Source organism: Centrocercus urophasianus, unplaced genomic scaffold, assembly GCF_019232065.1.
Source record: "Centrocercus urophasianus isolate 14NV4802_14NV808 unplaced genomic scaffold, USGS_Curo_1.0 seq_11, whole genome shotgun sequence".
In the NCBI taxonomy this organism is placed as follows: domain Eukaryota; kingdom Metazoa; phylum Chordata; class Aves; order Galliformes; family Phasianidae; genus Centrocercus; species Centrocercus urophasianus.
Window position 1 is genome coordinate 56,720,378 of NW_024884253.1, and position 128,904 is coordinate 56,849,281.

Below are 128,904 nucleotides of genomic sequence, written 5' to 3' on the forward strand. Positions count from 1 at the left end.
CAGGTATGCTACTTTCCACACTGTGATACGAAGATCATAGACAAAAAATAATCAGAAAATAAATTAATGAATGACAGAACTCTGGTTAATATTTGTTATAAACTGGAGAAGTGCCTTAGAGGAGGATAACAGGCTTCTAATTTGTTTTCAGAGGTTATCAGTTGTGAAAACAAAGTACAGCCAGCAATGTAAGAGACTTAATTTTATTTGTGCCAAATGCAATTTGATTCATATGTTTAAAGAAATGTTTATGCTCTGTGTAAGACTGCCACTGAATAAGGCCAGCCCAACTTTCTGTGATTCTATTGTTCTGAAGACAGACACACAGCTGTAGTACTGACAGAGTGACTCACATGCACAACCAAAAGGTTCCTCATCATGGAAGTGGTTGGAAAACGTATTATCTCCTGCTTTAGTACTTTCACTCTGGGTTTCTTCAACAGCATGGCAGTGAAATAGCCATCTACATTACCTGGAGAGGAACAGGCAAATAAAAGGTCATGGACATCTGCCACAGGATAAAGTTAAAGCTCTTCCACAGATCTCATTATTATCATCTGGGAGAAAAATTCTAGTTTGCAAGATGTACAAAATGATTACTCAGAAGTTTCTTAACAGTGGTGTGAATTTGTTTTTAATACAAATGTTTAAGCAACTACTCATCTGTGGTGCTTTTTGGGATAATTTTGCTATAGTTTTTCAAAACGTGGGAAAAAAATATAAATACATAAAAGACCATTGGTCAAGCAAACCTTTCACAGGAGTAATTTGCATCCAACTATATGGTGGTAGTAAAATAGAGCAAGTAATTTAAATGTTTCCTTCGTCATCTTAGTCTTTTCAGTTGCTACAGGAGGTCAAAGCTTTTGGCAAGGAAGACAGAACAAAACTGTACTTGTTTTTTCCAGTTTCTGTCTTAAGAAATTGAGGTTTACTTCGTACCTGGAATAATGGTGTAACTGCCTGCTCTCCTCTGCAGAATACACAGATATGGTGGGATAACCTCCTGTAAAAACACGACATCTGGGCTGTATCTGAAATCAGCAAAACAAGTTTTGATGTTAGCTACTTCAAAAGGTAACAATATTACACTCTGATGTCAAACACAACAGGGTCAGAGATTTCAGGTGCATTTTTTCCTTATCTTCCTAGATATCTTAGGATCCTCACTAATGATATATAGTAGCACGTAGACATACCACTGATGCTGAAGCAGAAAACAATGACTATTATGGGCACAGTACCAACATGGCAATAAAACTCCCTACTTCCTTTAGACTTGAAAACATTTGCATAATTTTCAATTATCACATATGCAAGGAAATTTAACTTCAACAGCTGAAAAGCAGCTTTGGATCATACTATGCCACAGATAAGATTTCTAGGAAATTCTACCCTCCATCTCATTCCTTTACAACAGATCCGTCTCAGCTAATCTGCCATTCGTCAATGCCAAGCTCCTTAGAGCTATGCCACCAGTAACAGCACATGTGGGGTAGGACTCCTGAAAGTCTCTTTTATAGCTGCCCTTTTTTGTTACACTGCTGAATAGACCTTCTCTAAGCAGTCAGAGGACAAATTTCATAGAATCACAGAATGGTTTGGGTTGGAAGGGCTCTCAAAGCCCACCCACCCCACCCTGTGCCCTGGGCAGGGCTGCCCCCCACCAGCTCAGCTGCCCAGGGCCCCATCCAGTCTGGCCTTGAGCCCCTCCAGGATGGGGCACCACAGCTTCTCCAGGCAGCTGTGCCAGCGCCTCACCGCTCTCTAAGAACTTCTTCTTAACATCTAACTTAATCTCATTCTCTTTCAGTTTAAAGCCATTCCCCCTTGTCCAATCACTATTAGACTGTGTAAAAAGTCACCTTCTTGCTTATAAGTTCACTTCTACAGGAAAAAAAAAAAAAAAAATCAACACATCATTAAAAATCAAGAAAAAAAATCAATTTAGTTAAGAGTTTCTGCTGGGCTCAGAAGAACCAATTAACATTTGTTTAAATGTTAATTATTTTTAATTTACAATTTAATTTACACTGATAAATTACCATATTAAGACACACCAATTTATGTAATTATCAAATTAATCATAAGAGTATTAACAGGAAGCTTCAAATGGTACAACTATAAAAGTCAATCACAGATACTACTGCTTTCATATTAGCTTGCACATTATCATCCTTCATAGATAAATAACAGTACTGGCAAGGGCTCCATTTTTCAAATAACAAATCAAACAAAGAATGCTGGTGGTCCTCCAAATGCTCCAGAATTAAGTCACTCATACCAGCAGACTGAAGCAAACAAGCTTCTTGCATTTTCACCCTCTTCTCCTGTACAGGATGGAAGTGTGAAGCATGCTCCTGACACAGGCATAAAACTTGATGTAAGCAATACTGTTCGTTACCAAAAGATTTTTAGTCACTGCAAAGTCTTTAACTTGAAATGCTGCACAAGCTCACACCTCCTCCAATCAGTCTTAAGATTTGTACGATGACTTCATTACTGCATCTAATTTGAAGATAATTTGGACATGAAGATTTTTTCATTATCTAAAATGAGAAGCTCACTTTAAGGTGGGTACATAACAATACAAAGACAATGCCATGCTTACAATGTCAGGTAAGAACAGACACCTCTAGCTCGCTCCTGCAGATTTCCCAGGTCCAGCCCATCAATGTTCCAGGTTATCAGCGAGAAGCTACTGTCATCATCTTGTTGCTTGGAGCCTGCACTGCTGCTGCTGGTATTACTTGCAGTTTCATCTGCTGTGAGGTCAATACTAAAGAGACATTGTTTGTCATCATGAATAATATTATTCTTACTGTATTTGCCTCTCTTATCTTCTAAAATACAATGTTTTACACCCATCACAATTTACAACCATATAAAACTTTCCCAACAAGTAAATTAATATGAAGTGATCTCTTATTGCAATTCAGAAGATCAGTAACTTTAACCACATGGAGCCTTTTCTTCCTCTTCCTTATAGATACAAAATAACATCTTCCATTCCAAATTAAAATTAACTGGATGGCAAGCAACTCTATCCAATGCACCTGAGGAATTCATTTCTTTCACCGTGCCAGGGGCAGACTGTGCATGTAAAATCTGCAAACATTCTCCATCATACCAGAAACAAAGACTGCAGTCAAGCCCTTGTTTTTATGAGCCCATCCTCATAATGCAGCTGAGGTTTCTGAGCTCCCCTTGGGCAAGGGCAAACTCGAAAAAACCATGCAACAAGATAGTCATTTTCTTGGGGAATATTCACCCCAAACTGCACTTCAGAAAAGCACCATCAAGGTACAAGTGCCCAATCCAGTCACTGCCAGGGGACTAAGTCTCTAAAGAGGACTCTACCAATGAAGCATGGCCCAAAGAAAATTCCTTTAGTAAAGTGAGAATGTAAAACAAATGATGTTCAATAGTATACCTAAGTCTGTTTCAGCTGCTGGGATACTGCAGTTTGATAATATCTATTCCCTGGTATTGTGCAGTCTAGAGAAGAGGAGGCTTGGGGCAGACCTTATCACTCTCTACCATGACCTGAAAGGAAGTTGTGGCAAGGTGGGGGTCAGCCTCTTCTCCCAGGTAACAGTGATAGGATGAGAGTGATGGTCTCAAGTTGTGCCAGGGGAGGTTCAGGTAGGATATTAGGAAAATTTTCTTCTCTGAAACAGAGGAGAGGCAGTGGCACAGGCTGCCCAGGGAGGTGGTGAGGTCACCAACTCTTGAGGTGTTCAAAAACCATGTGAATGTAGCTCTAAGAAACATGATTAGTGGGCATGGTGGGGGTGGGATGACCTTAGAGATCTTTTCCATCCCAAAGCTTTTATGCTTCCTAGAACACAGTACTGTTTTCTTATGTCTTACTGAACTAATAGTACAAGATTACACTGCCACACAAGTCCCAGCCAACCATGAGATGTGCAACCACAGAGCTGAGCAGCAGCTTGCTAAAAGCACGCTGGGAAGCCAAACACCCTGCAGCAAAACATTAGCACATAGTTGCACTCTTCTCTCACCAGGAAGCCCACAGAGCCCTACCTGTACACCCTGCTCAAGGTAGAAACCACAGTGCAAAGACAACAGGGGAGAAAAGAGAAAGTTTTCCACTCAGAGAGTGGTGACACACTGGAACAGGTTGCCCAAGGAGGTTGTGGATGCCCCATCCCTGGAGGCATTCAAGGCCAGGCTGGATGTGGCTCTGGGCAGCCTGGTCTGGTGGTTGGCAACCCTGCACATAGCAGGGGGGTTGAAACTAGATGATCACTGTGGCCCTTTTCAATCCAGGCATTCTATAATCCTGTGAAAAGGTGTCTCCAGTTTGATGCAGTCATCTTCTGACTCCATCTGTGGAATGATGCCTGGTAAGATTCTTTTTTTCATACCATTACATGAAAAAAGATATATGTTCTATAGAGCCATAGAATCACACACCCACTGACCACATCCCCCAGTGCCGCATCCACACAGTTCTGAACACCCCCAGGGATGCTGGCCTCACCAGCAGCCTGTACCACTGCCTCACTGCTCCTTTGGAGAAGAAATTCCCCCTAATATCCCCCCTGAACGTCCCCGGGCACAGCTTGAGGCCTTTCCCTCTCATCCTATCACTGTCACCTGTGAGAAGAGGCCGACGTCACCTGGCTTTCGGGTCGAGCTGTTACCAAACACAGCTTGTTTTCAGCTATAAAGACCAGAGGGGCTCCTCCCCCTGACTCCCGCCAAGGGCACTCACCAGCTGCCGGACCCCGCTGAGCCCTCTCCTGCCGCCGCCGCCTGCTCGTTCATCGGCGCCTCGAAGTAAGCGTCCAGCGCCCTCTGAAACACAGAGGCAGAGTGCAGAGGAATGGCGGCCGCTCCCCTCGCCCCCCGCCGCCGGCCCTACCTCCAGGTGCCAGCCGCTGCTCGCCAAGAAGCCGCTCGCCACTGCCTCGTCGCTGCTGGTGACGGCGGCGAACTCGGAGCATAGCACTTTCCTCCGCTTGGCGAGCCGCAGTTCCTCATCCTCCTCCCCACGCCCCGCCCGCGGGGAGCGTGGCTCGGCCCGCGCCTCCAGCTCCATGGCTCTGCGGGCGGGGCGGAAGCGGGGCTGAGCCGTTCCGGGCCGCGGCGCGTCATAAGGCGCCGTGACCGGACGCCGTGATCGGGCGCCGTGATCGGGCGCAGTGACCGGGATGGGCAGCGTGCGCGCCACGGTGGAGAGCATGCGAGATGGCTTGAAGAACTTAGTGAAGTCGCAGGACTTCGACAGGGTGCTTGGCAAGGTAGGGCGGGCTGACGAGTCCCTGCTCCCCTAGGGCGGTGGGAAATAGGAATAGTGTGCGTAACGCTTCCTTCGTAATGCCGATGGCCAAGGTCGCTTTTAGGGTTATGAAGCGTTGAAATGTTGTTACTGCTCTCTGCTTAAAAATAAAAACGAGTGCCCATCATAACAGATACCTTGAAGTTATGCTGAAAAAGCAAACGTGTCACGGGTCTGCGAGCTGCCAGCAAGGCTCAGTGTTAAGAAATGTGGTGGTCTGGGGCTGCTCTGCAGTCACAGAGTTATAGAAGTGATATTACAGTAAGGTGATGCTACAGTACAATTAAAACATGGTTAAAATGGTGTTACTATGTCTATTACATATGGTAGTGCAGCTGATGTGTTCTCCCACAAAGCAGTTTCAGGGCCTTCATTACGTTTTGCAGAGCCAGGGTTCTGGTTCTGGTGTTACTTGTCTGTGTGTGCGTGGAACCCTGCTGTGCAGAGATGAAGTGAATGCCTCTGAGCAAACAGCCCTACCAGAACCTTTGTTTTTTGAGTTAGAGGAGTAAAACTGAGAGCAGAAGCAGTATTTTCCTTGTCAGCTCCATCACTCGATGCTTAAAGAAAGTAACTGTTTTCAAAGGGGAAGGTCTAGACTGGATGCAAGGAAAAAGTTGTTTACAGTAAGAGTGATGAGGCACTGGAGCAAGTTGCCCAGAAGGGCTGTAGATGCCCTGTCCCTGGAGACACTCGAGGTCAGGCTGGATGAGGCTCTGAGTAACTTCATCTAGCTGTAGGTGTCCCTGTTCGTTGCAGGGGAGTTGAACTAGATGGCCATTAACAGTCCTTCCCAACTCAAACGATTCTATGAAAGAAACTATCATTGTGTTTCCCCTAGACATTTTGGTCTTATGTATAGAAAGTATAATGCTGTAGGAAGCTCATAGAGTTGTAAAGAGTCCATTAGTTATAATGACTTCAGTCAGTTCCTACTGACATCTTCACCCTGCTAATTCTACTCTTCTTGCACCTTAAAATTCCATTAGTTGGATAATGGGTGCAGCACTCAGCTAAAAAAGGTAACTTGCTGTAATTCAGCCTAGAGAGGCAAGCTTCTTACCTTTTCTGGGGGGAAATGCTGTGATTTGTTCTGAAACCCCCTTCTAGAAGCAGAAAGCTATTAAATCATAGTTTTGTTTGAATTTCAAGCATCTGCTGTTGTCGTAACCAGCTGAGTAGATGTGGGGAGAGCAACGGATGTTGTGTACCTTGATTTCAGCAATGCATTTGACACTTTAACATCCTTATAGGTAAACTTAAGAAGTGTGGGATAGACAAGTGGACAGCCAAGTGGGAGAGCTGGCTGACTCACTGTGGCCTTCCAATATTTAAAAGGAGTTCATAAACATGAGGGAAATCGACTTTTTACGAGGGTAGATAGTAAAAGAGCAAGGGGGCATGCTTTTAAAATAAGGGAGATGTAGATTAGATGTCAGGGGGAAGTTTTTTAGTCAGAGTGGTCAGGTGCTGGAACAGGTTGCCCAGAGAGGTTGTGGATGCCTCATCTCTGGTGGTGTTAGGGCCAGGCTGTGTGGGGCCCTGGGCGAAATGATCTAGTACTTGGTGTAGTGGCTGGCGACTCTACCTGTGGCAGGGGATTGGAACTTGATGATCCTTGAGATCCCTTCCAACCCACGCCATTCTATGGTTCTACGACTGACAGAGCTCACTCAGAGAGTAGTGATCAGTACAGAGTCTGGTTGGAGGCCTGCAGCTACTGGTTTTCCTTAGGGGTCGGTACTTGGTCTGGTCTTATACAACAGCTTAATCAGTGACCTGGATGAAAGGATAATGAGACCTGGACTGGCTGGAGAGCTGGGTACAGAGGAACCTGATGAGGTTCAACAAGAGCAAGTGCAGAGTCCTACACCTGGGGAGGAATGACAGTAAGGTTAAGGGCTGACCTTCTGGAGAGGAGCTCTGCAGAGAGGGATCAAGGGGGTCCTGGTGGACAGCAGGTTGGCCATGAACAAGCAGTGTGCCCACATGACCAAGAAGGCCAATGGTATCCTGGGGTGTGAGCAAAACAGCATGGCCAGCAAGTTAAGGGAGGTGATCCTCCCTCTAGTCTGCCCTGTTGAGGCCACATCTGGAGAACTGTATCTAGTTCTGGGCTCTCCGGTTCAAAAAAATACAGGGAACTTCTAGAGAGTCCAGTGGAGGGCTGCAAAGATGATTAAGAGCTTGGAGCATTCTCCCATACAAGTAGAGGCTGAGAGAGCTGGGCCTGTTCAGCCTGGAGGCTGAGAGGGAATCATATCAATACTTTATAAATATCTGGAGGGTGAGGCCAGGCTCTTTTCAGTGGTCCCAGCAACAAGATAAGGAGCAAGAGGCACATGCTGGAACATGGAAAGTTCCATATGAACGTGAGGAAAAACTTCTTTACTTTGAGAGTGACAGAACAATGGAACAGGTTGTGGAGTCTCGTCCCCTGAAATGTTCAAATTCCTCCTGGACGGTTTCCTGTGCACCTACAGTAGAGAAATTGCTTTAGCAGGGGGTTGGTCTAGATGATCTCCAGAGGTCCCTTCCAGTCCCTAAGATCCTGTGATTCTGGGAGCTACTTGAAGCTTTTCTTACTTGAGATTCCTTTCCTGTTCTGGAGAGGACAGATTTTAGGCTGAGACTTTTCAGCTCTAGCATCAGAGGAATTTTCTGATTTAATTCCAATGTAGTATCCACATAGGGCTTAACAACTGTGGGTTTTAAGCCCATTCTCAAAAGTGGTGCATCGCAGATGTGACTGGGAGCTGAAGCAGCTCACTGAGATACATGGGAGGACAGGCACAGAGGCTTTGGAGATGTACAGATCAGCAGCTCAAACTGTGTACGTCCTAGAAGCGTTCAAGTACCTGACTACTGCTGTCAGGGGAGAAGGCAGCAAGTGTCAGATGAGAGACTAGATGCCATCCTTGCTGATAGATTGAAATGCTGTCTAAAGGCAGTGGAAGCTATCATCTGCTGCCAGTGTCAGGCATTGGGAAAAGATCCTAATTGCAAATTGTCTGAAACAGTGTATTGCAGCGTGGTTGTTCCCCATGTGCTTGGGATCTTCATTGGTCAGGGTGCTATTTTTACACTGGGACATTGCCTCAGTGGTTTCCCCTTTTTTTTTTTTTTTTTTTCCATTTGAAGTTGGACTGAGTACTCAGTTACCACTTATCTTGCTATCATATCAGGGAGTTTAACTGGAATTGTGCTCTTGTTGTGCTCATTATAACTAAGTGGTGGTGAAACTGGAGACATTTCAATCTTAAGAATAAAGAGAATAAGTCAGTCCAGTTGAAATTGTATGGAAACACTGAAATTAAAAAAACAACAACAACAACAAAAAAGACAAAAAAAAACCCACACCCACAATTCTTTGAGATAACAAATCAGAAAAAAAATAGTAGGAATTACTGTAAATATTATGTCCATATTTCACTTATGGCAGTCTAAATGTTCTTCAAAGTATTTGCTAAAGCATAAGTATATATATAGTACTTACCCCAGGTCTGCATCTGTCTTCAGAATTTGAATGTAGTGCTACTAAATGCAGAGACTAGAGTAAAATAATTTAAGCAATTGAAATGCAATAACATCTTGGTCTCAAAAATCCAGCTGCTTTTGTTGATTACATGGGGAAGTGTAGTTCCACAAATGCTCTGTGATTTTCTGTGTAACACCTTTCTATGTAACACCTATTGAAGTGGTACATAAATTATGGTGCTGTAGTACATTATGATTCAGTGTTGGATAATTGTGCCCAGGAATGCAAATTTCAGTTCATGTAGGCCGATGGGATTAGCTCAAAGTTTATGGAAACATCTAATGTGACAGTTAAATTACTATGTTTTATGTCTTTCCATCTGTTTCATGAGTCCGAAATACTCCTTTCAGCTTGATTCAGGGCAGCACCTGGAGTTGTCAGTAAGCTCTTTATTCCATTTTTGGTTATACAGGTGAAACTTCTTTCTGCAAGTCCAGGAAAAGTTGTGTGTGAATTGAAAGTGGAGGAGGAACATACCAACAAACATGGCACGTTACATGGAGGTTTGACAGCCACGCTTGTGGATGTGATATCAACAGTTGCACTGATATACACAGAAAGAGGAGTGCCTGGGGTCAGTGTGGACATGAACATCACGTAGGTATCTTCCACTGTGCCTAGCAGAGCTTACTAACTTTTCTGCCCTGACAAGGTATTGACTCTGTTATACTTCCCTTATGTGTTGTCTGTCTGCTGTAAAAAGGTGTCTGAAGTCTTGTTTTTAATAAACTAAGCTGTGGGTGGAGGGAAGCATATCTGAGGATATTGCCAGTTGGCTGCAAAATTTGAGTCAGTTTTTATGTATTATGTGCATTGTTACCCATTCGTTCGTAGAATGTTAAAGGGGTGCTACATGGTAAATTTTAGTGTTACACAATTGGCTTATTTCTTTGCTTGGGCAGATTTGTTAGTGTCCTCAAATAGCAAAATCTAGGCCAAAGAGCTTTCAATAAACCCTTTTTCAGTGTTAGTCCAAGATTAAATAAGGAAACATTTTAGCTCTGTGTTGCACTCAGAGGATAAACTAAAAATTGAGTCAGAATTTCTCACTGACAGAAGATTCCTTTACTCTAGAGTGTTCGATTGAGAATAGTTCTTCCTGTAATGCAATTTTTAAATAGTACCTTAAAAAAAAAAAAATAGTCTGAAACCTTTGCTGTTACAGCTTGTCAGCTTTGCTTCATTACTTCCACTGAAGAGATTATGACTACTAAAGTAGTCCTACTTGAAATAACTAGTACTGAGCACTACAAATCTTGGAGAAATAACTCACCAAAAAAAAAGTAGGGAAGTATGTAGGGAGTGATCTGTATCTTTACCAGATGCTTTCCTTTCTCCCAGTGCCTTCTGATTTTCCACTGACACTGTGATGACCAGGAAATTTCTGGAAATAAAAACTTGAAATGCACATAAGATTAATTGCCTTGCAGCAGTGTAGTGAGAGATTAACATTTTAATTATTTACACCATCCTCATGGTGTAAATGCCTGCTCAATTTTAAAAAGCTAAAATCTCAATATTCTCTGGAGATGATCCAAAATAATCAAGTAGCATAGAGTTTAGGAAATATGAGGGTCAAAAAAACCTTTAAGTATTGCAGTGGAGTACTGCTTGCAATGACAATTGATATTGGATATCAAATATAGCTATAGTCCATTTTGTTTTCCTTTAGAGGAAGGATCTTTTTTAAAAGCTATCATGAAAAAGCTATTTCAGTAATGCAGTGAACAGGGAGAAACAGAAGGCTTATTTATTTAACTCACAAGAGGATCAGCAGCCTCTGGGAGGCTGAGACCCTGCCCCCCTGAAAACTAATGTTGCTTGTGCAACAGCAGTATGAGACATGATCAACATGGTGTTGTGCATAAAAACGGTCTGGTTGATGAAGTTCTGTATCCAGCACTTACACAGTCTCCTATGCAAACATATGAGTAGCATTCCCTTACCTCAGGTCAGGGCTGGATCACATTCCTCCTGATTCTTTCCCAGCTTTCTGTGGTAAAACTTCTTAATTCCTGGACAGTGTGTTTTCAGAACACACCCACACACTTATGTAAATAAAACAAAAAGTCATGTAATGAATGGAAATGGAGTTAAACCAGGGAAGTCTTGAAAGCCTCCCAAATTTCTGTGGCTTTTCTCTGTCCAGGCTCTGAGAAGCAGTTAACCTGTGATTACATTCTACACAGAAATGACTGAAATCCTGGATATGTTACTCGCAGAGATATTCTGCAGAAACCAGCCAGACTGGTTTAGAAAGGCCACAAGGAGCCTGCGGTGGCTAGAATAGGACTTGGAGGTGAGCTTGTATCAGATTTTCAGTACCTAATTCTTCCTGGTCCAAAAAGGACTTCTTGGGAGAACCACGTGAGGGGTTTCTTTCTATCCTCCATTTCTTCAGAGAATGCTGTACCAAACTACCACTGCAGTACTCTGGAGGAGTTCAAGGATTTGAAGCAGCAGGGATTTTCAAGCAGGCAGTTATAAGTATATGTGACTATTACTTGGTTTTGCTTAATTCCATTTATGATAATCTAAAATGAAGAAATAGCCTTGGATTTGTGCTTTGCACAGACCCTTACTTGTTTGTTTTGTTCTTTGTTTAAGATATACCTCAGCTGCTAAAATTGGAGAAGAAGTACTGATTACGGCTCAGATTTTGAAGCAAGGAAGAAATCTTGCATTTGCCAGTGTGGATCTAACAAATAAGGCAACAGGAAAGTTAATTGCACAAGGCAGACATACAAAGTATATGGGATAGTAATGCAACAGATTTCAAAAACAACAACATTGGGTTAAGAATCCCATCTGGAACAATCTTTTCACACAATGACAATCTCCACACTTTTGATTGTATAACATGAATTGCTCTCTGTTCTGTGATAAATGAACCAATTTATTACCATCAAAATGGTTAAAAGCCTAAAATTATTGGGATGAAAAACAACACAATAGCATAAGAAAGCATCTGTTTGGACTTTGAGGGTCAATGTAACAAAGAAAAAGGTTTTGGAACAGCAGTATGGTTTACTAGCATGACAGTGTTAAAGGATCTGGTATTTGTTTTTGCTGTGATGTAGGCATGTGAGTAAGCAGTCCACCCTCCAGGCTTATGACTATTGCATTCACACACTACACTGTATGCTTACTAACTGTTCTGTAGGAGGATGGTGAAGGGTTCTTGTGAGCAACTAGTTTCATGTTAGGGAAAGTGTGAAGCAAGATAATACAAAGCATAATTCACTGCTACTGTAACACATTCAAATCTTTTCAATAAAGCTTTCTGAAACTACCTTTTTAAAGGCTTTTATCTCTTTGTTTTAAATAAAGGCTTGTTAGGACAGAGTGGCTGAGAGTGGGTGCAGTGGAACAGGCATACACCAGTTCACCCAAGAAATTTATTTTCTCATTGATTCTCTTTGTGAATGTTCAGCTTCAGTATGAGAGCTTTCCAACTCTTAACTAAAATTATGTCTATATTTGTTTCAAAAAATCAACAGAGGAGACTCAGAAGTGTGTGAAAGGGATTTCTAAAAGTCTTGTGTCAGGCTCAAAATTGAAGGCTGTGACACATGTTGAATGTGACAGAGAATACTGTTTCATCAGCTAAGACTCATCTCCTCTTGCACTGCTGTTGACAGGTTTAACAGCTTTCCTTAAACAGCCTTGCAGAGGATCACCTGTCATCTACCACACTGCAAGAAAAAATAGCAATGGCCAATGCACAGTGCAAGTTTTTATAAACCATGCCCTTAGTTTTGCTCCAGTGGAAGATGTGAAATTAGCATACAGTGATGAAGTGCAAGCTCAGTCTTCGGTGATTTCAGCTTTGTGACTGAATATACATTCCATGCATTTCAAACTTTTTTGTGCATTCTCAGTGAATATATGGTATCACCTGTTCATGCAGACCAATTACCATCTGTTTTGATTATTATCAGAAGCAAGAGAGAGGGTTAAGAATGACAGAGGCAGTGAAGTTGAGTGCTAAAAGATTCAGACACACTTCAGTTAGCTGCATGCCTGAGCAACTCTGCAGTTGTGTAATTATCCCAGTGCAATTTAACACCTTTCCTCCATCAAAACTGGTTGCCTCAGTTAAATGGTCTCATTCTATCACGTAGCATTCATCATATCTACATAATCGCAATTGAAAAGTGTCTAGGCAAATTAAGAATAGCAAACTTCAACAAGTAAACAGTATCCTTGTGTTCCTATTCAAGCCTAGCAAGGACAGTTGCAGGCTGAGAGGGAAATCTTCCTGAAATTACAAGTGAATTCTTTTCTCCCTTGTAACAGAACAGTCTGTCATAAGGTACACAGTATTTCAGTGCTGCCTAATTAATAAGAGGGACATCACTAACACACTGACCAGTTGTTTTAGAAGCAGTTCATTAAAATCATTAATTTAAGACATCCTTGTCTGTTAGCCCTCCATCAGCAACAGCGCTGATAATTTATTTCACAAAATAACAGAGTTTAAGGCCTTTGAAGGAATTGTTACCATTAAGATTGCTTACTTTGGGATAAGGTGTCAAACTTCAATTCTGCAGTGTTCTTTTGCTGCTTCCGCTCTAAACCTGCCTGTTAGAAAATCTGCATCTTATTCTAGCTAAGTCTGAAAGCAAAGAATGAGAAATAATTAGCATAATAATGATGAATAGCACGTGATTCCAGCTGGCATCAGAACAAGCAGATCTCCTGTGGGGTTGACCTGGTTCTATCACTGCAGATTTAGGCATCATCCCCTTACAAGCAAATAAAGTGACAAGCATCACAAGACGGTCTCATCGTATTTGTATAAGAAATCACATATCCAGTAGCTGACACTGGTAACCATCGTACCTTACAGATGACACTGTCCATCCCGTACTGTGGAGTTCATTGGTGGTTTTTGTTCTCCAACACATCAAACACCTACACAATTTCCTACATGTCTAAAGATCTGTCCTTTCACAGGATCAAATTTTAAATAGCGGAATGACACATGGAACAGTTCATCTTTATCTTTGAAAGCAACTGCAGCTTCCTACTGTATGCAATATATTGGCCAGCTAACTGTTTCATGCTGGTTTCACATTATTACTGGCTGTTGCATCAATACATTCAGACTGACACCTGAATATTTGTGCCATGGTGGAACTCTGCATAACAGATCCCTTGGAAAAATAAGGAATCAACATCGAATCATTCCTCCCAGTATTTAAAACCAAGAGCCCAGATGCTAAGCAGAACAAAAACCAATTGTAGCCAAGGTGCTGTGAGGAGGGTTTTGTCATTAAGGATTCCAGCTCTCGGTTAGAGGCAACTTCTCAGTGGTAAACTGAATAGAAGGGAGAATAAGGAAGTTAAACCTGTTTCAGCAGTACCCATCAGGACTCATTGCTGGTTTTTCAGTTGAAGCCACCTGCCACAAGGGGCTGAACACCTTCACCCAGGCTTCTCTACCAATTTGAGTTAGTTGGTTTACAACTCTCAAACTGGCAAGCCACTTAAAGGAAACACGGGAAGGGGATGGAATTAGAATTAGGCTGTTAAGTAACTGTTCTGAACAGCAGCTAAATTCTGTTCTGCTGCATTGACTGGCTCTCAGCCACTGCCAGGAGATGTGTAAGAACTTCTGCTTGCATTTTACCATTAGCCATTTCACAACTCTGTTCTGTCTGCAGAAATCATCTGATCAGTAGAAACAGAAACCCCCAAACCTCTCTGTTACCTCACTCTCCATGTGTATGGAGAAAGAGGGGCTCTGATTCCTGTTTCATTCCTTAAGAGTTCAGGGACAACATGCTGAGTTACTGCCTTCATGATCTTGTAGTGCATTCACTGAATGACTGCCATTACTAAATCCCATGGGCCCAAGTAGCCACAGCTGAGGGACACTGCACTACATGCAGTTCTCATTTAATGACAGCAAGTTACCTGGAAGCTCTTACCAAAAGGAAAGCACTGGCTATCCTGAAAACTCCCACTGCTGCTTGCTGAAACACTACTACCTGGGCTGTATCACTGCAGAAGGAGGCTGTATTTTTAACACTCTTCTCCTTAAAACAAACAGTAATTGCTCACATAGTTTTTCAGGAGCCCAGAAAAGCAGCTTGTAGAGCAGATGCCGTAGGCTCAGCATGGCTTTAGCATACAGCAATTGTGCTCAAATTACAAGCCCTTCCCATATCTAAATACTCTTCAAGCAGAAAAACTAGGTCATAGATATCTTCAGCCCTAAAAAGCATTTCAGTCAGTCATGCAAAAATTACACTTGCCTATCACTTGCTCTGCAGGTTAACTGAAGCAAGCTGATTTCTCTATCCCCATGCATTATCTGTGAGGGACATTCTGTTTCATATACGCTGCAAGGAAAAAAAAAACAAAACAAAAAAAACACAAAGTAGACCCCCCCGAGGTGTAGATGGAACTGTAGCTTTCATAGTATTCTATTTGCCTCAAAACTTTAGCAGACAAACTTTCTCATCTTTGTAAAATTTGATTATAGCTGTCTCTTATTACTTAATTCCAGAAAGCTTTCCCATAATCTGTAAGCTTATGCAGTTTCTGTACTTTCTGCTTTCCCTAACTGCAAAGCTGAAAACAGAAGCAGCTTTTCTAGTCTAATGCTAGAGAATAAGTAAATTTATGCCATGTCTGTGCTTACACACATGAAACGGGCAGTCTACAAATTCCTGACTTCAGTAACTTTCATACTACTGACACAGGAGCTTTAAAACAATCACAGGCAGGAACTTCAAAACAATCTTAAATGAATCTCCTAGCAGGGCATTCAAATAATCTCAGAGAATCTTTTGAGAAGCAAAAAACCCCAAAACAACTAAAAAGACCACTTTTCATGCAACCCTCAGAGTCAGACTTAATATGAAACAGATTTCATTAACTACACATAACTTACTGACTCAGCAAATGACAAGCACAACACTGTTCTCCTGGCAGCAAAACAGGAATAGGCAAGGAAACCTGTAGAGTCTACAAAAGGGGAGTGCTTACAATATGCAGTTCACAGTTTGGTTTCTAAGCTGCAAGAGCACAAACTGAACACAAGCCCTCACAGCCTGGAAAGGCAACCATATTTTGGGATCACGATGCATCAAAAGCAACATGGTCAGAAAGGAGAGGAAGGTGATCCTGCCCCTCTACTCTGTACTGGGAAGACCTCACCTGGAGCACTGTATCCAGATGTGAGTCCTCAGTACAGGAGAGACATGGAGACGCCTTCATGTATTCACACACATCCCCAGAGAAAAAAGTAATTAGGCTCACACAAACTACGCTTTGTAAGCATGAATACTGTGAGATTAAACCTACATTTTGAAGAACCCTATCAAGTCATTATGACAGAGGGCCTGAAACCATAAGCAAGGTATTGATTTCATTGATTCCAAAGGTGCTTTTCTTTTGCTACAGAAGCTAACAGAATAATGCTGACATTAGAAGATCCATTAAGAGTACAGTAACATCAAGCTCGATCCTTTTCCTCTGAAGTCATCCTACAGGCAGAGGAAGTTGCCTTCTAAAGATGCCCAATGATATGAACTCCTATACAATGAGATTTTCATCCTCTTGAGTCCATTGTTTCCCTTTATCTTGACTACTTACAGAAGGCAGAAGTGCATCAACTCCATCTGACAGCACAGCAAAAAATATATTTGTTAGCTGTGTGGAACACATCACTTACCAGAATCAGTATTACACATCTACATTCTTCTCCCACAAAAGCATAATTGCATTTAACTCTGGGATCATCATTACAAAGAACAAACAACCAGTGCATCTTCTGCAACCCATACAAGACTCTCAAAGCAACTAAACTGAATTCATTTCTCTATGTATGATAGAAGATTATAAATTAAGGATCATGCCAGGGTTGACACTGTACAAACTGTACAAATCCAACTAGGCCAGCATTGAAAGTTTTTGTTGCTGTTGTTTTTTGAAGTTGTTTTAGTGACTTCTTGCATCAGGAACTTGAAGATGTTTGCTTCACTAATCAAGGTAACTACACTCTTACAGGCATGAAGATGGCATAATTAGTTGGGAAACTAAGCACTACCTGCAGATACGTTGGTTGGCATTTTATACAGCAGAAATTGCAATATGATTTCTTTGTGAGGCATGCAGCTTTCAGGCAGTGTTTTTCTGGACTGTTCCAGTTTAACCTGTAGGATATTACGACCAAAGAACTAAAAATACCCATGTAGCATGCCAGTGATTCTGTGATTTCCAACAGCTGCTTTGCCATAGTAAACATTTTCCCTGTTTACTGAAAAGAAAACCTTTGTATTTTTTTTTTAGCACTTGCAAAGGTGACATTGTCAAAAGGTAAGACACTGGTAAAGCTCACAGGATTTCCATGAATTAACACAGTTGTCTTTCACCTAATTTATTTAAGTTCCAATTTTTTTTTCCAATTTCAAACAAAAGCTAAATACAAGTTTTAAACAGGTAAGCACTAGCTTTATCCAAAGGGAGCAGGCTTATACAGTTTTACTCCAGTAAAGTACTCAACCCTTAATCAAAACCTTCTTTGTCATCGAAACTATACAGTAGTCTTTCTTTTATCATTGCACAATCTTAATGTTCTGTCAGAACCAACTTTTGACACTCCAAACACTATCTTACATTGTTTTATAACGTCTATTCCAAAAGAAAAAACCTCAACAGGTTTTCCATAAGAAATGTTTTAGAAACCAGTATTTCCTGCACAGTTCACCAGCAAGTCTACAAGTCTCAACTCTCAAGAAAAAATAATCCTCTACCAACATTGTTTCTGCAGCTATTATTTTATTTTACTTTTAGCTGCTTTAGCGACTTCAGACTCCAGGTCTGCCTCATCTGTATAAATGCATCCAACTCAAAAGAATACTTTCATACAGTTATACAGCAACTTGGGGAAAGAGATCCAAAATGAAAGTGCCAGTAAACTCATACATGGCCCAGCAAAAGAAAAAAAAAAAAAGGCAAGAGATGCCTACACATTAAATGAGATGCTTTTTTTCCTTGCTTTAAAAGAAGAGAAAAATCTTTCCCACGTTTACCTCCTATTGTAATAGCCACTTTTCTGTTCATTAACATGAATCTGATAGTGCTCTTTGATACAATCATTAACAGCTAAGCTGTAAGGCTTTTAAACCCTTTACATTCACTTCTCACCCTCCAAACACTGATGGTTAACACAGATGTTAGGGGACATGACCAGCACAAATGGGAACACCACCACAAATGATCACCTTGTGCTTTCAGATACATTTCAGTGTACAGTCCCTTCGTTTCACATTTTAGTAAGATGCTGATGCAGTGCAGAAGTATGCAAAGCATCCTCTCTTTCACAAGGTCCATGCAGAAAACAACTAAAAAAATTTTAAAGTTCTGAGATACAAATGACAAAAAAAAATCCAGGATGATCAAGTTTCACAATGCATAGTGTTCTGAACATGAGTCCGTTTTCTTCTAAATCCTGAAAGAATAAAGTGGTGAGGAAAGTGAAAATTCACTGCTGCATTCTGTGATCTTCCCCATTTTGCTGGCCAGTACCTTACTCTGGCATGTAAGGACGGAGGTGATCCTCTATGGTACCAACCGTCCAGTGAGTGAGCTGCTCCTGTGGCAGGTACAGGCAGATGCTGCATAACTTGAAGATCGTAGCTTTGTTTTTTGGAGTCTACAGGCAAAGAAAACGCAAAGAAAAGCAATTAAACATGCAAGTCAACTCAGGACTAACAGGCAGACACTCAGTGCATTTAATAGCACATCTGTGGCAGAAAACAAATTTAAAAGCCACTGTCTTTCACGCAATCTAAACAAAAAACTCTGAATACCTAAAAATCTTCTCATTATTTTGTTCATTTTCCCCTCCAACCATTTTGGTAACATCACACAAACTCAGCCAATACTTTAATATCTCCAAAATACTTCAGTCTATTTCAGAACTTTATGTTTTTGTATTAAAAATTACAGAACTGTGCAGCCAGATCTCTGCCCTGTAAATAGCTCGTGCATGCGCAAATGCTATTTATAGCATGCTTCCTCTAAGAGCTGAAACGCAAGCACGAACGCACAATCAGTTTTTCCACATGGATATTTTGCAATACAAGTCACTAACATTCCTGAGAAGAAAAAGCATTTGATGAGTAAGACACTCCTAAAACACAATTTGGGTAGCACGGAAAATAAGGGACAGAGTAAGTTTACCTGCAAGTGCTGTCTGTCAATGAAGAGAAACACTGACTGGGTAGGGTTGTTGACAACAATTCCAGTCTTGTCCTTTCGGCTCAGAACATGCAGAAACTGTTTTTCATAGTCACCATGATGAAACTCAAACTTGGCCTGCATTGTGTGAGGAAGGGAAATATTTACCCAGCTAAAAATGCAAGTATTATCAATTAATTTCACTCAATCTGGGGCTTTACAACCCACTGGTGTTTCTTTCCTTTTCTCATCTGAGAAAAAAAAAATCAGGAACCTCAGCAACCAGCACACACTTTAGTCTTGGCACAGAAGTTAAACTGCCTGGACTCATTCCAATGGCATTTATAATTCAAACCAAGGTGCAACTCTAACTGCCTACATAAGAAAAAAAAAATCAGCTTATTCTAGCAGAACATCTGTGCATCAGCTGTACAGCACATTTCTGTCAATAACTCACTACTGCAACTGAAGTTACTTTGAAGTGTTGGAAATTTGTTTGTTTCAAGGCAAAACTACAATGCAATAATCCCACCTATTTCAGATCTGCTGCCATTTACAAAATACAGCAACTCAGGGGCACTCACAGAACCTTAATGACATATGTAGATAAAGATTACACTGCAGTGAGAAGAGTCATGTTGAATTAGTTACTAGAAACACTAAGACTACGAATCTGTCTATATACGCCAGTTGGAAAGATTCTTCGTGCTAAGATCACACTTCACAAAGCAGATCTCAGAAGACTGTTGTATAAATAAATCCAACTGGAACGCTTTGTAACATGCACAGAAGTCACAGACCTTATCACGGTTAAGCAAAGATAGTATTAAGCCTTCCCATCTTCCTCCTGCCTAGTCCCTTCTTCCCTACCCCAGATACATAACTTAAGGTAAAAACAATACCTGAACAGGCCTAAAGGGTTCATCAGATCCCTTCCACCGAGAAAACAGGAGACAGACTATCTTCTCAATGTCATTACGAGGCCAAAGAATGAAGTCCATCTCCTGGGTACAGCCGATCACATCCTGCAAATGATAGTCCTGTACTTAAGAGTCTCTCCATTAGTAGGAGATACTGATAAGCAGCTTGTCTATACAGGCTTATAATTAAAAGGTGATTCTTATTATCTTGTTTGTGTGGGTTTTTTTCCCTCATTAGTTTGACACAAAACAACTATAATTCTCCTCACCCTCCAGTGAGTTTTAAGTATCCAGTTAATGTAAGTTCCAGCTTCAGGAAAACTATCATTCCTAGGAAAGGTTATTTGCTTTCCAGTATTCACCTAACAAAACCATTTAGTTCTATGTATATAGTTGTGTCAGTATGTACCCATTAACAAAGGCCAGCAAAAAACTACCAAGGCATATTTCAGTGAGACACGTTAAAATAAAGCACAAGCACTGCACATTTAAGAAGAATTTCAGAAAGCATGTGCTAAGTTCTATGATGGTTAAGCACTGCAATAGGCTCCCCAGGGAGGTGGTTGAGTCACCATCCCTGGATTGCTTAAAAACTGTTTGGATGTGGTGCTCAGGGACGTGATGTAGCAGAGGATTAGAGTTAGGGTAGTACGGCTGGGTTGCAGTTGGACTTGATGATCTTGGAGGTCTTTTCCAACCTGAGCAATTCTAAAATTTTAAGTTACCCTTCAAACTAGACCCTACAAAAGCAACCCTTCAGAATTCTCAGGCAGCAGCAGAGGAGAAAATAGGGAAGCAGGATTAGCATCAAGATTCACAAGTAGTAGTACAAGAATTCAAAACTCAAAGTGAAACTCAGCAAGCATAAAGTATAACCCTACCCTGCGCATAGACTGGTAGCGGGGTGCATGAAGCTGTACTACATCCTTCTGCAGAAGCTCTAAGGAACTTTCCAAAGAATAGCTGGAATCCCGCACACCTCTCAGAATATTTTCTTCATAATTATTGGTCATGACTGGTATCACTTCAGACACTTCAAAAAGCGCTGACTTTTTCTTCTGCAAAAGAAAATACACATTGCATTAAGGTTACACTCTAGGTACTTGTAATTAATTTATTTCAGACTTCATAATTTTCTACTAGTATTCATGTACAAGGCCTCAGCTAGGACCTAGACACAAATCAGAGCAGAATCTGAAAATGTAGACATCTTTTGGATCAAATATCAGGAGTCTACCTAGATGCTGTTAGAACTGAACTTCCATCATGCAGAACGTGTGACGTCAGGCTGACCAAGAGTCCTCCACAAGCTTTTATTTGCCAGTCAAATAAGCCTGGTGAAGTCTTTCCACCTCGATGTTTGTTAACAGTGGGAGATTGGCTTGTTAGAACCCCACCAACTAAGAAAATCCAGTTATCACTGACTAAACTTGTATTTCTTCAGAAATAGTGGTATCTTCTACTATTGGGAGAAGAAACACAGAAGGAAAAAAGAATGAACTGTCCTGTAAATACAAGCAAGTTCACTCAGCAGTCTCATTGCAAGAGACAATACCCAGAACTATGTCATACTATAGAAAGCTGGGTTTGAACAAGAATTGATGAACAAACTGGACACAACAATTTTAAGGAATTTTTTAAATGAAGTCCAGAGAACAGTCTTCATTAGAGAGAAGCAACTTCTACCAAATGTAAAGAACTACACATTTAGTTAAACGCTTTTAGTGCTCATGTACACGCGTTTCCTTATTTTGTCTATTTAGGTGCAATTAGCTTCCATCTTCACTCAGTCAATTTGTTCAGTATGTTACTCCGAGCACCTACTTTTCCTCTCCTTCTGTAGACAGAAAAATCTTACAATTCTGGCTCTAAGTTGACATTAGAACACCAATGGGTTTCCCATTTTGGCTCACATTTACAGCCTCCAACAGCCTTCTACAAGACAGCTGAGTGAACAGACTTCCTCTTTTTCCCCCTACTTTCAGAAAAGGAAAGGCAGCTTCACATACGCCAACATCCTCAGGCCATTGCAACACTGCCTTTAACAGCCGCTCCGTTCAGCTGCCAAGTTCTCCCTCCTGCTTTAACCAGATAAGTGCAGTAGCTTTGTCAATTGCACCAATCAGGTCTCGTTTCTTAAGTGAGCCATTTCACAGCAAACAATTATACAACTCAGACCATAATAAAGCTGAATAAAGTACAGCATAACCTGTTCTTCCCCAATGCAGAAGCTACCAACTTATTTAATAATGCATTAGCACCCCCAGGATTACAGAACTACAAACAAGAAGGAAAGCCAAACTGACAACAAATAAGAGCAAGGCAAATATCAATGAGCAATAAAAAGACATAAAACATTCACAGGAACAAACTACTGATAAAAGACTTGGCTCAGCATAGTTATCTTGCACTGCAACACAGAAGCAGATAAACAAGAACCAAGTTACCTTGTCCTTGAACACAAAGGCAATGTACATCTTGAAGTCAAACTGGTCAGCTAAAGATTCTTTTTTCTTTCTAAGCTGAGCACGAAGTCTGTTCAGAGCTTGTTTCTTCCGGGAGTTTGGGTCCCCCATTTTGTTATATAGGTGGTACTAAAGCCTTTGGAAACTGTCGCTAAACTATGGGCACTTTTTCATAAGACTCAAGTACAACAGAAACAAGTCATTTTATTCCTGCTAATATGACTGAATAGATAAAAACACAAGTGCAACCCAAAACCGCACCTCAGGCAGTATTTTATGGGAATGTCATACTGGAAGGGTCAAGAAACAAAATAAGCAGTTGCCCAGCCATGGCTGGACAAGAGGTTTGACCATAAACCAAGAAAAAAAACTAAGAATTTTTAACAACAACAAAAAAAAATTTAACAGTTTGGCTGCAGGAATAAGTGGGCGAGAATGAAAAAACAAATCTTATCACAATTTATGTGTACAATAAAAAGCAACTGGCACAAACCCAATCCATGGGGGGGTTATTTTTGCTCTGCTTACAAAAAAATGAAGCTGGTATTACAAACTGTGTTTCACCCCAGCCAGATTCATGACTCTACTGATTATTATTCTCAGATTCCCACTATTGCTGTGCTGCTTTTTACCCTTCGCAACGATTACACTTGGTGGACGGCAGAGAAAAGGGTGCAAAGGAGGAGTGCGCATCCTGGGAGGTATGACATTTCTCTGCCAACAAGAACAAAATCAACTACAGACAACACAGTGCTGGTTTGAAGGGAAGCAAAGAGAAAAAACAGCAGAGTCATTTCTAACTTCATCCTGCTCATCATCGGGCACGTCACTGCCCTGAGGCTTCTGCTGCCAAAGGGAAGAGAGAGCATGACAGCCACCGATGAGAAGCGGGCAGGGGTTGAGACAGTATTATCTCACCTAGAGACTAACACCCAAACGGACACCCCAAACCCTGACTCCTTCCCAGCAGGCAAGCCCTACATCCCCCAATGCCCCACAGGCTCCCTGGGCTGCAGATCCCGGGGGATCCTTCTCTCTCTGCTGCTGCTGTGCCAGCAGAGCACTCGGCTAGCCGAGGCTGTGCATGACCAATGCTCCCTGCTTCTCCTTGAGCCTCCCTATGCAAGGCGGCAGAGGCTGTAGCAGGCAGCCCGTGCCCGGGACCTGGCACACCCACAGTAGCGCGACGCTTCCTCCTCTCACTTCATGGTCACGACTTGGAAAACATGGAGAGTTTTGCTTCCGCTTTCTTTGCCAAGCAGATTTCAGTGGCAATTTTTTTTTTTTTTTTTGGCGAGGTTTTTTTTTTTTTAAATCACAAGCCTAGGTTGTGATTTTAAACCTCCCAAACACCCTTCCCCCCAAAAAAGCAAATCCCCAATTATCAGGTTATTTTCCTTCTCTCTCCGGACATTTTGCCCCCTGAGGTGTTTGATTAGATTAGCAGGGATTTAAAGGTTGGAGGTTAGCAAATTCGTCGGACCAGGTTAAAGACAGGGGAAAAAAATTCCCCCCTCCTCTCCTTACAAAGAAAAAAAAAAAACAACAGAAAAAAAAAGGAACTCCTCCCCCAATTTCCCCCTAACTGAAGCAAGAGGCTGAGAGACTCGGACAAGAGACCAGGGCCGTGGCTCGCTCGCTACCCGCAGCCGGCGGGCGCAGGAGGGGCAGAGGAGGCGGCGCTGCTAGCAGCACGGAGAGGAGCCATGTCAAGATAAAGCCACCAAGCCGCCGAGCCCCCCCATCCCCGCCGCAGTGGACACGGTGACCGGGCCGCCCGCTCTGCCGCTGCTCAGCCCCAGCCTGGTCCCCATAGTCTAGCTCAGCGCCCCGGTGCCGGGGAGTGGGGAAATGGTGGCGGAGAGAGGAAGAGGAGAAGGAGGAAGAGGCGACGGCGGCAGCAACGGAAGGAGGAGGAGACGGCGGCGGGTCGCTGCGCTAGCGGCTCCCAAGGAGGGCGGCGGGCATAGAGGCGCCGGGAACGGCGGCGGAGGACGGCGACAGCCCGAAGGAGGACGAGGGCTCTCTTCGCCCAGGCGACCCTGGGACGTCCTCGGAGGCGACGACAGGAGCGAGCGGGAGCGCCGCGGTCTGCGTCTGGCTGTCGGCACGGGAGCGAAGAAGCAGAGCAGCCGCGCGGCAGGAGCGAGCGCTCAAAATGGCAGCGCCTGAGTCACACAGGTGCCGCCCTGCCCGCACTGCGCAGGCGTGCTCGGCAGGCGCGTACCAAGCGCTCAGGCCCGCGGGGGAAAGGGATCTGGGTGCGGGTCGGAAGGCTTCGCGGCAGCCTCGTTAGCCGAGGGCACTCGCTTCTGGAAGAAATAAAGAGGAGACAACAAATGCGGCAGGGCTCCTCCGAGCCGTAAGCACGCCGAGAAGGCGGCTCTTGCCTGCTCCTTTGTCCCCCCGGCGCCCCGTGCCGCTGCCCTCGCGCCCCACGTGCCCCTGAGGGACGAGGACCCGGATGGAGTCGGAGAACGCTGCACTCGGGCCGGGGGGAGAACCGACCCCCCCTTACAGCGCTCCCCCTCGGTGGGAGCTGCCGGAGAGAGGTGGGCTCAACGAGGCGTGTGGTGGTGTCCGTATCGAAGTGGCCGCTTTTGTTTCATCTCACTCACCGAGTGTTTGGTTCAGCTCAGAATGTGTGCACAAAGTACACTTGCACGTGTGAAAATAAGTTGACCGCGAGGCGCCAGATGGTGCCCACCTCCAACGTGGCTCTGCAGCAGCGAATGCGTGTGGCTGAGGTGCACCCTGAGGAAGGCTGCTCGCTTTTTTGTTGCCATTACGGAGACCTGAGCCTAATCCTTGAATAAAAATAGGCATTTCTATCTCCACGCTAGAAGGAAAGGTGTATGCCGCCCATCTCTTGGCTTCTCTGCCCCAGAAGAGGCAGAGGCACACAGTTCATGTTCCTAGTTGCTCTTTTCATAGGTAACGCCCATAGGTGTGGACGTAAGGGTCACATTCTATACTGTGTCCTGGCTCCTGACTGTCCATCCCTGTTTTCCACTCAGGGATATGGGGTAGAAAAGCCAAGCCTCCACCCCCCAGCACTGCCCAGAAGTAGACTGCTTCTGACAGGCCTCAGGTTTGCCTTGTGCTGAACCAGGGCTGGCAGTGACCCACTATTTCACACCTGTACCACCGCTGCAGCCAAAAAGTATGGGGTGAAGGCACCCCTTCCACATTCCCTTTGGCAGTGTCCGTGACTCATCAGAACAGAAATGGTGTTAGGAAAGATTACAAGCAGAAGGCGAGTGCAGGCACTGGCTGTCTGGGCTGATTGTGTTTCAGAGCTCACGGAGCATGGCGGTGGGCTCTCTCTGATAAACTCCAGTAAATGTCAGTCTTTTATTTCCCCTGCTGTGACTTGGCTGTGCTGGTCTCTTTTGTTCTATCTGCTTCCTGTTGGTTATTTCCCTTTGGCTCAGCAATCCTTTGCACACTTTTCCTCTGACTCCTTCCTCCTGTCTGTCTCTGGCAGGGAGCTGTCATGCCTCAGCCCTTAGTTCTCGTCCTTACCCACCACAAGCCAAGTCCTCTGAGTCAGACCTCCATCTTGCCTTCCCTGTTGCAGGCGTGACCCAGGACACTCCCCTGTTGTTCTGAACAGAGCAGAAGCAGGCTATTTTTCATCCACTTGCAGCCTGCTGTTCACTCCTCATGGCAATGCCTGTAGAAAATAACCCTGTGAGTGGAGGTAGAAGCATGGCCTCTAACCAGCAGCGCTATGCATGAGCTCTAGATTGCTGGGACTGTTTCAAAATGCCTACCTTTTTCAGCCCAGCCTTAGTGAGAGCTGTGTTTAGATTCCCCCTTGCTCAACTGAAGCAGTTTGTTTTGCTGCGCCACCCCATGCTGCGTTTTGCCCTGTGCTGCGTCCACTGCTATTCTGAGCTCTGAATCACGCTTGGCCTGTAACCCTCATTCTGACACACAACAGGCCTGGTGCAGCAGCACGGCTCTGAGGGATTGCTCTCTGAGGAACTGGCACCTTGCCCGCCTGCAGAGGAGAAAGCAAGGAGCTTTCTTCCAGCCCAGTGATTCCAGCTGCCCTCTCCATTGCCATGCTTAGCAAAGGATATTTTTCTCCTTAATCACAGGCTAGTAAAGATATCCTGACGATCTTTACACAAACTAGTAGACCAACCAGCTCAAGTGTGTTTATTTTATGGGTGAATATACACACAGAAATATCTGCCCTAATAAAGCCATGAGTAATAGCTGTCTTGTCCTACTTTTACATCACTGTGCTTCTTTTTCTCCATTGCGTGTGCAATGGTGAAGCTCATAAAGTAGAAAAAATGTAGCAGGGAAAAGAACATATCGTAAAGTAGAGAAAAACACCATTCATACAGTAGGAAAAAAAAAAAGTAGAAAAATCATACATCAACACCTTAGTTAAAATAATGCATGCTATTGGTTCAGTAACATTTCTACTGAATGGATGAGGGAGTTAAGACCTAGTGAAACAAACAGTTAAATGTTATTGATCTGCAATTTTCTTGACCAGCTAATTGTGTATTGTTATGCTTCTTTATAGTTATACAACTTTGTTTATTGTTTTTAGTTTGCTTGTTTGCTTGTTTCCAAAATCAGCATGATTTCAGATTCTAGTTCCCATTTGCAGAATTAAATGCCCCATAAACATGTGGGCAAGATTGTACTCTAATGCCTATGCTTTTGATTTCCGACTTAATAATTAGTTCTGGTTTTTTAAAAAGGTTGGACATAGATAGGAAGAGATGAGATGGAGTCTGATCTCTTTATGTTTATACCTACTATTTGCATTGTACTGGCTGCATATGTTAGAAATAGTATCAGCCCCGAGGCTGCTTGCTTCAAAAACAGAACTATGATTAATTCAGTGCCAAATGTTTATGCATCAGACAGAAATAAATTAGTATTCCTTTATAATTCATACAAGACAAATTAGTGGCAATTAAAACTCTTTCATATACTTCAGAGTGCACTCTAACTCTCTCTTTTCTGCCTTTACAGCAAACATTAGTTTCTAAGACATAACAGGAATGCTTTTTCATAGGGAAATGGCAGTGTTTCATGTGGAAAGCATTCCCTAAGCATGCTGTGGACAACTGTATATCCACCTCATAGCTATTGCTACAGCACTGAGGCTTCATTCATCTCTTCCCTGTGTCCCGCCTCTGGTCATAAAATGGATCGTACATCCTTGGGTAAGGGAGATATTGATCCTTAACTTTGGCAGAATTATACCTACTACGTTGCTAGGTTTGTTCCATCTTAATAATTACATGTGTGTATATATAATATAGGTGGTTATGTGTGTTTTTCATTTTGTGCTTGTCCACTTTGTGATTTTTTTACTTGCTTAGGAGTGCTGAGTATGTGCAGTTGTGATGTCAGAAATAACTATAGCTTGCCAGTGCATTAGCTGAGAAGATAGCATCCCCAAGTATTGGCATACAGACAATGAATTACCTCTGTGAGAATGGTGGTCATTTCTGAGGTTAGCAGCTTTGGTATTATTGTAGGAAGTACATGTCTAATCTCTAAAACTTTAGCATTTCTTTTGAGAATGTCTGAAATGCACATTAAAAGAAAGAGTCCCTGCCTTCAATTTGTTCATAAACCTGTGAATCAAATTCCAGTGGAGAAAACGCTTTGATACTGAAAGTCAATTGACTCCTTGTTGCTTTGTGGCGTTACCTATAACTTAGGTTCTCAGTGCTGTGCAAGTGCATTTGTCTTTATTAGGCTGGTGAATGTAGTCCTGTTCCAAATGAGTTTTTGTGTTTGCTCAGCAGATGCTTGCAAGAATAAGAGTAATATTTGAAACACATTTTAATTATTGAGTCTATAAACAGTATTATAAATACTGGCAATCAACAGAACTAGAATTAGCTTTAGATGAATCAACTCCTAGCCTTTCTAGAGGATGATTCATTTTTAAATCTTAAAGCATTAGACAAATTATACATTTTTAAAGGTGAACATACCACTGAGGTTGGGACCTAACTATCTTTTAAGGGATGTCTTAGTGACTCACGCAGTAGTTAACTAAACAAAAATTCAGAAGAGGCACAGATTTTTCTTTTAATCTTAATCACTGAAGCACTATTAATCACTATTTGCAGGACAGTCTTCTCTTTTACTAGACAAAAAGAAATTACAGATTCTTTGGGGTGATTTAATTTAGAGCAGTGGCCACCATAAAAAACCTGTTTGGATCATGCTGTGTATATAAACCCCTTTTTTGGGGCAGAGTTTTATTAGAATACGGCTTTCCATGATTATCAAGCCAGGAAAAAGAAGATAGATCACGAACTTGTAGGTGACGCACAAAGTTCTTACGTATAGGCAAGGCAATGCCACAGGAACAGTGCAGCGATGGAGGGTCAAAGCAAGGCCACGCTGCCACCTGCTGACGCATAGGGGATGGTAGCGGGTTGATTTCCACGGCACATCGAGCACTCGTCAAGCAGGGGGTCGGAGCCGCGTGGAAACAGGGCAGGAGGCACTCAGCACAGGCAGGATGCCCATGTCCTTCCGTGCCTCCTGCGGGCTTCCGAGGAATCCCCAGAACCTGCCACAGGTCCATGTCTCTCAGAAGACGGCAACCGAGCAAGGCGTGGACTAAAAGCAGTGATTAATGTGCTGCAGCCCAGGCTTTCCCTGTATTCTTTTCCCTGCTTTTCCTTGTATCCCTTCAGTAAAATAAATGGCCCTTTTATTGGACAGAAGGGTGAAGAGAACAGCAGTAGGGGATCCTGAGAGCCACAATTCCTGTTTATTTACCCAAAGATCCCAAACCCAGCCTCAGGGCTTCCTCTGCAGGACTCTTGTGAGAGCTGCACCCAGAGCAGGGTTAAGATGAGACATTCACACGCTCCCGAGGCACAGCACTGTACTCAAGTCTCTTGAGCATCTCTACAGTGATTCTCTGCATCTAAAACAACCACAGTATTTCCTATTTGCAAATAGTAACAAGTAGGAAAGCATTTATGATATGTATGTAATAAAGTAATTTAGAAAATATAAAATAGCCATGCAATTTACTTGTGGTTAATGTAGCAGATTAAAAAAAAAAAAAAAAAAAAAAAGAAAAAAAAAAAGCAACCAAAAGCTTGCTTATTTTCTGTGAATTACAAGAAAGGCCTTGATGAAAGGCATAGCATAACTATCAAATAAAATACCATTTTCATAGTATCATAGAATCATAGAATGGCCTGGGTTAAAAAGGACCACAATGATCATCGAGTTTCAACCCCCCTGCTATGTGCAGGGTCACCAACCACCAGACCAGGCTGCCCAGAGCCACATCCAGCCTGGCCTTGAATGCCTCCATGGTTTTTGCTAGTATTGGATTCAGCTAGCTAAGTCCAAACCCTGCAGTGAGCTCTGCTGTGTAATGCTTAGGAAGTTTCTGCACAGTCTGTGCTGTAAAAACGATAACGTTTATCAAAGCTCTAAAAAGTACACATTCTCTGCTGCCATAAATAATCTAACAAAATGGCTGAGCTATATGGGAAACCTTGGCATGTTTGCTCAGGCCCTTGAAATGTAAATAGTCATAAGAACTCATCACACCAAGTTTTATTTTTTTATGAAACTTAATTTGAAATGCAGCATGTTGCCCTCTATCTGAAGAATTGTATATTCTGCTGCTATTGGATATGACAGGTTTTTGCATTAAAAACCCTCTTATTAAATGTAAACCTTCAGTCACAGAAATGAGAATTACTACCAAAAAAAGTAAACGGACACCTTTTTGTCTGTTTTTTAGTTAGTTAGTTTATTTGTTTTTAATATTCAATATGATTATGCTGGTTCCCACAGTTAATCAATGAATAAGTTAGTAATAAGCTTCTGACACAGTGAAGGGATTCTTTAGAAACTTTTCAAAGCAAAGAAACTCAACGGAAGGAGAACTCTTGAAACACAATGGTTTATTATGGAACATGTTCTTCAGCTGGATAAATTGAAGGAGTGGCACCTTTGTAATAAAACTCCAGATTACATGCCTCCAGCAAGGAACAGATTAAAAGAAAAGCAAACAGAACTGTCACATCAGAGCCATCACCCATTGCCTCGGCCCTTTCCAATTATCGACATTTCCAAAAGCAATGATTCCACTTCAGAACTGTTTTTCTGAAAGCGTTTTATAAACAAAAATTGAATTTTGAAAAGACAATCTTTAAATAGGTTTCACTTGAAAATACTAGCATTTTGTATCACAATAGCACATATATCATAGGCAGAAAATGCCTTTCCTTTTCTGTAAATTTATGCTTTTCTGTAAAGTTATGCCTGAATATAATTTAAACATTACATATAAAGCATTTCCCATGGTATATATTTCAAATATACAGTGTTTACATTCTAAGATAACAATATTTTATAGCGTATTTATGTTTTACATTTCTATCTGTATGTATGCTTTACCCATATCCAGATCTTTCTGAAATGAAATTTAACACTGGAAAGACTTCTTAATCAGAGCTTAGTATAACAGCTAGTGCTTTGGAACATGGAAATTTCATATTTTAATTTAGAAACAAGAAGAATTAATTTAAAAGCACAAGCACTTTTTGCTAGTGTAACAAAGTAATTTAGTATAGTAATTATAGTAATTTAGACAGGTGTTTCTAAATGTCATTTTTATTTTCTTCATAGAAGTCAAAGCTTGCTGAGGTGACAGTCTGTGGATGATGCCACATTATTCATATAACAGTAATAAGGCTGACCAAAAAACTGCAGAAGGGCATTGTGGAACCGAGTAACAGCGGAATATGGCAGTCAGTGAAGTCCAGTGTAAATGAATATCAATGAATACACACAGGGGAAAAAAAATGTCTTAATTGTACATGGTGAATAGCAAGTTTTGAAGTGATTGTAATTCAAGAAAAAAGATCTCAGAGTTACAACAGACATTTACGCATAACAGCTTTTGTGTTTACTGAGTAGAGCTGGAGCGGATGGACAAAAGCAGCCTAGAGAAGGTTGGGAAGGACTGGCTGTTATCTTTTCCAGTTCAAGGGCTGCGGACATCAAGCGAAGCAATGGGAATCAGGTTCCAAGTTTAAAAATGTGGAAGGTGAAGGTTCTTCAGACAACGGCTATTTGAGCTCTGGAACTACTTGCCAAAGGATGTGGTGAACAATAAACTCTGAATGGGTCAATGGGAGACTGAGCAAGTTTATGCAAGAGAGATCAGCTTTATTTCCTTATACTTGTTTAAACACTGTTTAATTCATCATTCTCTGTAGTCTGTCTTTACTTTGCCAGACTGTAACTTGCCTCGAGACATTCTAAGTGCCATGCAGTTTATTTCCAAGCAGATGACTGACGGGTGGGACGCTAAATTGCCATTGCTCTCTGTAATTGTGCTTCAAAATACTGCCTGGAAAAGACACTGAAAGCTGTCCAAGGCTAGCTATGAGATGGCCAGCAGTGTGTGCACTGCTCTCCACGGTGTAAGACTGCAGTGCAGAGGGGCGCACCCCACCTCCCACCCCTGACAGGAAACCTTCCCGCCCATCCCCTCGCACCGCCGGAGGCGTGACTCCCATAGGCGGGTTGCGGCCGGCGTGGCCTGCGATTGGCTCGGAGCGCGGCAAGCAGGTCACGTGACGGGGGAGGGACCAGCATCGGCCGACCTGCTTATAGTCGCCGGGCGGGAGGGAAGGGGGCAGTTTGTTGGGTGCTACGTGCGTGTTGCTGCAGTGTGCTGTGCGCGAGCGGCCGGCGGTAAGCGGGGGCTCTGTGCTACTGGAGAAGAGCGGGGCTGGAAGGCTCTGCGTTTGGATCTTGGCGGGCTCCGGGCGCGCCTCTCCATTGGCTGCGCGGCGCAGGGGTGGGGCTCCGTCTCCCGCCATTTTGGGCGTGCGTTACTTCAGGTAGGGAGGTAGGGTGCTTCTGAGGGGTGTCCGGGCTGCTACGGGAAGGCTGTGGGAAGGCTTCGCAGCTGCCGAGCTCGTGGTGACCTCTGGCATCTTGCTGGTGTAGGGCTAAAACGCGTGGAGCTCTGAGCTGAAGGAGCTTCCTAACCGCGTGACTTTGGCTGAGTTCTTAGTGCTGCTGTAAGAGCTTGCGAAGTGGGATCGTAATACTCTGGCTTTAGCCGTAGCCAGGTATTCTAATTTTTTTTTATTATTATTTTCTATTCTGCAGTGATCTGATGAATTCCAAAATGAAACAAAGCCTGAACGTGGAGAACCCATCTGGATCTCTGCAGGTATGAGCTTTGAGGTGTTGCTGCTAGAATGCAGGAGCATGTAAAGAACAGAAAGTGCAAGGTGCAAGTTGGCGAGTGCTGTGTTGTGAATAACCTTGGTGTGTTTGAAGGTGTGCACTGTGATGTCTTGGAAATGGGCTGTTAGAGACACAAACCATATATATCCACTTGAGGTATGCAACGTGCTCCCACCTGACTTAATGCTCTTGTCTTGGGAATGCTGTATTCTGCTTGAGCAGATGTGTTTGAGTGCTCTTCAGTACACAACAAGTATGTATTAGCTTAAGTCTGAGGTAGCTTGCTGTCTTAAAGCTGCTGCTGGCCTGCTGCAGTTCAGTTACTGTGTTTAGGACTGTATGTAGGGCTCTACAGAGTGGGTTCTGTTGTGGGGGTGAGCTTACAGGTGAAGCCATCTTGGTTTGAGCATACTGTAATTGTTGTAAGTCTGTAGGTTTTTTCTACAACCACTTTAATAAGTCTTAATTGCCTTGAGATGATAGCAGAGCTTACTTTTATTTCCGAGCTAGCTGTTTAGAAGTTACCTGAGATTATACTGAACTTTTTTTTTTAATTAAATGTAGACCTTGACTGGAACTGGAAAATATGACATAATGTAGTCTAATAGCACTCAAGAGAGATTGATTACAATAAGAATTTATTAGTGAAAATGATCTTCGATAAGTCTGCTTTTTTTTTTTGTACTTTCAAATACTTAATTGTGATGTGTTAAGTCAAGTATTAGTCAATAGTTCCCTGGCAGAGCATACTAAATGCTGGTCATCAATAGCAGCAAGCAGTGTCTGACACAGTGTGATTCCTGTTCCCACAGTGGTTAGTGTTTGTCCTGCAGTTCAACAGCAGGGTAATTGGTGGCAGAAACTACCGTGGGAAAGGTGAGCTCCTGTCATACGAAGCATGGTGTGGATCGGTGACTTTCTCACGCTGGCGTGGCATTGTATTCTGGTTATTTTTGCTTGGTTTTCTGCCATTGTTTGCTGTCCCATGGTGGCCATGTAACCAACCCAATCAGAGAGCATTAGTGTAGGAAATAGATATTTACGTACAAGAAGAAAAGTAACAAATATATTGTTTATACAAAACAGTAGCCTGTCTGGATCCAAGCAAAGAAGTTGTGGCTTCACTCTGATTAACTGAAGCAACACCATATGTATAAATGAATACCATTTATGTGTTCATAGACAGTAAAACCACCAATAAAACAATGTAGCATGGTAAATAAACTTGCTTTTGCAGCCTTTGTTTCTGTTCCCCCAGAGTGTAATACTGCTGTTGTCAAACATGGCTTTGGGAGCTTTCATTGTAGCATGTGTTATACTGCTTTTCAACTGGCCTTGGAATGTAGTCATGCATTTCTGCCCAGTGGCCTGTTTAAGCTCTGTTGAGAAGACTGAGGGTAGAGATTGAGCTTGGCTTGATAAGATTACCTCTGTTGTAGAAGACTATATTCCTTTCTTTGCATAATATTCAAAGTAGGTTAAAATATCATCTCTTTTTGAAGAGGTGAACAGTCCATTATGCTAATGGCAACATGGCAAACTGGAGTTTCAGTTTATGTAGGTAAGTGTGGCAACCCTTTGAAGCAGTGTTTCCTTTCTTTAGAAGTACTTCACAGACACTGCATGCAGTGCTGCCCCAAGACGGACTCTTAAGATGATTCAGCCTTCTGCAAAAGGTTCCCTGGTTGGAAGGTGTAATGAGGTAAGAGAATCACTTGTAGAAATAATTACACAGCTACTTGTACTGAAGCTTCAACTGAAAAACATGTAATCTACTAATTAGTGACATAATCTAAGCTTACTGTTTTAGTAACAATACTTAAAATTAATAATTGTGGAGTATTTCAGGAAAACATTTGGGAATGTTCTTATAGAAAACATCCATTATAGTCATATTTTATGTAAGCTTGAAATATGTGAAGAAATTGGAGGTGGTAGTCTTACTTGCAGTCCTGGACAAGCTTGCACTTGCTAACTTGTATTAAGAAAACAATAAAAACATACATTTAAATGCTGCTCTGAAACTAAACCTGCTTTTGTTTTATGCAGAAGAAATCTTCAGTCAAGAGGAAACTCTGGAATAACCGGCTTACCTCTTCAGCTTGTAAAGCTGAGGAATCTGTGGACAGAGAGCAAGAAAATGAGAATACAGACGATGTTATTCAAGCTGTAGATCTCATAAAAAGTATGTGGTAATTCTAGGAATAATTTCTTGCTCTTTAAATGCTGTCTTTCTACTTGAAGCATGACTTGAAGCATGGTTGTTTTGTTAGGTAAGTGTTTTTATGTAGTGTTTGGGGGAGCTGATGATACTTTCCCACTGTAGTATGTTAAATGCAGTGTATTTGTCTGCTATTAAGAGTGGCTCCCAATACTGATTACCATGAACTCTCTGTGCGATGTTAAGTCTGGTAGTTCTCTACTTCAGCTTATCTATGGGCTTTCAACTGACTAAGCTGAAATGAAGGTCTGTTCTGCTGTAGGGTGCTGATGCTGAAGCTCCTGAGTTTCTCAGGACTAATTATAAAATACTGTGGGTTTTGTGGGTGTTAGTGTTCAGTGTGGACAGTGACTTAAGAGTAAGACTCGTGTCTTCCACATGCTGTAATATTTGGGACATCTTCTAGGAGACTCAGCCTATATAGCCACTAATAAATGTGGGGTCTTTTTCTCTGAGCTTGCGTTTCTCAACGTAAATGTGCTACTAAGTGTGTGGGGAAAACACTACACAGTTTCTATTCTTGCAGTATCTGGAATGCTTGTATGTGAGTTAGGTACCTTAAGGTGATCTCCTGAGTTCAGTCCTAGCTTGGACTTACTGTAGCTTCTTACTTTAGAAAGTCCTTCATCTCAATATTGGAAAGAAGTGGCTGAAGAAAGGAGGAAGGCTCTGTATGAAGTGCTTCAAGAAAATGAAAAGGTAGCTGGTGAAAGTTAACTAACTTTTGTACCACCAGCAGCTATTGTTCCTCTGTTTTAACAACACTTTTTTTGTTCAATTCAGTTGCACAAAGAGATCGAACAAAAAGATGGTGAAATCGCCCGCCTAAAGGAGGAAAATGAGGAGCTCATGTCACTGGCTGAACACGTGCATTATTTGACCAGCATGATCGAGGTACTTAAAAGTAACATTGTAGGATGAAATAGGAGAGATCTGTGAGGCTGTTATTAGCAAAGCATGACTTCATTTGTGTGCTCATAGAAATGTAGATTATTGTTTGAGCTGCTTTCCACAGGCTAGCTCTGATAAGAGGCATAAGAGCCCTTTTTGGGGAATGAGTTTTTTTCCAGCTTACACTTGGTTAAGGAGCTGCAGCAGTATCAGAAGTACTTGGGAGATATGTTCTCCAAAATGAAGATTCAACCTGTTGTCTCCCAAGAACAGTCTGTGCATGTTAGAGATGGTGACATGCAAAGGAAGAGTTAACTTGCACTTTATTGGGATGAGTTAACTTTTTTGCCACTTTGTGGCCTAAGAAAAGCCTAATGTACAAAGCCTGTCTGCAAGGCTTATAAACTTGTAAACTGTAAAATGTCTTGTTTAATTAAAAGTGGTACTATAGATGCTAATATTGCTGAACTCAATAAAAATTGAAAAGTATGCTTGATCAGCAGAAGGTCTCAACAAAGAGCTGGGAACCAGAGCTTAGTTACAGCCTTACTCTTTTAAGGGAGAGTGCATCTCTATGCCTCAAGGAAGATAAGTCACCTGCAAGAGCTAAGGCTGATTCCACTAGCTGCTGAATAGTTCTTGAAAACATGTTTGGTGCTTTAAATTGCAGACCTACAGTAGATTTAATTTCTGGAAGTAGCTGCTGTTCTTTCTCTCGGAGAGTTCCTTGGAGACTGGTAGCCTTGCTGCTGAGTCTGTGAAAGCAGGAATAGCTTGCCTATAGCAGCCCTGGAACTATAACAAATAAGCAGCCATGAAACCTGGATGTACATATGATCATGTAGTTGGTTAGTGTCTGGACTGAGCTCTCTTGTGACATAAGAAGCTGGGTGCCTGGCAGTCTACTTCAGTTATCTGATTGGACTGGACCAGTTGATCAAGTTTACTTCATGAATTTCACACTAATCGTCAAGTTTCAGTTAGTGTGATTATTTAGATCAGTCTTAAGACTCCATTGATTTACTCCACCTGATATTTCTGTTATTCAGGGAGTGTTGCTTGTTACTGGCAGACTCCCATGCAGAAATAATAAGCTTGAAGTAATGCTAAAGCATTAATTGTATGTAAAACATTTTCAAATACATCTTCTGAGGAGTGAGGTATATGAACCATGTCATGCACTGTTTTACTGATTACTAAACTCACTTCAGGCTGTCTTACTGGTTATTAAATTCATACAATCCCCTGTGGTTTTTCTAGAGGCTAACGGGGCAAGAATCTGATAATCTTGAGACACTGGAAAGTCTGGCTTTAGATGAATCCAAGCAAGAAAATGAAGAACTTAACCTTGGTGGTGATGCAGACAGCACTTCTTCAGAAGGGCCATCACAAGCATTGTGTGACTTAAGGAAGAGTGTCTTGCTTCAAGTGAAGGAAATTAACAACTGTGACCTTAAGTAGGCTTATGTATGTGGATTCTTTTAATTGCAGACTTCCCCTTGAAAGGACATACTACATCTTCTCAGGTATAGAAACTCTTGTGGGAGCATGAGGGTGGCTTTTAACTGAAATTATGTAGCAGGGAGTATCTCTATACTGCTTGTAAAACTTATTACAGGCTGCAGTTAGTTGCTTGTTTAAAATGCAAATACTGTGTATTTCAAACTGTTGTTTAAGTATCAAATGGTCTGACATAATGCATGAGAACTGAGAAATAAATTTTTGCCTTACCAAAGCAGTGTCTTGTCTGAGTTGAGGAATGGCTAATTTTAAGCTCCACAAGTTGATTGTGGCTGCTGTAGATGGAAGTTCTCAGTGTTTTTAGAAGGACTGCCTGGGCACTTCTGAACTCCCTTGATTTATTTTTATTTTATCCAGAATTCTGGAGAGCAGAATGGCTTGAGGGGAAGGGAAAAGCAAAAGCTGGAAAAAAACTTGAGTGCTGTTGGTGAGATGTAAGATTTTTATTTTTTTTTTTCTGAATGGATAATAAGACTTCAGATTGATTCTGAGGTTTAGTTAAACCCTTGCTTTGTCACTCTTAAATTATTGCTGCTGTCTTTTAAAGGAGTCTTTTCCAAGGCGTATAGGTGAAAGCTTACATAGAAAATGGTAGGGTTTTTTGAAATTTAAATTTGTCAGCTTATAGAATAGCTCAGTTGGAAGGGACCTGTGGAGATCAAGTCCAGATCCTGAGAGCTTTAGGAGCTAACCAGAAGTGTAATAACCAGAAGTGTAAAGCTCATCACTGAGGGCAAAATTGTCAAAATGCTTCTTGAGCTGCTGACAGCTATGGTGTTCACCACCTCACTAAGAAGCCTGTTGCAGTGTTCCACCAACCTCACAGTAAAGAATGCTTTATTAATGTCCAGTCTGAAACTCACCTGCATGTTTTGTGCTGTTGTTCTGTTATTGGTAATAAAGGAGCAGAACCTGCTGCCTCTTGAGGAGAGCAAACAGATGGAGACCACTCAGACTTGTGTACTCTGCCTCTCCTAGCGAGATGTAGCTTTCAGCCCTGTTACAAGCTTTGCCTTCTTTTGTGTGCTTTCAAAGGCCTTAGTATCTTTTATATTGTGGGGGTCGGAACTGCATCAGTGCAAGTATAGCAAGAGGATTGCCTGTGTTCACTGCTGGGCTATGCTTTAATACCCCCCAAATGTGGTTTGCCCTTGGCTGCCAGGACATGCTGCTGGCACATGCTGAGCCTGCTATCACCACCTCCAGTCACTTTCTGCTGAGCTGCTCGTCTCCTACTCTGTACCTGTGCCAGGCATTACTTTTCCAAACACAGAACCCAGCAATTACCTTTGGACATCGTGCTATTGCTATTACCCACTTCTCCATGGTAACTAGATCCCTCTGAAGCCTCCCCTGGATGCTCTTGCTCACTCTTCAGCAGCTGTTCTGAGAACTTGATAAAGATGAAGTAGCCATGCTTCAGAGCTGTTCCAGATGGAAACTGGCTGTCTGTTTTCAGAGTACTGTTCTTGGTATTTACCAAGGGATGAGGCAGTATGTTTGCCAGTACAGTGTTTACAAATGTTTCTCTTGTAAACACTTAAAGACTTGAAGTGTTTACAAGAACAAAAGGTACACTTCAAAAACTTTTGAGGACCTTATCTGATAGCCGTATACAGGAATAAAGTATTTCCAGCTCCAAGTGCTGAGGTACAAGGGAGAGTAGTGCAAGCTTTCTAGTCTTTGGTGGGATCTTGGCAGTTGTTTGGCAAGGGTCTTCCTTGGCCAGGCTCTAAAAGGTGGTGGCAATTGCAATACCTTGTGAAGAGCTTAATGCAAAATGCAATGCTGCATGACTTTCAGCTGGCTGAAATAATCGGGGATTTTAGTTAGTGGGTTTCTATCAGACCTTCCCAAAACAGGTGCTTCAGGGCATGCACAAATGCCTTCGGAGCGATCAGATTGGTATTTTTAGATTTCTTCTGTATACTATTGTTTCCACATGGGTGCCAGTTAACACCTGTTTCACAACACATTTAAATGGGTATATTGGAATCATTACAGGATTTCTGGCTTCCATTTAGTCCTGAATCTGGTAAGCAAAGCAAGGCATCGTGTTTTCCTGGGAATGTAATAAACAAAAGATTACACCCTTCAGTTGTGCTCAGAGGACTAAACATAATTCTTTCCATCACGAGTGTTTCCTTTAACTTGCGATAATGCAATGCTCTACTGAGTAAAACTAAAACAAAAAAAAACCTAACAGCTTGGATAACGGCTAACTTCTGTAGAACAATTTTCTTCTTGGGGGAGATGGGTAATATGGTCAAGTGACCTTATTGCCTGGATTCTAAGGTAGTGAAGGTTTTTCATGCCAAAGTAGTTAAGCAGTAGAAGCTGAGTTTTAACTTTTCATGGCAGACCTTTTATGCAGTGGAATTGAATTTATTTGTAAATAAATTCATTTTATTTCTATTTCTTCTCAGGTAGCGTTATTTTCAACATTTGGAGTAGTTTACGTTTCCTCAGAGCCATAGAAGGCTATGAAGTTTCATACATAATTCCTTGGCAAGTTAGACCAAGCGAGTGGAGGCAGCTGTTGGAACTCTTTTCATGTTTTGGTGTTTTCTAATTGATACAACACAAGCTTGAATGCTTGATAAAACAATTGTCAGAATGCTCTAAACCCAGAATTCGCATGCACAATCTGCATCTTGCATTTGTCTCATCTTCATTAAAACAGCCAAGAAGAATGTTTATTAGATCTAAATCGTGTGCTGTTTTTTTGATTAAGTTCAAGTAACAAAGGAAAGATGCTTTTGAGTACTTGGATCTTTCTTTGAGTTGAGAAGGACTTTGTGCTAAGTAAATCTTTCATGTCATTCATATATTCTGCATACCCTGCAGCATTTGGCCAGCCTGTGATTAGAACACCTCTTACTTTCAAAAATACACAGGTCAGTTAGTGATTACAGCATGCTTGCACTGGACAACTCCAATGCATACTGTGGCAATTATCAGAGAAACTAGTTTTGTTATTGAAAAAAAAAAACATACTGTGAGAACACCAGCTGTGAGAGATGAACTGTGGCTTGGAAGCTGAATCTGTATGTGTTCTTTGTTGCAGATGTATTGGACTTGATCAAGTAATATCTCCTTGTTATATCAGAAATATTAACTATAGAAACATCATCAGGAGCCTTGTGCTGCTGCATTCATCGCTGTTTAAAAATGTCCTAAAACAGTTGTTTCATTTTTTTTTTGTCCTGAATTCATTTTTTTTAAACATGCATGCATTGAAGTTGTCTTATCAAAGTACGAGAACTTTCTGTGTGTGGAAAAACTTGTCAAATGCGTGGAAGTTATATGTAGGCTATATGTATCTGTTACAGACATCTGATGTTTTATTTCTGTTCAAATATGTAAGGAAACTTTCACTTAGCACAGAAGCACAGCTCTGTAGCTGAAAAGCATCACTAAAGACAAAGGCATTTCATATCCAGCTAAATTACAGAGAACACTGTCATGCAAAACAAAATTATCAGTTCTGGGACCTAAGTAGAGAAGGTGATTTTTCCAAGAAGTCATAAATGCCTTTGTGCAACCACCTAACCATCATGCTGCCTCTTTTTCATTGTTCAGCCTGTGGTCACAGTTTGATCTTTTGCTGATGGACCTTAAAGTTTCACAGATGTGGGATGCATTTACTGGGTCCTGGCACTTTTCCACAAAGAAATGTGCACGCCTTGAGGACAGAATGTCAGGTATGTAAGACTGAAGTGTTGTGAGTCTGGACGTGTTTCAGGAAGGAACAGCTGTGCCTGGACTAGCAGAGACAAGTAATCATTGGTTTGGAGGGGGCTCATGTTAGGAAGAATGTTTTAGCTGGAAGACAAGCTCAGCAAAAATAACCATCTCAGTGCAGAAGTTCATTGTATTGAAGACAATGCACAGAGAAGTGAATTAGACCACAATAACTCCTTGGCTGGACAACTAAAATCACTTGATGTTTGGCACTGTATTGCTTGCCTGAGTGACCACAGCACTGACGTGTGCTGCAGCTTACTTTGCAGCCTGCACACAAATAAGAAAAAAAGATCAGTTTAGTTATTTTTTTTCAAAGGAAGTACACTGTGTATTCATTTACTTTTCCTTAAGGGCCATCTGAGGTTGTTTTTAGAACTGAATTTGAGATTTTGAGCAGGTTTGAAAATCTACCAAGCCCTCATTAGTGCTCTGTTCCTGCTGAGACTGAATTGCATTGTTACCAGCTCTTTCTTCAGAAATCATTGTGTATTGTTAACTTATGTTTCCATTCGCGTAATAACAGGGTAGTTGAGAAATGATAAGGATGAGGAAATGATAAGAAAACTATTTTCTGCTGCTTTGTAGATCTGCCAACTGACCATGATGAAATGTGATTGGTCATGTTCAAGGCCAAACCCTGGGGACAGCGATACCTCTGGGGCACCTAAACCAGCTGAAGAGGAGCACTGTGGGTTCTATCATCAGGTAGGATTGCAAATTGAGGTCCATATGTAGGATACACAGTCCAGCAATCCTACAGACTTCTAGTTTTGAATGTTTCATGTAATAATCAGTATATAACAGACTGCAGCATGGAGCAAAGCTACATTAGATGGCTTTTTGGAGGCATGCTGATTCCAGGAGGAATCTTACGGATGGCAACGAGAAGCTCTGGGCAGGCAGATTGCTCCTGCTGCTGTAGCTGGAGGCTGTAGGTAACTGTATCTACTGGGCAGAACCCAGCAATGCTAACAGCATGGTGAAAACCATGGTAGTTCACAAAAAGTGTGAGGGGTAAAAAATAAGAACAAGCCACTGACACAAACACCAGGCAAATTTGATTCCTGAGAGCACTTAACCTGGCGTGCTCCTTAGACTCCACTGCTGCTGAGCAGGAACTGTTTTCTTCACATGCTTTTCTGGACCTAGTTTTAATGGGTTTTTAGAAGGCTCAAGGTGTTTGCTTTTTCAAGAATTTGTGACACCGAGGGCAGAAACTGCTGAGATTCCTGTTTGGTTACTTAAACTGAATGTAGGTTTTTTTTTCCTGTATGTTGTCACAAATCATGTTAAGACAAGACTTTTTCTTTTAGAAAAAAAGTAAATAAAAGAAAGCTAGTGCTTAAACTTACCTTTAGCCTTTATACATCTATATGCCAGGTTCAAGCTTGTCAGTCTCAGGTACCACAATAAAAACCAAACTCTGTGTCTCAGTGTTTGCACTCAGATATCTGTGAATTTCCTCACTGAGTCTGAGGGCGCAATTTTCTCATACCCATTTGGTGTGAGCTGTATATATGGGGCTTTCAATGATTAGAATACTGTAGTGGATGAGCTTTACAGTAACAAACTCACTTAAACTACAGTGAGACAGAAGCAAGTATGCGCCATCAACTCCATTTAGTGTAATACCTGTACGTGTGAGCAACCCCATGTTCTCTGTAGCTTTGGCTTTTTGATCTTCAGGCACTTCTGCATACCTCAGATCAGTTCAGAATGCAACACCTACATAGCTTTTCCCCCCCAAAAAAATTGCATTCTGCTCTGTGATGCACAAACTGTAGCCAAGCAAGGTTTGATAAGATCTGATGACAGATAGAAAAATATAAGAATATTCCTGGTTTCTTTTTAAACACTGTGTGCTTCTTGCTGATGCTCTGAGACAGGAGGAAGGGTGCCCACACAGAGACACTTGAAGCAAACAGAGGACGAGTGCTAAGAGGATGCACTCTTCACCTTGCTTCAAAAATACTATTTTAGTTTAGAACTTTTTTAATGTGCTTTTGTTCACCTTACAGAGATACAACTAAGAGCAGTCATTTTCACTATTGTTTCATCCCTCTATTTTTCCAAACTTTCTGATTTGTGTGTCTATTTCTGTTACTAAAACAGCTTGCTGCGTACCCTCCCTTGGCCAACAGAAAAAAGGAACTTGCAGCAGTTGTGTATACAAAAACATGAGCTAGTATTGTATCATTTCTGTGCTGAGTTCTGCCTATAGTAGTGGGGAGTGATTTCCATGGTAGTTTGAAAGTTACGTGAGCCTAACTATGGAGAGGATACTGGTAGAAAGAAAGATTATACATATGGACTGATGTGCTTAGTACTTAAAAAATAATCTTTATTATAACTTAAATGTGATAGGAAATAAATGTCACAAAACTAAAGGGGGGAAAAAAAAAAGCAGAGGTCAGTACAAAAGAACACCTTGAAAGAACTCAGCTGCTGGGACAGGTGTGGTACAAAAACCAGAACATGGTTATTTCACCTTCTGTATAAAGAGTCTATGTCCCTCAGTAAACAAGTAAGCATTTTGAACTGTACAAAATGTACCTTTTTAATTAAAGGGAGAATATATATATTTATAAATATACAGATATGTACATTGTTTAACATTCACCATTTAAAAAAAAAAAAAAAACAACAAAAAACAGAATAACTTCTGCCTGCCAATGTGTTTGGCGCTAAAGGCTTCCTTTTGATGTGAATTGGTTGCAATCTTTTCTATGTAGTCTATGCAAATTTGGATACTATAATTGACATCTAAATATCATTTCATGCATAATAAACACAGTACAGAAACACTCTTCTGCTAAATTCTGTTCACCTCCTCTGTTATCTTCAGGCTCATAATCAACAGCTTGAAGCACCGTCTTCTTGCAGTGGGGGAGCGAATGCATTCACTTCACACTGTTTATTACTGCCTCCAAGGTCTGCTTTAGTTTGTTTCAGTTCTTTATTGAAATCATTCTATAGAAGCTATCCTCCACTAATTACAGTGTGTGAAATCCAATCCTGCTTGCAACCTGCAGGACAGAATGGCTTTGGGGACTCGTGCAATTAGCTGTATTCATCACTACTTCTTAGAATAAATAAATGTGCTTTACCTTTTCATTTAGTTTTTCAAAACCTACATGGTTATTTGATCCTCATGAATCTCTGGATTAATGATGGTTCATTGCTGGAGGGTGAGAGAAAGGAAATAAAAGACTAGTAGAGGCATTCAGAATGAGTCACTAAAGTGACACCTCCTTGGGCTTGCATCATGCTGCTTCTGGAGGCAAAATTTGAAGAAACTCGCTCTGTATTTCATTACTGAGACAGCACATGGAGTTCTGGGCTGCTGGAGTGGTTCTGGGAACACTGTGAGGCAGCAGGCGCTTTGTTCGGCATTGGAGAGAAAGTTGCTTTGTGGTTCTGCTCAAGTGGCCTCCTACTCATCCATGTCACATATACACATCATGTGTCTCAAGTTTTCATGACCACTTCAAGGAAGTAAACGCAATTAATGCTCAGTAAAATATACAAAGATGCCAGATTCTAAAAACTCAGAGAAGTTTGCCAAGGCTGAGTAACTGCAATTGCATTATTTATTACAAACCAGTCAAGAAAATATTGTTCCTCAGCCTCATCTGGTTGTTCCATCATAAGCTGCAGAGGAGCCAATAGGAACTCTTTAGCTGTGTTTAGATTTTGCTTTTCCTTAAAAAGTTGGTGAATTGCTACATTTTGGGATGCTCCTTCAAAGTCTTCATTCTACTTCCCACGCTTAATGGCAGCTCCATCTTTCTTTCACGTCTGTTACGCTCAGGTTCTTTTCCTAAAAAGCTGTGGCAGATTCAGTTCCACGGCGACTTCCAACTCTGACGAATTCCCGAGGGAATTTGTCCAGCTGTTCGTAGGCCAGTCTCCCATCTTCACCTGAACACAACATGTTAAAGCATCATAGCAACCTATATCACTGCCATACAACATGTGAACTATTGGATTCTCTGCTATTAGAAGGTAACCGGTAACTTCTTTCCCTCTTAACGTTTCTTACGTTGTTGAAGGCAACTTCAGAAATTACTTGGAAAGTTAAGTATGTTGGTACAAGTAACTTAAGGATTACTTGGAAAAAAATGTTCAAACTATTTCTTAATTTGCCCTTGCAGGTTGCTTTTATTTAGAGCAAAACAGAAGCAGCTCTGGCTTGTATGGCTAGATGACAGAATCTGTACAACTATCTTACTTAAATGACCTGCAGTGCTCCGTGTCTCAGCTGCAGCTGTAATATGAAGCAGATGATGTTTATCTGTTTGTAATTTAGGTGCTTTCACCCACTTGTTGCTTTCTGGCACTTTTAAGAAGTGAGTCTAACCACATCTTGAGCTCACCATTAGCAATCAAAAAAAGGTCTCTGGTACATCATCTAGAAGAATGGTACAATCTTCCAGAGTTTGTATAAGTGACATAGGGTTAAATGTTTCAGAATCTGAGTACTCTGGCAGCAGAGTAAGTTCCTGCTAAATTGGTAAATGAAGAGTGTGTGTTTGATGAATTTGCATAAGTAAAATTAGAAATGGACATATACCCATGAGCAACACATTCTGTCTACCTTATGGAGTTGAGGACAGGCCAGAAAAATACAGCTTTGTTTTCTTTCAGTAAATGGAGTAGTGCCACTGAAGTACTGGGGTCCTGAAACTGTGCAGCCACAGTTCCAGTCATGCTGATACACAGCTAGATAACAGGTTAATGAGCAGGGTGGCTGCTGTCCCAGGGAAAAATGAAGGTCTCTGCAAGGTGTCTGAGGTTCTGTGTGAAGGAGCTGTTGCAGGTTAGGATCTGTCCAAATAAGCATATGGAGATCATTCAGCTCAAATGAAAGCTTGGTAGTGCTAATGGCACTTGCAAGTGTGATTTGTTTCAGTAAGCTGTTTAGGCAGCTAGGAAGTGCAGGGTACAGAGGATGCCCAGAACAGGGTGTGATATGTTGCAGAAGAGGAGCTGGTCCTGCCTCCTCAAGGAGGAGAGGTTACACTCCCTAGGACAAGCAGAACACAAATGCTGTTTTCTACATAACTTCAATAAAAGGTGTTGTACTGAATGCCTACACTTGTTTTGCAAACATAAGGTCATTATGAAGTAGATCCCTTTTGTCAGCTTTTCCTTTGCTGTTTTTCCATTTCTGCTCCCCCCCTAGACTCAGTTCAATTTCTCTTTTTGGTCCATTTTCATGATCTTCAGAATGAATTATTTCTAAGAACATATACTTTTAACCTGTTTTTGTGTAATTCAATTGTTTTATGTGTATTTCTGTTCAAAAAGGAAACAAAATGCTGCTGTAAAGCAGGCAACTCACCAAGTGAGAGCAAGGTTTCAGAGGCTACTTTTCTAATCTCTTCATTGTCAGACTGGCAGAGCATGACCAGCATTTTAATACTCTCAGTAGCCTGGAAAATAGAAAAAAAAAATCATATGAACACTACCTATTATGGTTTAATTTCAGAACATCATATAGGAGTATTTACCACCCTCTGTGTTTCCTTTCCCTATGCACTTGGAAATACCATCTTGTGTCCTTGGTCTTGTCTTAAAAGTGTTCACAAACCAAACTGCATGAAACATGCACAACCCTTCTGCCCTGTCTCACTTCATGCAGGATGAGAAGGGCTCCTGCTCCACGAGCTTTGGCCAGGAGGCTGTGCAGGGGAAGCTGCTGGAGTGCCCAGCACTAACATGAGAAGCCCCATATCTCATGCTTCATGCAGGAGAAACCATCACTCTGCTGTAGGTCTATTGCATGGAATATACTTTTTTTTGCTGTGTCCAGTGCCAGCTGAGTTAGCAAGCAACTGTTTTTCCTTTCTCTTATGGGAAGTAGTACAGAAGTGGTACCAGAGGTGAGCTGATAATGTAGCATGGCCTAAACTTCCTCTTACAGTCTCTCTGTGCAGTGTCACAAATTTGCTACGTATCTCTTCTACTGCTGCAATCTACATGCATTATAGTTAGTTTTATCCTGGAAAAGATTATTTTCTTCCTCTCCTTCAAAACAAAGCTTTGAAACTGTTTCCAAACAAGGAATCTGTAAAATGATATGCAGCAATGCAAAACAAAAGCTGCTGTTGCAATTTCTATTTTATCATTCTCACCTCTCAGGTGTCCTTTCTTTAAAGTAATGCCAAGAACCACGACTAAACTCCTTGTCTCTTACCTTGAGGTATCTCAGGGCCAGGCAGGCTGCTTTCTGCAGCTGGAGGTTGGGCTGGGTTAGCGCTTCACAGTAATAAATCAAGGCCTGGAGAAACATAAAGAGAAGTAGCCTTGAAAATGTCTTTGGCTGTGTGGAGCAGCAGGCTGGAGAGTGGAGTCTGCCACGAATGGCTGGAAGTCAACCCCTAATTTCTTCTCATTCCTTTTCTCCCATCTCTTTAATTTCTGTGCTTAATCTGGCTTTACTTCCTACCTTCAGCATCTGTGCTAGACTCACATCTTAGGTGGCAGATCTCAGTTGCCAGCTTCCTTTAGGGAAAAAAAACGCAATCTACATCTTTGTGTGCTGATGATGCTGGGGACTTGCCTTCAAGCTGGGTTTAAGGTAGGCTGGCACAAAAGCCAAGATGTGGAAGATAGCTGTAGAGTTCTGTACTTCCTAAATACATGCGTGGTCTGGTTTAGCACCTGTTTAGTACAATGACAGGTAGAAGCAGACTAGCATAATGATAGAAATAAACCTACATATTTGCAGAAAAAATAGGTGGAAAATCCCTCTGGTTCAGTTTAAATCAGGCTCAGAACAATCATTTTATAAATGTAGACATTTGAGACACACAGACAGAAAAAAAACTTTATGATTATATAGGTCCCTTATGCAGTAGGTGATTTTCTGCCACTTACCTTCTCCCTGAAGTGCTTGTTTTCTGCAGTAGCTGTCAGAAGTGATGCCACAGACTCACTGACTTCATTTTTATTTTCATTGAGAAGTAAAGCCAAAGCTCTCAAAACTTCTTGCTGTGGTGGGAGGTTGTTGGAGTTTATTTTGGACACATTTTGATGCAGTTTTCCATCTTTCACAGACTGCAACATCTGAACCACAGAGGCTAGAAGTGTAGGAGGAAGGCTTTTGTTACTTTTTTTTATCATGTGTTTCAGATTTCTCATTTCCCCACCAACAATCCTCGCTATATACAGAGGACAGATGAAAAATCCCCATCTAAATATTGCAGTATTGTGGTGTATCTTCACAGGGAACTGGGCTCTAGGTTGGGTTTGTTTCTCAGACATTCTTCTTAAGGAGGTGTATGGGAACTGTTGAGTCACAGCCTGAACCACTGATTGATCACCTGAGGCAAACACTGAGTCAGCTGTGGGAGCACAGGTGAAGGCAATTCAGCTGTGTGACTGGAAGGGATGGAGCCTGGCTGCACCTCTCTTAGGCCTCATTTCAGGGCTGACTGCCCCTGGGGAAGGATCTCTTTCTAGAGCTCACTTCTCTGTGTAGTTTTTTCTGCAAGCCTAGATCTTTGGATGAAGGTGAGTATTTTTTTTCCTGTTTTCATTGGAATAATCTTTCCAGCTGTAACAGGAGGATATGAGTAGATGGACTAAATGGGATGCTTTTGTATTGCTTAAATTCTCGTTGTAACAAGGGAAAACCAATATCCTAGCCACTGTATTGACTTCTAGTACAGTTTTATGGAAGTTTTTCCTAGGCAGGTTGATGTCTCCCATCAAAAGCCAGGGCTTATGTGTTTCAGAAGTGACCTGAAATGTCTTTTTCCTTCTAGACTTTTGATTAAAGTTCTCCGGTTAGAGAAAACTAGACTCAAACTGCATCTCAGCTAGCTCACTATAGAGTCCTGGAACTCAATGATCTTTGAGGTCTCTTCTAACCTAAGCTATTCTGTGATTTTGTGAAAACTTGACTTGCCAGGAATTGCAGTCTAGCATGCTTTGTGGAACATCTGCTTCTCTCTTTAAGTCTTGGAGGCAGAGCCTACCAGTGACCTAGGTGCTGTGATCCCTTGGCTCCTGAGAAGATCTCAGCATTTCATAGAATCACAGAATTCATGAGATGTCTGCATAAAGGAGGATGAAAGACTGGAACTCCACCAAAGCTGTGGGCATGGAAAACGTGCCAGGCCTTGGGCCTGGCTCAGCACTATCAGCTATTTCCTGAAAAGTAACTCAGTGATTTTTTTTTTTTTTTTTTTTCTTATTCATTTGTGGAAATAGAAATGACTGATAGTGAATCTGCATCAGCGCCTCCCCTTTGATATGTGCAGCTCTGGGATGCAGTCACATCTAGTATCCAAGGCATTTCTTTGCCTCTCCCCCATTCTCCTGTAAAATCAGAAGGACACCCATGCAATCTTTATTAGCTACTATATTTTGTATACCCTACCTTCTTTAGCAAGCTGCAGCAAATAGCTTCCAAGGTCATTAACACTGTGGCTGGCAAAATAGTTGTAATACTGAAAGACAGTAATGATTTCTGAGGACATGGTAGAGTAGAGGACGGGCTCTGTCCGGTCCAGAATCTGAGACACCAGGATTCGGAAAACTGCAGGGACAAAAGGATGTGTTATGAGAACAGAAGCTGCTGGCATTCCTGCCCAGGTGTGTGGCATGCAGAAAGTGAGCCTGGGAATATCCTGGAGGGCAGCAGAATGGAACAGGAAGGAAAACCCCATCCTGGGTGGGCATCTGCAGTCTGAGCAAGCCATCCTGTTCCTGCTCAGGGAGAGCTAGTCAATGGAGCTGGAGTTTGACAAGTGGTACATCCAACCCCAAAAAGAAACCTATGTTCAGATAGACACACTTGAATTTGTACACATTTCATGCCAGTGAACTGTAATGGGACATGGACATTATATTAACACGTTATGGTTGGACTAGGTGATCTTTGTGGTCTTTTCCAATCTTAATGGTTGTATAAAATTGAGAGGATTCCCACTGCACTGTATCGCTTTCAAATCTGTATTTGGGAATGCACTTTCTGATTACCTCATGAGTCTTTAAACAATGATTTCTCTTCACTTATTTTCTCCTATTCCAATCTGATTATTTCAGGCTAAAATTGTTCCAAGAATTTGTTGTATTAGTTTTCAAATAACATCTTGGAGCCATGCCCAAACAGACCTCCAGGGGTTGGAAAACAAAGCAATGAAAGCTGAGTAAAGCCCAGTGCAAAACTGTTCTCCCTTTTGATGACAAATAACTTCTTTGCAGCAGCAGGAGGTACCTGTTTCTGCAAGCCCTGGACATTCCTCGTTCACAGTGGCAGCAAAATTGATATCCAACTGCTTCATCATCTTGTCTGCAGATGTGTGATAGACTCCTGAAGGACCAGTGCACTTCATCCAGAAAGCCAGCAGTGACAGCTTCTTGTGGAACTCGGGGATTGCTGAAGGAGAAGACAAAATGAATGATGAAGCAAAGCTGTGCTCAGTGCACTCTCTTTCTAAAGGGAAATGTGATATGTGTGGAGAACATCCACTCCATGTCACTGATGGTCACCCTGTGTCACTGCCTTCACAGAGGTGGTCGCATGCTGACCCCAAGTTTGTGATGTGTTATTTCTGTTTCCTGAAGGAAGATGTGAGGAAAATCTGCTTCTGATCCAGTTCTGGACACTGTCTCATCTCTTTTAAATACCATGAATTACTAGGGGAAATAAATGGTCTGCATGAGACTGGTCCCTATCCAAGCACTGCTCTGTAGCCTTGGGTAAGTTACTCCATTTGGGACACACTGAGGAGTTGTCTTATGACTCCTGTAGCATAAGGCAGATCTTGAATTTCCTCGAGAAAGAGGTGGAGGACAAATTTGGCTGCCAAAGTGGCAGCATCCCCACCCTGTTGCTGCAGCTACCCCTGCTCACCTTCTGCATGTCAAGCAGGATAAGGATCAGTACAACCCCTTCTCACCTGCTTATTTCTGAATAGGAGTACATAAGACAGAATAAGGCAAGGCTGGAGAAGGCCTAGGCAACATGATCTAGCTGTGATGTCCTTGTCTATTGCAGGGGAACTGGACTAGACAGCCCTCAGAGATCTCTTCTAACTCTAAGGATTCTATGAATAAGGTCCCTGACCAGCTTCAGTGACTGCTACATCTGTTTGTGAGTTGTCTCCTGCTACGGTGCACTCCCTGCAGTTAATTACAGTGGTTATTTCGGCTAGCCTCCTGCCCAAACCAGCCCTTTTCAGAAGGAAGACCCCCTAATGTTTCTCTTACCATCAGTAAGGGAGGTGATGCTTCCCAAGTTCTCGGTGCTGATCTCTGCAATATTCTCCATCACAAGAGTCTGCCTGGACAGCTTATCAAGGAGGTCTCTTGTCACAAATGGTGTTTTACCAGAGAAGACAATTTGCTAATGGAGACAAGGTGGAAAGGAAGAAAAGGAGTCATTTTGAAGCTTCAAAACAAAACTTAAACCTCTGAAACACCTGGCACCTGAAGAAATGCAATGGCAAATTCTTTGCCTGGAATTATCAAATATTTCTTGTTGCTCTGCTCTGTTTTGGCTCTGATCCCCTGCCCAGCTGCCTCTGTTTGGTGCTTTCCCATGGCCAATACTCCCTGCTGCTGACATCTGTATTTTCTTCAGCAGTCCAACATCATTCATATCAAACCTGGACAGTGTTCAAGCCTGCCTCCCTCAGCTGCATATTTACTGTGCACTCTTGTAGACGAGCCCAAAACTCCCTTTTTCTCATACTTGTGAGTCAGCAGCGTCCAGCTTAGTGCTAAGGGTACTGGGATTAGAGTTGTTCTGCATTGCTACAGTGGGCTTCTGGTTATATCTGAGGTTGAAGAGTCTTCTCCCAAATGCTGGGACTGTTGTGGTGGGGGTGAAGAATATGGGGAGGGGAGGCTCCTACTGCCACCACAGCCATCCCAGCACTCGCTGGCCTTGTTAAACCATTTATCCCCATGAAAATGTAAAAACATAATGCAGAAATGAACTGTGCTCAGTACCTGGATGAGCTGTGTGCAGTACTGCAAGTGCTTAACTATGGTTATATCGAGGCTGTCGCTTCCTGTGGTCAGGGGCAGAGGGCTGCCAGCAACACTGGTGCCTACCCCTGTGTCCTCAGTCAGGGCTTCGCTGAGGTGGCCCCTGGCTTCAGGGTGCTCAGTCCTGTAACTGCAGAGGGAGGAGGAGGTTAGTGTGGGGCTGTGGCTGCCTGGGCGGACAGACACACACTCACTCAGAGATGGGCAACGAGCACGGAGCAGAGCTGAAAGCAGCGCCCTGGGGCCACACACCCCTTAGAAAGCCAGAAACATGGTGATGAAGACATCATGTCACGCGTGAGCAGAGGTACCTGAGGCACAGTAGGGACAGGCCTTGAACAACGTGGTGTCTGCACCAGCAAGTGTCTATAACCTTGCTGTCACATAGAGGCACAAACACTGGGGGTAAACACCCATCTCTCAACAAATTATCTCCCATATTAGTCCAGAAGAAATAGCATTACAGTTTGTACTGTCTCAAGTACTGAGCTGCTGAGAGCAGGTCTAGGCTATCAGCATCTTCCTGGTGCTAAATTCAATGGTCTCTGCAGAAGGGAAACCACTGCTGGAATATGGGACATGATATTTTCATAGGCTGCTTTAGGCACACTGTGTACAGCTTAGTTTGCCAGTAGTTTCTGTAAGAACGTAAAGCTGTTCTCGCTGCGTTTTAAATCATTATTTCCAACTTAGTCTTGTACAAATGGTCCTCCCTGTGTTTCAATACAAAGCCCGAGGTCATGCCCCAGACTGTTAAGTGTGCTTGGCTGCAGGGCTGGGAGCGTCAGTGCCTGCGGTCCTTTCACTGAGTCGCATGCAGCTAAAAGTGGAAGCAGGAATCCACATTGTCTGGGATGAGCCCAGGGGGGAACATGAGATTTTTAACTTCAAGATTTTAGTTAGGTTCCAAGTTAGCTTGTAACTAACTTCAATTTCTTCTGCTCAAATTAAAATTATGATGAAGTGCCAGCTTAAAGCCAAATCTTTAAATCAATGACCTAAGCTCAGAATACCAGAACAGCAAGCAACACAATTTTCTGAGTTTTTCTTCCCACCCTATCTCAGCCTGGGAAGAGTCAACACGGAAATGATGGGAACTGAATGGTTGTTGCTTGTTTGCACTCAGAATTGTTTTGAACAGGCCATGATAAGGTGTGAGAAGCAGAGCTTCCCTGTTGAAAAGCACGTGGGCTGAGGGAGATGCGCTCTGCTTTTTCTTTTTTCCTGCTCTAGTGCCACACGTAGGCAGTGGTAAGGAAGCAGATGTGCTTTTAGGATCTAATGATCAAAACACAGCATCTTACGGTCACACAACAATGGCAAACCACAACACAAAACACCACAGCTTTTTTTTTAATTTTCTCTTTTTTTTTTTTTCCCCTCAAAAAGACCAGAAGTGATGAAAGAAGGGCAGGTAACACGCAGGGCCATGGACAGAGTACCAGTCATCACTCTTACATTCCAAAGGAAACCTACACCATGCTGCTTAAATCTGGCCCTGTGTTACTGTTATTGACAAGCTTAATCCACTGCAAAGACTCATTCGGCTAGAGAGAAAAGACAAAGGGAGGGGGGAAAAACCACAGAGGAATTAGTCATTACATCCAAGGAAAGCCAGGTCCAAACCTATGTCAAGGAAGAGGCTCTGCCAGTATTGATGACAGCTTAATTTAATTTACCCATCTCTTTTTGGGGGGTAGATTGCACATATTTGAAAAGATTATCCTGGAAGCTAAAGATTTGGTACGCAGCAGCCACCGGAAACCCTCTGACCCTATAAACTCCTCCAGGATTTGTCAATCTTCCTTGAATAATGTATGCACCGGGATCCTCTGTTAGCGACAAAGAGCTGGGGGATCAGTTTGGCTTAAGCACAGCTGGCAGTTGCTACAAACTTACCTATTCTTCTCAACCTCAGTATCTGAAAATACTGAGTCTGCACCTCCTCCACCATTACAAACCTCCTCACCACCACCATCCTCATCATCAAAGTCAGAGGTGTTCAGGAAATCAAAGCTTTCTAAAGCACTTTCAACTGTTAGACTTAAACTGGAGGACCTGCTTCGGCTTACTGCTGGCTTGCACTGCAAAAGCAGAACGAACCAATGAAAACCCCAGATATTAGCTACTACTGAAAGAAAAACATAGAGGATAAAGCTTAAAATTTTCAAATTCTTCATTTTATTTATCATACTTCATTTTATTGGGTATTTCATTTCAAACCTTCATATTCATAGCATACACAATCAAAGCCTGGAAACTAGAAAATCCCTTTCTCCTCCCCTCCTACCTCCTCTTTCGCCCAAAGAGAAGACCTGCAAAGGCAAAAATCAGCATGTTTTATAGAAAGAACAGGTACATCTCAAGTCCAAGTGACACAGCTTTCAACATCCTCCAAAAGGAGAGATGGTAATTAGAACACTGGAATTTGAAAAAGAAAGGCACATTGCATAATGGCTGTTACAGGTACAAAAGCAGATTTATATATAAATACATATACAATGGCACTACTGAATGTATTCCAGATATAACTCCAATGAAGCTAAGCCATATTGGTCCCACATCTGCAGATGTATACATGTGATGGAAGAGAGAGGACTTCTGCGGCCTTTGAAGCCACACTGCTTATGAAGGAAAATGCACTGATTTCCTAGGTGACAGAAAAAGGTAGCATTCTAACATGCAAACCAACAGTGCCTAGAGAGGGAGGAAGTCATCCTATCTCACTGCTGGGATGAAATACCACCAAGGCCTTGCTGGTGCTGCAGGAAGTACCAAAGCCCTGGTTACATGTGGTGGTTCATCCAGGTGTGCCCACAGATTTGACGCCAAGGTTATTTTGCCAGAGCAAAGGATGATCAGCAGATGGAGTTGTGTGAGGACTTCTGCACCTCATGCACTGCATGGCCACTGACGCAGGTACAAAGCTGCATCTTCCAGTCCCAAGTAGGAACCAGGACTCTGTTTCAACTAGTAAAAGAAAACAAGCTGGCCTCTGAGTCTGGACTTGGCTCTTTTAGAACTGTCAAGGTTTGGAGTTTTGCTTCTAGTTTGTTTGCATAAATTGTATGTTAGCATTTATGATGCTTGTCATCTTGAACTGACAGCACAGTCTTTCACTATTCAAACACAGTCCACAACATCTCCACAGGGCTGTCATACTTGTGTGGCACAGATGGCTTTAGCTGCTAGTTCTCTCGAGGCTGGTAGTGCAGCTTCTTCAGGCAAGAACAACAGCAACATGTGGGCTTCATGTTTCTCTGACCATCTGACATGGCCAAGAAAGCTTTCTTCAGACACAGCTGGATTCCAGCTCAGCCTTCTAAGCCCAGCACAGTCACTGGGGATGCTGTGCACCCACCTGCAAGCTGGTTAATAGCCACATGCAGATGGAAAGCAGGTCTGGGAGAAGCAGCCATCCCCAGTGTGCAGGGCTCCTGTCTGCACATCTGTCCTCTCTCCCACCATGCCTGTCCCTTTATGGCTTCCAATAAAAGGAAAGTGAATGAGCAGTCTCCATTGTCCCTGTGTTGCTTGGACACTCAACTTCATGGCAGAGCAGCCATGAAGTTGAAAATCAACAGCAATGGTAGCTTTGCCTGCTTCAAATACTGAGGAAATAGTATGAAAATCAGGGGCTGCAGACTGTCAAAAAAAAAAAAAAACACCACTTAGCTTGGGGAAATACCGTGCAGCTGCATACGCCAATGGAAACAAAGATGTTAACAAAGCTGTGGGCTTTTTTTTTTGTAAAAAAGATGAATGCTTCCCTCCTTCCTCCTCAGCCTTGTACTTAAAGGATGAGATTTAAATGACTATCAGACCAACTTGCACATGAATATGAAGCATTTGAAATGATTATTTCCCATGTGATACTATTTGCTCAGTAACACGTCATGAGTTATTATTCACAGAGAGATATGAGTCACAGTGATCAGTAGTCAACATACTAACAACACACATACAAAATTCATTACTTCTTTCCAATCTCCAATGTGTTTGGTTCATCCTGGTGTAAAGACAGGATTTCTTCTTTTAAAAATGCACGGGGGAAAAAGCGAAAAGGCTTGGGGAAAAAAGCAAGGAAGGAATGGCAACCTTCAGTAGGATCTGCGCTTCAAAAATCATCTTGGCAGTTCAGAAAATTCAGCTGCCATGCCTACATGGCCTGATCCTCAGCTGGTGTAGCTTTGCAGAGCCAAAGTACAACCACCAAGGATGCGACTTGTGAATTTTAAAGGCAGAAGATTGGCTATAATCTGATCTCCAGTATGGCACAACTAACAGGCTCTCAAGTGGTTTCTGTAGAGAAAGGCATAACGTAATTGCCCCTCTGCCATTGTACCTTTTTCTCTTTCCCCCAAGTTTTGAGTAGATTAAAGGATCCATTGCTCAAGCATACAAGGCTACCACCAGCACACTGCAGACACATGCTTAAAAATACAACGCTGTGAAAGGGTGCTCCAACAGGAGCAAATCTGTTTAGTGATCTCTGATTTGATGTTTGCATGGAAGAGGAAGAGATTCTACTCGCTCAGATCTCCTTTAGTGTAGTACTTTCTGAAAATGTACTCACTTTTAGGATGTCATCCAGATGCATCACTTCCTGGTCCAGGTCCTGAAACTCTTTGTACTGCTCTTTATGAGGCTCAAGAGCTAAGAGAAGCCCTTGCAAGGCTTCTTCAATGCTTCCATCGAGATAAGACTTGTAGCCTTCTGATTCCCCACTGATGGACCCCTCACACGGCAGCCTCTCTGGGGTCCCAGGCACCTCAGCAGACGTCAGCCTTTTCACCAGCTGCTTGGTGATGTTGCCCTCATAGGTGTCCAGCTCCACCGGCTTTAGTTCAGAACCTTCATCTGTGTCCTGCAGGAGAGACACCGGGACGCTCGCCTCTATAAAGACACGATCGCTCCTGGCATCGGAGGGCTTTTGGCAAGCTTCAGAATGTGCCCTGGGGGCGGCCTTGATCCCAGTCACTGCTGCCTCTCTGGAGGATGGCAGGTCCTTGGGCTCAGGGACAGAGTCTCTGCAGGAGTCACTGCTGCTGCAGTCTGGGCTCGAGCTCTCAGACGACTTGTGAGCTCGGTGCTGAGTAGCAGTGGTGGTGATATCGGGGCTGGAGCTGACGTGAGCAGAGGAGGGCTCTGCTGGGTTGGCAGGGGGCACGCGGTCTTCATAAGGCAGGTCGCCAAAAGTGAAGGAAAGAGGCCGCTTCTCAGTGGTTGCTGTTCCATTTTCAAAGACATCATCCGGCAAGTTTGACTGAAAAGAGAATTGAGAAAGAGAGAAAATGTCTTTCATGTCTCATTGGAAAGAAAAAAAAAATGATCTATGTGTCTGGGAAAGACAAATACAAGGAATAAGATTTGAGAAGCAGTCAAGACTTGAGAAATGGGAAAACTGAAGGCCAACTTGTGCTTTCTTCTGGCACAGTTCCTGACTCCAGAAGGATTCTGCTGGTAACTCTAGGTTCAACATCTCTTTGGGGTAAGTCAAGAGCTCTGGTAAGCATGTCCCACAGCAGCAACCAAGCACTGTTTGTCTAAGCAAATTGACTCTGACAGCACTTCCATGGCACTACCCCACTTCTTGTGGGAAGTCCTCCTGATGGGCTACACTCAAGCTATCTTGGCTACATTTTCATGTTCTTACAGATTTCTGTTGTATTTATTTCCTGACTTAGCAATCCCTAAACTGTAAAACAGTCTGCTCCAAAAGTTTCGCCAGTCACATCATTTTAATGGGGATATGACCATGCTATTCCTTTCCTGTAGAAAGTACACAACCACATGCAGATACCTCTGCCTATTGCTGAACGTGAGCTACACAAGAATCATGTTCAACACGAACTTAATCCAAAAGGAAACAGAAGGATTTGTGTGGTGGTGTACTGAGCAGAATACTGATCACTTCGGAAACAAAAACAGCATATATTGATCCAAAAATGATATCACATGTTCCCCCCAGAGTGATTATCAGCACACATATACATTCACCTCTGGCTCACCTATGGGGACACTCACTGCAGGTTGTCTACCTGACCCCACTGCCTATCTGACGCACAAATTTTGCCTTAATCTCATGTTAAACTCACTTACTGCACTTTGGAGAGAGTTAGAACATTTCTGCTGACTTCTTCCCTGCTATCAGGTTTGAAGCATCTCAGAGCTGTAGTACACATCCTTCTATTATTTTACACAATTTTTAGAATGGAAAGAAAGGCAAAAAGCAGTAAGGAGGGGAAGTACAAGAACCTGCCTGGAGGCAGAATGTAATAAATTAAAGCCTGAAATTTCACACTGATGGGCTCTGAAACAAATTTTAGCCTTCATTACGTGGCAAACTCATGCAAAAGCACAGCACAGATGAATGACAACTAGTATTTTGCTGACAATTTGCTGGAAGGAACTATAGGCACTCCCATGTTGGCAAGGTACTCACAGTTAAAATGTTTGAAATTTTCATCATTTTTCCAGCAGCTTTTTTCCCTAGACATAACGACACTCTTATTTCTTCTTTCCCCTCACATGAGTGCACTTTCAACCTCTCCTTTACTGCTGAAAGTCAATTCACTCAGCAAATGTATAACATGAATCAGCATGGCACGCCATTTTCAATAACTGCATTTTTAAGAATACCATACTGGCTTGTGCTCCTGCTCTGCACTCCTCTCTGCACTCAAAACATTACCCCTGTAGAAACCAAGAGGAACTTTGCTTTACCGCAAGCAGCGTGGGTTCACACTCACGCTCTCCCCTGTCAGCAGTCAGCAAAATAAGCAAGTTGCACCAGAAAGCAGCACACGAGGCATGCATGGGAATGGAGATGCCACATGGGGACTGATAAACTCCTTCAGCACACAAATACCAGGACTCACATATAGCTCTAGCCCCGCTTTGGGGCTTAGCCTGAGCGATGGCAGATCACTAAAAGAGCGACTGCGCCGAAGCTTGTCAAAGAAAGTGTCTTGCAGAGCATCTAAGATTGCCAACCTTGGCCTGTCTTGCAGGGGATGCAGCCATTTCTTCAACAGTTAAAAGCAAACATGGTAAGGAGGGCAGGTTAACTGAATGCTTTGCAGCAGAGTATTTAAATTACAGGCAAGGGACATAGCACTTGTAAAATTCACATCTCTACAGATGGCCTATTCAGCTTAATATGCAGTCCTTATAAAGCATTCAGAATTTGTTTCACACAAAATCTAAGAGCACCTTACAAATCTCTTTTTTACCAGGGGACGCATTAAAAATACTATTGCGGCAATGCCTGTTTAACCACTGCCACAGGAAGAACAGAGATTTTATAGAGATTACTCAAGTAACACAGCAGTCAGAGGAGAACAGTTACATGGTAGTTGGCCATATAGCATGCCAGGACCACCATCACCTTCTTTGAGGATTAGCAGCTAGAAATGCATTTGCTTTATAAGCATCTGTGAGGGTAACCTGCTGACACCAGGGAAAAAAGCCTAGATGTAGAAAGCAATGAAGCATTTGCAGTGTTTGAACTGTGCTAGGGTTTCTCATTACATAAACATGAAGCCAAGGAGGGCTTACAAAGAACGAGTGATCCTTGAAGGTTGGCGTCTCTGGAGTGCCTTGGCTGTACATGGACATTCTCCTTTGGAGAGCGGAGGCCTTGCTCACATTTCCCGTGGTGGGGGTCAGGTCCTCCACATCAAAGGGGCTGCAAGCACACAGATGGGGAAAATAAAATAAAATAAAATAATAATAATTAAAAAAACATTGTTAGGCTGATGGAGAAGGAATTTCAGGTCCACAGAAAGGATTTTTTGAAAAGGGTGTTTATTAGCACATCAAATCTCAGAGCTGGCATTTTTTTTAACTGGAGTGTTTTAAAATGTTAATTAAGCAGCAGGCTCAGATGTACAGTTTTCATTTCTAAAAGCATTTTATTTTCAGAAACCTTTTATGCAGTACTGCCTGCTTCTCACAAGAAGGGTATTCTTGAAGCTGAGTTGACAGGTAGAACATGTAATAACAAGGTAGGTGCTCAGTAGAGTTAACAGTAGCTAATAGAGCTATTGTATTATAAAGGAAATCAGTTGCTGTCATTGCTAGCTTCGTATTTATTGCATTACAAGAAACAGCATACATGACTGTAGAAGTGAAAAACATTAATGCTGCTTAAGAAATGACAGTTATCTATTTCATTAAAACACACTGAGAATTGGCTCTGAATCCAAACATTATCAGCTTACCCATGCTTACCACTGCAGATAGACAGTGCTAGGAAACTTCCCACTGCCTTCACACCACATACAAAACCCACAAAGTCCAGCTTTTAAACCATGTTTTTTCCCACAAAGAGAGAAGAGACTACATTGATAGATCTCTTCTGTGTGATTTTTATCCATTTTCTTTAAAACAGCCACTTGACCCAGAGACCATCCAACCAGTTCTACTTACTACCAGGTGATTTCAAGGTTCAGCTTGATTGTGCCAAGGTCATTAATGTCTACTGCAACCACCTGGGGCCGAGCTGCAAACAGGTCTTTTGTTTCACAGGTTACACTTCCTACAAGGATGTGAGTAGCAAGTCCCTTCACTTCTGTCACCTATGAGGGAAAAAAACAGGACATCCATGATCACGCAAGGTACTGTAATCCTTAATTACAAGAAATGGTTTTGTTTTTTTTCTGGTCTGGGTCTCTTGCTAGAAGGCTTTTAAAATATGATTATATTTGTTGCGTCTTCATTACTTACAGAAAAACTACAGAAAAATGAAAATTTATTTTCTCTTTTTCATAAATGCATAATTGCACACAATCATGTTTACAAAACACAGGAATATCTTGTACGTTTACTTTATGGTTTTTGTTGGTGTCAGAAGAGAACCAGCAGGCTGGATCAGACCAAGGACTGTCTTGTGTTGTATCTTCTTCAGCAGTGACTGTATGTGGAGTCTGAGGGAATAGCAGTAGCAGGCATAGTGTATCTGTGTTATTTCATCTAATATTCTCTCTGCAATAGGCAGCTTTCGTATTAGGGTATTTCCTAATAAAGTTTGCCTATCTAGTAACCCCTAAGGGGACTCATGTCTCTGTATTTGTTTCCTGTAACTCTGAACCTATGTAATCATTACATCTATAATGGTGTTTGGTAAAGACTTGTACAAATCTAGTAGGAAAAAATCTCACATAAAACCATTTAAGTTTTTATAGTAAGAGTAGAGTACAGCACTATTCAAGCTTACGTGTACATTTATCTCTTTTCTTAAAAATTCAGAGAGATAGTTATACATGCAGATCCTGTACAGAGGACAGGATCTGGAATCAGGCATGAAGAGAGATGTTAAACTTCAGGAACTGCTGTGTAGGAACTGCAAAAGAATCAGGTGCACAAGTTTGTTTAGTGCAGCTGGGTGGTAGGACTGAGCTTTGGAGCTGTTCCAACTTACACCTGACTGTTCCCTGTGTGTGTTTGAACTGGAGACCTCTGTATTTCTCCAAATCAACAGATGCTGCTCTCTTATCTGAGCAGCATTAACTAACTCATCTAACTCATCAGTAGTGGATTTTTTGGGGGTTTTCAGTTTGCTTTTGTTGTTGTTTTGCTGAATACTGTTAGCAAATAGGTTTCTATAGATTTATGTTGCTTTAGTGCAGATAACTAAGAGTTGCTGGAGAGTGATGTGAGGCAAGGGTTACGTTAGTAAAGGTGCCTATATAGGGAGCATTAAGACAACCTCTCCCACAGGGCTACCAAACTGATTAGCCTTGTCGCATCTAGGACTGCATAGTACTATGGCACTTCCTTTAGTCAAGTGTGCTTGAAATACTAATTATGACTCATTTCAAAGAAGTTTCATGATCTACTTCTGTATTTTTGCTGATAGTGCACATAAAGGCAGTCTCTTGGCTCTTGTCTTGCTTGCAGGCAGAGAAGTTAGTATGCATACCTTTATGGAGATCAGCCCAACAATGAGAGGGAGGAAGACCATTTCTTCTCCATCCCAGCTTTGCTTGCCATTCACTTCTATTTTGCCTTTCAATTTCCATCGCTGGCGACCATAACGCATGAAAATCTGAAAAAGAAAACTCCTCTTATTATCTTGAGCAATATGCTCTCTTAATGCTCAAATATTGGAAAGGGAAGGTCACCTTTTGCAGTTCCCTAACTTCTCCAGCTTGATGGGTAGGCTAAGCGGGGTTTGGCTGTCCCCTGTTGAGAGGCCTTTGCAGTTGCAGGGCTTTGGCTGATGATGAAGACAGAGTGACAATGGTGCAACACCTCAAACTGAGGTGGTATGCTGGTATGGCTGCCATGGAACTTCAGAGCTGGCTGGGTAAAATCAGCACCAACGATGGGCCTGCAGAGGCTTGCAGGCATGAAAGTGGTGGGAGAAACTGATGATAGCCAGAGTGGGGAATCAATAACCAAGACAGCTGCAAGCTGCAGATTGTAGGGGGAATCCATAATCAAACCACTGCAAATTCCCTGCTGGACAGAGCTGGAGACTTTTAGTTTAACCTATTTCTAATGAACCTGCTTTTGATGTTCTCTAGGTCACTGTAGTGACCTTATTTTCATTAACAAAAAAAAAAAAAAGTCTTGTAGTTCATGGAATAGCTATCACCCAGTGCTCCAAATGTAATTTTCAGGTCTTGTGACAGATGCCCTAACACAGGAAGATAGAGACCTGCAATGATTTTCAGAAAGCTTACAGGAAAACTACCAGCTGTTTCTTGGCATGTAGATGTCAGTAAGTTTTGTTCAATGCGGAGTAAAATGCAGCAGGAGTCTGCCTCCCTTTTAATTCTTCTTCTGCTGAACCAGAAGCCAAGTGCTACATACCTCATACTGATCCCCAGGGCAGAGTCGAGCAAAGCCAGCCAGACCTGGGGAGAGAGACAGAAAGTGAGGGTCAGTGCAGATAAACAGCCCACTGGGTCTACCCAGTGGCCACCAGCTGTGACAAGAGAGGGCAGCAGCCCTGTCAGCCCACCCTCTATGGGGATGGCTTTGGTACAGAAATTCATCATGTAGTGGTTTTGTGCATATCAAAGACTCGCACTTCCCAGCTTTTTTCCCTCTGAGCATACTTCTCCCTTTTGTGTAATAACTATAAAACAGAGGAAGTAGCTTCCTGACATCATCTGGTTTCAGAAGCTGGGCTTCATGCTCTGACTATCACAAGGCGTAGGCGAGCTGCTGATTACCAGCAGTGCTTGCTGGTTAACCCAAATCAGCCCCAGCTATCTGTTCTGAAGTCTGAACAAGAAGTCTGTGTTATAACTTCCTAGTGGAAACACAGGGAGGCAGAAGGACTCCTTCTGTATCCATGGTGTAACCACTGCTGTACTACCCCAGTGTCTTTGAGTACTAACTACATCAAGAACCACAAGTGACCTCTGTAATATGAGATTTATCCCATCTTTCCCCAGAGGGGTGATATATATGCCACAAGAGCTTTGCTGCACTGTCTGCTTGAGAGCTTTTCTTAAAAGGATGTCATGATGCTATTTCTGCATAGGCACCATACATATGAAATGGAAAGTTTCCTGGGGTTCGTGACCATTCTGCAGTCCCAGGGAAGCCACCACCCCCTCCTGGCCTTGTAACTTGCCCTTCTGCAGGATAGGGAAAACTGGCTGCTTTCCGGTCACCCAACCCTCTACACAGGGAATCTCTTCTTCCTCACTGATCTCTTTATTAGGTAGCTACTGCATTTGTTTTGTTAAGAAAAAATAATTGCTTCATTTCCTTCAGCTACTCAGCACCCCAGGAATACACCATGTTTTTTTTGTCCTCTCATGCCAGCTGCTGCTGGTACTTTCATAGAGAGAAAGAGGTTATTAGCATCAGCACAGCTAAGCTGTGCCCTAATGTTGGCTTCTACTACCAGGCTGCGGGTGGACTTTGGGACCAACTAGATCCCTCTTGTGCAGTCATGACCTGTCCCAGTAATCTGCTGATCTTTCATTTCTTTCATCAGAAAATAGTTTTCTTCACTCATCCTATTGCTTAGCTGAATAAAGATGCCCTTGTTCAGAGCTCATATTACCAATTCCTGTCTAATTTATTTACTGTTTATAAATAATTCAAACTTTCTAGCACTCCACTGCTGCTCCCCTCTCCCTAGGCACACTTTTACAAAGGAATTTGATCTCTGCTGGGACGCATCTCTGAAAGCATCTGAGGAACATAAAAGGCCCCTTCTTTGCTCACTGGATGGGGGGGGATGTGGCTGGGGCCTCTGTGTGCGTGCTGTCTGGAGCTGAGGTCTATGCCCAGTGACAGGCCCTGCCAGGCACCAGCTTAGGCAGGAACTGAGGTCTAGGAATGAGGTCTTAAGGCTGCTGTTCAGGTCTCTGCAGCCTGATGATGGGCAGACTGAACAGTGCACAGCTGCTGAGCTCAAATCACTGTCACAAGGCACGTAGGTTTTGGTGACGAGTGGCTCTTGGGGCCTCAGTGTATAGCAGGAACCAATGGCTCTTGTCATAGAATCATTAAGGTTGGAAAAGACCACTAAGATCACCTAGTCCAACTGTCTACCTATCTCCACTAACCACGTCCATCAGTGCCACACCCACACAGTTCTTAAACACCTCCCTGGGCAGACAGTTCTAGTGCCTTACCATTCTTTCAGAGAAGAAATTTTCCCTAATATCCAACCTGAACCTCCCCACCTTGAAGAGGTCAGTGCAATTAGTGGCAGGACAGGGCTGCTAGGTGGCTATGTAAGGTATCAGAATACAAACATATTTTGCATTCAGGGCCCTGAAGCCTTCTGCAGCATGCATAGCTCTGCTCAAGTGCAGGAATGTGGGCAGGTGGATTTCAGTGCTGGACTAGTGTTGCTCTAAGAATGACCTGAGTGTTTTGCTGTCTGCTTCAAAGAGGGGCAAGGGCACTTCCCTGTGCATCATAACAAGGCACTTGGCTTACCCACCCAGACTTCCTACAGTCCCATATTGGGTTTTCCTGTTTAATTTCAGCTGATTAATCCTGAGCTACCGCTCATTCTAGCGAGCTTATCTTTATTTTGAGAAATGATTAGGTTTAAAAAAAAAATGTACTATCAATAGGTGTGCAGAGGTTAGGCTAAGTAGGATTATCATGGTGGAAGGATAATAAATGAAAAATGCTCACAATAAGCTCCACAAAAAGCAATCTCTAAAAGAGATCCTTCCTCAGTGGCAGTCTTTGGGTTAACCAGACACAACTTAAATGGGGTCCAGGAGAGGTGGAGCCAGGCTTCACCCTCTTCTGGTAGCACAGGTGAATTGGCTTCACCTGTGCTCCTGTGCCTGACTCATTGCTCACCTCAGGTGGTCAATCAGAAGTTCAAGCTGTGATCAACATTTCCCATACCTGTATCAATCATAAAAGCACAGCATAGGCCTCCTGCTTCCTGATGGTGCCGTGTGGGTTGGCTCACTTCTCACGTAAGCAACACAGTGCACTAAAATAACTGTCACTGGTGTGGCTAGGAACAGGTAAGCGTTGGGGGGAGGAATACTTTGAGTTTTAACATTGGATTCTAAAATTAGTAGCACAGTTGGCTGTGCTGTGGTGTAATGAAAGGGTGCTTGCTATGTGATCACTAGGCTTTTGTGCTGGAGTTGCTCTAGCTGTGCTAATAGCAAAAGTTGGATTGTCCTACTGGATTCCCATTCCTGGAGAAAGTGGCCTAGATAGGAGTCATGGTGTCCTAATTAGAAAATACTTAGTAATATGGTATTTCTCTTTGCTAATTTCTCATTTGGTGTCTTCATGGTACAAGAATGTTTAGATATAGCTGTTATCTGTGGTTTGCTCTCTGCTTCACTGTACAGGACTTGGGTATACAAGAGAGAAAGGGCCAGGCCTTTTCAGCCCAGTTGTTTGTGATGCCCTGATGCCTTCTGCAACACGTCACCTTGTGTTGAACTGTGCATTGCACTGCATTTGCAGCAACTATGGAAATATTCTGAGGAGCGCAGCTTGCTGCAATTTCCTTTCTGTGCTGTGTGGCCTCAGGTTTACTATTTTGAAGGTCAGCTCTATGGATGTTCATGTAGCTCCTGAAGGGTTGTGGGGATAGAGGCAAAAGGTGCAGTAGCCTTCAAACTGAATTGCTTTGGCTGTTGGGAGGAGCATTTGGGTGAGCCTACCTATCACATCTCCCTTGAAAACATGAATCATTTTATTGGAAGAATCTCTCTGCAAACTCTGCCCCCAGCTCTGTGATCCTTTCCAAGGGTAGATGTGCAAGTCAGAGTTTGAAGGCTCAGCAATTAGTGTAGTGGAGGGGAAAGCAAGCTTCTAAGTACATATAAAACCAAAGCATCTCAGTGCCCTCAGTACCAGGCACAGACTGACTTCTGCTGTTCAGTGAAAGGAAAGGTGAAAAAGTAATTACCTTTCATCTTGATACTAAACTCCCCCAGCAGGTTTTCCAGCTCTGCTTCAATGGTACACATGTTCTGTTAAGGAAGACAGAATAGCGAGGTCAGAAAAACCCTCCTTTTTTTCCTTTGGAAATAAACACTTCCATTATGCAAAGGAAAGGTATTTTTCATTAAAATCAATATGCAAGAGCTACTCCTGTTTTTAGCAAAATCTGGCCCTAAAAACGGCAGCTGAGCTATGCTTGCTCACACCGAAGCTGAATGTAACCCTGAGATCTAATCCTGGCATTAGCAGTGGGCAGCTGTGGGCCTTAAAGGATAGCATAGCTACTGTCCCTGTCTTCTCCAGCCAGGATGCGGGCCAGCAGCAGCTCCATGCCAGAGTAGCTCCCAGCATGTTTTTAATCTCCCAAGAAACATGGACGACATTAAAAATAAAGACTGTGTGAGATGGGTACTTGACCCTCCCCAGAAGAGCTAGGCAGGATGCCACAGCTTGTGCGTTGTGATGTTTGCAGCACTATCAGACTTTCCATAATTAAACAGCTGGTTTAATAAAATAGATAGTAATCACAGCAATTGAAACTGGATGCAGAGCATAAGATGTCTGCTTGTTCTAGCTACCCTGCCACCCTAATGTCTGCAGGATGGGAAGGACCATGTATGGTTGTGACATACGTAGGTTTGGGCCAGATTTACTTCTTTAAATGCAGTGATTCCTGGAGTATAGCCCTGGTCTTTTGGAACATAACCATTATTATTTCAAAGAACTCTTCGGGTTTATGTCACCCGTCTTTGTAAGATAGCAGGCATTCACGAGAAAACAACAATTTTCCTTCAGTGGTTTTACATCTAACCCTTTTATCTGAATGTGATTATCGCTGAAATGAGCGGCCAAGTTTTCATGGCCTTTAAACAGTGAAAATGAAAGGCCAAATGGATGAAGACATACCTCTGTGTATTCTTTGTAACTCCTGTTGATTTCGGTTAAACTCTCTCGAGCTGCTTTGCTGGCAGGGGACATTGCAAAGGCCTGTTTCATCTTGCTGGCACCATCACAGAGACGTCTCTGAATACAGTAGGCCTCGTAAAGCTCATCCACCTAGAGCAAACAACAGGAACGGTGAGGAAGGGAGGAAAAAAAAAGGTGAACTGAGAACTCAATGAAGTAAAACAATTGTGTTACGAGGAAACTAAGCCAAACAAGCAATTAAACCCTCAGATGGAGAGTGAGTGGATGAATGAAGCTGTCATACTGTCACAGCTGACCAAAAAAAAAAGCACAAGATAGAAGTATCTTCTACTGCATAAATCTTGTTAGTGTGATAACAGATGCTTTGCAACAACTCATCTGCTTACCCTGTGTGCCCTTAAGTTTTGCTGCTGCCTTTCCCTCCAGTTTGGGACATGTGCAATTGCAGGAGGAATGCAGCAAGCTTCTAAAATAAATATACTGGTGTCATAAGTGCTCTTTCAAAGATGTGGGCAATGTCCACACTGCCAGATGGGAGTGGGCATGCTAATTGGCACATTTCTTAGGGACAGCAGTGTCCTCAGTATTGCTAACACCAGCCATGCATTAAGACTGTTGTAGTACTGCACTGACAGGTAATAGTGGGAGAAGGGGGGTGATTTTAAAGCCTCAACAACTAGGAAATATAAGAAAAAGTTTAGAAACAGTTAATGTCAAATTCAGTTTTGAACTTCAGCTCCATATATGCTTGCTTAATTTCCTTGTGATCTTCTTAAGAGCCCTTGGCGTGGCCGAGGCACCAGACATTCAGTAAGCAGTCTGGAGGTTTTGTAATACTTGGTGATGTACAATGTAAAGTCTCACCTGGATCAAGCCTGCGGTGGATTTACATGTGTCTCATGCTTTGGTTTCCCTTTTCTCTCTAATCCCTGCACTGAATGTATATGGTTTACACCATCCAAGCTGTCCAGTGGAAGTCTACAATGGTATAGTTTAATTTATGGTTGAGAAAACAGGTTTTCTAATCTGACATTATCGAGGGAGGAGAGGAAAAGAGAAAGATGCATCTCTTCCTGCTTCTTATGTCCCTGTGAGGATGGAATGATTGTTCTTTATCTAGAATAACTGTTTTCCTTTGTTCTCTGACATTAAGTGTCTGCCCTACCCATGAAAATCCATGGTCCTACCCATGGATTTTCGCAGAATTTCTTTCTGTGGAAGCTTCCAGCACCTTGGCTTTGTTAGTCTATGATCATTTTGCTGTGCTAGAAATGATTCAGGTGAAATGATTCACCTGATTCAGGTGTGCTGCAGTTGTTTTTTTTTTGTTTGTTTGTTTTTTTTTTCAAGCCTGTTTAATCTTTAGCAAAAGGTGTCACTGATTATTTATTTGGAGTGGGGCTGCTCATCCTGACTTCTTCAAAACACGACATCGACTCGTACAAGGCAGACTTATTTTCCTGATAGCAGAAGCCCTTACAGTTGGTTCTCCAATCAACATGGGAACTACTCTGCAAGTGAAATGGTGCAGCAAAGGGTAATGGAAGCCATAGGCAGCATCTTGACATTTCAGAGTTACAGGAAAAACTTTCTTGGTGACGTACCCACCACTTTACCACTTCTAAGTCAGCACTGTTCCCTATGCTAAAGACAGATCCTACAAATGGCCATTTCTTGGAGTTGACTCCTGCCATCAGGGTGGAGCACTGACTTTGTACTGCTATCTCCAGTGTGAACATGCTCATCTGCCCCAATAAATGAGTGTGGTCTGCTGCTGCACACTGTTCTCACCCTTTGCTTCCTAAGCAGCGGGTGCCCTTGTTCAGCACAGGGTCAAAAGAACCCTCCAGCATCTGAAACAAAACTGTGCTGTCACCTGAACAAGCCCACTAGTTTTAATGCAATGCAACTCTACTTCTCCTGCCTCTGTTGCTGTGGGTTACAGGAAGAAAACTAATGTGCTCAGGTGACCAGTGTTACCCTCTTGCATTTCGTGCCTTTCATTCCTATTACAAGCGTAGAAACCATTAGCTCTAAAAGGACTGGAGTGGGAAGGTCTTGAATGGAAATGTTCTCCAAGCAGTAATTTTGCCATTCATGTTGCCAGCAAGAAAGAAAGCGGCTGGGGGAACAAAATTTCAGCCTATTGCCTGTTGACTTTTTTCAGCTCTCAGAGTAAGAGAACACAAAATTAAAAGGTTTGATGGACTATCATAATTGGAGCACTTCAAGCTGTATGAATGCTTTTCAAATGGCTCTCAAAATGCATTTCCTCCGTCAAAAATAATTCCTTCTTTTGTCAGGCTCAGAAAAGTAACTAATAACTAGCAGATATGTTTATAACCAAGAGAACGCATGTTGTGGGCCTCATCCAACTCTAAACTGTATAGGTATAAATCACAAAGCGTACCTCTACTGGGTACAAGACACACATTCTCACCAATGCAATCAAGAGGATGTGAGCCCACCAAACCATGCAACAGAAGCTGCACAAGACGACCGAGACCAGCAAAAATACTGAATCTGGGAGAGGCTTTGTCAAATCCACCTCCCTGGAAGGTGGAGGGAGGGGGCAGTAGTAGGCCCAGGGGTTGTTTTTTCTAATGTAGGACATGCTTGGGGTGCTTGTTACCTTGCTAATGTGGAACTCCAGCCTCCTCATGTATCGTTCAACTGCTTTGATTTGCTGGGGGAAACAGAAAGCAGAGAGTGAGGCATATGTGAACACATCTGCAAGATATTTCCACTCTAGCTTGTGTCTTCAGATCCCCAGGAGTCTGAGGAACTCCTCCTTATGCATGCAAGGCATTGCTGACCACAAATCTGGCCTCAACTGTCCCACCTTACTGTGACTAAGCCGCTGCTGAAAATGGAGCTCACTGATATCTGCACATAATATGCTTTCAGGTACAAAACCATGTTTTCTGATGGAGTCTGCAACAATTTTCTTTGATGCGAGTTCCCTAGTTCATTTGAAATTAGTAAGTTGAGCACTTTTGGCTTAAAAACCTCTGTATTTTCACTACTTTGAAAGCCTATATTAAAACTGGTAAGATTTTGCATTTCAAAACCTATTCTCCTGAATAAACTGTTTTTGAAAGCAAAATCAAGCTTGGCATTTTAACTGAAAAAAGCCAAATAGTTCAGGAAAAGCTTTTGAGGGCTTTTATTTTGTTTCAGCCAAAATTTGCCATACAGAAGGAATACTTTCAATTCTTCAGCTTGTTCTCCCCCCCAGCAGTGCCCAGAGCAGGAGTAAGCAGTGATCACACAGGCTGGAATTACCCCAAGGGCAGCTATCAGCAAGCCCACCTCTGTACAGTTCGCTTCTCTGGGGATTTTGTCCTGCTCTTTTGAATGTTCATGCCATGAAGCGCTGGCTGGCTCTCACTCAGAGGAGCATAATGTAAGAGGAAAGGCAGCTGCTTGAGCCCTTGGCTTGTCCCTCTGGAGTTGGCCTGTAGACACCCAGCATGTGCCCTTGCCAGCCTCCTACCCCTGCTGGTGGTTACAGGGCAAAGTTGTACAAGCAACTGATTCAATGGCTTGCAGGTAACTTCTGCATCAAAGACATTAGCCTGGCTGCTAGAGCAGGCTGAGAGTTTCCCGCTCCGCACATCGTACAAATACCAATGCTACCTTGCAAGTGTTAAAAAGGGTAACATACCTTATCTAAATCGTACAGGACTCCCTGCAACAGAGAAGATGAAACTGTGATTTATTTTGAAACACAACAGTGCCAGAGCACTGTGAGACAATAATATTTATCAGTGAATAGAAATCGAAACCAAGACGAGAGCTGGAAGGGATGAAGATCATGCATTCACATGCCTGGTTCCCCACTCCCAGCTCATTCCTGTTCCAGTACCTCTGGATGGGTACTGTGCTTCTCTGAACAATCACAAGTATGACACGTACCAGGCGTGAGTTTCTTCTCATGTCTTTTAACTGAGCAGTCAGCTTGTCCAGCTCTGTCTGGTGCACTTCCAGATACTCGCTGTAAACACAAACCAGAGAAGGGAGGCATGAGCTCTGCAGCGTGTCACAGAGCTGCTTCCTAAGCACTATACAAGGAAATCTCTGCAACAAATGGCCTTCCTCAAAAAGTTGATCTGTATTGATCTGTTCTAAAAACAGTTTCCCTGCTGCCTTTTTGAGAATAATTAGAAGCCATTTGTTTATGCAGCCCAGTGTTTTCCTGATGTTAAACAACCACCTTCAAGTAAGCTATCTTCTGCTTAGTTTACAGGCTGGTGCTTTCAAATTGCTGCTATCGTGTCTGGTTGGTAAAAGCCCTTATCGTCAGAAGCGTTATCTTAAGGACTATACGTGCTTCTGATATGACTCCAGGAAACCTGGAGGGGAAAAAAGAAAAATCTACTGTTGAAATCCCTGTCCTTGGGACTTTTTCAAGCAAACAGAATTGGAATTCTGGACTGATTTTTCCTACACGTTTCCAATCTTAAGTTTACTCCAACAGGTACATTCTTCTATCATTAAGGATCTTTGCTTCTGTGAAACGTTTTTCTATGTGCTAAAATGTCCCAGAAGGCTTCAGTCAACAAGCACAATAACAGCTCTTACTCCAGGCCATTCTTCAAGGCCCTGTAGACCTCTTCCATTCTTTTGGGCTGGGGCTCCTTGGGGGTGGTGCTGTTCTTGTGGCCCAAATTATGCATTTTCTTCACCTTTGCTTGGGGCTTCTTGAGCGCAGAGGAATTTTCAATAAAAGAATTACACCTGCAAAGTGAACATAAAAGAGGAGAAAATCCCTATAAATCATAACAATCTCAAAGAAGCGTAACTTAAAGAGATCTTCCTGATCTTATCTGTGCTAGAGAAATGGTTCTGCTTACATGCCTGCTGCTTAAAGGGCTGTGTTTGTTTACAGGTTGAGAAGTCTGAGCATTCTGGGATGTGTGCCATCAGCTTTTGATGTGCCAGTTGCCTCTCCCAGATATGAAGTCCCAGGCTCATCAAGCATTTCTCTGTCTTATCCCGTGCCTGTCCTGCCTCCTGCTGCTTAGACTCAGCCATGAAAGGGCTAAGAGCAAAGGGGTGCCTAGATAATTTCAGGTGTAAAGTCTGGAGGTTCCTAAGACTGGGGACTGGTCACGTGTGTGTCTGGAGTCCTGATGGCGGCTGCAGCTCCTCACAGGGAGCGGAGGGGCAGCGCTGAGCTCTGCTCTGTGTGACAGCGACAGGGAACGGCATGGAGCTGCGTCAGGGGAGGGCAGCTGGGGGTCAGGGGAAGGGTCTGCAGCACAGGGCGGTGGGCATGGAACGGGCTGCCAGAGTTCAAGACAACATTCTCAGACATAGGATTTGAATTTTGGGTGGTCCTGTGTGGAGCAGGAGTTGAACTCAGTGTTCCCTGTGGGTCCTTTCCAACTCGAGCTATTGTATGATTCTCTATCATACTGCTGGTGGACCACAAATGGAGGACAGCTGTGCTGCTTGTAGGTGGCTCTTTGGCTCCCCTCCTGCAGGTCAGCATCTAACCCTACTGCTGGCAATTGGGAGGTGACCTCCTCACCATGTGGCTCCTCCCTGACTGTTAACTGCTGATCTGGAGCTTGGTGGGGTTCACGCAAGTTGAAACTAATTGGAAAGCAGCTCTGGAGGCATCTGGCTGACCCAGTAAAGTGTGTGGCTCAAAGCCTGAGGTCCTGTCTAGCCAAAAGGACCACGCAGGGAAAGGCTCTGCACCAGGATCTGCTTCCAGCAGGACGCTGAAGCAGCTCTGCAAAAACAAACAAACAAAAAAATGGGGCTGCTTTGACTTCACAGCAGCAATGAGAAAACTGACTTTTAGGTAGCAGCAGTGTGAAGCTGGGGGCGGTGGAAAGCTTATCATAGTTCTGTGCATTTTACTTGTGAAAAGATTGCTGCATAAGTTAGGAAATTAAAATCATTCTCTGAAATGTTCTCACAACTCTGAGAAATGTGAGGAAGCCTTGCGTTAAGGGTGGAGGGGAAGCATTTGGTAGTTAAGATGCAGGCTAACAGCTTAATGACGTGGCCAATATATAAGGAGATTTTAGCCTAGAAAACTTATTCCTGCAAGCTGGGGAGAAGGAAGTTCTCCATCACCTCTTTGCTGCCTTCTAAGCCCCCAGTCCCTTTAGCACCTGACTGTGAAAGCCACTTAAAGAACATGGTACTTGCCTGGAGCGTCTCTCTTGCAGACCGCTGAAGCCAGCAAAGGACTGGCTCCTGATAATCCCATTAGGACCTCCTGGAGAGAATGAATGTGATCCTATTGACATGATTTCCGGAAGCCGGGAGGATATTCCTGAAAAACAACAGAAAGAAGCTCAGGGATGGGGTGGGCAGGAGGTGTGCTGTGAAGCAGGGGCATCAGAAAGGAGAAAAGGCAACCCAACCCTAGGAGGGGCTGTGAGCCAGGGCATGAACACAACCCCCAACTCCAGTCTGCTGAGGTCTGTTGCTTGGTTTGCAGAATAAATTATAAGAGTGGACTATGAAAACCATGTTGTGGCTGCAATGAGGATCTGGGTGTGGGGCTGGAAACCAGCTGCTGTGATGTGCTAATCTCAGCAGTGGCCCCAATTCATGCCATGCCTGGCATGCTTCTCCCCCCAGTTCCAGTGTCAACATCTGCCACACCAGAAGTGCTACCTTGTGAGTGCCACGCTACACTGAGGTGGTCAGTGAACTAAGAAGAAGGACCCTGTTGCACCCCTGTCTCACAGGACCTGTCCATTCACCACTGCCTTCCTTTCGGGGCTGCTAACACCACTGCTTTGAGAAACACATGGAGAAACTAAGCCAGCTCAAAATAACCTGACAAAAAAAATGAACAAAAATATTATTTTCCCATTTATTTTAAAAGCAGAACCTGGCACACCTCATACCCTCAGTTCATTTCACCCTGCATCTGCTCCACAGCTGTGGATGAGTCTGGGGCTGAGACAGGGCTGCAGCAGGACTCCAGGCGTTCGGGCTGGAGCTGCCTGCAGGCAACAGAGTTGATGCTTTGCGACACTGCTGCCTATGGGACTCAGTGGGTAAATTTAAAGCAGCCTCTCATCCCCTCAAGTGAATAGTCCATAGCTGAGTGCCCGAAAGGGAGCCACGTGTGAGGACCACAGGTTTGCAGCCTGAGCCTTCACAACCAAACGTATTTATTGCAGATAAGGAGCAGAGTTACGCAGTGCCTCCATGGCAAACACTCACTGGAAAAAGTAAATATGTGGGGAAACATCGTGCACAGTCCAGTTCTGTTTGATTTGTAACGCTAGGCTGGACAAATACTCCCTGAGGTGGCATTCACCACTGTAGAGAGCTGCTACTTTTCTCTGGAGAGGATTGTATTGCCCAAGAAGAGCTGCTTTGTCAGGAATATTTCTATAAGAGCTCTGCCAAAAATATTTCTTCCAGCCTCAGAATTGTCAGCGCTATTAGCGATGTGAAATTTTCTCCGTTACACAACCCAAACAGCATCAGTCTCCTGATTCTGGAAGTGAGAACTGATCAGTACCCTGTAACTGGGCAACCCTCACAGATGCAGCCTCGGCTTTGTGATAGGTGTGCTTAAGCCAAATTTTCTCCACTGCTGTGACCAGCAGGTAGCTGTGATCCACCTGGAAAGGTTTCTGTCTCCATGCAGCCTCATGTCTGGGCAAGAACAACCACTGAGGTCTCTCTCAAGCCAGCTATGCCAACCAAAGCCTTCCTGAACAATCCCCAGGCACATCTAGGGAATTAGCATGGGCCAGAAGCTATTCCAGCTACTCTAGCATGCAGCTTGGATGTGGCCAGACCCCATTTTTGGGAGACTTTTATAGATGGAGACTATTCCAATCCATCTGGCCTTGTGCCTGGAGCACAGGAGCAGGAGTGACGGGTTTATGGCAGAGCTCCACAGGAGCATCTGCAGATGTGAGCCCTGGCTGCCAGTTGTCCAGCTCCCAGCCACCAGTTCCCACCCCTGCTGTCTCCCAGCAGCAGTGCTGGTACCTGCTAGGATCAACTTTGGGATACGGAATTGTCTTCAGCAGGCCAGTGCCATAACCTGGAAGCAAAACCTTGCACGCTGTTCATCTAGCAGTGTGTTTGTTGTATTCATTATGTTCACTATGCAGTTATGATCATGCTGTGAAAACCCTTCTGAGAACCAGACCAAACCCCTCTGAGAAGAGCAGCAAGCTTTGAGGGTGTCCAGCAGGATGGATAGAACAGCGTGGCCAGCATCTGGTGACATCACAGAATCACAGAATGGCCAGGGTTGGAAGGGACCTCAAGCATTATGAATCTCCAACCCCCCTGCCACATTCATGGACATCAACCTCCCCATTCAATACTAGGCCAGGCTGCCCAGGGCTCCATCCAATCTGGCCTTGAATTCCTCCAGGGACATGTGAGGGTGGAAGCTAAATCCTGCTGACAAAAAACGTCAGCTCACAAACCCTCAGGAAACAAGAGGAACAAGAGCAAACCTGATGCTGGGTGCTAGTCATGGCTACGTTGGCCATAAAAACATAGTTCTTTTGTTTTGGAGAAGCTTAAAAATGCAACAATCTTGAAAAAGAAATGTACTGATTTATTTATTTTACTTATTTTGCTGAAGTTCTCAGGGGCTTTGCAGTGCTTTAGTAGTGAGGGCTTTGCTCACAGTACCAAAAGGAAATGTGGATGAAGTGCAATTGAAATGCAAACTGGAGACCTGCCTGGAACTACTTCTGCTTTGCTATTGCGTAGAATGGTCAGAACTCAGAGCCACACTGGCTCGTGCTCAATATATATATGTTCATCGGGTTAGAGTTTGCCTCTATCATACAAACACAATCTGCTGTTAAAATTTAACATTACATTGCCAACACCTCAAACGTTTCCAGCTGACCGCACACAGCTGCACTGACCCCCTATGGAAGCAGCAGCCCCTTAGCCCAGATTTGCACAGGCACCACGTTCACAGTCATGGATTATTTATGACACTGACATCTAGCAAATACCCTTTGGGTGATGAGTATTTGCCATGCTGTGGGAAAACGCTTTGCTGAGGAGCAGTTATATTCCTGCTTACTATTAAACCATTCACAAGCTTACCACAGAGTTGAATAATACAGCTGTACTCTGATTGTATACATGTATGTAATCACTGGGGTAATTTTATTAAGTCTCAGTCCACAAGGACTCACCCAGATCTGTTATAGAACTGACCAGTGTCCCTACAGAAGCAGGGGGATTCTGGTGATGCTCCAATGTAGTGACCAAGTTTCTAATAGTTACCTGATACAAAGCTACCATCTTCTAGTTATAATATGCATTCTTCTCTCAATATTAAAGTATGGTGTGCTTTTGGGAGCTGTTGGAGAGAGTCCAGAAGAGGGACACAAAGATAATCAGAGGGCTGGAGCACCTCCCCTGCAAAGACAGGCTGAGAGAGAGGACCTTGTTCAGCCTGGAGAAAAGAAGGCTGCAGGGTGACCTCACTGCAGCCTTTCAGTACCTAAAGGGAGCCTAATAACAGGAGGGGAGTCAACTCTTTGAAGGATAGACAACAGCAGAACAAGGGGAAATGGTTTCAAGTTGAAGGAGGGAAGTTTTAGGTTGGATGTTCGGGGAGAAGTTCTTTACAGAGAGAGTGGTGAGGTGCTGGAACAGGCTGCCCAGAGAGGTTGTGGATGCCCCGTCCCTGGAGGTGTTTAAGGCCAGGTTGGATGGGGCCCTGGGCAGCCTGGTAGTGTTAAATGGGGAGCTCCCGTTGGTGGCCCTGCCTGTGGCAGGGGGTTGGAGCCTGATGATCCTTGAGGTCCCTTCATACCCAAACCATTCTATGATTTTATGAGAATGTGCATCTGAAATGGCATTAAAAGCTTTGGAGATTCAAGACTCTGCCCCAGCGGTGGATCGAACCAGCAGAAATTGAAATCTTTTTTCATTATTTTAAAATCTCTACAGCTGATGAACCGCCAACGTTTCACTTAAAAAAAAAAATCATCAGTCCGCTTCCTGCTAAGATAAACATGTACTGTGTGTGTGTGAGCATAATTAATACAATTAGTATTGCCCATGCTAAATGTGTGGCAGCTGAGTGATGAGTCTAGCAGCAATGCTGAGGGATAAGGTGAAATTGTATCAGTATTTTTTTCTGCCTGACTCAGTGACAGTGTGCAGTGGGGAACGGCAGATAATTGATGGTGCCTCTGTCCCTGGAGAAATAAAGCCCCATTGCTCTCATCTCTCCTAACAGCTGAAACAGCTGAGCCTGAAATAATGAGAGAAGTGACTGCTGAGCCCATCACTTCCACAGGGCTGCCCTCTTTCAGTCACCCTCTGAATGGACTTGCACCTCCCGTAATGCCAACATATATTATAAATAGTGCAGGTTTCAAGCTAAGAGATGGGAAATTCAGTTGGAAATATGTTTGCCAAATCAAGACTGACCTTTTTGTTTGCTTTCCCCCTCTAATTGACCTAGAGACCACCAATAAATACATTTTGGTGGTGCGCCCATGGTTGATCCCACTCTCTCATAGCATCTGCAGTTATGGCTCTAGGTCCTGGGTTTGCTGTAGAATGTTAGGGAGCTGAAGCTGAGGGTTTGCAGCACAGCAGCTTTGGGGATGCTTTTGGATTAAATATAATCCTTGATTAAAAGGGAATGTTGGGGGTAGATTCGAGGACCGATCTGATCCTTGATAATCCTTTGTTCCTGTCTTATTTTTTTATGTGGCATGCGTCTCAAGGCCCTCTCTGGATCTGCAAAGATGTAATCCCCATAGTGAGATGTTTTGTCTGATGTTCCTTGTGCTGATCTGCGGTCTGAAGACTGTACATTAAGATTTAGTGATGATTGCTTGGGGTAAGGTGAGAGGGTCCACCAAACCGCTCTGAGCAGATTTGTGGCAGCAGCCAAAGGGCTCAGCTGTGCATGCGAGGAACCCCTCTTAACCAAAAACCTGGCAACTGGATATGTCTAACAAATGAACTGGGAACTTACTGAATAATGAAAGAATATATTCATCTCTCATCTGTGTCAAGGATTATAGTGTGCTTATCAGAGTAGCTTGTTAACTTCAAAAGGTAAAATGCTTTATTGCAATAAAACCTCATTTAGTAATGTACACCTCCAAAAGAGTAAGTACAACAAGGGAAGAAACTGGCTATTCCCTACAAGTCATGGCCCCTGCACAGCAAGCCAATTCTTTCTGCTTTGCATGAACAAACCTGAAGAGCACAATTCAGTTCCGCACTCTGTCTCAGTCCAATTCCAAGCTCATTCAATGTACATTCATAGAATCACAGAATCAGTAAGATTGGAAAAGACCACTAAAAGCATCTAGTCCAACCAGCCCACCCCCACCATACCCACTGACCACCCTCAGTGCCACATCCACAAGTCCCTTGAACACCTTCAGGGGTGGTGACTCCACCACCTCCCTTGGGCAGCCTGTGCCACTGCCTCACCACTCTCTCTGAGAAGGAATTTTTCTTAATACCCAACCTGAACCTTCTGTGAAGGCAGCTAGTGCTGCTTGCATTTGTGGTCTACAATCTAGTCTTCATTAATATCAATTTCCCAATTTCTTCCTTCTGATTAATTGAATTACCTTGGCAATATGAGGCCAGCATGGCCAGTAGCCCAAACTACCACCTGGAATTTACTGTTTCCATGTTTCCCAGACTCCTAGCAGGCAAAGAGGTATGTATCTTGGATGACAATTTAAACATTCTTGTGGATGAATTTTTAATATAAAAGGTTGACAATAATATATGGGTAAGAGCCCTCAAAAGCATTATAAAAACTTCCACAAGGAAATTAACTCTCTTACAGTAGTGTTAACGTTTTTAGGACAAAAACTCCTACGCATTAGCACATGGGCTCCTAATTTCTAAATGTGTCAGGATCGTTTCTGTGGGATGGAATCTCCTGGAAACATCAGAAGATGACTGGATTACATATAGTACAACTTTGATGGCATTTTTATGCTCCCAGTGACTGAGCTGCTACTTCTAGTGCAGGACAGGGTTTGCTAGAGCAGTACAGACATCTGAGCTCCATCTGAAGAACTATTCTGGGTTGCCAGAACAAAATCGTGCATTTGTTCCATCAAAGTCCAAGTCGGAGGTACTCCTAAATAGGAGCATATGGCTGCACTGAGAAGCACACTTCCCAAGCCTGCATCAGCCAGTGAAAGGCCAGCAGATCTGTGAGCTTCAAATGTTAATTTTAGCACAGAAAAAGAAGCACGTGGGCTTATCGGCATGGCTGCGGAGAACAGTATTGCACACAGAGGAGCTACAAGCTGGCTCCCTCTCCTTCTGAAGGGAGATGTGGGAGTGCCTGGGTTGTGCTGGGGCAGGCAGTAAGCAGCCTCGTTGGCTCCAGCACAAGGAGCAAAATTCGGTCAGCCCCTTGCAGCCCCAAGACTCTGAGATGGAAGCAGCACCGCCTGAGGTGCATCTCCTCACCAGTGGGATCTCCTCAAAGGTGTGGGCCCGCTGCTGGCTGACAGCTCTGCTCTTGCAGGGATACTTTCTTTTGTTAGTTGTATTTTTGTATCTTCAGTTTGGGTGGATTCAGTTTTTACGGTGCACAAGGAAGAGCCTGTGTGTCCTTTCTGGCCCTGCCCAAGTCATAGCTGAGAGCTCTGCTTGATTGCAGAAAACCCTGGGAGTGAGCACAAGGTGCCATTACCTATTTCTAATAAATGAGTGTCAGCTTTGGGTACTTTGGTGACAAATTTTAGCTTTGGTGTGAGATAATATACTCCCAAGGCTTGATACTAATAGCAAGACTTATACTTTACTGTTCCATTTATGGAAGAACATTTTTTCTGTTGCATGTAAGGATGTTTTCAGCTGAAATGCTTCAGTATTTGCTAGCTCATCACAAGACGGCCTGAGCAGAAACCCAAGTTGTCTACCATCTGGAGTGGCTCATGCTGTTTGTTCTGCTCTTGCTACCTGACTGGATGAAGCACTTAAGCCAAAAAGCAGTAACAACAGTAACAAGAAGAAAGCTAAGCATTCAGGTCACCAGCAGAACGGTGATAGCATCTGTGCCTGTGTATATATGGGAGTTGGTGGTTGACGCTCCAATTGTAACATAATTCCAACAAATTCAGCTTGTATCAATCTGTTACAGCAGTACAGTCCCAAATTCAACGTGGGGACGTCTAACTTGTTTTTTTATTTTCGGTAAAACCTCTCTTTTCTGTCACTCCCATTGCTTTGCTAGTGGCTGCAGCAAAGCAGCACACTGCTGCCTTGCAGCAATGCTGTGGTTGCTCTCGGCAGAGCTGCCAGCACATGGAGCCCTTTCCTCTGCTTTAGTCCCCCTCAGAGAAACATCTCCAGCATCTTCCTCAATTTTGGTTTAGCACATGCCAAAAACATAAGGCGAGGGAAACGCTAAGAAGTTATTTTGCTGTAATAAACCCAAGGAAAATAAATTTGAGACTAAATGGCTCCCACACATGACAGATGGGTTCGCGGTGGCTGACCTCATTTTTTCAGTTCCAACATTTGTTTCGTGCTGGCAGCTGGAGCAACTGTGAGCGTGAAATACACCCAGGGCCATCCTTAATGCCGTTCTCTTACAGCTCTTTGAATACAGAGCAACCACATCCAGGAGGTATTAGCGTGGCTCAGCAGAAGCGGCGCTGCGACAGCACCGGAGTGCGGCCGAGGGATCAGGGCCTGCCTGTCTAATTAGATTTCATGTTCGTTCATTTAAAACTAACCCTGGGATGCAGAATTATCTTTGATTAGAAGTCAACTCCAATTCTACTCATCATCGATTGTTCTTCGTGTCAATTAAAGAATTAATTAAAAGCAAAGCCCCCTGCCATTCGAGTGTAAGAAAATAACATAAAGAAAAGCATTTCTGAAAATCAGCTGAGGATGATCTCCCTGCACTTGAAAGCCAGCTTTCACTGCTTCTGCAGCAGTAGCTCAGTGCAAGCAGCCTGTGCCTTGCTGAATCACACCGACATTTAGCAGTGCTGTGGGGAGTAAGGCAGTAGACTTTGTGCTGCGCTGTTATCTCTCCCTGTAGCAAGAGATACACTAAAAGATGTGGTCTTGTGAGAAGTAATAAAACTAGCAGGATGCAGAATGGGCTGTGGGATTACTGCTGGTAGCAGTCAGGCTGCTTCTCTACCTCTACAACCATAACCAGGCAACTACTGTAAGGTTGCCTGTATCAACGTGTTGGGTAGAATTGCAATTTCTCAGCGGGGATCACAAAAGGTGATGAAGCCATCTTGCCAGCACTAACAGTAGGAGCTGGGGAGTCAGCAGCCCTCGGTGGCTCGGTGAGTGGTGCTGTCCCTTACTGACCAGACGTCACCCCTGGATGAGCCCAGCAGTGGAATCCGAAAGCAGCTGGGTGAGCCAGCCCTGATGTAATGATGTGTGACTCTGGTGGGAGTCATTTGGCAAAAATCCACGGTGAGCACTGTCCTAAAGCTGTACGTCAGGTGTAAGCAGGAGAGTGACCTGATTTCATAGTCTGTGTAAGCAGTGAACATAAAAATCTTCCCCTTGTTGGGAGAGAAAAGCAGTGGCATAGCAGCGTTTAGTGCAAAACTACTCTGAAGAATGCTGCTTTCTCTTCTCACTTTGCAACACTATTTCTGTTTACAACCTTCATTTCTTTACTTTTACAAGAAAGTAAAGGCACCAAGCTCTCTGTAAGATGGTGTGGGTAAGTGGTGGGCTGCTCTAAGGGTCGTTGGGTTTGCTCCAGTCAAGGCAAACCAACCACTGCCATATTCAGTATCCCCTCCATATTCACTCTTAACACAAACAGGCGTGAGATAAATTAAACAAGTGAGGCAGGCTTTTCATCCCTGAAAGTAAAACATCTCTGTTGTCAAAACCCTTTCAGCTGCTAATGAGATGCAAACACTTTGCTGCTCCTCTTTAAATACTTGGGATTAGGGAGACTTAAAATGCCTTCGATGTTTACAAGATAGTCCTGTTTCCAAGAGGATCTTAATGCACACTGCTCATTAATATATTGTTGAAGATACACTGCTGCGCAGTTTAGGACACAACACTGTCCTTATAGCCAGACATTTTTGTCCCAGGTGTGAGCACCGAAGCAATCTATTTATTTAATCTTTTCAACACTTCACAAGTGTGTCTGTTCCCAAAGCATTGCCATAGAAGTCCTGTTACTTCATTTATACTTGGCCACCGTGTACAGCCGAAGTTCCTCTGCGGAACATCAAACAATGGAACACTGTCCGTGCACAGCCCAGCGAGGCCGTGTGCTCTGATGGAACTGCCATTCCTTGGCTTCAGCTCATCTGCACTCACAACTTGAATCTCACATTAGACAAGAGCTGATGTAGATGACCTCGATTATTTTTTTTAATTTAAAGTTAAGGCAGAGGTTGGTATTTTTCTGATGACAATCTTTTCAAGTCTTCTGTGAAGAAAGGCTTGAGAGAGTTGGGCTTGTTCAGCCTGGAGAAGGCTCTAGGGGAACTTCACTGCAGCCTTATGGTATTTAAAAAAGAGCTTTTAAACAGGAGGTAGAGGGACTTTTTACATCATCTGACAGCAACAGGACAAGGGAGAACGACTAAAAACTAAAAGAAAAGAGACTCAGAATCGATATGAGGATGAAATAGTGCCTGTTGTCGGGGAAGCCTGTTCCAGTGCCTATTGCTATTAATGCAGGAGAACAACTCCAAGCTGATATAGTTTACTGCTACAGGCATGTCCAATGCAAACCTGATGAGACTCTTGAGTATATAGTAAGTAGAGCTAGCTGAGTTCAATTGGTAAATTTCAACTGGAGTGAATATTAAAAAAAGAAATCTCGAGTTTCAAACGCCATACACTGCAGCCTTACTACTAGTTGCCATTTAAGTCTTTGTAGATACAGAGACATGAAAGATAAATGGAGGCTGGATTAAAGAGATCTGACAGCATTTATACTGCTGAACTACAAGGCAATTATCTGGTGGAACTTTTCATTGCATAAAAGAGGGCTGTGTGCACCTCGGGACAGGCCTACTTTTCCATGTTCTTCTGTTTAAAGAAGAAACCCACCAGGGCCATTGCAAGCCAACGAAAATTTCCCAGGCATGGCACCACACTCTGTCCTCCACTGCCCTCCTGCTCTTTTCTTATTTTGTTCTCTGTTGAGGTTTCTGCATTTTCCAATTCACATAACAGCAACAATGGGCATGTGCTGCCATTCTGGGTACAAGAAAACAAGGACACAAAGACTCCATCCTTAAAAAGAACATCGGACAGCTTCTGCTTGCAGTGTAGGGCATGGAAGCCAAACACACTGCAAGCCCTTCCAACCTGGTTGTGCCTGCAGCAAGGCTCTTTGATCTCACTGCTCGCTGAATGCAGAGAAAGCAAAATCTTGTCTTTGCAAGCAGGCTTTTAAGCTGATTACTCTCCAGCCACGGCATCAGCTGGTCTTACCATTTTTAATATGGCCTCGGCTTGGTTCTGTGTAGCACAGATGATTTAATGAGTGTTTCCAGCTCTTGGGTTCATTAATCTAAACGTCTGATAAACCAAGCAGTCCCCTCTGCTCACTTTGGCAGATGTCTATTCTGATTGAAAAGATGCGTTTATCTAAATAGATGTGGTCTGCGAGCATTACACTGAATTCAGGAAAATGCCTCGTGCTTCAAAGAGCACCTCACAGCCAATTGCTCCCCAGCCCACAATCAGCCCTGTGCAAAAACCCAACTCCTTCTCTGAACCAACAAAATGGCATTTTGTGGATGTACTGATCAAGACAAGGAAAGGGCATTCATTCATGCAGGACTTGACATATCATACACTTGACTGAGCAGCAGTATTTTTTCAGCAGCTCCATCACCCACAAGCATGCCTGTACATCTGGGATGGCTTCTATTACCAAAACCCAATGACGCTTCCAGTGATGGGCAGAGAAGGTGCCCCTGCACCAAGGGAGATGTCCTGGCCAAAAACCACTTGCTGGGACGTCAATGCACAAACGTGCAATAGATGCCCCTATAATTACAGTTTTAAGCCCAAACATGTTTAACTTAGAGACAAACAGAGGAGATTAAGTTACTTAATTAAGGAAAAAGTCTTTTCCCTACTGCCATACAACCAGAAAATGCCCATCTGTGAATGCAAAGCTACATCCCCCTTCCCACCTGCCTGCCCCAGGTTGTACCAAGGGCCTGAGCCCCATGCACTCCCATGCACCAGCTCCACAAACCACGTCTGCCCTCTGTACTGCTTCAGTCTTCCAGTAGGTATAAAGGGAAATCCAACTGAAGGGAGAGGTACTGGGAGACAGAGCAAGAAGTGAGGGCTGCTCAGAGGTATCTCAGGGAGAGAGAAAGGCAGCAGCAGTACTTAGCCTTGCCCCATCCATCCAAGTGCAAACCTCCCACAGGGATTTGCAAGTGCTTCTTTGCCTATCTGCTTCCAGCACTGTAAATAGGTTCAGTGATACCACAAGAGGTAATGACCTCAAGTTGTGCTACGGGAGGTTCAGGTTGGGTATTAGGAAAAATTTCTTCTCATAAAGAGTGGTGAGGCAGTGGCACAGACTGCCCAGGGAGGTGGGGGAGTCACTGTCCCTGGAGGTGTCCAAGGAATGTGTGGATGTGGCACTGAGGGCCATGGTCACTGGGCATGGTGGGGGTGGGTTGGTGGCTGGAATAGATGATCTTAGTGGTTCTTTCCAACCTGAATGGTTCTGTGATTCTATTCCTTTGGTCAGCTTGAACAAGAATGGTTAAATATGAATAGGTAGGGTTGGTCCAGACTGACCTTCTGTGGGCATGAAGGCAAGCTGCAAGAATACATGACAGAGAAGCTAAACTCAGCACCTCAGGGACAGCTACGTAGGTTTTCTCTGCTGCAACTCCTCAAGCCTCTCTGGGGTTGATGGATGGCTTGAAGTTTTCCCATCAGTGCTATTTTTAGGACAAAACCAAGTCTGACCAATCTCTGGGTGTTGCAGCTAAGTGGTTGTGTCGTGTGTTTTGTTGAATTAAAGACTAAAAGCACTTTGGAGAAGTGATTATCTGAAATCAGTCAGTGGCTGGAGGCCCACCAGCAGCTGTCTGACCCAGGAGGCTCTGGTGGCTGCAGTACATGGGGTGCTTGGGGCCGGCAGAGCCGGCGTTTAGCAGCAAGGCTGAGGCTTTAAAAGGGCTGAGAGATAGCATGTGTTATTGTGGCTGCTCCGTGGGTTGTGCTGCTTCCAGGGAACTGTCAGCTTCAATTTGTGCCTCCCATTGAGGAGAAGAAAGATGCTCCCATACTTCGGGGCTAATCTGTCATTTCTTTTGTACTTGGCAGGGGTAAGAAGGAGAGGATCCCCTTGTAACATGAAAACAGAGCAGTAAAAGACAAATTTAAAGAAAAAAAAAAGGCAGACAGTTCTTGCGTCACACTTAGAGGACTTGCTGCTTACAGAGGCCACCGCGTGCAGAGCCTGGATACAAAGAGAGAGGCGAGGTTGGTGCTTGCAGCTGCCAAAAAGCAACTGTGGTTTGCCAAGGGACCGGCCCTGCTCTGGGGCAGCACGTCCCGGGCCGGGCACAGCTGCAGTAAAACCAGAGCAGTGCAGGGCACTGTGGGGAGCACACAAGTGGGGACCTGTATGCTCAGCCCTCCCCGAGGCACAGCTGTACAGGGAGGAGCTGGTGCATCCCCTTGCTTTTTATCGTTTCCAAAATCTGTCCATGGGCTGCCTGTCCCTGCTGCACGTAGCACAGGGACAGAGGCAGAGCAACCAGCCCTTTTTTGGAAACAGCAAACACTGCTCTCGCCTTCTCTGCCGCTTCTTCACAGCGGGTAGGTGGGGGCACTGCCTGCGAGTCACCTTGCTTCTGGCTGGGCTATAGAAGAACAGAGAAAAAGGCAGCTCTGGGGGTTCGTGAATGCACTGCAGTGGGGTTCAGGGCACGCTTTGTGCAGCAATCACCTTGAGTGTTTGCTCTGTAGTAAAATAGAATAGAGTTGATAAAATAAAATAGAGTTCATAAAATATCATAGAATCACAGAATAACTCAAGTTGGAAAGGACCCACAAGGATCACTGAGTCCAACTCCTGGCTCTATACATCTGAAAGCTAAACCTTGTATCTGATAGTGCTGTCCAAATGCTTCTTGAACTCCAGCCCTTGGGGCCGTGCCCACAGCCCTGTGCAGCCCGTTCCATGCCCACCGCCCTCTGGTGCAGCCCCTTTCCCTGACCCCCAGCTGCCCTCCCCTGACGCAGCTCCATGCCGTTCCTTCAGGCCCTGTCGCTGTCACACAGAGCAGAGCTCAGTGATTTCATACAGTTGAATGAAATGGCCACGCACCTTGAGAGCAGAGAGAGGCAGAGCACCTTTCTCATACAGGGATGCCAGGCACCCCTCGTGCACAAACCACAGACTTCTCCCATTACATTGCTCATTCTGTTACAGAGAAGCCCTAAGCCATAACTGCATTGTTATTCCAGAGAACAGGAAAGAGATATGGAAAAGCAAACTGTTCTGTTCCTTAAGCAGGAACCTGGAAATGCATTCTACCTGTTGCTCCTCAAAAGGAAAACCAAAACAAGCAAACAAACAAACAAAACTTCCTCATCCTACCAAGGAAGTGCTGCTTGGATGCTGAAATTTAAAGCAAGGTTATGGATGCTGAGATTTTCAGAGTCCACCCTGCGCAAGTGCTTGCTGTACTAATGGGAAGCACAAGCACCATCTTAAATTACTGTCCAAGTGATTTAGTCAGTGACTGAGAAAATGTTGTATTTATGGAAGAAAAGGTGGATGTGGTGCTTTGGGACTCATGCTGCCCTATATATACCCACCTGTGCCTACTGAGGCGTGGAAGCTGTGTGGGGTTATCTGTGCCACTGTGGCTATAGCAGACATCATCCCCCAACCTGGCTATGGCAACCTGGACCACATTACATCTTTTCCTGCTGTGTGACAAGCAAATGAAAGGGAATACCCCAGAGGAGCAGGGAAGGCAGCATGGGAATCTCACCCCTTACTCCAAACCCCATTGGGGTTATGCTCCAACCTTTTGTTTATTCAGAAGAGAGCAATGCTGGTGAAACCTAATTAGCTGCTGGGGAATGGTAGTGCTGCTGCTGGAGAACGCTCCTGCCTGGGGCTCTGACTGTGTGATTGCACCAGAGCAGTCACGAAGGTGAGCACGGCAGTGGGCACGGAGATCGGGCTGGGAACACATCGGACTCCTGACTGAGGGGATGGATGAAAAGGCGTGCAGGAGGAATGGTCACACATGCACACTGCCGCAAGCACACCGTTTCCAGAAAGCTTTGCAGAACTTTGAATGAGGGGCAGCAGGGTGCCCGGCTGCTCAGCAGTGGCAAGATCGGCCCCAGGATGAAGGCGACCTCTTGTAACCGGGGCAGACCCGGGAGCAGTGCCAGGCTGTGATGTGTTTGCATCAGCCCTTGGGAATGAGCCAGGGACCAAAAGGAGAACTTAAGAGGGTCTGAGCTCTCCTCAGCCGTAATACCATGGAAGCTCACTGGAAATAGAAAGACAGCACCCGAGGAAACGCCGAGACTCTATTTTAGGACGGAACCAAGAGCACTTCGTGAAAACACAACGGCAGCCATCCGCGCGGTTCTCCCTACCCTCTATGAGCACCCCGAGAATTTCACGTTATTCCCACGGCGAAACCCGCACACGCCCGCTCCCCTCCTCAAACGCCCAGCCCGCGCCCCCTCCGGCCTCGCAGCCCCGGGCTCGGCTCGGCCGCTCCGGAGGCGAAGCTCGGCGGATCCCGGCTCTCGACCCCCGATACCTGCAGCTGTCGCCGGCTCACAGCGCGCCCCGGGACATGGTTTGCCCGCTGCTTCCGCAGCCCCGGGCTCCTCGGACACAGCGGCTCTCCATCCTCGGAAAAATTCACAATAATAATTTAAAGAATTTTCTTGTTGCTGTTTTTAAAGAGGAGGGGTGCAGGCTGCCTCCTTTCACGCTGCCCGCTGCTCTGGCAGCCAGCGCAGCCGCCGCCGGCTTTTCCCCGCCGAGCTGCGGGAGGAGGAGGAAGAGAAGGAGGAGGCGCGGCGCTGCCCGCCCCCGCCGCGGTGAGGGCGGTGCGGGGCCCCGGCGCGTTCCTGATGCCGCTCGCGCAGCGGTGCACCTCTGTGTGAGAGGTCTGCGCGGCACCCGGGGCCAGCCCCGTACTTCTGACTTGCCCCATGCTATTTTTCTCGTGTTCTCTTAGCAAGAGGAGAGGGACGAGGAGTGGTCTCGTGTGGAGCCCTCTTGCTGTCCCGTCTGCTGCTGGCAGTAATGTACACAGGTCCAAAACTGAAATGTTGCGAGGGCAGGAGGTACAGAGGGAAGAACACACCAATGAACAGGACTGAGAATTTTTCCTTTCGGCCCTCTGTGCTGCATTTCAGGGGAAAGACAAAAATATAGGAATGCTGCATTGTCACAGAGATTGTAGGGTATTTCAATCATGGGATCATAGAACCATAGAATCATTCAGGATGGAAAAGACCACTGAGATGATCTAGTGCACCACCAGCCCACCCCCACCATGCCCACTGACCACATCTCTCAGTGCCACATCCACACGGTTCTTGAACACCTCCAGGGATGGTGACCCTACCACCTTCCTGGGCAGCCTGTGCCTCTGCCTCACTACACTTTCAGAGAAGTAATTTTTCCTAATATCCAATCATAGTATTTCCATTTCAGTCTTCCATCCAAAATATATACTCCACGTTGCTATAAGTGCATCTCCTCAGAGATAAGGTTCTGAACTGCTGGCCTTAGGACTTCATCCTTTCTCTTCCACAGCACTTTTTGTGCAGGGTTTTACTTCAGCCATCACCCAACAGCAGCACCCAACACCTATGCCCTATTGCCATAGGATTTGCTGTCCCTCCTCCAACAGTTCAAGCTGCTGCAGAGCCCTTCACCAAGCTCTTCCTATTTCTCTGAAATAGGTACTGATCCAACACCTTCTTTCACTGACTTTAAGCAAAATTCAAACCTGCGCCTCATGTGGATGGACCTTAACACCTCATTAGCATGTTTACTTGGTTTTTGTATTGAATGCAAATGGAAGAGGAAGAGGGAGAGGAAGAGGGACAAGGGGACCCTGGTGAGGTTGTGGGGTGGGTAAATTGGCACAGTTTGGGTGGAGCTCAAGAAGACCCTACTGGTACTCTCATTTATGCCTGGATCCTTTCCCACTTGGGTCGCATTCACCCTTCCAAATGCCGGTGTTGTCCGTGGAGCACACAGGATAACACTATGTGGAGAAGTTTGTGAAATGCTACTAAGAGTTTGGGTTCCAAAAAGCATTGTACTCAGAGAAAAAAAAAAAAAGCATCACCAAATAAAAGAAAATCCCAGCTGCCAATTCCAGCTGACCTACAATCTTCAGTAATTTCCATCAGTACTAATAAACATGTGGTATTTATATCGTATGCTGAAAACATACAGCACCCTGAAGCCTTTAGAAGTAGAAACAACAGAAAATGATTCCAGACTCTCTAAAAGCACGGGTGTTGAGGAGAAGTACAGAGGCTGCCACTGGCACCGTGGTGCTGTTGTAGGGTCTAGGGCATGTTTTTAGGGTCATGCCTGCAGGTCTCTGCCCGGACTATCTCCATGTGCTCCCCATGGATGTGAATGAGGAGGGCATGGAGGAGAAGTCGCTTTCTGGAAAAAAGCAGCTGCGTGTTTCGAGCTGTGGAATGTCAGGGGAAGAGGAGAGGGAATATTTGTGGCAATGCTGAAAGCTATAAATGTCTCATCATGCATACTTAATATGCTTTTGAGTCCATTTCAGCCTTTTAGGGGGTGGCAGCTCTAGCTGTGGAAGTCTAGTTAATTTGTTATAGGTTTTCAGTGCTGTCAGCTAATTGCAGCATCTGACTTCAACCTTGTGCCTCCCACAGTAGTTCCTGGCAATTACCCCGTGTGCTCCATGTTGCAAATTCCCTCTGGCCTCATCAGTCTTCTCTTTCAGAAGATTTTTTGAACCTAAGGTTGCAGATGTAAATGCCTCCCTCATGTGCAGCCTCCTCTTTCAAGGAAATGTTCTCTGTCCTATGCAAATACGTGTGCTGAGGGATGTGGGATCTGTTTCTCTATGTTTCTCAATACTGTTTTGCATAGCAAACGTGGAAGTCTAATTCCCTCCTGTCACTTCTAGCCCTACATGTGTTCCCACTTCCCTGCTCTCAGGGCTGCTGCTTGCCAAAGGGAAGGCTGAGCAGGTTTGAGAATGCTCTAGATAAAATCTTTGCTCCACACAGTCCTTCTGAGCACGCATTCATCATGACAGACATGCTTTTGAAAGGATCAGGTCAGTCATTCCACGTGTGTCTTGTTTTGCTAATTCAGTGGAAAATGCCAGAAAGCTCTGCTTCCCTCCATCATTAGGCCAGACCCGAAGCTGCCATTGTATTGTGGCCTTGGTCATGCTGCTACCCCCATAAATTATTCACTGGATTGCACTGTAATCTGCTGTTATGTTAAAAATAGGTCAACGCAAATGTCCTCAGTGCAATTTGCAAGTGACAACAACAAAACCGATTCTGGCTTTGTCTCTACAAGAGAGAGTGACCTCTGCAAAACAGCAATTGCCAGTTGTGCTGCACTTACATATCCCTGCTGGGCTTCCGTGCACCTTTACAAGTAGCACTTTCAGCAATGGCAGCCCCACGCTGTACTTGAGAGATCTAAGCCTGAGTTTTTCAATTACCTGTTGGGCTTCACAGGAGCACTCTGCTTTCTATTAGCCTTCGCTCTCAGGCCAGAGAGCAAATCATGCTTACCAAGGGAGAAATTAGGGTGTACCTAAATGCTATGCTACTCCCAGACACCTGGAAGGCTTCTTGCAAGGGCCGAGCAGGATTTTCTGGCTGATACATATCATAGAATCACTCAAAGGCTTGGGTAGAAAGGGCCCCCAAAGCCCACCCACCCCACCCCGTGCCGTGGGCAGGGCTGCCCCCCACCAGCTCAGCTGCCCACAGCCCCATCCAACCTGGCCTTGAGCCCCTCCAGGATGGGGCACCACAGCTTCTCTGGGCAGCTGTGCCAGCGCCTCACCGCCCTCTGAGTAATTAATTTCTTCCTGACATCTCACTTAAATCTCCCGTTTGAGTTGAAAACCATTGCCCCCTGTCCTGTCACTACACTCCCCAATAAGGAATCCTTTCTTTTCTCTTCTGTAGTCCCTGTTAGGTGCTGGCTCCCCAGAACAGCCGAGCAAAGCAGTCGCCTTCAGGCCCACTGCCACCATCCTCTACAGAAACTTGGAAAGATGGAGGCTTTTGGGGAATCTCTCCCCTCATCAAATTCTCTGATGGAGGACCCTGTGAGGACCACAGTGAGAGTGTGCGGTATCCTTGTACCTTCCCTGTTGTACCACAGGGACACATGTCTGTCATGCAGATAGACATCCCAGTCCTGGCTGACTTCAGACACCTGGAATATGGGGACTGGGGTTGGCAGACAGCTCAGTGGCGGTGCTCAGCACAGCGTGCAGACAACAATTTGCATGGGTGTCTCTCATCAGCACATTTGTGTAAGCAAGAGGCTAAGGAAGTGGCCACTAGACGGTGGCCTGGGGCCCTGGATGTCTGAGGTAGATTAGGCCTGCCCCAGCCTTCGTGGAAGACTATTTGTATGTTTTTTCCAACTGTAACTCCTTGCTGTGTTTCTGTGGAAGTCTCTTCCCATTCGTATGGGAGGGAGAGCCTGGGTGCATTTCCACCTCATGGACAGACATCCATATGAGATTCCTGCAGCAGGTGGCTTGCCCAGGAAGGCTCCCCTGGGAACACAGGTAGCAAACCTGGGACCTCAGTCCAAAAAGGAAGTGAGTGATCAAGTTTGAGAGCAGAAAGCAAGACAGGTGCTTCCACTTGGAAAGGCCTTTATTGGAGAGCTAAAAGCCAAAGACCTGATGCTGATTAGAAGCAACCTGGGCAGGGCAGGCCATGTACAAATTCACCTTTTTTCTCAGCTAAACATGCAGCTCCTCGAGTTGGTTACTCCATTCCCATATTTCTACCTTCTCTGTCAGATGGAGCTGCTTGGTACATTTGACCTGTGCTCACTGCCCTCCTGCACCACTTGTTGCTCACCTTCTGCAGTCTGTTGATACTCACTTGTTTTTCTGCTCACACCCTCTAACCACTGTGCAACCATTTCCCCCCTTGTACTTCCCGTCACTGTGTGGCTGCTCCACCCTCAGTTTCCCCATTTTACTTTCTTCTTCACATCCCTTTTGCAGCTCTCACAGCACTTTACAGGAAATACAAAGGTCACTTCAGCCGATGTTCTGCAGTGATTCAGGAAAAGATTCGATCTCCCAGGACCTCTGGTCAGATGCTCAGCTCAGCTAGGTCTTTGGGAATGACTGATGCATACACAAGGCAGTGGATGTGCCTTGTGGCAGTGGAAATCTTGACAAGCCTAAACCCTATCTGCCCTCACATACCTGCCCTAGAGAAGCAGGAGAAAGGAGCCACTGACCATACTGTTTTTCCCCCCAGAACTGTCTCTCTTCATAGTCAAGCCAGTGGGCAGCAGCCCCTCTCCCAGGCAGGTTTCGGTGGCCATGGCAAGGAGCAGAGGGGTTGGAGGGAGCAGCACATTCCAGTTCCTCAGCCTGCTTAGCAACCAGGGCTGGCTGAGTTGTTCTTGTGCACACCGAGTGTGTGGATGGCATGTCTATTGCTGCAGTTCTATCCTAAGCTTTGTCCCTTGTTGTTTTCAAAATGTATCCCTAGTTTGCTAATTTAAGTTGCATGGAGATCTGCTGGGAATTCATTTTGCTTTCCTGAATAGCTGAAAGTCAGAAAAGCAATGCAATGATCAAAGCCACTGTAGTGATTAGAGAACGAAAGGTATGATGGTGTCAGGCAGCTTTTTAGGAGCGTGGCTGTCAGACAGCCTCCTCTGCACTGAGCTGAGCCCTTGCTGCTGGATGACCTCGAAACCTGGCTCCCACATTGCCCAGAGGGCTGAGGAGAGTGGGGAGCTCCTGAGGGGAATGAAGTGTGGGCCCACAGGTCAGGTGCCTCCTCAGGACAGGAGCAGGAGCGCCTTATCAGATTTGTCTCCAGGATTCATCCCTGTGGACAGAAGCCTTCCTGTTGGGATCATCTTGAATCTTTAAGCCCTCTCTTGGCTCCTTCCTGCTTCCTGGTTCCTGAGTGCTGCCTGCCCCAATCCTCACCGTGTATTTCTGCAGCAGGCTGGACTCCTGCTATGTTTGGGTGTCTCTTTGGGATGGATGATAATGTCCACTTCCAAAACCTGCTGGTTTCAGCAGGACTACAGTTGAAATGTGGGCCAACCACATCCAGACTGCCTGGAACTGTCTGGGCCAGCCCTATCCATGCTCACCTTATGTTACCAAGAAGGTACCAGACCCGGAAGGTCACGATGGACAGTTGTTGCATGGGGTGAGGCACTGTGGGGTTGGAAGAGACCTTTGGAGATCATCAAGTCCGACTCCATGCTAAAACAGGTTCCTAATATGATGGTTTCATTCCAGAAACCTGAGAGGAGTCCCCTGGTGCAGAGGCTCTGGGCAGTTTCCATCCTCAGCATAAAAGCAGAGTTGCCTGGAGATCTCTTCCAGCCAGACAGCAGCACGTTGACCAGGTCCCCAGCGCGAGATACATCCAAGATACCCCACAGCCCTCTTCCTCATTGCCGCATATTTCTGTGGCTTAAATATAGCCTATATAAAACAAGTGCAGCGCATATGAAATGCCATTCGGGGGAGCGCGCTGAACATGCTGCCTGAGTAACATAAGGAGCCCAGAGAGCATCTGCCAAATATTTGGGCTGAGATGCCGAAGAAGAGAGGGGTCCTCAGTGCTGACTAGGCCCTCAGGCTGGTGCTGTGAGCATCTCTAAGGGGTATTTCTTGGGGAGGAGGCAGGCTGCCCATGAACCAGCCAGCCCTGCAGCTGCAGGAGCTGCCTTCCCAGGGGTGTGACATGGCAATGCAATGGGGTTACACGACACCAGGGAAACGAGGCCAGTTTTTGAGCATCTGACCCTGGTAGTATATTCAGCGCAGTGCTTTTTGAAGCGATTAATGACAACAGCTTGGCACCGATCAGTGGCTGATGTTGCTGATTAAGCTAACTCTTCTTTGGCTCCTGGCCGGCAGCAGGAATAGAAAGGGCAGGAAGCTCCCTAGAGTGGCAGGAGAGGGAAAGCAGCTCAGGACCTTCCCAGCTGCCTGCTTTTCCGTGGGAAAACTGAAAAAAAAATGATGGCCACCCAGCTCCAGAGCTGTGCTCAGTCATGCTGGAGGTTCGGCTTCTTCAGCTTCATTTGCAGTGGGATTCCAGAGATGCGATCTAGCACCAAATCCATGTCCACTCATAAAATCTTTCATGCAGGTTGCTCCTGGGAAGGAAATCTGTCAGATGCGTGTGAATGCCACATGTCATGGCTTGATCACCAGAGCTGACATAACAAAAGCTCTGCTAACTGTTCTGTTTATAAATAAGGCAGCTCCTCCAGATGCCACCACAGAAGTCAGCAGTTCCCTAGAGGAACAGGCTGTGCTCTGCACATCATCTCCATTAGGAAGCTGCAGTGAGCTCTGGTTTGCTGATTTATGAAGCAGTAAAAGATCTCATCTGCTTTGTGCTACCTTTGTTAGCTCCATGGCATCACCTGGGTCCTCTCTTATTTTTTTCCTTTTTCTTTCCAAGTAAGAAAATTTAGGTTTGCTCCCTGGAGGCTGTGTGTCAAACCACACTCACATGATGAAACAGGAGGTGTTGCAAGCATTTGTGTGCAATGCCACTTGCACCTTGGGCAGGCATAAGCATTTAGGGAAGTTGAGGGCTTTGCTTCCCAGGGCGGTCATTTCACTGAAAGTCCCGCCTCAAGGAGAGGCTTCAGTATTTGGAGCTGGGTTATTTTTAGTGTCTCCTTCTCTGTAAGGTAGGTTGCTATTTGTTAGAGGAAAGCTCCCTCTCAATTTTTGCCTATCCATCTTTTTTACTTTTTGAGCTCCAGGCATAATTTTCAAGTTCCAGCTCTGAATTTTCCAATTCTGGGCTCCTTGCACTTAAACCAGAGTGAGCCAGCATTATCCCCCACACCTGTAAGTAAAACAGCACAGGCCTTGCACTCAGCATTTCCTGGCAAAGCTGCTCCACCTGTTGCCCAGCCATCAGGTGCAGGGGGCTTACAGTGGCTGTGCACACAGTGTCTGCTCTTTTGCACCCTTAGCAGAAGGTCTGTTGCTGCAGTTGTACCTCCCACCCATCAGAAGGGCTGTTTTTGAAGTAACAGTCACAAAAAGACTCCCATTCAAACCATTTCACTGTTCTTAAGTGGCAGGTCCAAGGTTTGGCAGTGCTGCTCCGAATTCTGTGGAGCATGACAGCACCCCTCACCACACTGTGACAATAAGGCTGCAGTAACAGAGGGGTTGCTAAGAGGAAGAGGGAGGTGATTGTTCCCCTCTACTCTGCCCTTGTGAGGCCCCATCTGGAGTACTGTGTTCAGACCTGGGACCCCCAACACAAGAAAGACATGGAATTGTTGGAGTAGGTCCAAAGGAGGGCCACAAAGATGCTCAGAGGGCTGGAGCACCTCTCCTATGAAGACAGGCTGAGGGAGTTGGGCTTGTTCAGTCTGGAGGAGGCTCCAGGAAGTCTTAATTGTGAACTTCCAATGCTTAAAGGAATCTTATAAACAAAAGAGAAATCAACGTTTTACATGGGTAGACAGTGATAGGCCAAGGGAGAACAGCTTAAAACGAAAAAAAGGGAGATTTAGTCAGGGAAATTTTTCACTGAGAGAGCGGTGAGGCGCTGGCACAGCTGCCCAGAGAAGCTGTGGTGCCCCATCCTGGAGTCACTCAAGGCCAGGTTGGATGGGGCTGTGGGCAGCTGAGCTGCTGGGGGGCAGCCCTGCCCACGGCACGGGGTGGGGTGGGTGGGCTCTGGGGTCCCTTCCAACCCAAACCATTCTGTGACTCAGTGTTTCTATGATAAAGTCCTATCCTCAGGAAACCATCCCACTACCAGCATTGCAGTGCTCCAGCAACATTGCCAAGTGCTTGGCTGCTCCATCCTATCCCCTTAACTCATGTCATCATGCTGTTTTCTCTGTTTTTCTCTCTCATTTTCACTCACAGCCTTTACCCTCATGCTTCCTGATGGGCTGTGTTGTGGTGTTACGCCCTCAGCACACCAGCCTCAGACTTTTGTTTTCAGCACAGAGAGGCGGAAGCATTCCGCATGCAGCGAGCTGTGCCTTGCATCACTAAGCGGGGAAGCTGTTTATTCTGTCAGCCCACCCCAGCCAGGCCACATTCATTTTGTGGCTTTAAGAAAGGGGCTGGATGACAAAAAAAAAGTTGTGTTTTACAGGATTCTGTAAGAGGGCTATCCAAAAACAGGAACAAAAAAGTGGGAAGGAGGGCACTTCAGCTTCAGGCTTTGGTGAGATGCTGGTTTGGAGAGCCTAGAAAGTCGCCTGAGCACCAACACCTGCAGTCTCTGACTGGCTAGTTGCTTCCTTTTCTGTGAGAACTGGTTAAATGCCATTTGTTTATTATTTGACCTGTTTTTTTCCCTCACTGCTGTTATTATTAGTGATCTAGAAATATTGCAGACAAACAGAAGCCAAACAATCTGCCTTCAAGACGTGGAGAAAGGGAAAAAAAGATCAAAGATTTTCAATTAAAATACAGGGAGACAACAAAGGACAATATGCCCCTGATTCCAGTTATTTTTAAATTCCAGGCCTGATCATCTCTGCGGCAACACCCCATTAAAAATAGGACTCCAGCTGCTCCAGGACAGCTGTGGGATTTCCGGGGTGGTGATGGGCATCCCACACAGCCCTTTGCTCCGGATCAGCTTGGACCTACCCACACAGCCCACAGACCCAACCCTGAACAGCAGCTGTGCAGTGCAGGGGATCCAAGCAGTCTGCATAGATAAGAGCAAGAACAGCTGCCCCATGCTGTGCAGCCGCCTTGCAACTCTGCCCTCATCTGGCCTGAACAGGTCTGTCCGTGTTCTTGGAGAAATGTTCTTAAAGCCAAATTTATAGGCCAAACACCTCTTATTAAAATCCATCTATCTGGTTCAAGTAAACACTGTTGCCTTGGTGATGAGGAATTGGGACTTTTCCTTCCTCTGCACTGCAGTGAGTGTGCCACAAGCCTGTTCCATTGTGGGCATGGGAGATAAGCTAGAAGGGCTGGTGGGAGCTGCAGGACAACCATCCATTGTCCCCCAGTAGTCATGCTGGGGGTGCAAGACTGCTTGTCTTTGCTAAAGGCTTCCCATGTGCTGGATGCTCAGCATGTTGGGAGGTAGACATCTCAGACACAGTTTGGGGTGAAAATATACGAAAAATTATATCTCTGAGGTACACACCTGCTGGAACATGGCACCGCTGTGCACATGGGAACAACTTTAGTGGATGCAGCTTGTTCAAAATAGCAGCAGTTTTATGTTCTCCATGGGCTGTGAAGTAGCTGGCTCTCACTGAAGAGGCATGGAAAGGAGTGTGGCCCCATAGACAGTGGGCTAGCTGTGGCACCAGTCTTGTGTGGCTTTAGATATGGTGCCTGAGAGGTACTTCCAAGGCAAGTGTAATGTCTTGCTTTGTTTTAGGGGAGAGAAAGGTTGCTTAACCTGAACTGTTACTAAATGAAGAACATGTCTCAACTTCAGGGAACTCTGAGTTAATCATAGAATAATAGAATGCTTAGTTTTAGAAGGGACCTTTAAGACCACCTAGTTCCAACCGCCCTGATATAGGCAGGGACACTTCCCTATAGATCGGGTTGCTCAAGGTCCCATCCAGTCTGACCTCCAATACTTCCAGGGAGGGGAATTCGCAGTCCTCTGTCAGTGATGGAGTGAAAGCCTGGCAGTACGTCCTGACCTCCTCGAGGAATAGCTGACGTAGGAGTAATATAAGCAAAATTAAAAGAGATGGAATACAACCAGCAGCACTAATTAGGGTTTTATTGAAAAGAATTGTTTTGGTACTAGACTTGGACTTCTGTGAGAAATAGTACTTGGTACTGCATGAGAGCTTGACTAAGAAACTTGAAATGATCTAGGTCAGTTTGGGGTGTGCTGGATGGATTCAAAGCAAGTCTGAGAGATAGACGTAAACCAGCTGAGAAGTCATCAAGGATGCCTGCACAGATTGGTTTTATCCTTGTGGGATTTAACTCTCTTAATTCCCAAGATCTGGCTGTGACCATATCCTGAAGGCTCTATGTCTGAGGAAGTAGTAAATAACCGTGACCAAAGATTACTGGGAGAGTGAGCTGATTCATCTGGGTTTAGGATGGGCATATCTGCAGGTGAAGGATGTGGGCCATGATTATGGAATAGCGTTGATGATATTCTCAAATTTTGATGCTGAATGTGTTGAAGATTGTAGAGGAAAATCTTACGAGGAGTATATCCTCATGTGATGCTGGGGCCTGAAAGGATTCAACCAGTCCTCGTATATATTAACTGATCCTTGAAGCAATCCTGATAGATTGCATACACAAGTATGAGCAGCAAATCATCTAACTTCTGGATTTATCCCTGGTGTAACAGGGAGAATCTGCTCCATGCTCATGTCTACATCTCCAAGATATTGGTCCCAGAAAGATCCATGAAAATGCCCAAAAGCCTTAAAACTCACACCTTATACAGAAAGAGCCATTGACAACGGTCTGTTTGACAAGGGTAAGAGTGGTGTGAGTACAATCTGTGGGCAGTTATATGAGGCACACACCTACAGCATGAGTGAGTTGTTTGCTGTCCTGGGCAACAAACTCCAAAACCAAGACAAATTAGCACCAAAAGTAAAATGCAGCTTTTTTAAACTAACTAATCTCTGGGATAACTTAGATAGTAATCAATCTCTGGGATAACTTTAGAAGTTGCATGGCAGCTCTGCCATCACCTATTTCTGTATCATGCTGGATGTTAAAAAAAGAAAAAAGGAAAGGAGAACAAAACAAGCCCACACCCTCAGAGCTCTGGTTTGAAAGTTCCAGCTCAGCAGCTGCCAAATGACTCCAGCTGGCCCAAAAACCCACAGCCAGGTTTTAGCTGGTACGTGCTCTCTACAGTTTGGGGTTTCAGGTGTCGTAGTGGTGCTGGCTCTGCCCGACATTCCCTGTGAGGTACCAGGGAGGGTGCACCCAGCCCCCAGCCACCAGATTTAGCAAGCCTCTGACAGAAATAGATTTCTTGTGTAGTTACACAGCAGTAGAGTTTTAATTTCCAGTCTCAGCCTAAGCAAGCATGAGAGCACAGGTGTTGGCTCAGCACCTTGCAGGATTAACACAGTTAGAGAAGTTCGTTTGCTGAGCTGGGCTCTTCCAAACCTTATCAGGGAGGTCGGACATCTTAATCTTATAAGAAAAGCAGGTCTGCCCCAATATGGGTGGACTTACATGGTCTTGAGAGCTCAGCAGGAGCACCGCAAAGCACAGCAGCACCAGCAGATCCACCAGAGGTTTTGTCAAGCACAGGTCTGCTTCTGTGTACAGGCTATCTTTGCCATTGCCCATTTTTTTCCCCCACACCCTGTAATTGAAACTGCTGTTGCACCTCTCTTTGCCAATCCTAACCAGCCAAAAATACATTTACCTGCTAACCTGCTCAGGAGAACAAAGAGAAGGATGAAGGCAAGGGTGAATGCTGTGCCCTATTAACATGGGGCTTCCAGTTGTAAGTCTGGGAGCCAGCATCCTGCTGTGAGCTGCATGTGGATGGAGTGGAAGATGTGGGCACCAGCCCCTAAGCCAAAGAGTGATTCAGGTTGGAAGAGACCTCTTGCTCCCAGCAAGGTCACACAGAGGTTCTAAGAATGTCCCTGCCCTAGAAAAGGCAGCCTCCTCTAGCTAATGCTCTTGCTAGCTGTGCTGGATGGCTCTGCCAGAATCAACATAGCTGGGAGGCTCAAAAGGACTTCTCAAGAACTGTATCTTTCCTGATACAAATATCAAATACATTCTTCTCTTCCCCTCCTACCCTGCTGGTTAAGAACATCAGCTACAGACTTCAGAAACAGCAGCAACACCCACCTAAATCCCGTCACAAAAACCCGCATGGAATAGGAACAGGTTGCTGATCATTGCAAGAGGCAGTCTCCCCTGTACGAGGGTGAGCTGTGGGCACGCGGTTCCCAGCACAGGCTGATCTGTCCCGGGGGTGCCAGCTCCTCCCTGGGCCGTTGGGATTTTTGCCCAAATGCAAATGCTCCGACCTCTCCTTTCTGCAAATCCTTTGCCCCTCTGAGCCAGAACTATGACACAGGGCAAGGAGCCGGGTCATATATACGTGAGAAATGTATCTGAGCACAGACAGTACATCACTGAAGTTGCTTTCTTTTCTGGGCTGATGCCTTTCAGTGAGGCTCGGATAACTTGATTTGGCACCATTCACTGCTAAGTTTTCCATACCAACCGCAGCTGAGCTTTGTTTAAATGAGGTTTGCTGAAGCAGTGCTGCAAGTGAGTTTAAAGGGTCACAGTCCCTGGAGCTGGTCCAGGCAGCTCTTTGTGCCTCCAGCTCCCTTGGAAACTGCTTAGGGCTGGGAGATTTGCATGAGCCATATCCCCCAGCCTTGCTCAAGTGCAAATGGGAGCAAGGCACAAATTACAACCTGTGGGCCCTCCAGTTGTCAGGATGAGAAAGTACAGTACCAACTCTACCCTGGGCTGCAGAGTCTGGAGAGGAGGAGGCTAATTTTGCAGAGACTATTTAGGTAGCCTATTGCCTTCAGCCCCTGTGGGCAGCCCCTAATGCTTTAAGGGCAGCTGCACGTGTGGCAATGAATGGCAAATGTGCAGCTTTGCAGCTGTTGAAGAAAACACGCTTGGTGTGTCCACCCAGCTTTCTTCTTCTGCAATAAGCTCCTTGCTGAGGAAGCAAGCTGCTGAGCAGTGCTTTATTGTGTCTGGGGTTGATTTTGTTCCCTATTCTCTCAGGGAAAAGAAAGCCTGATTACCCTGACACTTTGGATTCAGCAGAGAACTTCAGATTTATCCGAGAAATACCACCCAAGCTAGGACTGCCTTTAGTCTGTGCAGGAGAATGATCAGTTGAATAAAAGATGACTTTACCTTCCTCAAAGGCATCATCTTCTTCCCCAGATGCAACCGGGTCTTCTTGGGTGTGCTGCATCGTGGTGAGGGTGCAGCTCAGGGCAGCAGCCAGAACTGAATGCTCACACCAGTTCCTACACTAAGAGAGACTATTTCCTCTCACTGGTTTCCTAAACATCGTGCTTGCAACAGCTTCCGCTTCTGCCTTTGTGAAAGCAGACTCATTCATACAAATAGTGAGAACTATTGGTGATAGGTGGACGGTTGGACTGGATGATGTTTTAGGTCTTTTCCAGCCTTGGTGATTCTATCATTCTATTTCTATGAAATAATGATCCACAGTCTTACTGTTGGCCTTGGGAGCAGCTTTGAGTTGTGCAGAGGAGGGGAGAGGAGGGAATAGAAGGGGAGAGGAGAGATCAGCAGAACCATAGACATCTAGAGCAAAACTTTCTGTCAATAACAGGCATGTTATTTGTAGACCTCTGTCACTACTAATTCTGCATCTCACCATCCCTTTCACTGGCTGTTTTCTGAACTTAATGAAGCAAGTTGACTCCCTCCTGCCAGGTCCCTCAGTTTGTAAGAAGGCCATACCCAGGAACTTAGGCTTGCATAAAAACACACTTGGTGTATACAGTCAGGTGATGCTCGAACCTTGGGTACTCCCAATGCTTCATGAGGCCACTCACATAGAATTCATGTGCATATGTGTACATGCAGGTGTGGGGGCTGAAAGTGGTAGCCTGCCCCATCTCTGCTGTCAGCATGATGGCAGCAGATTTGCTCTGAGCTCTGATCACTTGGTCCAGTATTCGCATGAGCCACCACACCCTTGAAAGTGCGACTCCCAGCACAGCGGTGGTCACTGTAGCTTCCAGCAGATGAGTCACAACCAGAGATGAGTTCATCTCCAATTAGTATTTTGGGTTTTTTTTATCCTCTTGAAAGCTCTGCCACTGGGTTTCTGCAGGGCTGAAAGACAGCTGACCTCCTGGGCGGCACACAGCTTAAACAGGCTCGGGTGGAGAAGATGAGATAGAAGACAGAAGAAGCCCCATTAGGGAACCTAAACCTAACCCCAGCCCAGGCCTCAGAGCCACGTGCATCTGTCCCAAAGCAAATCCTGTGGCGGTACTTTTGATGATACAGGAAGGCCTAAATCCCCTTCCCAGCTTGAGTACTGTTCCCTGGAAGGTGCCTCCTCCTGTCCCCTGCTTTCATGATGCCCACTTGGTCAGGCTTCCTTCTGCCTCCTTTCCCAGGAGAGAAGCTGTTTTCCCAGCTGGGTATGGAAGAAGCTGAATTTTGGTGTAATTGCTGTCAGTTTCAGGCAGAATGCCTCTCCCTGAGGAGCTCAGGTCCCAGGAGGCCCTCTCTCACTTGTCTTTGCTTTAATACCATACTTGTTCAAGTCCCCGTGGGGAAAATAAGGCAGTTTGGTGTAGTGGCTAAGGGAGAAGACTTGGCTCTGGCCCTGCTGGGCCGGCTTGGGGATAACAGTTCTCTTTTGTAAACTTCCTCTCTTCATCCTTTTTCTTCGCCCATTTATTGAAGTGAATTCTGCAGGTAGGGACAATCTCTGACTAGGTCTGCAAGCTGAAGCCTATTGCATACAGTCCAAAGGAGCATCCTTCGGCCTCAGTAAGGCTCTCCTGACCTCACAGTGCTGGCAAGTAGATGGAGAAAGTGGTAAAAAGAGAGAAGCACTGCTATGGGATGCTAAAAGGAAATGAAGCAGAAGAAGGGATCAGTTAAGAGAGTGGACAGAGAGAGAAGCACTGTTGTGGAGGGAGGGGTTCCCTCCTTCCTGGGCATTTCTGAAGGGGAAAGTGCTGATCCTGGGGGGTGGTGAGAAAGCTACAGGCTGGTCACAGAAAGGAGAAGTGCAGACGGAAGGGCAGCCACAGGGTGTACATTGCATTAAAGTGCTTCCTGGCAAGAACTACTCCCAGCAATGGGCAGTCGCTGTGTTTCACTTCCTTGAAATATCAGGAGAAACGTGAGCTTCTGAAAGGCCATGGAGCGCATAGAATGATTTGGGTTGGAAGAAACTTTAAAGTCCACCCAGCCCCAGCCCCTGCCAGGGCAGGGCTGCCCCCCACCAGCTCAGCTGCCCAGGGCCCCGTCCAACCTGACCTTGAGCACCTCCAAGGATGGGGCACCACAGCTTCTCTGGGCAAAGAGGGGCTTCTGAGGACTAAGGAGGACCAGAATAGGCTTTGCTGATCCTGCTGAGTATTTTGGAGCTCAATTCTGATAAATGTTAAGGTTAGTGGTGCTGCACATAGGGCTGTAAATTGCTCAAACCATGCAGCCAGCCAGTCAAGAAGAAACCTGAGGAAAATACTGTGCTACAGAAATAGTGACTCTGCTGTGTTATGCTGCAACAGGAGCTCTTTTGTAAGTCGGTCATGGGAAGTGTTAGCCATTTACTTCAGGAAGATGAAGGAGCAAGCGACTCTATCCTGGTTATTGTGGCAGTTCCCTTTTGTGCTGCATTTCCCCGGGAAGTTATTTCCTCACCCACTGTTTTCAGTCGGCATCTCCGGATGCCTGTTACCTTGACAGCCCTTTTTGTTTTTAGTTTTGGGAATTAAAAGGGATCAAAAGCTGTCCTCTCTCCCAAAACCAGCTGTCACAATCATGAGCGCACCAGCCGGGCTGGTGATGAATGGTAATGACTCAGCACCCATTGCAAATGCACAAAGACGAGTCACTTTGATTCGTTCCCGTTTGTCTCATTGTCTCATGATGGCAACCTCACCTTCATCCCCACAGCACACAGCGTTCTACCAGGCCTCCGGATGACCATTGTGCCCTTCCCTTGAGGCAGGATAGCTCAGCACAGAATGTCACTAGGGTCCCTGCCCACCTTTGCATTTGGGGAGCTGTAATTTCACTCTGCTGGTTGGCATGCCTGTGTCTCTGCTGTTCATGGATCTCTCAGGTTGGATATAAGGAAAAAATACTTCTCATAAGGAGCAGTGAGGCAGTAGCACAGGCTGCCCAGGAAGTTGGTGGGGTCACAGTCCCTGGAGGTGTTCAAGAAATGTGTGGATGTGGCAATGAGGGATGTGGTTGATCAGCACGATGGAGATGGGCTGATGGATGGACGAGATGATCTTAGTGCCTTTTTTCAACCTTAATGATTCTATGATTCTACTATTCTAACCATATAAAGTGGCTTCCTCCCAGCTGTATTTTTTAGCAATCCAGCCTTTTTTTTTTTTTTTCCCCTCTGTACACACAAGAAGTGCATACAATCTTATTCCTTCTGAGCTGTTTCAAAACTCAGTAACTTTACCTGCTGGCTAACAAGGCCCCACTCCACACAAAAAAAAAAGAAAAGAAAAACAACAGAATCCACCCTGCAGGTACTGCACAGCTCTTGTGTGTGTGCTTTACACAAAACCACAATCTGATACTGCTACCAGAAAAAGCCACCACCCATGGTCTAAGAACCAGTCAACAAAGCATAGGGGAGACAAGGGCAGTGTAAAAAACAAGGGTGGATCAAGCAAGAGCTGGCAGCTTTTAGAACAACTCTTACCAAATCTCTCTACCTTTATTTCTCTTCCCTTGCAACTTACTTTAAGCAGCTCCCATCTCAGCAACCTGCCCTGCCATCTAGCATTGGCCATGTGTGGCACATGGTTCCAGCCTGCACGTGTCTGCTGTTCCAAGAGCCACATCTTTTCTAGAGAAGCCTGCTGAGTCTCACTGGTGTCCTCAGGAAAGCACACCGGGTCTGAGCAGGATGCATTAGTTATGTGCTAAATATGGGACAGAAATAATAATTTAGCACTTGCAAAGAGGACAGTAGTTACTTCATGGTTAGCTTGTAGCCTAAGAAAGCGGAGTTATGCTCGGTACTACATGTGCAGATGGGAAAATTGCCCTCAGTGGTGAAGAATTGGGTTCTTGGGCAGTATTTCTACCACATTGCAGACGGTCTTCTCAAGAAAGATTTTTGCCACACCAGGGAAATAAAATATTTTGTGCAGTTCACTTGCTTTGTTTATATGTTCTTTGACAAGTCTGAGATACAGTACTAAACCTATGTCAGACTGTAAAAGTAAGGAGAAAAAGAATTTTTGACCCAGCATAAAAACACTGTGTTGTGGCATTTTATTTGCAAATGCAAGTCTAAAAGCCAAGATATTTTTACTTTACAAAAGGTCTAGAAGTGTGCCATTTGGCTGTGTTAAATGGGGTTATTTTAATTCATCTCTACCTTAAATTCCAAAATGTCCACAAACAACAGGAGAGGAGGGCTGACCCTTTTCTACCCTGCTGTGCTGGTGTGGAAGGGAGGGTCTTAAACAGGCATCTGCCCTACCCAGGCCCTTCCTGCCTCAGCGCCCAACACACAGCCAAGTCCTGCCCCTGAGGGTCTGCTGGTGCCCCATGTCATTTTAGGGCTGTCTGGGCAGAGAACTGCCTTGGAAGAATAACCTGCACAGCAAATAAGAAGGAAAAAAAAAAGAAAAGAAAAGAAAAAAAAAAAAGGGGGTTGATTAGGAGGAAAGGAAGGTGACCTAAGGTATGAAAGGGATATGAGAAAGGTGGCTGAGGCTAGTTGCTGCTCAGTCTGGGGAGAGGAGGGCCCACAAAGGTTTAGAGTATCCATAGAGATTCTGCTCTGGATGTTGCTGCAGTGTCAGTTCTCCTGGTGAACAGCCTCCTTAGAAACATCAAGAATTTAGTTACGGTGTTGTGTCTAGTTGTTAACTCATTTGCAAGTTACAGGGACTCTGGAGACTTCAGTTATATTTAGGCATTCTGTGCCAGTGATTGACTGAGCTTAGTGCAGTTTTCTCTTTGCCAAACTCTTGAAAGCTTTTGCACTTTTTCTTCAATTTTTTTTGCTTTCTATTTTTAGTGGGGACATTCGTGTGTTCCTCATGCTGTGAGCAGTGAACCACATGCCCTGGAGGTCACTTAAATGTGTGTTTAGGTGTGTCACTGCTATCCACAGCACCACAGCACCTACCACATCCCATCAGGCTCATCAAAGATAACTTTGGCTTTCTTCTCTGTTCTCTTACCCCATTTTTCATGAAGATATCACTTAGCCTATTAAAGTAAATTATTTCCTTCTCATGGCAAAATCCTATTTCAGTTTAAAGGGATTCAAAAGTGAGACAGCCTAGATGAAAGCCCTGCAGAATGAGTATTATCAGAACAAGTATTATCAGAATGAGTATAAATTTTTCTCAGTAAGTAGTTCCCTGTGGCTCATTGAAAGAAAGTACATGGTCAAGTGTGATTTTGCAGGGCTGAGCTTTGGACCTGGTGCTATTCAATGTATTCTTTAATCCTACAGATGAATGAAATGGGCATGATAACACTTGTTACATTTGCCTGGCTTCCAAGGAGTGCAGTACATTGCAGAACAGAATCAGAATTCAACCAAATCATGACAGACTGGAGGAGTGGTCTGGAAAGAATTAAATGCAATTCAAGAGAGAGCTGTGAAGTACTATGCTCAAGTAAGAATAAGTATCCTCATAGATGCAGGCTTAAATATCACATATTCAGAAAAAGAGGCTGGAGGAAACCAAATGTGAGTTGGCAACAACACATGAAAACAGCAGAAAATGTGCTAGCTGGTGTGATCAAAAACAGAGGCATGAAGTAATTCTCTCACTGTGGTCAGGGTCAGCAAGGCCTCGGACAATGGAGATGCCTTCTGTGAGAGACTATTTGGTGAAAGTCTTGTGAAGAGCAATAAGTCTGATCAGAAGGCTAGAAAACTGGAAATTAAGGTAAACACAGGAGGAACTGAAATCCCTTTTCTTGAAGGAAAGAAGATCAAGACAGGGTATAAAAGTGGTCCTGAAGCCCTCTTCTTGACCTCTGTGTTGCACAAAGAGTCATGAACTTAAACTGCAGAAGAGAAGATGTAATTTAGGTAGGAAACTACAGAAACAACGAAGAAGCAAGTTTGGAAAAAAAATCTGTGAAGCAGGAAAATAGTGCTTGAGTGAGTCAGTGTTGAGTGAATCAGGACTGCTTTAAACTAAGAAAGCATCTGTGGGGCTTTGAAGAACAGAGTAGACAAGTAGCTATTGGGAATAACACAAGAATAGTTGAAGGGAAGGGCGGTGGAAATAGGGGAATCTCTTGAGGTTACACTCAATACCATTGGACACAGCAGCTGTTGAACAATACTTCATTTCTACTTGATGACTTTCTTTCTCAGCAACACTAATCTGAGAACTTTATTGTCCAGCTGCTTGAAGGGCTCAACACATTCCAGTGGCTCTCAGTTGGCATGGAAATATCTTCGCCTTTCTCTAAGAAATCTTCACATTTGTTTGTTGTTTTTTTTTTTTACCTTCTTTCCTACCTCCTAGTTATTTTCACACCTATTCTTCTGTAATCCTGCAAGACAAAGTATTTTTTCCTCCTTTGATGTTTAAATCCCATGGGTTTCTTTCAGAATTATTTTAGATTGTTTTCATAAACTGTGGAAGAGATGCAGTCTGCACACAATATTAGCATTCAAACTATCTGATGCTGTCCCCTGCAAAACCAATAAGTATGCTCAATCCCTGTAACCATTAAAACCTTACATCTCAGTAAGGGTTACACATTAATCATGTAATCATTTACTAACTTGAACAGACTCTAAAATTGACCAATTTCCTTATTTCCTAATTTCCTGTATACTAGCAGTTTTTATTCAAACAATTATGCCAAATAATCATTGTCTTTGGGCTTGGAGGAGATACAGGGAAGAAACTCATCTTGTTAAGCTATATGTCTCCCATCTTAGGTAAGGTAAATTCCAAGTTGATTTCCAACAAATTTTGCTGATGTTTACATAAAGATATAGGTACTTTTTCTCCAGGTAAACTATGAGAAATTGAGTTAAAGCTCAGGTCGCTTATTTTAGATTGTTAATTCACACTGTGAAACAAATAGTGTCTGCAGATGAACGCTTCTCCATCACATTTAATTAAATCATCTCTCTGGCCTTTACTGCTCTGTTCTATGTGCTCCCTGTTTGCAGTTTCTCCAGCCATTGGAAAGAGTTCAGGAGTTGACCTTCTCCCTTAGTCTTCTCTACATCTTTCAGCTCCAATCAGTATAGTATTCATTCTGCTGCTGTGAAATGGATCTTTACCACTCTGGTGGTTCTCTGCCTGGCAGTTGTAAGGAATTGCTGCTGGTTTCCATGGAACCTGGATTAGGTGCTTTCTTTCAGACTGTGTCACTCACACCTGCTACCAAGGCCCTAGGAGGTCTGAGCATTTAATTCCAAAGCCAACAGACAGGTGATTTTTCCTTCCTGCGCATTTCTAGCAACCACGGTTCAGTTAGCTGTGGGGACGCATTGAAGCGTGACCAAGAGACTTGCCTTGGTTTTAGAAAAATATACAAACTAATGTCTCCAAAGGACAGAGAAGCTCTGCTATATGGCCTGTTGAATGTGATAGCAAAGGGGAATATTTTGTTAATTACGCAGAGTTGAAATGGGGATGTTCTATCCTGGATTTCAGCCCATTTTTTTTGACAACTCTTTCTGAAAAATAACCCCACTTTGTTCTTGCAACCTCTTGGTACATCGGGGCCACTCTGGGATCGAGTTCTCAGAATAATTACAACAGGAGGATTTACTTCTCTTTCTTTAGCCCTAGAACAAAAGCATAGCTGAGAACGGAATCTGTGGTAAAGGAAAGCTCGCCGCAAGGCATCCCCGCCCTGCCTGCCTTCCTCCTTGGGCAAGCCACACAGGGCAGGTGTGGGGGCTGGATATGCACAGGGCTCTTAATAGCTCTCCTGGAGGACCTGCTTCGTTTTTACTCCTACTAAGTAGGACAGAAAAGAGGAATGTATAATTTTTTAGCACAGTGCTTCACTTTTTTTTGTAACAAATCTTTTCCAACCTTGGTGATTCTATGATTTTGCAATTTGCTGAATGGATTAGCAGCTCAGAAATGTAGTGACCACAGCAGACTGTGTTCTGTGTTTTTAGTTTCTTTTTAGTGAATATTAACAGTTCTGACTTTTCTTCCAAATGTAAAGGGTCAATAGACACAGTAGATTTTGTGACCACTGGAGATAAAAGTGAAGACCCACATCCCCATCTTCTGGGGAGAAATGTTGTTATATGAATGGACGAGCAACGACAATAATCGTAGAGTATCTCAGAATGAGGAACCCTCTGAAAACTTGTACATGCTTCTACAGTTCCAGTGCCCACAAAGGTACAGTAATTTAAGATGGGACTTCAAGAACAGCTTCCCTACCTTCATATGATGCATGAGCACATACACCTGGCTTATACTGGCCACTGTGTGCTGGTCAAATTTCACTTGTTGAATGAGCCTGAAGCTTACTATTGGTGGCACATGGCTAGGAGTTTGTTCCCCTCCTGCTGCATCGCTGCACAAATACTTTGCTGGCTCAGGATAAGATCACCACCCACTGCATCAGTGTTTCTTCATCAGACAGCTTTGTTAATCAGTCTATCTTTCATTCTGGGCTTCTTTGCTGAGAGAGCTACTTCAGAGAGAGCCTAACAACACAAGAATAAAAATAGCAACACGAGTTTCATCAAAATGTGGCATTTCATGCAAGTTATTTTTCCTGCTTTCATCTCCTGAATTTTCTTTTTCTGATCAGTTTAACCCCTGTGTAGATGCCCCCTCCCCCCAACATTTTTAGTCTAGGGAGAGACTCTCCCAAATAGTGGAGGAACATGGAGTTAGCATCTCAAAGTCAGTAAAAATACAGCTGGGTCTGAAGTGCAGGAATTAACAGGTGTTAGTATTTCATACAGAGGCAGCTCAGAGATAATAGTCATGATGGACAGAAAATGACATAAGTGGGCCAGAAGGAAAATCAGCAGCAAACTAGCTTATCCCCACAGGCAGACTCTGTGTTCCAGCACAGGACAGTACATGTCTGACTGATCTGACAACCTTGGTACAGGCTTTGGCATTGCCGAACAAGCAAGACATTGGTGACAGCAAAATAGTGTCTTCCAGACAATGATAAAATAGCAGCTGTGGGAGATGCACCAGCATGCCCTACTTAGGGCTCTGTGCACAGAGAGCTTGGCAGTCAGTGAAACAGCTCTAGGGGGTAGCAAGGGGGAAAAAGAATATTGCCCACCCAGCTGTGAAGACAGGCAGGGAAACACAGGTCACAGCACAGAGAGTGCTGCAGGGATGGAGGAGCCCAGGTGCTAGCAATGATGTGGGCATGTGAGTCCCAGAGAAGGGAGCTCTCAGCAGGCTTTTGCAGCCACTGGTCTGGGACCCCTGCCAAGCAGATGCACATGAAGGACACCCACTTTGGCTTCACCCTGTGCAGCCAGTCTACATGCAGGCTAATCACCCCTCCTTGTTGCTAAGTCTGGTGCTTTCTTCCATACTGCAATGCCATCCAGTGCAGAACAGTGAGGGGCAGCTGTTGTCTGCAAGAAGGCTGGGGTCTTGTTTCACTCCAACATCTCTTGTGTGCAACAGCATCTTCCTCACATGAAGCTGAAAGGGTTGCTCTGCCATGTACTTCCCTACAACCTCTCCTTCAGAAAAGAAAAAAAGGTTAATTTATTTTTTATCCTGCTTCTTAGCAACAGCACCTACATGAAGATCTGAGCGTAAGATCCTTTCCCCCCTCCCAGCACCCCTTTCCAAGCAATTAGCACACTGAAATATAGGCAGGAAACAGGATGGTGATGTCAAAACTGGGACACATGAAGTCTGTCGCCTTTTTGCAAGGCTTTGCACCATATGGATCAAACTGACTGAGAGCAGTTCTTGCATCTTTCTCTTCTCTATGGAGACCTGCCTCCACTGCAGCTTTGGTTACTGCCCCAAGCTGCCTGCTTTACATAGAACCATAGCATCACACGTATCCTAAGCTGGAAAGGTCCATTAAGATCATAGAATCACAGAATAGTTTGGATTGAAAGGCACCTCAAAGCCCGCCCAGCCCCCACCTCCTGCTGTAGGCAGGGCTGCCCCCCACCAGCTCAGGCTGCCCAGGGTTCCATCCCACTTGGCCTTGGGTGCCTGTAGGGATGGGGCATAGGGTCCTTGAGTCCAACTGCTGGCTTTACATAAGACCACTAAAAATTCAAACCCTGAATCTGAGAGCATTGTCCAATCCATGGGGAATCAAATCATGAGTGGCCACAGCCACCAACGCTAGGTCTGGCTGTAGGGGTTTGCCTGGGGCTGCAGGGTTCTCCCTCACAAATGGGATGTCTGAGATGTCCATGGGCTACATCAAAGGAGTGCTGCAGAAGAAGAAGTGAGGCTGTACCTGGCAGCAAGCATTTCATATGGGAGAAATGAAAGGGGCTGCGGTAGTACTTGTGTTCCTCCTACTTCTCTCTGCCCTTGGGGGAAGCTGCCAAGCTAAGCTCCAGGCAGTGGCTCAGAGAAACTAGGTTGCTCAAAAACACCTGAGAAACGTGGAAAATGTTTCTGTTTGAAGTCACTTGTCTTTTGGAGCAAAGCAGAGCAGAGAAGAAAGACAGCTGGTGACATATCCAGTGCAGTGCCAGCACCGCTGAGCCTCGCTTAATCGGCCAAATTTTAAATTGCTTTCAATCTGGTCTCTGGATCTCACTGGCAAATTTGGGAAGCAATTTAAGACTTAGAAGAAGCCAGAGAAAGATGCAGGTCAGACAATACATGTTGGGATTTCCAGGTGTGACCAGATACGCCTGTACTGGAAAGGCAGGGGGAAGCCATATAATATGTGCCCCGACGTAGGACTCGCAGGTGGAATGGATGAGCAAACATCTGAAATACCTTCAGATGTAGGTGGTCATCCACAAACCAAGCCTGGGTGTGCTCTTGAGCTAGTGGTAATACCCTAGATAGTAGTACCCTGGTATATAATAATTAGATATATATTTATTTTATATTGTATAAACAAATAATTGTATGGTAACTGTTGAGTCATGGCCTGAGCCACTGATGGAGCACCTGGGGAAAGGACCCAGTCAGCCCTGGGAGCACAGGTGAAGGCAATTCAGCTGTGTGACTGGAAGGGATGGAGCCTGGCTGCATCTCTCTTAGACCTCATTTAAGGGCTGAGTGCTCTCACTTTCAGTCAAAGTCAAGCACCATCTGTGGATAGCATTCTGTCCTGCTGTACCTGGAGGAAAGGCACCACAAAGCAGAGCTGGTTCCTGCTCTTGCCTGAGCTGTATTTAAGATGGTGTTTCCTGTGCTTTAAAAGGGAGAGGTCCCCAGGAGTACATAAATATATTATAAAGCAGCAGAACCCTCAATAATTAATTTTCAGCAAGGAAGAGTTTCTATTCCAACCAGAACAACGTCAAAAGCTCTTGGATTCTCACAGTCTGTAAGGGAGGAGCTGAGAGTATTCAGTCTAAAAGCTGTCATGAAAGAGCCTAAGCTGGTATGATCTTATCCCCATGCAGTGGCACTCTGAGTCTGGGAAAACATGCAATTTCCAGCAGTGCGTGTCAGTAATAGAAATACCAGCAGACCCCTTTTCACAGAGTCACAGAATTGTAGGGGTTGGAAGGGACCTCCAGAGATCATCGAGTCCAAGCCCCCTGCCAAAGCAGGTTCCCTACAGCAGGTCGCACAGGTAGGCATCCAGGCAGGTCTTGAACATCTCCAGAGAAGGAGACTCCACCACCTCCCTGGGCAGCCTGTTCCAGTGCTCCGTCACCTCACTGTAAAGAAGTTCCTTTGCACATTTGTGCGGAACTTCCTATGTTGCAGTTTCTGTCCGTTTCCCCTTGTCCTTCTGTCTTGCACTGCAATTGGAAATGGTCTTGCAAAGTGCCAGAATTGCACCAGCCTGGGAAATCAAGACATTCTTTTCTATCAGCAGAGTAGTCTGCTCATGATGTTACTCCTTGCTCATATACGGCACATCAGTAGTTTGGGAGATTGAATGTTTTGAGTATACTGAGGCAGAAGGGTTGATGTAAAGCAGTATCAATATAGTACATACATGTATTGTGACCAGTTAAATAATTCCTTTGCTGAAGTACTAAGATATAAATAGAAAGTGGTAGTCTCTAAATGAATAACTCTAGTAACTCAGATCTGTACTCTGATAGCGATGGGACATGGGAGGACTGCTTTAAACTAAAGAGGGGAGATTTAGGTGAAATGTCAGGCAGAAATTCTTTACTCACAGTGCAGTGAGGCACTGGCACAGCTGTCCTGAGAAGCTGTGGTGCCCCATCCCTGGAGGTGCTCAAGGCCAGGTTGGATGGGGACCTGGGCAGCTGAGCTGGTGGGGGGCAGCCCTGCCCATGGCACAGGGTGGGGCTGGGTGGGCTTTGAGGTCCTTTCCTGCTCAAACCGTTCTGTGATACTGTGATTCACTCAAGTAACTCAAGCTGGGGCCAGAGGACTATTTTCATATGAACTTTGGGTGGCAGAAGGTGGTGAGGCAGTTATCTTTGTGTAAGAAAGCTGTGGTGCCTATAGCTAGTTTAAGAAACTAGCTATACTATAAACTTAAACTAGCTAGTTTAAGAAACTGTGGTGCCATAGCTAGTTTAAGAAAAGAACTAACATATGAGGAGATTTTTCTAGGGATGCAAAAATAAAACCCACACATGAGCAGGGAATCTGCCACAGTTGTAGTTATTATTAGTTCTTTTCTCCTCAGGAAGTGCATAGAATCTCAACTGAATGACTTATACCTGTGTTATTGCAGGCAGTTGTGTGTACACATCTGGGACACAACCACGGAGGGGCTGTGCTTCCTCATTGGCAAAACCCAGCAGCAGGTATGCAGCCACTCTAGACACAGCATGGATGTTATTTTGCTTTTTGATTGGGTTCAGTACCACTCTGACCCTGCAATTTGCTGTCATTGCTAATAGGTCTTGCCTGGCTGCAGTTTGGCACTAAGCTGGGCAGGTACAGCCCATGTGGCAGCATCTTTCTGCAAGTGCTTCCTTGGCTTGACTGCAGGCTACAGCCTCATAATACAAACAAAAGCTAGACGTTCCAGTTCCTACTCTTGCTGCTGAGGTTTGAGCCAGGAAGGTTTCACATGAGGCTGCAGTTTCCTCACCTCTTTTCCCAGAGGGTGTGGAAATAGGAGACAAGTTAGGCTTTTACTAAGGGTGCTGCCATTAAAAGGTGGCAATAAAAGCATAACAACTGTGTGACTGACAGCCAGAAGCAGATTTGCAGCCCGGTGGCAAGGACTGTACCCACAGTGACACATTATAACAGCTCTCACAACAGCCTTGTGGAAAAAGCCATCTCCTTCATACCAGTGGTCTGTGAGTTCCTATGGCAGCTGCTTTGCAGCTCACTTCAGCGAGTTTCCTCAGATTTCCCCAGTCTGAAATGCTGTGTGTTCCTATAATCAAGATGCCATTCATTGCTTGGAGGCATTTTTCATACATTATTTCATCGTTTAGTCAATATGATGAATGTGGGGAGTGTTAGGAATCTGTGATAAGAGGTCTGGAAGTGGGCTTGTTTGCATTTGGTGCTATGATTAAAAAGAAACTCTTTGCTTGCGTAGGCAAGGAAGGTATTGAATTTCCTTAATCACAGAGATGATAAGAATTGATTTCTTTAATTTCCTCTGTCAAGGAAGGAATGACTGCTAGCACAAGCACAGGGTATGATCTATGCAGAAGATACAGTGTTGCTAGACAGAGCTGTTCTCATCACTCCCAAAATGAAGAGAAGTTTATGGCTAGGGGACAGAACCAAATATTTAGGAGATAAAATCAGTGTAGGGTGTAAAATGAGAGATTTAATCAGTGCCTCACCTTGAAGACCTGGGTCTGGTTTTCTGTCTAGTATATCAAATCCAAAATTGAATGTTTGAAGAGATTACATTTGGGTTCAGATGGTGCAGAGTTTGAAATTGCCTGGTTAGGGAGTGTTCTCATTGAGAGCCTTGTTTCGGCCCTTGACAGAAGTATGGACCTTAGCAAGTAGATGGGATAATCCCCAACTCAAATGATTGCTGGTTGGTTTGCAGTGGTTCAGGAGTTAGTCACTGTGGCTGCAGAGACACTACAGGTGTTACTGAGGACATTGGATGGATGGATGTCCTGTTGATGTGGGAGGAGCCTGCTCGTCCAGAATATGCCTGTGGTGCCTCTACCCACTGTGTGCACTGCCTTAGGTTTCCCTGCACATTTCCATTCTGAGGCCATGGAGGCCAGCCATTCCTTGGCAGAAATGTATTTGCAGAGCCAAGAACTCAAAGGAAATTTATTTTTGCAGAGCTTTCTTCTGCTTGGTGTGTAATTTCATTTCTGATCATGTTCAGAATGTTCCCTCTGAGTTGTTAGCATTTTGCTAGAATGTAACTTGCTGTTTTGCTGAGTACCTAGAGCTGAAGGAAAGGTTGGGAACTGGGAGATCCGGGAGTATAACGTCCTTTATCAGGAGGCTGAGCAGCCTCCAAGCTTGGAATCATGCACAGCATGGGAAGACTTGCTTTTAAAGGCCTGACATGTCAAAAGCCAATGCTGGCTATTGGGCTAGGGGCTCCCAAGTTACCTGTAAGCTAAGGAACCATCAGTCACAAGACACAGCAGACTGAGGCCCACCCATGGAGACTGCTCCATTCCTGGAGGTTTGAACACCTCCAGGTAGGATGGGGCCCTGGGCACCCTGAACTAGTGCCTGATTTAGTGCTTGGCTACCCTACCCATACCACAGGGTTGGAACTAGACGATCTTTGAGGTCCCTTCTAACCCAAGCTATTCTATGATTCTCAAAAAATTCTCATGCTTTAAATTGATGTCAGCAACAACAAAATCAGTAGGAAAGGACCCCCAAAACACCCGTAGTGGCAATACAGAGTTGTACAACCTTTTGTTATACAGTTGATATTCTTATCTAAGCATGCAGGACATAAATGACACAAATCCAGTAGGCAGGAGGGTGATCACATATCCCATGAAATCAGCATGCTCACTGGGCTGGGAGCTTGGCAGAGCTTTGCTGATGCCCCAGGGATGGCACCTCAGGGGGGCTGCGAGCACTCCAGGAGATTCATGGGCAGCTTCTTACATCAGTGTGCTCTTGTGAGCCAAACCCTGATTCATGCTTGCTGTGCAACCATTTAATCTGATTATGGGCTGGAAACACAGCTGTCAGGAAGGCAAGTTGTGATTTACAGATAAGTGATGGGGTTACAGAACTGTACAAGGAGAGTGAGGGAGACCCATGGGCACTACAACTATAGCGTGGATATGTCTTTGCCAGCTTTTTCCCCTGAAAGAGAGGAATAAGAGGGACGAAGAAGGAACTAGAATTTAGCATCACCTAAATATAGAGATCCTGTCCCAGCTGAGACCCAGCGTCAGGATCAGAGAGCCACTCCCTGCCAGAAAGAGACGCTAAAACCCTACAGAAGTTGAAGTTAACGTTATGTTGCATATCTCCTTCTTGAAGACAATCCCCAATAGCTTTCTGACAGGACTTTTTTTTTTTTTTTTCCAAAGCTGTCCCAGCAAACTTCTGGTGGAAAAAACTATCAGTTATAACATCCATTTGATCTGAAAATTGTGGTGTATGGGCCCATTTCACAAGAAACCCTCAGCAGCCGCAAAATTCTCTCAAGCATTTGAAAGCTGACAGTACTCAGGCAGTAACAAGGAAAATGGTTATCCAAAGGCATCCAACAGATCTGTAGCAGTGAGAGGAAGGGAAAGTTTGTTGTGCTTTTTTTTTTTTTTTTTTTTTCAAAATGTCTTTTCAGAGCTGAACCTTGAACATGTTAGTCTTTAAACAGCAGGAAAAATGTTAAATGATAAAATAATAGAACAATTACAAAATATTGAACCTTCTGCTCAGTAGATTCATGCACTTTTTAAAGCTATGGGAACTCTAAGAACAGGCAGGACTACCCCCTCACCCTTCAGCCCTAGGATGGCACCTGCCAGTGACTGCTACCCAATGTGGGCTGGGGGCGTCAGGTTAAGAATAGAGATGCAGAGGAGAAACCTAGAAGTGTTCACAGAAAAATAGAACTGGAAGAGACCTCAAGAGATTCATTCCCTGTCCCAAGGCAAGGCTGCTCTTGATGTCAGGCTGCCACCATGCCCACTGACCATGTTTCTCAGCCACGCCTCCAGGGACAGTGACCCCACCACCTCCCTGGGCAGCCTTTGCCACTGCCTCACTGCTCTTTCTGAGAAGAAATTCTTCCTTATATCCAGCCTGAATCTCTCGTGGTGCAACCTGTGGCCATTCCTTCTCATCCTATCTCTGTTACCTGAGAGAAGAGGCAGACCCCCCCCCCCCCACCTCACCACAACCTCCTTTCAGATCATGGTTGAGAGTGATAGGGTCTCCCCTGAGCTTCTTTTTTGCTAGACCCAGTTCCATCAACCACACACCCTAAGACTTGTGCCTACAGATCCTTCGCAGCATCACTGTCCTTCTTTTGGTGTACTTCAGGGCCTCACTGTCTTTCTTTGATAGATATTGTTCCAAGGCTCTTTGTTGGGGGGGGGAGCTGAACCTTCCTAGGCAGCCCCTCTCACTGCTTGTTGCTGTCCACCATTAGGAAAAACTGCCTGCAAGCTGCCAGGGTCTCCCCAGGCCTGTCCTTCTCTGACCTCACAGATGGTTTTGTACGAGAAAGATGAACCACACCTGCTCTGGGCTGCCGCCAGGAGGGGAGGTTTCAGATGTTTAAGCATGGTCACAGCCCACACACTTGGCAGCAGTTCAGCTCTGCTTGCTGCTGGCCACTTGTGCAAGCAAGCGTCTGATACCAGACATCCATCGTATCAGTTGTAATGGAGAGCTGCTGGGAGGCATAGGGTAATGCAGAGAGTAGGCAGTATGGGTGAAGCAGACCTTGCTTGGTTGTGGTGGGAACACTCTGTGCATAACAAAGAGGACTGAAACTTGTGCTGCTTGCAGTGGGGAGTGAATGGGTTGATTCAACTAAACAGCATCAAGCATCACCTGTAACTACTAGTTTTCATAAGCAAAGCAAGTACTTTAAGTAAGGGATTTTTAAATCCAGTAATCAAGCAAACAAAAGCTGGAGAATTTCATATCTAAGTCAGCCCACATTAGGGAATGTGCAATGCCGAGCTGCAAGCACTAGAGCACTCCAACCAGCAGTGCACACAGATGATGCTATGCTGTACTGCTGCATAGGAATGTCTCACTGTGAAAACTGAGGGAAGTCATAAAATAGCTGCATATTGTTTATTTGCCTAACTGTCCCAGCAGGAGAAGGGCTTGAAATCTCAGGGAGGATAGGGTGGGAGAAAGGGAACACTACCCAAGATTGTGAAGTATGGACCAGCAGCCGCTGGAGAGAAAAACTCTCCTAATAAAGTGTTTTGCTTGCCTCCCCAGTGTCACAGGAGAGTTTTGACAGGAGCAAAGTCTTTCTGTGTGTCAAGATGGTGGGTGAATCAAAGTGCTTGTTAAAACTTCTCTGAAACCTTTCCTGGATGTTACTTGGTGTGATTGCTTGGATGCTGCTGCAGCTGCTTGCTTCACAGGGTGCAATGCCTAGATTTCTGGGGAGATGCAAATAGTTTTTCCTCAGTAGTACATGGTGTGGTGGAGATACTGAGGTCCTGCTGTGAGTGACCACTTCAGCTTCTCAGTGTTGGGCTGAGCACATACTGCTCACCTTGCCATGGCCAGCTGCAGTCAGCACTCTGGAGCATCAAACCTAAATGCTTCCAAGGTGGAGAAATGAAGCCCTCAGCTTTCAGTGCCTGCAAGGCTCTTGTCTGGAATGTTTTCATCATGTTTTCACTCCTGCCTGCCTGCACTCCTCACCTGAGCCTCACCAGGACCTGTGTGCTCCAGGTACCAGGTACCACACCATGCTGCATCAGGAGCACTGCTCTGCAAGCACTTCCATTTCTGGAGACAGTCACAGCAGCATATGGTTTGGGAAACAGAGCTTTTTTTAAACAAATAACCACATCCCTCCTCCAGCTGAGCTATTGGAGCAGCCCAGCTAAACTCTGCTCCATCTGCATTAAGAGTGGGAGCTCTGCAACTGCACAATAGGGAATCTCTAATGATAAGATACATTAAAAAAGCATGTTGGAGGTGAGATCAAAATAACTTGAAATTGGAACACTCTAAAACTTGGCAGAGAATCTGCTTAGAAAGTTTATGTGGCAGGGAGGAGTGTGATTCCTCAAATGCTGAGGATTAAATTTCCAAAATTACGGCAGGGCTATGCAGTAACAGCTCCATAATATTTTGATTCAGAAGGAGGCAAATAAGGTACTGCAGGATGTTGCTGCCGTAGCACACTCCTTGACAACATCTTCTTTAAAGAAAAAAGGATGCTTAAAGATATGTAGGGGCAGAATTTGATGTACGTTTCCTAGAACTTCTTCCCTTGGTACCATTTTCCACCTGAATCTATCCAACAACAATGTATGTTAACGGAAACCCACCTGTAGCCAAGCAGAAAATCTCCTGTTTTAAACTGTGAGAGCCAGCAGTGGTTTCTTTGGGATCTAACCAGTCTGACATGCTTTTCTGCCTCGCTTTTGTAAGATTTCTCTATGCCTCATTTCTGGTCAACTCCATTAATTCAGCATGCACCTTTCCCTGCCCTCGGTTCCCGAACAGTGATGTGCAGTGGTCTCTAAAAGTTAGCAGAGAACGACCTGGTTTTTAAGGCTCCGTTTCTGACACTTGTGGGACATTTGAGGCTGGGGTTTAAGATGCAGCCACAACAGGAATCCAGGAACTGTTCTTGCTTTGCAGGCTAGCTAGTCCTTGAAGTCAGGTTGCTGGGTTCAAGTAGCACTCTCTGTTCCTCAGCAATGCTGAAATTCAGAACAGGGTTATGTTCCTGACCCCTTCATTATACAATTTGTAAAATCAGACATAATGACAGATACTTTGTGATACTTTGTATCTGGCATCTGGTCTTCCCACAGACGCTGGTAACTTAATGTAACTCCATAGCTTTGCCATATTTTTCTCCCTATGTGTTCACATTGCCAAATATTTTATGTCACCAGTTAGCAAGTAAAACCACTCACATCTAAATGGTATTCCAGCAGACTGCCTTCCAATCCAAAACAAATATTTGGTTTATTCCTGTCACTATAAAAATTTCTTCTACCAACTACTAATCTACTTGTAGTAGGTCACTAGAAAACACACACTGGTTACCAATTATATTATCTTGATATCATCCTCTAAGGAGAAAGCATCCCTGAAATTAACTTTAGCAATCCTGAATTCCTCAAGAGCATTGTTATAGTGATAAAGAAGTTGCAGAGGAAACAAAGAGAAAGGACATTACTTTTCAGAATTACGTGCTGTTATGAATGCAGACACAGTATAAGGTAGTAAGTGGAGTAAAGTGGAAATCTTTCACAAAGATCTCAGAAACTGTTGTGAAACTAGTTACAGTGAGTCTCTTGTGTGATCCTGGTTGGTTATTCATAGTGGACAGGCTGAATGAAAAGAGGAGAGGAGAGGATGGTTGCACCCAGAGTGCAGATTTGGTATGTCCTCTGATGGCATTGAGACCCAGTCTAGTCAAAGCTCCTCAAAGGTCGTAGGTGCCCACTTTTCACCAGTTTCATGCACACCTAATGTCCCACTGCTGACTCCCAAAGTGGGCAACAAATATCCCGACACCTCTCAGACCTGAGGCTTCTTTCAGCACAACCAGGTGTCCCCAGGCAAAAAGCTCTTTATGTGGGCCCTCTAAGGGTGCCATCTACCCTGCTGCTGGCACCAGTGCTCACCTGTTCTCACCAGGATCTCTGTGATGGAGCTCAGAGTAGCTGGCTCTCCTGAGTGTCCTCATGGAATTCTCAACACATGCACCAATGTGTGGTTTGGCACAGAACAAGCAGCTCATGCCCCTCTTGCAGTTCTAGGCATTAACTAGCAACATGTTCAGAATACTTTCAGTGCTTCCAGACAGTAGCTGTAGGTTCCTGCAGAGGATGCCTGGTGGAGTCTGCAGTCCCATCCATAAAGGGATGGATGTAACTTGAAGTTAATGAATGTCACAGATGCTTAGCATCACTCACACAAGCTAAAGAATTAATTCCTACCAACATCTTCATTTATAGCGTCTCTGGATATTTATCAAAGGAAACACATTGTTGAGTCAATTGAAATAAGGACAGAAAAAAGGAGGTGTTTAGTCCAATTAAAACATGAATGATACTGCTGTGGCTAATGAATGTGAAAAGAGGAACTGAGTGTAATGATATCAAAGTCAGCTTTACAACCACATGAGTCACCATCCCTGGAGGTTTGCAGATGACACAGAGATGTGGCACTGAAGGACATGGCTAGTGGGCATGGTGGTGATGGGTTCATGGTGAGGCTAAATGATCCTGATGGTCTTTTCCAACCTTTGTGATTCTGTAGTTCTGAGAACAAATGTGGAGGAGTCGCAGTGCAAACTACTCACCAGCTACGCACCCTGGTGCACACATCTTCCAACTTTGTAGCAAACTCCTTGTGCGTGCTCAGGACAGTGCTAACAGGAGCATCTCAATACTTCCCCAGTATTCAGTCTGGTGAACTGCTGCAGTAAATTTCCTCTACTCCTGTCATTGATCTTCTTTTGCCACAACCAGGAATGTGCTCAAAAATGAGCATTGTTTAATCGTGCTCAGTCCGTGGGCACTGGATGTCTGCCTGAGTTCACAGAGCATCCATTGCTATAGCCATGCTCCTGCTCCAGAAAGAAGCTGCTGTCTTGTAAGAGTCACAGCTCTCACAGAGGCATTTCACATGAGATGAGAAATGCCTTCCTTACTGTCTGCCACATTATCTGAACAAAGATATATTCATTTTAACTTGCATTTTGATTTGATGAGCTGCAACATCTCAGCATGTTTGGTTTTTTTTTTTGGTAACTCTTGACAATTTTTTTTTTTTTTCAATCTAAATTAAGGCCCACAATGTCTAGAAGCAAAAAGAAGTCACATGATGGGTATTACAGAAAGGCTGATGATCATCAGCTGCCCTTCTTAGAGCAAACAGACACGAAGGCCTTGTGAATAAGATAGGCTTTTGTTCTGTGAAGAAGCAGGAAATTCTGTCTCACCTGTCTTATCACTTTAAAATCCAATTTCTGGGACAGACTCAGTAAGAAATGTCCCATTTTTCTGCAACAACCAGAAGTGAATTGGATCTCCCCTCCCCCAAGCAAGAGTTCCTTAGAGTCACAACTCTAAAACAGACCATAATTTTTTCAGCAAAGGTTCATGAGTCATAAACTCTATGGGAAAGATTCATTCAGCCAGAGCTGGTAATTACATATTTCCGACAGCAGCTCCCAGTCCTGGGGCCTAGGAGAGGAGCCTGTGGCTCTGTGTAGGGGTACATGGTGGGCAAGTACAGGCTGCAAGCACCTCTGTTCTCCTTCCTGAGGAACAAAAGCAGCCTCAGCATCCTGTTGGATCCACAGGATCTGGAAGGAGCAAGAGTTAAGCTCATCTCAGCCCTCTGATACTCTGCTGTAACAAAGATGTGCCACCAAGAGAGTTGATGTGAAGTGGACTTATCAGGGTGTACAGATTTATTAGGCACATAATTTATTTCCGTTTCACAGAATCACTGAGTCATAGAATCATAGAATCACAGAATGTTTTAGGTTGGAAAGGACCTCAAAGCCCACCCAGTATCATGGGCAGGGCTGTCCCCCACCAGCTCAGCTGCCCAGGGCCCCATCCAACCTGGCCTTGAGCACCTCCAGGGATGGGATATCTTGCAGTACTAACCTGAATATTTCTGTGAAGACATACTTTTATTCTATATAACAGAACAATCTCCATGAAGTAACTGAGACAAAACAAACAAACAAACAGAAACAACTTATTTTTACTACTTTCTTTTAATGGAGAGCTTAATTAGAGTGGTCTGGAATAAGCAACTCAGCATCTCTGCCACAGTCACATTGTGAAGTCACCGTGGATATGAGCTCATAAGGTGGGCACTTGTGTTTGCTTTCAAGGAATAAATGCCCTCTAAATGCCATCTGCCACCAAAACAAATAGGTTTTCAGCTCCTGCTTTTCAGTGATAGCAAGAGCAAAACTTTCTCAAAAAAAAGAAAACCAAAAATAACAAAAAAACCCCCAAAATAACAAAAAAACAACAAAAAAACAACAAAAAAAAAAACCTGAGGAAAGCCTCACAGGAGTAAGTAATACTGCAGGACAAGCTGCTTGATGAAATAGGGAGTGATGGCTGGAGAGGGGCCTTTGGGACTGTGTACAAGTGCAGCTCTCCATTCCTCTCCAGTATCAAATAATACCGGAATAATTGTGTCAGTACAAAAGCAATACACAATACACACATGCCAGAAAAATAAGATCATGATCTCCAGTCATAGTTGCAGAGGAGACAATGCTTTTCTTAGAGTTTTGAGACAATTAACCTTTAAAGTCCTAATAATCAGCTTCAAGTAATGTCACATTCCCTATTTCCTTTCCCCTTCCAAACCTTCACTGTATGTTAAGTATCATGACTGGTGTTTTTGTTGGTATGGATTTCTTGCTAGTTCCTCTGACTAGATGTGTCTTCCACCAGGGAAGATCTCATCTCATCTGAAAAGACAGGTTTCCTACAAACATCAAAACAGAAAGCCACATCCTCCAGAAAAGCCAATTCACGCAGCATGGCTGTTGAATATGTAGCCCAGCAATACACAAGTCTTGAAAGTGGCACAAAGGATCTCTGAGAACACTTCAAACTGATTAATTCTGCAGGGTAACACAGAACAAATAGCTCTACCTTTAGTTCTACCAGGCCTCTCTCTGACCTTTCCAGAGACTGTTTATCTGTGCTTGAATAGACAAATTTGAACACAAATAGCATGATGACCAAAGCATAACCACATTCCTTAAGCAGTTCTGCCATCATTAAAGATGCCACCATAGACCTTTTAAGAAATGTCTCTTTCTGTTAGAAAAAATACTAACATCAGCAGTAGTGATTGATCTAAAATTAGTGATCTGATTGAAAAACAATTAGGTTACTGTGGTCTTTGTAAACAATGATGAGACATGGACCAGCCCTGCAGCAGGTCCCAGGCTGTAGGTGATGCAGGCTGTGCTGTCACAGCAGTTGACACAAACACCACAGCAGCTCCAGGCTGTGAAACACACTCAAAGTAAAAATACCCTTTCTACAGAGCCAGAATGCTGGGATCGCGTGCATCCTCAGCAAGTTTGTGGATGACACCAAGCTGTGAGATGCAGACAACACACCGAAGGGACGGGATGCCGTGCAGAGGGACCTAGATAGGCTCCAGCAGTGGGCCCGGGTGAGCCTCATGAGGTTCAACGAAGCCAAGTGCAAGCTCTTGTACCTGGGTCGTGGCAACCCCCATTACCAATACAAGCAGGGGGATTAAAGGATTGAGAACTGCAGTGCTGAAAAGGACTTTGGGAAACTGGTGGAGGGCAAGCTGGACATGAGCCAGAAGTGTGCCCTTGCAGCCCTGAAAGCCAACCATAGCCTGGGCTGCGTCGAAAGAAGCGTGGCCAGCAGGGTGAGAGAGGTGATCCTGAGCCTCTACTGTGTGATGGTGAGGCCTCACATGGAGTACTGCATCCAGATATGGAGTCCTCAGTACAGGAGAGGCGTGGACCTGTTGGAGTACGTCCACAGGAGGGCCATAAAAATGATCCAAAGGATGGAACACCTCTCCTACAAGGACAGGCTGAGAGAGCTGGGACTGTTCAGCCTGGAGAAGGGAAGGCTGCAGTGTGACCTGAGAGCAGCCTTTCAGTATCTAAACGGGGGCTGTAAGAAAGAAAGGGAGACAGACACTTTAGAGGGTCTGCTGTAACAGGACAAGGGGAAATGGTTTCAAATTAAAAGAGGAGAAATTTAGACTCAATTTAAGGAAAAACATTCTTATAGTAAGGGAAGAGAAGCACTGGCACAAATTGCCCAGAAGGTTGTGGATGTCCCATCTCTGGAGACACTCGAGGTCAGGCTGGATGAGGCTCTGAGCAACCTGATGTAGTTGTAGGGTCCCTGTTCATTGCAGGGGAGTTGGACTGGATGACCTTTAATGTTCTCTTCCAACTCAAACATTTCTACGATTGCATGCTCACCAAAAGTACTTAAGTTGGTAGTTGCAACATCAAGGGGATGCTGTTTTCCAGTTCTAGCTGAAAAACTTACTGAAATACTTTGGTGCTTCTGAAGAACATCTGGGTATATTACAAAGACCCAATATGCACGTGTAGGTGAAATATTAATTGCTTATGTTTTAAGCCATACTGGATGTATCTAGCATTCTCGCACTATGAAAGCAGAGGAAATGTAAGCAATTACAGGCAAACTGAGTTGCTCCATCTGCATTCCTCTTAGAAGTTTTTTTCTGTTTCAAAGTGATGTGACATTTTTGGGTTACACTTCAGGAACTCAGTGTGGGCTCCTGGCTTTGTACTGCCGCTCCAAACAAGCAGCAATTCAATTATGCACCCGCCCACCCCTTTCCCAAAACTAAACCCTCTCAGGTCCGGAACTCTCTTCAGTGCAGGTTTTAAATAGAAAGGATAAGTAGGATAAAGCTGGTTGCGGGAGCTACTTTATCTTCCATTTTTTTCCCTCACAGTGATTCCCCCGACCTGGCCAGACTCTCAGGTTCCTGGTGCTTTTCTCCTGTTGGGAGACTCTAATCTCCAAGTGCTCTATAAATGATCAGGGGTGGGAAATGGAGACAAGTCTGTGTCAAGGAGCTTTCCTCCCCAGTTTTGGGTCCATCTGCTGCAGTGCTGTAATGTGGTGACTGTGACAGCCATTGCCTTAATACAAGGGCTCCATCTCAAATGTTATACTAAATGAAAGGGCCTGTTTACTGAAGTACAGTTGTTTCAAAACATTATAAGGCTGTACATTTTATACAGGAATATATAAGGGATACTCCTGCTAAGCATTTTTGCAGAGAAGTTGACAAGCTTATTGGTATTCTTTTACTGCACAGTGTTTCCTTAATACTTGGAATATGTTCACTTTTATTCAGTACCTGTACTGGTTGCCTAAAATCTGGATTTTGTTTTCTGAAAGGCTGGTTTGCATACAGAGAATTTATCCCAGCATCTTCACTCCTATCAGAGCAAGTGGTGTAAAATTTTTGAAAGTGGAAAGTTTTGTTTCTCACAAACATGAAGGCACCTTCTGGTGGGTATTCTGGAGAGCAGCTGCTATGAAAGTTAGAAGTGAGAGCTGACTTCAAATAGTTTGGCAACTCTGAGTAAAATGAAAAGTACTTCTCAGTCTTAATGTTGGAATGGTAGTACTTCACTGGAAGGCTGTATTCCTCCAAGAATTGGTGTGATGCATGCAGATATTCGTTATGCCTGTCTGTCACTCAGAAAGCAGCTGCTTTCCATTATTTAGTGCAGATGCTATACAAATAGTTCTGCAGTATTTCCCCTTGGGAGGAACACCGTGCTCCTGCTGTGCAGCCTGAGCTCAGCTGTGGGCAACTACACGCTGGTTTCTGAAGGCCACTTGCAAAGAGGACTTCAGGATTCCGTGCCCTCAATGGGAAGCTGCCTCCAGCACTCAAAAGCTTTGAAAAATGCAACCTCTGCCTATGAGACAGGACAGTAATCTGCAAGGGACTACAACTCATTTCTTCATAAACATCATGAGTTAGAGTCCCTGCCAATAGCACATGCATTCTGCTTGGGTTTAAGTCCTCTTCTGGTGAGATCTAAGTTTTGCTCCTTGAAAAGGTGCTCCATGCTGCATCTGGACTTCCCAAGCCACATACTCAGGTTAGTATCCACTCCATGCCCAGTGGTACTGCTTTTAAGCAGTAGTGTGTTTTGTATTTCTTTAGCCCTACTCAGGCATTAATCTGTTGTTCCTTTTCATCACTTTCTCTGCTTTCCAGCTTAGTTTTCCAACATGTCTCTCCTTACTCAGTTCAAAAGGATTAACAGAGCTAAAAAGCTTACGTAAACCATTCATTATATTTGGAGCAAGTTGCGGTGCCTGTGCTGTGGATGTTGTAACCACTCTGTATAAAGGACCAGCTCTGGACCAGCTCATTACTTTTTTCAGCTGAGTGCAAATCCCCTACCTATTTTGAAAAAGGTTAGGGTTGAAATCCTTTTTAGCAGATCACTGTGAGTGGGATTTATCTCGACTAATTTTATCCATCTTAGAGTTATGGGAACAGCCTAAGATCTCGCTAATCTCAAGGAGCAGAGTGGAGGAACCTGGGATTCCAAATATAGAGAACAAATTTTTTCATTGCCTATGAAACAATTACATTACCTAAGGAGCACAAGTGAGCAGGGTTAAGTGGATACTCAGCAATTAGGAAAGTGAACCAAACCCCAGCAAATCTTTGCATATTGCCTTCTGTCTGCTGCAGCAAACAACAGCTTCACTCCAGAGTATCACTTGGGCAGGTCTGACAGGCTGTGCTCAGTAGACAGTAGTGATATAATAACATATATTGTCTAGACTGTTCCACCCCCTTCATCTTCAGAGGAGGACCTGAAGCCGCATTACTCTCAGAATCGCACAGAAGGTACAATGGGGCAGTTCCCATCTTACATAACTCAGGGAGTATAATGCTTCTCAGAGCATGCTGCAAATGGGAATTGAGTGACATTTGCTCTCAGCCCATTGTGGGTTTAATTCCCGTGGATTTTATGTAAGCAATTACCAACACTAGTTATCCCATGGTATTAGGCAGTGTCACCAGAAGATGTTTCTGGGTGTTCAGAATGTTTAGTAGAATGTTGAAGTCCTCTGTTATGAATGAAATAGTCTTAATGTACCAACACAAGACCCCCCACACCCCCATTAAAAAAAAAAAAAAGAAAAAAGAAATATTTGGCTGTGACAGGACAGTGTTATTCTCTTGCACTGCCTCTAGTTTTTTAAAAGTATTAGAACATAACATAGCATAACAGAATAGAAGCAAATAGAAACACAGAATGATTTGAGCCAGAAGAGATCTCAAAGCCCACCCAGCCCCGACTCGTGCCGTGAGCAGGGCTGCCCCCCACCAGCTCAGCTGCCCAGGGCCCCATCCAACTTGGCCTTGAGCGCCTCCAGGGATGGGGCACCACAGCTCATCTGTGCAGCTGTGCCAGAGCCTCACTGCACTCTCTATGCAAAATTTCCACTGTTTCCACCTGGGATCGAACCAGGGACCTTTTGCGTGTGAGGCAAATGTGATAACCGCTACACTATGGAAACCTGGCTCTTGTGAAGTTTGGCTCCATTCACTTCAGAATGACATGGATACAAAGTGGAAGAGTAACTGCGCACAGCTTTGGTGGTATGGGGACAAAGCAACATCACCCTGCACAGTTTTCCTGGTGACTCTTACATTTGATTGGATGTCAGACATGACAGACTAGATCTGAGTAGAGTGGAATGGAATGGGATAGGATAGGATATGGAATGGAACGGAACGGAACAGAATAGAATAGAATAGAATAGAATAGAATAGAATAGAATAGAATAGAATAGAATAG

At 44.3% G+C, this 128,904-nt stretch overlaps 5 protein-coding genes and 1 non-coding gene across 11 annotated transcripts; 2 read left to right on the top strand and 4 right to left on the bottom strand.

Moving 5' to 3' along the window:
- Positions 1–187: 187 nt before the first annotated feature.
- Positions 188–5,079, bottom strand: TDP2 (tyrosyl-DNA phosphodiesterase 2). Its single transcript, XM_042809160.1, has 5 exons — positions 4,892–5,079; positions 4,742–4,824; positions 2,612–2,779; positions 943–1,034; positions 188–472 (listed from the first exon to the last, which is right to left on the bottom strand). The coding sequence occupies exons 1-5, from the start codon at positions 5,066–5,068 to the stop codon at positions 303–305; spliced, it is 690 nt and encodes a 229-aa protein (XP_042665094.1). The 5' UTR covers positions 5,069–5,079; the 3' UTR covers positions 188–302.
- A 45-nt stretch (positions 5,080–5,124) lies between these two features.
- ACOT13 (acyl-CoA thioesterase 13) lies at positions 5,125–12,138 on the top strand. Its single transcript, XM_042809161.1, has 3 exons — positions 5,125–5,270; positions 9,259–9,443; positions 11,454–12,138. Exons 1-3 carry the CDS (start codon positions 5,181–5,183, stop codon positions 11,605–11,607), a joined length of 429 nt encoding a protein of 142 aa, XP_042665095.1. The 5' UTR covers positions 5,125–5,180; the 3' UTR covers positions 11,608–12,138.
- Positions 12,139–17,222: 5,084 nt separating this feature from the next.
- On the bottom strand, positions 17,223–24,544 carry CUNH6orf62 (chromosome unknown C6orf62 homolog). Of its 2 annotated transcripts, XM_042809158.1 has the most exons (6): positions 22,411–24,544; positions 20,845–21,021; positions 19,946–20,068; positions 19,047–19,181; positions 18,390–18,516; positions 17,223–18,312 (listed from the first exon to the last, which is right to left on the bottom strand). In XM_042809158.1, exons 1-5 carry the CDS (start codon positions 22,537–22,539, stop codon positions 18,391–18,393), a joined length of 690 nt encoding a protein of 229 aa, XP_042665092.1. In that variant the 5' UTR covers positions 22,540–24,544; the 3' UTR covers positions 17,223–18,312; position 18,390. The 2 variants fall into 2 exon arrangements, with proteins under 2 accessions (XP_042665092.1, XP_042665091.1); XM_042809157.1 differs by having other exon boundaries at positions 17,223–18,516; positions 22,411–24,540.
- Positions 24,545–32,079: 7,535 nt separating this feature from the next.
- Positions 32,080–55,537, top strand: GMNN (geminin DNA replication inhibitor). 5 transcript variants are annotated; one of them, XR_006171668.1, is made up of 10 exons: positions 32,204–32,309; positions 32,584–32,647; positions 34,268–34,366; positions 34,714–34,849; positions 35,502–35,584; positions 35,669–35,779; positions 37,037–37,302; positions 40,880–41,001; positions 41,630–41,749; positions 50,261–55,537. XR_006171668.1 is itself a non-coding variant. In XM_042836352.1 (7 exons), the coding sequence occupies exons 2-7, from the start codon at positions 32,591–32,593 to the stop codon at positions 37,235–37,237; spliced, it is 687 nt and encodes a 228-aa protein (XP_042692286.1). In that variant the 5' UTR covers positions 32,080–32,160; positions 32,584–32,590; the 3' UTR covers positions 37,238–37,511. The 5 variants fall into 5 exon arrangements, 4 of the variants coding, with proteins under 4 accessions (XP_042692286.1, XP_042692277.1, XP_042692303.1 ...); XM_042836352.1 differs by lacking the exons at positions 32,204–32,309; positions 40,880–41,001; positions 41,630–41,749; positions 50,261–55,537 and adding an exon at positions 32,080–32,160 and having other exon boundaries at positions 37,037–37,511; XM_042836343.1 differs by lacking the exons at positions 40,880–41,001; positions 41,630–41,749; positions 50,261–55,537 and having other exon boundaries at positions 37,037–37,511.
- On the bottom strand, positions 43,375–101,579 carry RIPOR2 (RHO family interacting cell polarization regulator 2). Its single transcript, XM_042836331.1, is given in 24 exon segments — positions 43,375–44,857; positions 44,860–44,929; positions 44,931–44,965; positions 46,389–46,479; positions 47,244–47,327; positions 47,927–48,129; positions 49,434–49,592; positions 50,274–50,435; positions 51,269–51,404; positions 52,013–52,181; positions 53,951–54,135; positions 56,628–57,317; positions 59,612–59,741; positions 60,485–60,633; positions 61,977–62,102; positions 62,873–62,916; positions 66,426–66,489; positions 67,367–67,516; positions 70,020–70,073; positions 71,055–71,078; positions 71,306–71,384; positions 71,972–72,127; positions 73,556–73,682; positions 101,473–101,579. Coding segments are annotated over 24 exon segments (3,192 nt in total). The 5' UTR covers positions 101,534–101,579; the 3' UTR covers positions 43,375–44,813.
- Positions 101,580–128,550: 26,971 nt separating this feature from the next.
- TRNAV-CAC lies at positions 128,551–128,623 on the bottom strand. Its single transcript has one exon. It is a non-coding gene; the product is annotated as a tRNA-Val (tRNA).
- Positions 128,624–128,904: the final 281 nt, after the last annotated feature.

Excerpts from the sequence above, each read along its gene's own strand:
- ACOT13 (XM_042809161.1), top strand. The coding sequence starts at position 5,181 with ATGGGCAGCGTGCGCGCCACGGTGGAGAGCATGCGAGATGGCTTGAAG. Across the intron at positions 5,271-9,258 it reads TCGACAGGGTGCTTGGCAAG|GTGAAACTTCTTTCTGCAAG; the intron begins GTAGGGCGGGCT and ends TTGGTTATACAG. Across the intron at positions 9,444-11,453 it reads AGTGTGGACATGAACATCAC|ATATACCTCAGCTGCTAAAA; the intron begins GTAGGTATCTTC and ends TCTTTGTTTAAG.
- TDP2 (XM_042809160.1), bottom strand. The coding sequence starts at position 5,068 with ATGGAGCTGGAGGCGCGGGCCGAGCCACGCTCCCCGCGGGCGGGGCGT. Across the intron at positions 2,780-4,741 it reads TCAGCGGGGTCCGGCAGCTG|TATTGACCTCACAGCAGATG; the intron begins GTGAGTGCCCTT and ends ATGTCTCTTTAG. Across the intron at positions 1,035-2,611 it reads GTCTGTTCTTACCTGACATT|ATACAGCCCAGATGTCGTGT; the intron begins GTAAGCATGGCA and ends TGCTGATTTCAG.
- GMNN (XM_042836352.1), top strand. The coding sequence starts at position 32,591 with ATGAATTCCAAAATGAAACAAAGCCTGAACGTGGAGAACCCATCTGGA. Across the intron at positions 34,367-34,713 it reads TGGTTGGAAGGTGTAATGAG|AAGAAATCTTCAGTCAAGAG; the intron begins GTAAGAGAATCA and ends TGTTTTATGCAG. Across the intron at positions 34,850-35,501 it reads AGCTGTAGATCTCATAAAAA|AAAGTCCTTCATCTCAATAT; the intron begins GTATGTGGTAAT and ends TTCTTACTTTAG.
- CUNH6orf62 (XM_042809158.1), bottom strand. The coding sequence starts at position 22,539 with ATGGGGGACCCAAACTCCCGGAAGAAACAAGCTCTGAACAGACTTCGT. Across the intron at positions 19,182-19,945 it reads AACCCTTTAGGCCTGTTCAG|GCCAAGTTTGAGTTTCATCA; the intron begins GTATTGTTTTTA and ends CACACAATGCAG. Across the intron at positions 18,517-19,046 it reads TTGACAGACAGCACTTGCAG|ACTCCAAAAAACAAAGCTAC; the intron begins GTAAACTTACTC and ends CTTTGCCTGTAG.